Source organism: Pipra filicauda, unplaced genomic scaffold (genome assembly GCF_003945595.2).
Source record: "Pipra filicauda isolate LSUMZ 115617 unplaced genomic scaffold, ASM394559v2 scaffold93_size3172892_pilon, whole genome shotgun sequence".
NCBI lineage: Eukaryota > Metazoa > Chordata > Aves > Passeriformes > Pipridae > Pipra > Pipra filicauda.
In genome coordinates, this window is record NW_024105131.1 from 1,499,615 (window position 1) to 1,611,986 (window position 112,372).

Sequence of the window (112,372 nt, forward strand, 5' to 3'; positions counted from 1 at the left end):
GAGCTTGGCTCCTCTTAGCATGGGAAAGAGGAAGCAGTCCAAGGACTTCATGCTTTTCAAGCTTGCTTTAGTGAGAAATCCCTCAGAAGTGTTCAACATGGAGAAAGAGGACATAACATATAACCATTTCCCTTTTGCATGGAGACATTTCAGCAGGGCCGAGCAGACAGACATTTGATGGGCTTGTGACAAGTCACCCCCTAACAGCTCATGTTTAATTCCCTATTTATGGGAGAACTCCAGTCTAAACATAAATTTGACTGCCACCCCAGAAAATGGGTCTTCAAAGTAAAAAACACAGCAGCCTGCAACATACAGTAATAAACAGCTAGAAGCTTTGCACACCTTTCAACAAGACATTTGGAAGGGCTCGCTTCGATTTATTTTCCTGGGAGTTTCTTGAGGTTAGTGGCTCCCACCCCTGCTTGACACTTGGTTTCAAGTCAAGCCTTCAAAAAAATAGTGGTGTCAAAAAGAGACTCTGAGCTGGCAGACTGCGACCCCAAACCTATTAGCTGCCTGGGAGGAAGCTCAGCACTGAGTCTGCAATTTACTTTCAAGACTTTTTGAATCTTTCCCCTGCACAAGAAAGTGTGGTAAGCATACTGCATACTGCAGCCTAGCATATATTAAAGCCAAATTTGAATAAACAGCCATTTTTGTTCAAAGTACTATGGTAGGAGGCTGGGAAAAGACCAACAATATTCTTTCCCCTGCAACACACCGTTTATTAAAAATAAACTGCTCACCATGTGAAGGTGAACTGGAACTAGGTAATCCTCCCAAAAGAGAGCAGATGCGCCACAGCACGGAGCTAAGAGTGAATATCAAGGATATGGAGGAGGCAGGTGTTGAATATCAAGGATATGGAGGAGGCAGGTGTCATCATCTAGCAACAGTGCTCCAGTCAAGAAAAAACAGCAGAAAAAACAAAACACATGGTGTTTGTGAGAAAAGACAGGGTCTAAATGCCTGTCACAGACTTTAAAGAAATGCAATGCAAATTCTGCATTATCAGAATATCCTAAAGAAATTCTTAAAAATTGTTCCTTTTAATCTCTTCCCTTGTTATGTCAGACTAATTAAGAATGGGCATGAGAACCTTAAAATCAGTAAGTTTAGAGCTCTATTCATTAGTCCCCTGGATTTTGAAATACATAGTTTGCTTTTTCTAATGTACCTCCAAAATTGTGAGGGCTAAACAAACTCAGCAAAGGCTGAGCATGGTGTCATCACACAGCTGTGTGCAGAGCTCTGGATCTGAAAAAGCACCAGCATCTCTATTACCATATTTTGTTTCAAAAAATAATAGAATCTCAAAAATGCATATTGATTTCTACTTTATTGTGATTTTTTGTTCAATTATCTAGCTCTGAGTAATGTTCCCCATTTCTTCTGGACTCGGGGGTTTTACACAAGTTATCAGTGAACATCCACATTTTCTGTCCCACAGTCATCCCAACCACTGAGCTGCAGGAGCTGGATGCTGGAAATGAGACTGGTCAGCAAAGATGTGGCCATTTGTGAACTTCCAGAAAGCAAAGGCATTTCTCAAGGAGACTCCACTGCCACCTGATGCACAGCAAGCCCCGGGGTAGGGCAGTGTCACTTTGACAAGAGTAAGACAATGTCTGTGCTGAACGCCTTTATCACTTGAACTTTTCCTCAAATGCCAAAAATGCTTCTGGGAAGTCATTAATGTTCATGTTGGAGGGCATCATGATAACTTTGAAGACGTGAAGTGGCTTTCAAAACACCACCTGGGTCTACTGAGGAGACTGCCTTTGCCTTAGAGGCTCCACCGAGTCCTTGATTCTCAGAAAGAACATGATTGTTCAGTTTACTGCAAATGTAGCCCTTTATTAATCCACATATGAAGGTTATTCTTTCCCAAATTCTCTGATTTCACAGTATGTTCCAAACAGACATTCATTTAGCTAACAGAGGTACAAAATACAGCAACAGAAGGTCATCATGACTTTTTTTTGATAAGCTGGAATAATGATTAAACTACAATCCAGAGGATCCCTAAGAAACAGTTATCTGCAGCTTAAAAGTTCCATTAAGTAGAAATAATTCAAGTAGAAAAAATATATCCCCATTTCTGTCTTTAGACAGAGTACATTTCGAAGTTATTTGTCTACATATGGATTATTGAGAAAAATATACCTACACTATATTATTAATATATTCGTACCTACACTTTCATGTTGTTCTGATTAGCAGGTTATCTGAAAAGATTTGTCTAAGGGACATGTCTTCACTATGGATGTAAATACATTATTATTTATGCCAAATGCATTTGGTTTTCCACAACTGTAACCTACAGTGCCTTAGGAGGAGGGACCCTTGCCTTTAGAAGGTGCCACAGCTGCTTAGAAATGAAAACAAATACAACAACCCACTGAATGAGAACATTTTCTTAAATGTCAGATCACATTCCAGGGTAACTGCTTGGAAAAGGATGCCCTGTAAAATCCAGAAATTACACATTCCCCACAGTGGTCCTCTGACAGGGCACATGGTGTTAAAGCAGTAAAGAAGGGACTGGCTGGAGATGTTTGTTCAGTGTGAACTGGCCTGTTGCTGCTGGGATGCCATGCACAGCACGTCCTGCCTTCTGTCACCAGAGAGGGAATTTTCAGCACCTCTCTTCCACAGCACCACCACAGATGAATGTGACATTATCTTTGTTCTCCAGGCTTGATACTCTGCCCAGCTTTTCCATCCATGCCTATTTTATGGCACTCAGGTCTCAGGACTCATTGTTCTCCATCCTGCTGCAATACTGGTTCCCAGACGCCCTCCCTGTTGTTCTCCTCCCCGAGGGAAGCCCTCCATACATTTCATAGCATCACTCCTGCATGGCACAGCAACTCATCTTGCAGGGAAAAGGCTAGTAAACATCCTATAGCCTATATCCAATTGATAGCTAAGACCTGATTTACATTTGAAAACAAGTTATAGTAGAGAGCTCTCTATTAGATTTGACTAGAGATCCAGAGGCCACCTTAACTGTTTGATATTGCCTTTTTCTCAATCTTCTGTTTGCTCTGCCTTTTGTTTTTCCAAGAGTGTGTGGCTTTCAGCAGTCACAGATTTTGGTAGTGTAGCACTTATGCCCAGAAAACAACTGCAGACTGTTTGAAGAAAATTTTCTCCCATCCAAAGTTCATGGTACAGCCATAGCCAACAGACAGGTAGGACAATCATAGAATGGTTTGGGTTGGAAGGAATCTTAGAGATCATGTAGTTCCAGCCCCCCTGCTTTGGGCAGGGACACACATGAATCCCCAAGAAAACCTAAAAGAGCAGCAGCTCAAGAAATCAAACTATGCAGAGGTTCCTCCACATGGGAATGCTCCTCCTAGAAATCAGAGGTACTCCTGATGCGAATAGCAAAATGGGTCTTGATGAGAGAAGGAGGAGAACAGTTTACACTGTCATGTAACTTTTTAACATCATATTTATCTCACTCATAACAAGCGAAAATCTTGATGGAATTAAATCCATGGGAGTTTCTTGACAAGTTTAGGTACAGACATGGGAACTACAGTAGCACAGTAGAAAGGTATATGGAGAACAGCCTTGGCAGTTTGTGATAGCTCATTAAATAGGGATTGAGACAAAAAGTAAAACATAATGTAATGAAAAAGGCCAAGAGTGCCAGAGCCTATAATAAATACCATTAAATTGGGAACATAAATAGTAGAACAGCTCAAGATAGCAGTTTACCAAGTATCTGTGTTAAAGCTTTAAGATAACTACCGGGTAGCAAGTTACACTCTGGAACTATGTGGCACCTTGTAAAATACATCCCTGAAAGTGCCACTTGTCTGGAAAGTCAGTCAGATATTGACTGGTATTTTAAACAATTTGACTATATCTGACATTTCTGCTGAAAGTCTCATAAAAGTTAAACATTTGAGTTTAAAAATTTGACTTTCTGTGGAATTTACTTTACCAAGCCAACCCCCACTGCCCTTACTGGCCACACAGTGAGAGCAAGAGGTAGGAGCTGGGGCATTGGGGTGACTGTTTGGGCAAAATCAGTGTGCAAAAGGAGGCAAGAAGGAATGTTTTTGGAGGCAGTGAGTGGGAGTGTGGGTGAGAGAGGGAGACCTGTCTATAATCCCCATCACCAAACACTCATTCGGTTATCAGAAATATTTCAGAGCCCTTGAGATTAACGGCTGGTGCCCTGTAAACAAAGCCTTATATTGGGAAGACAGAGTTACTGGCAGGCTAGTGCACAGCAGGAGAAAACCAAGGTGGGCCCCTGTCCCTCACAGTCCCGGCCATCCCAAAACAAAATTCCAGGATGGGCAACAGTCTGAAAGCCATAGTTGCTTTTGTGCCCTCCAACAAGTGCCAGAAGTACCTCCTAGAAGACCTAGAAGAGATGCCAGTGGATAAAATGGTGGATCTGAGTGGCAGGCAGCTGAGGCGGCTGCCTCTGCACATTTGCTCTTTTCGGGAACTGGTTAAGCTGTACCTGAGCGACAACAACCTGAACCATCTGCCCCCCGAGCTGGAGCAGCTGCAAAACCTGCAGATATTGGCACTGGACTTCAACAACTTCAAAGCGCTGCCCCTAGTTGTGTGCACACTGAAGCAACTCTGCATTCTCTACCTGGGCAACAACAAGCTCTGCAGCCTGCCCCTTGAGCTGCGGCTCCTGCAGAACCTCAAGACCCTCTGGATCGAGTCCAACTGCCTGCAGTACCTGCCCGAGGTGGTGTGTGAGCTCAGCCTGCTGAAGACCCTGCACGCCGGCTCCAACGCACTGCGCACACTCCCTCCCCAGCTGCAGTGCCTGCAGGAGCTGCGCACCATCTGGCTGTCAGGCAACCTGCTCTCTGAGTTTCCTCCTGTGCTCCTGAACATGCCATTTCTGGAGGTCATCGACGTGGACCGCAATTCCATCCGGTTCTTCCCCAGCCTAGCTCACCTCCCTGGCCTGAAGCTGGTGATCTATGACCACAACCCCTGCAGGAACGCTCCCAAAGTGGCCAAAGGAGTGCGCAGGGTGGGGAGGTGGTCAGAGGAGACTCCTGAGCCCCGCAAGCGGTCCGGGGCAGTGATAGATATCACGCTTGACGAGAAACCCTTGCTACCTCCTGCCGCGAAGACCAAGCCAGAAGCCGAGCCCTGCTGATGCTCAACTTCCCATTCTGGCGAATGTGGCAGCGCACCCACACCACCGCCTGACCTCTACCTCTTCCTTGCGTGCTGGTGTCCAGGCGCCACCACACCGCCTGGCTTGTCGTCAGGGGTAGGTACAGCTGCTTGGAGCTGTGTGACAGCAAAACTCTTGTACAGACATGCTCTTTCGCACAGCACCCCTAGAGCAGACTTATTCCTCCCTTTCCTCCTCCTCCCATGACGGGACCACTGAGTTCACGGTAGAGGTGAAGACTTACTTTAGATGTTTTCCATGGGTGGATTGCACGGCGCATGCATGGACTTGCTGCTCTTCACCCATGGGCTCATTCTTCTCGCTTGCACCTTGCTGGTGTCTGAGCTCAGCTGGAAGCCACTGCTCAAGGTGATCACTCCTGAGAGCCACAGCTCTAAAGCAACCCACAGCATTTGTCTCAAATGACTTATCTGAAACGCAGCAACAGCTTGAAGATTCCCATGCCTGCCACATGGGAAGTGGCAGTGGAGTCCTGGCTGCACTATCAAGGAAACTGCACCGCACGTAGGTAACAGGGAGCTCTGCTCTTATCAGTGCTGCCTTCTTCCTGCAAAATTTGCAACTTTGTTACTGTCAAGCAGCATTTCAGATGATGGTGAGGAAAGTAGAGGCTTTGCTGCTAGTTTTTGTATCCAACAACACTGCTTGTAAGGGCAGCTGTACAGGACAAGTTTTCACGCAGTAGCAAAGAAGGAAATCAAAGTCTGACTAAAGCAGCAAAACCACAAGAGCAGCAAAGGTAAACTTGCATGAATAAAACCCAGGGCTAGGAGCCTGCCACTATAGGCCTGCACATAATCTGAAGCTGAGGCAAACTTTACTCAGCTGATTTCAGCCAGGTATTTCTCCAGGTTGCAACTCTGACCAGTTTAGATACCCTTCAAACTGCACTGAACTAACTTTTCTTTAAAGGAAACTTTGCTTTAATCTAGTAATACAGAAATCTGGCTCAAAATGAATTTTTAAACTTTTGATTCTATTGAATTTAGTGAAAGACAGCTTTTGTAACAAGTGGAGAGCCCTGGGTGGTGCTCTCTTCAAGTTGAACTGCCTCACCAGTGCAGCCTGTAGAAGGGGCAGTTGACTTTCAAGAAAAGGTTTGATTCCATGCCAGTTTGTAACTGTTTAATGTCATCTGCATGCCTGAAAAATTATTTGGAGATATACAGATTCTGCTAGCACTTGTTGTCTTGTTAAAGAAAGTCCAAATGTGGATTTGGCTGGCACCCATATAGTGTGCTACTAGTCAAATTAAATAAAGTATATTAGCAGCTTACCAAGTTAAACCATACCTCTTTGGAATTAACAGAATTCTCTTTCCAACAATTCCTTCCTACAAAAGGAAAGTAGAAGAGTTTGGGGCTTTTTTAACATCCAAGGTCAACGTTTTATTTCCTACAGAACTGACCCAGTACTGTGTTTATCTGAGGGGAGGGGGAGAAAGTGCCTTCACTGGCTTGTCAATGGTCTGTGTTTCACACAGCTCTCTCCAGACAGTATTGTCACTTCTGGAGAGCTGAAGAGAGTCTGTGTTGAGAGTTCAGGGGAGCATTCTGTAAGTAGATTCCCTTCACTTTAGGAAACCTAAGGGAGAAAAATGTTTGCACACATACTTCCTTATTTCAAATTAATGTTTCTGCTTTGGCAGACTTGCCCTGATGTTTGCCAGGCACTGCATTTTGTGTGCAAGGGCCAGAAGAGTCACAACGCCTGGCGACCACCTCTGGGCTTCCAGAAACAGGGCCTCCACTTGCCTGTGCCTACAGTCATCACAAATCCACGTACAGACTGCTGCAGGCATCACAGACTTCCTTATGATCATGGATAAAGAAATCAGCCCAATTAAGAAACACGCTGCCTTTGCAGTAACTACTAGAATAGGAAAAAAAATATAAAGACAGGCTACAGCAGACATGAAAGGGGCAGTGTGTGTGAAGAGAATGCGAAGCAGCCTGAAACATTTTCTGCTAACTGCCCTCTATTATACATGTTTGTAGTCGTCCAGAGCCCTTCACAGTTAAACACTCAGACTGTTCGTGCAGAATGTTGCTCTCTCCCAAACCACATCTTGCTCTCAACTCCCCTCAGCAGAACTCCTATCTACATAAAATTTGTGGTGTAAAAAGCTGTAAAATCACCCAGTTGTAGTTTTGATCATTAGCTAAGGTTCCTCTTTTTTTATATAATGAAAGGAAGAGAAAAAGCTGAAGAGTAACATTCCAGGACCACAAGAAAAAGATATCATCTAACTTCAGAGCCTGTTTCAAGGATCCCAACTCAAAACCTATGCAGCCAAAACTGGAATACACCACTTAACTAAACGCACCATGTCAACCCAAACCAGCAAGCCACAAGGGCCTAGTCTCTGCCCTGAAGCGTCTGAGGACCGAGGACGTGCATTGCAGCTGTCCTAATGGAACTGCCCTTCCTGGTTCTACACAAAGAAACACAACTTCAGTGAATCGGAATTCTTTTTATTTATTTTTTTTATTTCTGTGTATTTTAAGTGGAACCTGGAGAGGAACAGAAGGAATAGGGTTGTATAAAACCCCTGTTTTACTTGAAAGTGAATTCTTCCCACAACACATGTAAGTTCCAGTAAGTTAAAACCAACTGAAGACAGTGCCATCGAAGGAGATCTGCTTGTCTCAAGCTTCTGTTCCATAACCTCACGAAAACTACATCATTAAAAAAAAAAATTACTAGGTGAGATCTGGTCCACACATCCTCAGGTACCGAAGAAAATTTAACATGGGCGATGGTCTGGTACACGTTTTCTGGGGAGAAAAAGAAAAATCAGAAAATTCCCACCCACGCTGATGTACACCAGCCCCTCCCCACCCACTCCTATTTTTAATCTTTAGCTGGTATTTTGTGTTCAGTGCCAGCTTTATCTCACAGCACAAAAGGCAGTATCACCTCAAAGCTAACACACCACCTGCAATCATGGCGAAAAAACCTGTGATTCAATAAGCAGTGCAAACTACCTGATAGCAGGTGGACATGGGATAACCCGCCCAAGAGCAGCAACTCTTCCCAAACTTTTTAACAAATGTGTTTTTGCTTAAGCTGCAGATTCCAGCTCAGAAGCAGCTGAGCATTCCATTACAATTGTTGCCAAAAGAAAAAAAAAAGCAGCATGATACATTACATTTTGGTCAGTTGGTTTTGCAGATGTCTCAGTGCTATATATGATAGGAGTAGCTGCTGATCTAAGATTAACTAGGCATTACTCAGGCACACCAATATAAGCTCACTGATGGCTTTAAAGGTCTGGTCATACTGCTAAAGCAATAAAATTATCAAATATGAACATTAGTATGTCAGATGCCAGATTTCATTTCAAATAAAGCATTTTTAGAACAAGGTTTTTCTGCACTGCTACTCTTCCGCAGAAGGAGGTTACTCTATACCGCTGTAACTGACCATTCAGATGCTCAGATCATACCTTGGTGCTGCTTTAATGATGTCATCTACACGAAGAATCATTTCTGCTGCTTCAGCTGCACTCAGCAAAACTTGTCTCTTAACTTGGAAACTTTCTGTTACTCCCAGAACTGCCATGTCTCCAATAATACCCTCTTTCATATCTGGAAGAAACACATTAAGAGGTTGTGGGTTTTTTTCTTAACTTGGTATTTTTTTAGGGAAATTATAAGAAGGTGAGAGCATAGTAACTTACCTGCTCAAACAAACTATATTGATAGTAAGGGAAGTATTAAATAAAGTCTTTCACCTCAAGGCTCCTGATTTAAGCCTAACATTGCAATTACACACAAAAAATTAACGATGAGAACTGTATACACTACGAAGAGGAGACAAGATCCCGACAGGACTCTCAGCACTATTTCATTAGGTATATTAACTTCAGAGTTCTTCACTACAACTTTGTGGTGGTTGTTTTCTTTTTGGATTGGGGGGGGGAACAGGGAGGAAGATGTGTTTGCTTGTGCTGGGTTTTCAGTTGCATTTAAAACAATGTTTTTCTTTTTAAGCTTCATGTAACTAGACTCAATGTAAGTAAGGAAAATGTTTTTTAGAGGTAGAAACCATCCACTTCAAAAACAAAGGTTTTCACTCTACTGTCATAAGCCTGGTAAAATGATAAAGGATGCCTAAGGTCTGTGCAAAGCAAACGGAAATAAACCTACTCAGTTCTGGCTGAATATATGCGACAGACACATGTGATCAACTGTAATGAGCCTGATCAGCCTGCCAAACAGCAATTCAATCACAGAAATAACACTGAGCCCCTTACCCAGTCCATAAGTAGTCTTCCCTTCACTGTGAGCAGCTCTGAGCTGAGCAACCAAATCAGCACTGTCATAGCCAGCATTATCAGCTATTATTGTTGGGATCTAAGAGGATAAACACAGGTTGTTTTTAATTAACGCAGGGACTGATCCCTACTAAATATGAAACATACTTTGACATTACTAGTTTACAACTGAATTTCAAGAAGAGGCTTCAAAAACATGGCAGATGATCTACTGCAGTGAATAGAAGACAGGGAAAGAAAAAAAACCAAACTACCTTTCTAAGGATTTTGTATAAGACCCTGTTGTAAGGAAAGTAGCAGAGAGGACAGAAGCATGTTAGCAGATTTGTTGGTTCATTTTACATGGACAGGGAAAAAAAAAAGAATCTTGTGTTTCATCAAGTTAGATTACAACTGGAGAAATATTTTAATTTTCAGAACATAAGCCTGCTGATAAGCATTAACCACCTCATCATTCCATTCACTGTTTCAGTGACAGCAGTGCAAAGTAATGTCAAGTGTTAGCATGCTCTTGAATTTTATTTTCTTGGTAGAAATGTTTTCCTATAGTCTTTCATTTCCTAAGAAAGGTTTTCCCTAAAAATTTCCCTAAATTACAGGAAGGCAATTTGTTCTCAAATAGCACGATTCTATAAATGTTTCTTATGACACTCTTATTTCCTACTAAGATGCAATCTCTAATGCAAGCCCAGAAGCTTCTAGATAGTACTGGAGCATGAATACACCCAAATAGCAGTAGAGCACTAATGGAACAGAAGAGCTGCTCTTTTCTAAATCAGATGTCAACTAAATAAGATGAGATTTTTATGTGCTATTTCTGCAGCACTTTTAGCTTGCAGGTAAGAGGAGCAAAAACCAATTAGAGAAAGGCTAGCATATGAACATTCACAATTCTGTAACACGCAGAACTATTAAAATACCAGTACTTTTTCTCTAAGACAGAAAACAACTTTTCCTCCTTTGTTCATCCAAGATGTGTTGCTAAATTTCACTTTTTTATTCTAACAAACAAAATTTTTAAAGTGAAGCAACTATCTGATGTCATAAATTAGTATATTTTGTGAAACTTTGTCTCTTAATCCAGCAATCTGATTAAATAAACTCACCATTCGTAAAGCCTTAGCAAAGGACTCCATTGCAACAGACTCTTTGCCAGGTGTTCTGACAGCAAGTTCTGCAACAGCATTAGCCATCAGCATCTCTGAACAACCTATTTATTGAAGACACACAGATGTTACATATCTGATCACAGTAACACGAAATATGTATCATGTACCAAGTATAAAGAATGTAATATTCACCTCCACCATACACAGTTCGAGTGTCCTTCACAGTCTGGGCAAGAACACAGAGAGCATCATGCAAAGACCTCTCTGCTTCATCTAGAATCTGCTGTGTTGCTCCACGCAAAACTATGGTGCAAGCTTCACCTAGAAAGCACAAACACAAAAAAGATTTAAAAAAAGAAACCACAGACACATAAAGAGGTTATCACAAAGCATTTTTAAAGGTTTTGCTATCACTATAGTAAAGTTTTATATCACTTAATTTTGTGAGGAAAAGAAAGTATGATGACATTTCACAGATAGAATCAAATTACGTACACTATGCTATTAATAGAAAATTAATATTGCCTCAAAACAACTCGTGAAAACTTACAGTATTGGCATTTACTAGAACAAGCTCCCAAGTTCTTAGAGTACGACATGTTGCTACTTTTCTCGTAAATTTAATCTCCCAAAGCCAAAGTCTTGGTTCCCATCCTTACAAATGGTTCTGTTCACTTACATAACACTAAACATACACAATTTCAACCATGAACATATGTCTTTATGAGATTTTTACTGGAGAGCAAGGCTTTAATAAAAGTGGTTACATGAATTATTACAAAATTCCTATGCCCCACTCGTAACTGAATAGCGTTAGCAGAGGGTTAACACAAAGGTTACAACATGTCATTAGTGATTAAACACTTACCCATTGCTACTCCAGAGAAATGAATGAGTTTATCTTCTCCAATCATGACTTCTTCAATAAGCTTGCAGCTTCCTAGTTTTACTAGCTCAGGGTGATCAAAGGTTGATGCAATTTCACCACCTACAAACATAAGACCATACAGAAATCAGAGCTCACAATAAAAGCATCTGTTCAGACAAGGTCTAACCGGAGGGGAGGTGTCTGAAAAAAAAAAACCAACACCCTCATAATTGCCCCCAAATAAATTTAAATTAAAAATACCAATAAGCCAAAACTTTCTTATGTCAGCATATGGGACCAGAAACCTTCAACCAATGCTGATAAATCCTCAAAACGTCAATGTTTTGTTTCACATCACAAGGACTACAATGCTTTTGAGTTCTGTCTGGATAAGACACTAAATGTTCATCTTCGCCAAATTAAAATGTCAGTCTTTTTCAAGTTTTCATAGTATTTACTGATAAAGTACTTAGCAAATACTAAACTGAGTTTCTTATGCTTTAAAACTTGAGCTTGTGACAGTATTCATTTTGCCTGCCTGATGATGGCTGAGAACCAGTGGCCACCACTCTCCCGAATCACAAGTCTCATGCCACGCTGCAGCAGCGGTGTTGTACACAACTTGTAAACTGCCATACTGTAAGCAAAACAGGTACTACAAAGACCAAAACGTCTCTGAACAGACTACTGTTCTAATACTTTAATCTTTCTATTAAAAAACTATTTATATGTATGCATTCCCCATGCATGCTCAATTATTCCACGTTAACTTGCAGCACAGCTGTAGTTGTAGCAGTACAAGAAAAAACAAGATCTGTAGTAGAGTTTGTGCTTATTAAAAATTTGGGCTTTTAGCTATACTATTTGATCCACCATGGCCTACAAAATTTGGTTTGAATTTGTTCCAGAATATAAGCAATGTTCCTCTAATCAAGTGTTTGCCCGTGTCAATGTGCCTACAGACAGTTATACACAATTGCTACTTCAGTTTTGCAAAGCTAAACAAGTCAGTGTCTTTTCCTTTCTCCCTGCAAAGCAATTCTCCATCCTCCTCAGCACTTTCACGATCAACTGTTTATGACATTCCAGTTAGCTATCTCTAACTTCAGCAATGACAACCAACTGAAGCATTTCAGATGTTTAATTTTCATTAGTTACTAGAATCACATTTACACTGAACACCACTCAAAATATCCAGGCTGTTCCTGTCATTTGAGGTCCACCTCAAGTCATTGACTCAGGTCCACATTTTTAACAAAGGGTGACTCTTTAGTCTTCTCTATCATTATAACAAAAAAACCAGCCATTCTGGACAAGATGGCATTATCGAACAAAAACTAGTGCTAATTTGTGGAGTCATCATCTAATTCTTTCTATTGCTAAGTTTCATCTTTTCTCTAGAAAACAAACATTTCAAAAGCTTATCAAGCAGGGACTTAATATTTTTAAAATGTGAAAGAAAATTAATAACTGACATTAACTTGCTAAATTATATCTCACAGTTAGCATTATGATCCTTTATTTACAGATGCTGGGGAAAAAAAAGTATGTTTAAGTACGTTTAACCTTTACTAAAGATCAAACAAATAACATGACCCTCCAAGTTTCACACGACAAGATACTCTACACACCTGTGACAAGAGCCAGACGTTCTACACCAGCAAAGTCTGCATGTTCAATAGCCATGACACCAGCAGCTCCAAAGAGTTGCTCAGGGTAGTTGTAGATCAACTGTCTGCAATTAAAACAAGTTTCTCTGTTACACACAGAACAAATCTTCTAAAATACCAGAGTAACAAGGCCACCAGATTCTCAGAAGCATGGACATGGGGTAATTTCTGAAAGCTACAAAAGCAGTCAATGTATGAGGCGCCTGCCACACACAAAATGTTACACCACACAGAAGCAAACACGGTGACAGGAAAACATACAAAGCTAAATCCAAAAAAATTAATTCAAACTATGACACTTTTTGAAATACCCTTCCCCTGAAGAAACACTATCACACTAAGCACAAGGAGCCATGTGCTTGAAGTTCTAAGTCCTTTGATCCTAAGTGCCTGCTGGACACTTAACTGCCTATTCTAGCAGGGTGTACTAGAACAACATCTTCACTTATTAATATGTGTACTACTCTCTCTAGAATGAAGTCACCCAAAGCTGAATGGTTAATGATCATTCAGGAGTGCTATGCCAAATTATTTTCCCCTTCCAAATTAGAGATTGAGTGTTGCAGAGATTCAGCAGGAGCTGGGAGAAGCCATTTCCATCAAAAAAAAGATGTTTCTAATTTATCTTCAAAACAGACAACTGGTGCTGCTGGGTATACACAGAGAAGATTCTTCCTACTCTGGATCCACATGGCCTTGACCTTTGTCAAGCATCTCCTCAGCACAATTTACCTGGTTAACATCTACAGTAAAAGAAGTCGATCTACATGCCTATAAGCAGAAGTCAATTTTACCCAGGAATAAATCTGAAAGTTAAGCATCAATCTAACTGCAATACCCCTAGCCTGGCTACATGAGCTTCCTTAGAACAACTACCTGTGTCAATGATGGAGTTATGCATTTATATTTTTTGCATAATTCAAAGGACTCTTCCATCAATTTGACAACGGAACTCCTGACTCTTGGACTCTGTATTTGTACCATGTTCACTCGACAGAGTGCTCATTTTGCCTATACTAGAACACAATACATGTGAAGACATAGATGGAGGGACTAAAGAGATTCATCATTCTTACAGATGTTTAACACAAATTTTCAAGGTGAGTTAGATGATGCACTATGCACTCAGAGTGCAGTCTTTTGTTACTGTGGAAAACAGTGCTACTCTTACAACTCCTACCCTGTGGTGTAGTACTAGCTGCTCAGCTTCCCAGTAGACTACATGACGTGCTGAACCAGCAGGTGTCAAATTGCTTGCAACCTATGGTAGTTTCACTTAAATGAGAATTACTGAAAGGCAGAAGTGTTTTTCATCATTAAAAAAATGGGGTTTTGCACTGTGACAGTTCAAGAGAGCAGCACAATGCTAACAAAGAAAAGTAACCTAGATATGAAAATGGCTATCTTTCACACTTCCAAAGATGTGTATAAAAGAAAAGGTTCACAACAGGGTCACAGACACGTCCCAAACCCTCCTGAACTTGGAGCAGTACTCCAGCACCTGCATTTTAATGCAGGAAAAAGCATAGCAGGTTTAATCTGAACTAAATGCATTGAGCAGCACAAACTCTTTTAGCAGCAATTTCCCCCCAGAAGGGGGCACATGGGTTACCAACAATGCTGCTGGCATTCATAACTAAACAAATCTGTTAGTATAAAGCAAAGTGACTTTGCTTCAACTGGATGTAAACATGGCTCCTGGAATACATATTATCAGTTCTTCCTCTTTAAAACAAAACAAAACTAAAACAAACAAAAAGAGGGGAACCATGGTGCAGAAGGGGAAGCACAGAAAATAGCACTGGTGTCAGCCAGGTGACTCAATTAAACACTAGGTAAGAGCACATAATACTACACACAGGAATAAATAATGTTCTTCACACTAGTACAATATTAAAATATTGCTACTTTGTAACTCTCTCCTTTTCCCAAGAAATACATACCTGTTAATAAAGCAGTTAATCCCGTGTTTAAGAATACGCTCTACCTTCTCCTTCATTTTCTCTTTTTCTGCCTGTTCTATTTCTGCCACTTTCGCTGTAGAGTCCACTCTAACACGAGAGCCAAAAATCTATATCAAGGAAAACAGAGTTCAGTCTCAAAATTTCATTTACAAGAACATAGTTATACAACAGTAGTTCTGGCACATACCTTAATCTTGTCTGTATCCATACCAGTATTTGCAATAAGAATCTTTGCATTTTCAATTCTTTTTGGCTGATTTACACCAATCTTCTTGTCAAGCAAAAAGCCTGTAGTAACAGAAAGGTCTTGTAAGACTTCAAATTAAAAAAGGAGAACAATTCATTTAAATTACTACAAAATCCCCTCATATTTAGCATTTGTCTTAATAGTAACGTAACAATGTTTCCTAGGACAAACTTGCAGAGAGATGTGCAACTTTTAACAGCTTTATTTCTTGAATGCACATACAGTCAACATACAAAGACTTACCTTCATCTAAGTAGGAATCAGCCAAACTTCCACCAAGTTTCTTAATGACATGGATAGCCTCCAAATTACCAGAACCTTTCAACCTAAGAACAGCTTCTACAGCTAGCTTGACAAAGTGGTCCTTATGGTGAGTAAGTAATTTTGATGAAAGAGTTGTTCCCGCAATGTTCATCAAGTCTTCACGGAACTTCACTTCATCATTACTAAAATAAAGACAGTTCAGTTAAACTGGGAAGTCTGAAAGCCTTACTATCATTAGCTACCCCTGAGAGCCTCTGCCCACTTCTTCTAGCCTGTATCTGCGTGCACCATGCTCTGTTTTGAGGAATGCTGCAGAGAAACCCTCCACTGTCCCACAATCTAACCTATTTGAAATACGAGTTCCATTAGGGGAACTTTTGCATTCAGTTTTAGAAAGTCTGTGCTCTCAAAGTGTAAGGCAAGGAAAACAGTCACATTTAAAAATCCAACTATGAAGTCTGAAATAACAGCTCAGATTTTTGTTCCAGGGAGCAAATTATTGCTCGTATTTTGTTCCTGCACATCATAAGTATTTTAAATAATATCATAAAGCTTCTATAATTCACCTGAAAAAAAGGTAGTATTTTTTTCTTAACCGTTAAAATTCATTAACTCAACCTTTATACTACTTTAAAGAGAGGATAGAATTTACCAGTAGTCTATAATCTTCATTGGTGTTTTGATCTTGAGTAGTTTTTTATAAAGAGTTACAGCAAATGGACATTACTAACCCATGATCCACAGCTGCTTTCAAAAGTGCCTCTCTTGAAGCCTTTGTGGCTGCTCTCCAGCCTGCAATGATGGTCTGAGGATGAATCTTCCTTGCAATCAGTAATTCTGCCTCCTATTTAAATGAAATTAATAATTATTCCCCCCCCCAAGATACAGTTACACTAACTAGGAAAGACACTACTAAGTACTCAGAAAATTCTAAATAGCAGTAAAAGCCAGAGAGCTATAAAAACAAAATTAAGGTCACCTTACTGGCAGGTATTTACCATCCTAGTCAAATATGATCTGCCCATGGAATATCACCAAGAAATTCTAATTAAAAAAATAATTAACTCCAATATGAAGAGCAACCAGACTTATATTTCAAAACAGCAATCTTTCATTTCATGTTTGAGATCAGCTTCCTGTTCACGTATAAATGCAATTTAAAGTGTAGTTGCAAAAAGCTATCTTCTTTTTTTTTAGGAATTTGGCAAGCTGATGGATCATTTCTAAGACGTTCTTGATCCCAGCTCCTGGATTTGAGATGATCAGCTTTTCTGGCACAGCTCTGCTAACAAGAATTACTCACTTCTCAAGTCTTTTTCATAGTAATTTCAGGTTTAAAGTTTGCAGTGTAAACTTTTACATACACACAAAACCCATGCAGAGTTTAAAGGAACAGTATGAATTCAAGTTTTGTGCAAAGAACAGAATTTAACAGGGTTTTTTTTCCTCATTAATGTTATAGAAAAGGATTTTGGAGGACTGACCATCACAACTAAGCAGTGCTGCATGCTGCCCAGTGCAATATCCAGGAACTGACCTACAAGAGTAATGCTTCTCTGTTTCACTTACATAATGACATAACAGAAGACAATTTTCTAAGATGTACCAACTTAAAATACTTGAGAGTTTATAAATAATCAACAATAGTCTAAAACAATAAGAGAAATTGCTAATACAATAGCTAAGGATTGTTTTCTTCCCCTATCAATTTCAACAGCAACAGAGCAAGCTATTCCTTCCATACCTTGGGAGCCCTCTTCACAAACATAGGATAACACACCTCCTACTGGTGGTATCACAGGAGTACACTGTCAAACAGAAACACATTTGAAAAACTGTAATACATCACCCTCAGTAGTTCAGCTGCCAACACTGTGACAGATGTAGTTCCATCGCCAACTTCATCATCTTGAACCTTTGACATATCTGAAGAAGGAAGACACGGTATTAATGTTCTGACTCAAAATACCATGGTCACCAGTATCAGATACAATTATTTTTCTCTCGCACCAGTTTGGAAAAGAAAAACAAATCTTACTATTTGTTTAAAGAGGGAAATCTAAAAAAGCCACAGAAGAACATAAGATGCAAATCAAAGTCAGCATCCTTTAAATCCATTCTCCAGTTCCAGCCTGGTGATGGTCAAGAGCTACTCCCCCCTGTCCCCAGTCCTAAAGATGGTCACCAAAAGGAAGTCTGGCCAGACAGAAGCTCTAAGTTATACATACAGCATCAAAGACTATAATAACCAAGTATGCTACACGAACTGCTGATAAACTGGGACCCAGTAAACATGAAATCATTAAGAAATTTAACACCCAATCATTCAGGCCCCTGCTTGTCACCAAAACTGGACCACTGGCACAGAAAAACAGTAAAAGGTAAACTCTGTCCAGACTACAATGTTCATTGAGTTATAAAGAGAGATTTAAATTAGGGAGAACCAGAGAAAACCTCTGTTCCCCTGTAGATTTCTGTTCCAAATTTTCCCAGTGAAAAAAGAAGGGTACACAGCTGTCTTGTTCCTTCTGACTCCTGGGACGAACCAGGGTTGAGGGAAAACAATATCCCAGAACAGTTTTGAAGAGCAGCATATACCTTAATCTTACTTTTGCAGAGTTCCGCAACTCTTGCAGTACCTTGCACTCCTTGCTTCAGGATTTCTGCTCCCCCTCCCTTCCATTTTTCACAGTATTTCAAGAATAATTTTCTAAGAACAAATAAAAACTATATAATAAAGTTACAAATGAAGCAATATCATGCCTTTAAGAACTCACCAACCAAGACCTTGGCAGCTGGGTTGTCAACTCCAATAGCTTTCAGGATGGTTGCACCATCATTAGTAACTGTCACAGAGCTATCTCTCCCAGTACTTAAAAGAATCTTGTCCTACGAGATGCAAGATTTAGAATACTGGTTGAAAACGTACTGTAACCATTAAACCTAAATTAACAGGTATGACTACTGAGAGCTTGCAGCTGCCTTACCATGCCTTTAGGCCCCAGGGTGCTCTTGACTAGGTCACCGATGGCAATGGCACCAACAAAGGATGACTGAAATGAAAATAAATATACCCTAAGGAACAATTTATTTCTACTCTCACACGAGAGTTATACACTGTCCCATAGCTTTCAAGAAGACATTTTAACGCAACCTTTCCACAGCCACACTTCTCTCAATGGAGGCCGGGTCCAAGTTTCTTAGCTGCTACATTTTGACAGACAGATCAAATATACTTAATTCTCACAGAAACCAAAAAAGCCTGCCTCAAAGCCAGAAGAAATGCCTTCCAATAAAACACCAATCTTCTGAGCTACAGTACCGAATTATTTAAATTTCTGAACAATGAAGTTTATCTAATTGTCAGTATAAACAACACTCCTCCTCCCTTCTGTTCACAAACATAACAAGGAAAGACAGACAAGAAGCTCCACATCATCATACACAGAAAGTATTTTTAGCAATAGAAAAGACAAAGTTTAATTATCTCAAGTACTACCAGTTTCTTAAAAGAATTAAACTTACCAACCGAGCTGTTTCTGCCTTCTCTTCATCTGCACCTGCCTTGAAAATGTTCACTGGAGCAAGAGAAATGGATGCCTAAAACACAGTTAACACAAGAATATTCCTCTAGCTTTAACAAAACTACACATTTTAAAAACAAATCCTTTACACTAACAACTTAAGCAATGGTTTTAATATTAAAATTACTTCTATACCCTATTTGGTTTTGATGAAAAGTATATTTAAGATAAATTCACCTTGACTCTTTCTTAAAAAAAGTCTGTCTTGCAATCTTGTAGTCGTATGAAAGGATTACAAGACCGAGCGCAACCTGCTCCCAGAGGCTGCAGTGCACATTCGCTGATGGGACCCCCGAGACCGAGAGACTCATCACCAGCACCTCACTCCAACATCCGACATCCGCCCGACCAACCATCAGACCCCACCAGCCCAAAGACTGGCACAACCAGCCGAACCGAAAAAACACATTAGCTGAGCACAGTAAGACTTTAGTATTTTGATATCTGGGCGGAACTCTTATCTTCCTTTTTTTTTTTTTGTTTTGCATTTCAACGAAAATTAATTATAGCAGTGACGAACACGTGCCTTTAAGGACTAAAAAGCTCCCAAGGCCTTAAATGCAAAAGGATCAAACACCAAATGAACAATAGTATCCACGCTCCTAGGCGAGTCGGGAAGGATGGGAGCGGGGGTGCTCCCGGTGGGGCCCGGTCCCGCCCCGGCTCCAGAACCTTCCGCGCCCCCCGCGGGCACCGCGTGGGAAGGGAAGGGAAGGGCGCGGCCTCCAGGCCCCACACGCGCGCCCGCAGGGAGCGCGGCCGCCGGCGCCGCGCCGCGCCCCGCCCCGCCCTGCCTTCCCCCCCTTCCCCCGGCCAAGGCGCCGCCGCCCCGCTCACCATGGTGCCGGTGCCGCCGGGACCCGCCGCCCCCTCCACAGAAGCAGCGCCGCCGCCACACGAGCCCAGCGGAACTTCGTCACAGGCACCGCCGCTTCCGGCCGCGCGCGGCGCTCTGGGAGCGCAGTCCGGCCCCGCCCCCGCGCCCTCCGCGGCAGCGCCGGCCCGGCCCCGGGAGTCCTGCGGCGGGGACGGAGCTGTGGCTCAGAGGCCGTGAGGAGGAGATTCTGCACTGTGAGGGTGGAGAGGCGCTGCAACAGGTTGCCCAGAGAAGTTGAGGATGGCCCATTCCTGGAAGTGTCCGAGGCCAGGCTGGATACGGCTTTGAGCAACCTGGTCTAGTTCAGGGTGTCCCTGGCCGTGGCAAGGGGGTTGGAATCTTTAATCCGTTCTGTGATTCTACGATTCAGTTATATTCTTGGAGGTCAGTTCTTAAACAGGTCAAAAACATTTTTAATCACTGCTCCTGGCCTCCAGTGCGCTTGCCAGACCATCCCATATAGCTGCTATGAGATCATGAGATTCATGTCACCAGTTAAAAGCAGTGCACAGGAGACACCCCAGGACAATCCAACTCAATATCCTCTTCATTTCCATATTGAAATATTGGCAGCTTTGCCAGTGTGAGACAACATCAGAGCCTTGCTTTGTCACTCCATACAGAAAGCCCCCTACTTACCTGGCCATATTAAAAAAAAAAAAACAGAATTCTTTTGTATGATTAATTCCACGAGAATTAATTCCAGCTGGTTTTCCTCTTCTTGCTGTCAGACAGAAAACTTCAGATATATGCAAAGTTGCTGTAGATTCAAAGTGGCCTAAATCCATCCCAATGGAGACAGCAAAAAAGAACATGACTAAAACTCCGCGAACTTTCACCTGTATTACTGGTTTTAAGTATGACAATACCTAATTATGACATACCTAAGTATGACAATTAGTTCTTCAGTATTTTGAGCTTTTTGCTCCGTTTTCCTGACAGAGTTAGATATGTTTTCCCTGCCCCCCAGCCCCCAAACCTTATTCTGAAAACTGGAGTACTAATTGAATTTTAGCATCTTTAGTTTTCCTGATAGGTATGCAGAAAAGTATTTAGGTTTTGGCTAGCAAATAACCCAACTAAAACGTTAACAGCTTCTGTCTCAGAATCAGAGCATTCATAAAGATTTGCACTACAGCAATGATTCAATTTAATTCACATTTGCTGCTACAGTGGTGTGAGTTGGGGGAAAAATGATTTCAAAGTGCCTTAAACCATAAACCATGAGTTATAGCCTTTGGAAGATCAAATGTGCATAGAAAAACTTGCTACAGCAAATTAGTAAGTTTGATTTAAGGAGGTTTTGACTATTGCTAAGCTATGATTTATAATGTGTAAAAGTAGCGACATCAGAATAGGAAGAGCACAACAGCAGGACTGATTCTGGGTTTCTGCCTCTTGCAGCTGCACAAAGCCCTCATCTCTGTTGTGCCAAGGGCAATTTTTAAAGTCACTGTAAGTGAAGGAAAAAAGTGCATCATTTTAATATTTTCATAAATGCCAGCAGGTCAAGGGAGGTGATCCTGCCCCTCTACTCAGCCCTAGTGAGTGCTGTGTCCGGCTCTGTGCTCCTCAGTACAAGAGACATGGAGCTGCTGGGGTGGGTCCAGCAGAGGGCTGCAAAGATGATCAGGGGACTGGAGTATCTCTTACAAGGAGAGACTGAGAGACCTGGACCTGTTCAGCTGTGAACAGATGACTGAGACCTCATCAATGCATCTGAAGGGCAGGAGCCAAGAGGACCCAGGCTCTTCTTGGAGGTGCCAAACAATGGGACAAGAGGCAACCGGCAGAAAGTGATGCACAGGAAGTTCCACCTGAATACAAGGAAGAACTTTACTGTGCGGGTGACTGTGCACTGGCACAGATCGCCCAGAGAGGTTGTAGAGTCTCCCTCCCTGGAGATATTCCAGAACCATCTGGATGCAATCTTGTGCCATGTGCTCTGGGATGACCCTGCTTGAGCAGGCCCACCCACTGTGGGCCCTTCCAGCCTTACCCATTCTGTGATTCTATAAATCACCTCACCTCTTTCAAGGTTCAGAAACAGAGCATGTTTCAGTCTCAAAGACCATTTGACACCCCAGACAGCTCAGCAAAGCACAGGCTTCATTGCTCAGGGATGAATTCTCAATCAGACTTCCACCTATCTCAGTATCCGATAGTGATTCAATTCAGATCAAGACCTTCTACTTGCAGACAAGCTTAGTGATGTAGGAATAATACAGTAGCAAGAGTCCTCAAGGACCAGTAATTCAGACATCAGTCACAATCTAGTTTAAGGCTTAACTTCAGTCAGACCAGTCACCTAAGTTTCTGAGCAGGTACAAATTTGATTGAGGAAGGAAAACAGAGACTCTTCACAAAATCTAACGCTTCAGGTGCTCACAACTGAAAATTTACATTTTGTTGTGATTTATATATAGCGATTTTAGCAAGGCCAGTTATATCATTATTACGGCACATATGGCTGAAAGGGGAACTCTTTAATGCTTTGACATGAAGATACAAAGTTTCTACTGAAGCCTGCATCACGCTAGTAGGGAAATATTACATGTAATGGATGTTACAAAAGCTCCAGAACTGTTGGCCAGGGATATGAAAACCTTCTTGAGAACCGAGTTTCCAAATGTCTAAGTTATCTAACCAACACTATGCATGGACCACGTAATGTTGTTTCTTAAGGAGTTATGAAAACAAAACATCTCCTGATGTTTTTAGGGTTTTGTTTATTTGTTGGCTACATACACCTTTATTGAAATTATGCCTTAAAACACTGACTTGGGAAGGATTAAAGAGAAAATAGGGAATTTTGAAAAATCACCACCATACTTTATAGTCCCCAGAAGAAATCCAAAAGGCAACCTGGACTTCAACCTTTTTATTTTCTTAGTTCTTTCTTTCAGAATTTATCAGTACTATGCTAAGAAATTCCTTTTGGGTTTTCTGAAACATAGCACATTGAACAGCAGGCATGTGATTCACTAGCCCATAGTTGACAGCAACAGTACTACCACAACAAAAAAATCTAAATCTACGTGCATGACAAAGATGTGACAGAAAACTAGCAAAACATGAAACAGAAGTTTGGAGATAAATTTAAAGACTTCAGGTCATCATGATCAGTTTGGGTTGTTTTTTTTTTACTACTGAGTAATGAGTGCAATACGGAGGCAAGATGAAGGCAGAGACAGGTACCTGAAACAATGATTTAAAGAAAAGCAAAAAAGGTTATTAAAAAAAAAAAAGACAATACATTGACACTAACCCTGCGAACTACTGAAGTAATCCACAGACAATTTTTAATGTAAAATCAATAGTTTATTGCCATGCTACAATTTATTTTTTTTTTTCAAATGAAGTTGGCACTGGTAAAGAGGGGAAAATGTTTCATAATACATAACACATTTTTTAAAAATGCACATTTGGTAAGCTTTCTCAATAATGGCAGCTTAAAACAAGTGAAATTAATTTTTTAAGATTAATGTGGAATGACATAAAAATACACTCTTTCTGCATAGTATAAGAAATACGGAATGTTTGTAAAAACAAATTCATTTAACAGGGAAAATTACTTGAAATTTTATAAACAATTTGGCAATGGTACTCCCACTGTTTAGACTTTTTCATATAAAAGAAATAAAAATCTAGAAAGCTACCTTTATACAAAGTTGCTATATTTATGTCTTTAAGTAGGAAAAAACATTTTATAATGCAAATTAGGACATACAATAATCTTACAATATGATACAATGTAATGACAAGAAAGGAACATACAATATAAGATTTTGGCCTTTGTAGAAATGTCTATTTCTGCATTTAATAAATGCATTTGTGGCACACTGGTGACTACTGTATTCTTACTACCTACCAGTCAGCTTTCATGCTAGGGCAGTATTCAGCTGTCTGCAGTTGGGCTGAGACACAGAACTGCTTTTGAGGAGACCAAAAGTGATGCTGCAATGAAGCGAGATGTGAAAAAGGCAACATGCCTGCTGGTTGAGTCCCCATACTGTGGGACACCATAGAACACTCTTTCCTTTCATACCAGAGCATTTCTTATACATTCAGTTAAGTACCAAAGTCTTGCAAGTGAGAACATCTGTGTTTGCGATTTGGCAAAATTCCAGGGAAAATACAAAGTTAGTACCAAATATATATTATATATAAAATGTGGGTGTATGATATACACACAAGTTCTAATGCAAAAAACTGCATTATTATGGACTTAAATTCGCTGACATCCATTCCTAAATAACATGGCCATTAAAAAAAAGGTGTAATCCCAATCTTTCTCTCAATTTAGAATCACTTCCTCTTTCATACAGAATAGTCAAAGCAACATACGTGCAAGTATGACTAAGAAATCAAAATTCCTGTAATTATCTGAACTCTGACCACAACAAATAGGATTTGTTTTTCAGTACATGTAATTAAATATATTTATATTTTTACAGTATTTTTAGACCATTCCTGAAGAACCTGACACCAGGTCTTCAGGTGTAACAGAGCTGTCAGCAGAACTTGATCTTGTAGAACATATCCAGTGGCCCTTGAAGTCAACAGGAATCATCTGTTCAGCTTCAAAGGACACTGCATGCAGACCCAACGAGCTCTGGAAGCCCTGCTAACAAGGAAGATTCCCTGATGACACCAAGCCTTCTTCCAAGACTTCCTTTCCTATTGTCAAAGGGAAGGACCAGAGCAAAGGATACGTGGACTCTGGGCTCTCTGGGTTGCTTGGCAGGTGGTGTTGGGAATGACCATGAACAGCACAGCCCCAGCACCAGGGATTGGCAAGGTAAGCTTCATGGCACCTTTTGCACTACAGCTTCTCATGGGAAGCAGAGGAGCTGCTTCCCCCCCACTCATCGCTTGGCAATTCAGTCACCACGGGTCTCAGACACGAGCTCTGGCTGGGACCCCAAGGCATTTAGTACTTTGCAGACACAGAGGAAGACGGTCCTTATTCTGAAGGGCTTCAGCCTATTTTTTAATCATAATTTTTACATAATCTCCTTTGTATATACACATATTTGCTACATAAAACAGAATTACACCAAAGTAATGGATATAGCAGAAAACGTTGTCACAATATATGTATATTACCACGCTAAATAATTACTAAAACTGCAAGAAAAATTTCAAAAATGCCCTTCATAATATATAAAAATATAGAAATGTCCAACACTTGTTTCATCAACTTTATCTCTCATATTCTATCTGTACACCTACATATTTCCAAACAAAATACTGCGTTAATCCGGAGTAAACACTGTGTTAGGGCAATATCCTCCTAAGACATCTGACAGACTTAGTAACATATCTTATAGCACAGTACCACAAGAAATAATGGATACATGGTCGGAATTGTAGATGCTAGGTTGCTCTTTTTAGGTTTTTTTTTTTTCTTCTGATGCACTTATCTTTTCCAAAAGAGGAAGTAATTCCTAAAGATTGTGAAAAACCTCAATTCATGACTTCCTGTCTTTTTTGTATATGCTCTGTAAGAAGGACATCAACAAACTTGACTCCATCTTAACGCAGTTTTTTGTGGTGGAATTTCTTCTGGACTTGTTTTTTTCTTGGAGTGTATATGAATTTAAAATAAACATATAATAAATGAACTTAGGTTTATATTAAGTAAATACTGTCAATATAAATGCCTGAATTGCTACCTCAAGGAAGAGATGGGAAAGATGGTATCATTAAATTCCAAAACCACCTAATTCTGTCTATCACACTGAAGGACCAAACTCCTTTAGGGGAAATAGAAGAATTTCAGATTTAAGTCCACTACTAGTTCCTACTCTATCAGTTTCATCTTATTTGCAGCCATTAAATAAATTAGTACAGTGCAGAAATGGAACTTCACCATTGATCCCACCTTACATGAAGAGAATACTGCTTAGAAATAGAGGTCCAAATCAGATACATCATTACATGCTCAAAGCAGTAACTGACATTAATCAGAACTTCCATTTTTACTTCACCGACAGTGAATAAAAACAATCTGCTCTCTCCTAACTCTGTCTCATTGAGAAGTCATTAAATATAAAACAAAAACAAGGACAGCCAGATTTTGAGCCAATACACACTGTTAAAAAACAAGCAAAATCAACTGCTGGTCTGTCACATACCAAAGCAGCTCTGTTTTGACACTGTTTTGGACTTTGTACAGCTTACACATTTCTGTGACATTTTTTACACCCAAGCTCCAGTCAGAGGTGTAAACACACACACAAATATCCAAACATCCGGGGGCAGGACACACACACACTCCAGGGGGTTTAAGCAATTTGTTATATGAAATGTCTCCTCGAATAGTTAAGTTTCCTATAAAAGCTCTGCAGACTTTAATAGGAACAGGAATAGTGCTTCAATGCACACCATCACATTCAACCCCTGTCATATGCAAAATGTATTTATTGAGGGAAACAGAAGATTATTTTCCTGATATAACAATAGATTAAATTCTCACTTCCTGTATTTCTACTACAATCTTTATTATGTACTTTTGGTCACCGTTTCATCTTTTTTACCAACTCAGTTTCCTTGTTTAAAAGATACACAATGGATATCTTTCCCAAATCATTGCATTAAAGGAATACCTACAGTTAAAGACTTTCCCTTGTCAAATATGCTTGAAGGGCAGCAGCCAACCACATGTCATGGATGAAAAATAGAACTGATGGAGATGTTACCATTTTTACAGGACCTTGTTTATGTAAACTTAATATGTCTCATTTACTAAAGAAAATAGTTACATATTTGTAGTTTCTTGGTCTATACATCCGTGGGCCCAAAAAAAATATGATCTAAATACCGTGGAGAGATTTCAGCTGAAAACTGAATCCTAGATTACAGAAACTAAATCTAACATCACAGCCTTTAAAAGAAAAATTGAAAAAATATTTACCAAGTCTAAAAGAGTAAAGTGCATTGCAACTGCATCTACTTCAAGGGGCAGAAAATAAGGAATGCTAAAGATGAGTAGTGTGGGTAACGGAATACTCAATATGTTTGCAGCATGCACAAAATGAGAAAGCATTATCCCACCTGTAAAAGGTAAGATGTTAAAAAAGTAGTCCTGGAAAATATGTCATCAGACTCATTAATATAATTAAGGCTACAAAAAGTTGAAATTTCAGTATGTTCTCAATTCTGGGGACCAGAGCTAGGAAAACATTGCAAAACTTGCAACAAGATAAAAAAATTCTCAGACCATTCCTTTTATATGAAACTATTCAGACTAAATGCATAGGACAGCGCAGCGGAACTAAGGAGAGATATGTCTGGTTGTTGAAATTTCAGCAGGTTACTTATGATCTACCTGAAACCTGTTTCCATATTTGGCACTTAAGAATATTACTTTCCTGCCTCACAGGTGTGTTTTTAGGGTCCAATTAATTTGTCCAAACTATACAGATGAGGACCAAATATTTCTAAGCAGCTAGTCAGATCAAACACGTTTGTCTCGAAACACAAGCTGAAGCATTAGTTCAGCTCACAAACTTAAGTGAGCTATACACTAAGAACAAGAATCACACCAGTATTATTAATCCAGTAAGTATTTTGCAATGCATGGTAATTTCTCTTCAGTACAGACCAAGACTGGTCCATAGCATAAGGTGAGGCAATGGCAAAGATGTGTGGGAACACTTACAGAATCACAGAATCAATTAAGTTGGAAAAGACCTCTGAGATCATCGAGTCCAACCTGTGACTGAACACTACCTCGTCAACTAGACCATGGCACTCAGTGCCACATTCAGTCTTTCCTTAAACACCTCCAGGGACGGTAACTCCACCACCTCTCTGGGCAGCCCGTTCCAATGTCTAATCATACGTTCTGTGATGAATTTCTTGCTAATGTCCAACGTAAACCTCCTCTGGTGCAGCTCAAGACTATGTCCTCCTGTCTCATCACTAGTTGCCTCAGAGAAGAGGCTGACCCCCACCTGGCTCCTTTCAAGAGACTGCAGACCTGTAAAAAGCCTAGCTTTAGGTAGTCATTACCTTTTTGAGTACCAAGGTCTCACCACAAGTCAACAAGCCTATCACAAGAATATGCAAAGGCTGATCATGAAATCATTAATGAGGATTGTTTTGTTTTGTTTTTTTAAATTTCGTTTATGGTCCTCATAATGGTCTCAGTGACTCCCATCTTTTACTTCTGCAAATTATAGTCTTTATGCATCTGGTATTTCAGTACCATACAGTCTGTAAAAAATAATTAAAGTGAAAAAGTTGCCTGATACCAGCTAATGGTGTGGCAAGACACATGTATTTCAGGTGCTACTACTGATGCCACTACTAAATGAGAGAAGACCAAAGAAAAAAGAGGAACAGAAATACACACCAATTTAAAAGACTGAAAATAACTGTAGTTTTTTTTTTTATAAAACTTCAACTCAAATATTGCATGAAGACCCTTAATGCTTTTCCAGATCTCCAAATGGCTTTTCGTGCATGTTTTTCCTCACAGTTCAGGGGTTATTTTACATCATACCAGTTCACACAAGTGTCAGTTCCTTTGCAATCACAGGCTCAAGAGCAATCTCTTCTACTGCTAGTACCAAGGTGCGCCTGCAATACTGCCAGAATTCTAAGATTATTCAGAGTATTAATAAACAAAACAAAATAAAAACTTCTAAGGGTGCATCTGGAGTATTCAACAAAGAACATTCTACCTGGATGTACCTGTAACACTGAGCAGCCATCATTGTGACCAAATTCACCAACTGCAAAAGGAAAAGAATTACGCTTGTAGATAATACTACCTTCAGATAATTTACTACATATCTTTCTAAATTAAAGTATACTATCACCTATGGATGCACACTGCTAGAATGTACAACTTTCTATAAAGAACTATCAAGTCCAGTACCCTGCCTCCCGTGTAACCTGTGTTTGATGCTTTAGAGGAAGACAATAACTGCATAATAAACCTTTCCAGTTGTGCAATAATGCATGCTGCTGGAGAGCTGGGATATTTCTGTCAGGCATAAAAAAGTAGAACACTGGACAAAGACAACTATTTGACCTTCACGAGTCTTTCTTTGTCAAATGCAGAGAATAAGACAAACACATATATGACCCTGAACAATAATTAAAGATATGTACAAAATTTTTACTTTTAAAACAAGACATTATGGAACAAATAAAAAAGAAACATACAAATGCAAAGAAAGAAAAGGACAGTGAACTAAGAAATGACAAGAGAGCCTTAATTCATACAGCCCACCTGTGAATTCCTTCACAAAAAACCCCAAAACTCTAATGGGATTAAAATTTTGCCAGATTTCACAGGGAATTTGATATGCAACTTGGAATTCTATTCTAGCGGAAGGAGCTTAAGGCTGGATTTAGATGTGTTTATAGCTCTGATCAACGAACATCAATGTGACCTCTCAAAAATCACACAAGTTGAGAAAACTGTCAGGAATTAGAGGCCTTCTTGCCCACAGGCAAAAAAGGTGTGGTGTTTGTATTCCTTGAGATGAACCAATGTATCTTGTGTGTGTCAAACTGAGTGAATTAGTGTATTACATACATTTCATTCTGGAGGAACCACTTCAATGAGAAATGAATGTAAGATATGTATATTGAAAGATTAGGTTTACCTGCTAATAATGCACATATCAAGAGGCTTTAAAAAGTGTTATAAATGCCATTAATGAGTATAGGCACCAGACCAGAATATTTATAAATTCAAAACCAGCATGTCACTCAGACTCTAATCAATTAAAGAGGCACTGTGAAAGGTGGTGATGCTGCTATGCAGTAATTACTTCTACTGTAGAATGAAATAGTGTTACCTAGATGAATACTTGCTCTACATTAATTCCCTTTAGTTAGACAAGTACATGAAGTATGCAGAAAAAGTTCTATTAGTCTATAAAAGGCATTAGTGTTAAGAAATGCAAAGTACTCGCATCTTCAATGTTATAAACTTCACAAAAGGTGCAAATGATTCAATGCTTCCCAGGCTCACATAGGCAGGTCAGTACTGTTATGTCTAGTTTTCCTAGAAGTACCATCATCTCGGGGCAGTGCTTTTTGCAAGCTTGACATAGCAGCAGTTCTTTCAATGTCTATCACAGCATACAGGTCTGTGCGCCTGGTTGGAGTTTGCGGAAGTGGAGTGGTGGGGGTTTTTGGAGTCTGAGGGTTGTCAGAGTCACTACCACCTTCCAAGTCAACCTGTATATAGTTGAGCTGCCTGTGTTCTAAACTTGGACGCCTAATGTCAAAGTTAAAGACTGTTGGGGTACAGTCCCGACGTCGTGCAAATTCTATTTTATGAGCACTTGCTGGTACTGTTACATTCTCTGTATTGACATAATTATGCATTAGATCTAGGTTATTGTGGTAGCCATTCAGAGATGGGGTCTTTGGTCCTAAACTGTCATCTTCATCTCTACTCAGCTTGCGAGCTTCCCAAACAGGAGGCAAGGATGGCAAGTTCTCATAGTTCAACAGCGCAGTTCTCCTCTGAGCAGAGTTGTTAATGTTCTGGGTGTCTGAGGTACTGGTTGATGTCAAGCGACCTCTCCTGACCCCTGAGGCACTAGGGATTGATAACCTATTTATATTTTCATACACCAGTTTATTACCAGATGGTGTTTCTCTACGTTCATCGCTGTCGTACCCAGTGTCCCATTCAGTGTTGTTTGTGCTGCTGCCGCTAACTTGATCTCTCCCAAGTTGCTCCAGTTTCTCTCTTTCCATTAACTGCCTTTGAACAGGTGTTGGTCCTAAAACAAATTTGACTCCTTCAGGCTCCAGGAGAACCTGAGCATCTCTGTCATCAGTACACATCTGATCTTCTTTCACTTTAGTTATTTCAGTGTTTGAAAGCTTTGATTCCAGTGGCACATGCACACTCAATCGATTTTTTCTTTCTTCTTGTACTCCAGTAGTGTTGACGTAAGTGTGCACCTAAGAGGAAGAAAAAATGAGGAAATTCAAATGCTCTTTGTGCCTCTTTTTCCCTCTCCAAATTTCTTTCCTTCTTAGCTCCCCACTTTTCTAATAAAAATACCAGAAAATAAAATCTTGTTATGCCAGGTGTTTAAGAGTAAAGGTCACCTCTCACATTTTGTTGAACTGTGGTCAGTTTGGGGTTTTTTCCCTGAAATTTTGTTGTTGGTTTTGTTAATGCTACTATAACAAAAGAACCAAATTTATATTTTAGATTAATAATTAGTTTTATTTGATGTTTTATCTCAGTTGTGCTCTAATTCTCACTTTTCAGGTTCTATTACAGCTCTGCTCTGATCAGGGCAAACTTGGGCTGCTCCTTACTCCATTACATCCATTAGCTCATTACTTCACATGGACAGATTAGTGAGAGCTTTACTTTTTTGTCCCTTACCATGACAGCGACCACCAGTTATTTTCCTAAATTTGTCTTTGTAATTTCCACATTGCAAAGGAAACTTGCAAATCAAAACAAAACAAAACCATAGAGAGACCTAAAAAAACCCTCAGGCTCTTGCCTTGTGTACTACTGCAGGAACAAAAAGAGAGGTTGGGTCTACTGAAAGAACAGACAATTCTTTCTTCAAGAGCCAACAGCTTCATAATAACAGAAACTGAAATAGAAAAATATATAATTCCATATGAAGAGTGGAACTCAGAATTAAATAGAAGCAGGAGTTGTCACCATATGCTGCTAGGAAAGGCAAAAATACACTACTAGGTTATCCCTCCAATTTCCCGAAGTGGATCAACACAAGGCTGAATGGGAAACACTGCATTCTTTCTCTAAATTTGAATTCTATGTCTGGATACCCAAACGGCAAAAGTAGTATTTTACAGCAGCAGTTGTGTAGCCTTCCAAACCTCTCTGTCAAGCTCTACAGGCTGAAGTGTTATTTACAGCTCACTTGACTCTTACACTGATACTTTAACTCATTTACTCTTCAATAACTCCAACAATAACACCTGAACTATTCTGTGGTGGCTCCTAACAAATCCTTTCCCACAAGACAGTTCTCTGCACTCTGCTCTGGTTACCCTTTCTGGTTTCCAACACTGCTTCTTGTCACACACAGAAATCTTCCTAAACCACATGACATTATTAAACTTAACTAACATCTAACATTTTCATCAGCAACCTGAATGATAAGAGAGAACACACCCTCTGAGAGTCTTCAGTCTTTCCCAGACTGGTAGGCTTTCCATTGAGAGGGATCTCAGCAGCCTGGAAAACTGACCTCATGGAAACCTCAGCAACAGCAAATGCAAAGTCCGGTGCCTGGTACAGAACACCACCAACAGGCTAGACACCAACTGACTTGAAAAGGAGCCTTGCAGCAAAGCTGGGGGTCCGGGTAGATGGTAAATCAAATGTGAGTCAGCAGCATGCTCTGGCAGCAATGAAAAACCAAACCTGCACTGGTTTGTGTCAGCAGTAGCACAGCCAGTAGGTTAAGGAACATGATTATTACCATCAGCTCAGTTCTTGTGAGACTGAATCTGAGCTCCTCAGTACAAGACAGACATCACCATACTGGAGAAAGTCTAGTGGAGGGCTGGAGCGTGTGACATACAAGGAGAAGCTGAGAGCACCATCTTTGTTCGGTCTTAATGAAAAGGCCAGGGAACCAATTAACAGCTGTTTTCAACTACCTAACATATAAAGAAGACAGAGCCAGACCCTTTTTGGAGATATTCAGCAAAAGGCTAAGGGGCAGTGGACAACAGCTGTAACAAGAAAAAATCTGATTACATATTAGGGAGAAATGTTTTCACAACAAAGGTGGTGAAACACTGGAACACATGGCTCAGGTTCTGTGGAATCCCCTTGTTTGCAGTATTAAAAACATGACCAGGACAAGGCTCTGTGCAGCTGTCTCTAACTTAAAAATTTGATCTGGAGGACTAGAGGTCCCTTATAACCTAAAATATTCCATGATTTCTATTTGCCAAAGAGAAGACTTACACATAAAGAAGCTTTTTGACCAGGATCTCTCATTATAATGTACAATATGTACATTATAATGTACAATTACTTGTGTTAAAAATAATTACTGACATTTTTGAAAATAGTATAATGCAAATACATGCATTATACTATACATGTTTCTATATTTTATTTGTATATAAATACGAAGCTATCCTACAAAGTATCATTTTGAGGAGGCAAAATATAATAAAAATTATATAATAGACACTTTTCTGAGGTAGTTAAAATACGGTAGAAATACATTACACCTGATACTGAAAAACACAAGTGAAAGCCTACAGAAAAATCATGATAAAAATCTGAAGTAATGTGGAACCTAAGTTGTATGAGGGGAAAAAACCCACTCACTTGCTCTTCTGCTACAAGTAAAGGATGTGTTGATTCTTCACCGACAGAGGGGAGGCGTGCACTTCCCACAGAAGGATGTCTGCTGGAAGGATGTGATGAAGCATCTCCAAAAGATGGGTATCTGGGATAGCCATTAGGTAAACTTTGTGCATTGAACCCAGGAGCTGATTCAATTAGAAAACAAGCAAAACCATATTAAAATAGAACATTTTACTGTATATTAGTAAGATGCTTTATATATTCATTTTCAATTTTCAAAAGGGTAAGATGCTTTATATATTCATTTTCAATTTTCAAAAGGGAAATTAAAATATGTAAAACAGTATTAAATATTCACAAGGCTCAATTTTGCTTGGAGGAAGGAAACAGACAGCAGAGAATAGCATCCCAGTATTTACTGGGAAACATGTCTGAAGCAACTATGAAACCTGGGTGTATTACACACTGCAGTCCTCCCACTAAGCTCCCTATCCAGCTTTCTATCATTAACGTGTCTCCCTGACAAATAGAGACTTATTTACCTAAGCTTCCATTCCTCTAAAATCATCAACAACTTAGAATTCCTAGTTTCAAATATCAAGCCATCTGGGTGAGATTACCTAAAATCTTCTGGTATTTCTGAAAGCACTCCAGTCTGCCCGTCCTCCCACTTCGAGCAAAAGAAAAAGATTCCAAAGCCACTGTACACGTGGTTTTACCAGTACTTTTTTTCCCCTAATAAAAAGGTTGGAACACTGCCCAACATTAACATTTCTCAGAAATGCTACAGGTAAAACATGTTGATATATTATAAAGCAATTCAATAGGTGTATTTGTAAGCATTCTCATGCAACAACTAAGTTCCCAAAACTTATTTCATAGAGGTGAAGAATTTTACTATAGCAGTTCTGCTTCCAAGACTTAGGGTTCTCAAAAGAGAATCCTCAGCAAGTACCTCCATAGACTACATTACTGGTAGTTAGTCTCAGCTTTAAATTAGCTTTCTTTTTAATTATTTAAAGATTAAATGCAAATCAAATGCTATTTTCAGCTAAGTACCACATTACATTCAGGTATGTCATCTGACAGTAGAACCATACTTACTGGTAGGTGTTCGAGGGGTTCTTGGAACTTCCAATTCAGTTTGATGATTATTCCTTTCTACTACTGGTTCCTCTACCACATTTATGCTATTATTCTGCATTATCTCTTGTAACATGTTAAATAGCTCTTCTGCCCGGGCACATTTAAAGGCAAAGATTCCTACAAGTACACACACACAAAAAAATTAAAAATCCTTTAACTAAGAAACATGCCTCGCAATATATATAACTTTCAAGAAATAGAACTGGAATCCACATAAAGAATACCTGTTAAAGAAGCAAAAATGTTATGAAATTTTTATTGTACCAAAACACACAAAGTTACTGTGAGAACCTTTAAAGTGGTTATCTCATAGAAGAATAAGGTTCCCATGCACCAAGAGTGCATGGGAACAGAAAACTGATTCAGTTAAGAGCAAAATTAAGTTTTGAGTGGTAAATGGGGAGGGGAAAACACCACAAGGTTCTTTCTTTTAAGCTCATAAAAAGGATACCTACTAAATAAATACAATTTTTAAAAATCTTCAAATGAAACTACAGTGGTGCTACAAGGTCATATTTCCTAAATTGGATTTCTATTAAATTACCATAAAAAGAAGATACCTGCATAACAAAAAAGGATTTAAACACTGAGTAAAAGCTTAGTTTCTTTAAGAGGATTAAAATTAAAAGCTAGTAAGACAAACTGTGTGAAACAGACAGTAACAAACTAATTGCTTTAGGCTAATAGACACAGAACACAAAGTTAGCAGCAATACCGACTATGTTGTGTGTGTATTGTGCCACTTTGCCTTTGAACAGCAGGGAGCGTCCCAACTTACCCTCACCAGCAAAGTCGCAGCTTTGGATTATTCTTCCATTGAAAGCATGAAGTTAAAGTTGACATGCTTGTTAAACGTGGGTGCAGGTGCTCATTTTTCAAAGTGAGTATTACAATCTTAAAACACTCTTTACTAAAAACTACCTATCTATATAGCTACTCCGACGGGAAATGCAGTTATGTGAATATGCTGGCAATTACTATCATCATGTATTTATTTAGGGACGCAGAACTGTGACGGATCAGAACTACAAGAAATGCTCCACATGGCAGAGGTTCACAAAAACCCAGCTGGGAATACACCAAGCGGGCTAGGAGGAATGACACTCAATGATTAATTTGAGCTGGTGCACTGAATAAGCTTCATGCTTGTAACATTGCAGCTACAGAGCTTCTACTACTATATTTCCCTGACCCATGATCCAGCTAAAGTACAATAGTCCATGTTTAATATTTTGTGTGTTTCTGAAAATTCACACTTGATACTTAAATCTTAACAGATAAAAAATAGAATTTAAAAAAATCTAGGTTCACAAGCTTGTAAAGCTCCCAGTATGTTTCCAAGAAATTCAGCTGCCTTTAAATACATTCACATTAAATACAATGTGATCTGTCACACAACATGGTGACACACACCAGGTTCTCCAAGTTTTCTATCCTGAATTATCTATTAGCTGTGCTCCTAAAACATGTCTTCAAGTTTTTTAACACCTAGCACAAACTCAGTGTTTCACCATCAATGCACTCTGACAACTAATCAATAGATATAATTTGAGATTAAAGGGAAAACACAAACAAGAATACTGACTAATGCAAGAAGTTGCTCAGCAGTATCCAGTGAATTCTCAAATGAAAAACTCAGTTAACACACAAAGCAAAGATGAGGTTTTGCAACTGTGCCCACAAAACACAGTGTAGGTCTCAGGAACAATGCTCCATTGCAAAAGGACAGCAAAGACCATTTTCTGCCAGATTTCTTTTTTCTCAATATTCACAGTATTTTAATATCACATAAGGAAGTCAAGAAACAAAAGAGGGAGGAAAGGGTTGCTGCTTACACAACCTGCTTAATCTTCTCTGTTAAAAAAAAAAAAGAATAAAGCAATTGGGAGGAAAGCAGAGAAGTCAATTAGACTCGGTGGAAAATTTTGCACACTTGCTAATAGACTGTAGAAAAGAACCTTCAAATTAGTATTTTCAATTAAATATTATTAGTATCTCTTTTCAATGTTTAAAAGAAGCAATAAATTAAGCCTGCAAAATCAATTACAGTGATTATCTTCAAAACAAAGTTTATTACTTTCTGTTTAGAATTCTGAAAATTTATTTTAGTAGTGTGACATTTGAAAACATCTCCATTTCTTATTAGGAGACAAACTGAGAATGTCTTCTAAAACACTTATAAAAAAGAATTTGTCTGCTTGGACAATGAAGATTTACCAGGTTTACTTATGACCAAGTTCTTTGATCTTCCTGATTTTTTTTACAGTGAAATTAAAAACCAAAAATTGCAGTTTCTAAATATTGTTATTGATAATTTCACAACATATGAATACATAAGAATTCCAACTACGCACAGCTACTTCACAGTAGAAAGATACAAAATGAGGCCAAGACCTCAACCAAAACCTCCTCCCCAGGGACTGCTGCAGTGAAGAGAGAAAAGCCTGAATCTTCTCAGAGGCAGCCAACCTTGGCCAAGGCAGGCACGGTCTGGGAACTGGAAAGGTAACTATCTTCCAGTGAAAGCCACACAGAAAATAACTGAGCATAGCTGAAGTATACACACTTCATACCAAAACATGTAAAAATTTGAGAATTATGTAATTGATATAATTGAAAGTGGTAATTTGCTTTAGGAAGAGGATGAAACACAAGTATGTTACTGAAGATAATAATAAGGTGGGGACATCCAGTTCACATCAGAGCTCTAGTCTTTTAAAATCTAAAAATAGATAATTCTTCGAATTCTGAAGAAATTCCTCCCCAGTTCCAGATTCCACTGCCTCCCCCTGAAAGTCAAGGCAACCTCTGAGGCAGGAGAATTTCCCTGTCAATACCACCTCTTAAGCTGACCAAAAGTATTCACACATAGAAACTTCAAGTCCTCCAGACCTACAATGCCAAAAACTATGTGCAGCTCAAATCCTCATTCCTCATGAGGTAATTTTTTCCCAGAAACCACACTCACATATAAAACTATAGCCTTTATAACCCTTGCCAAAAGAACCAGTAAATATCTTCCAACATCAAATAAATTTCCAACATCTTTATATACAAAATTTCCACGTACCTTGTCCAGTTTGACACCTTCGACCACTTTCAAAAGAAAAAAGATTTGAGTCATAGCCATAGCGACGGAGACAGAGGTAGTGCCATTTTACAGAGTCCCTTTTACGGGTGTACAAAATCAATTCTGTATCTGTAAGTTCCATTATGCCAGAACCCAGTTCATTACCATCATCATCCACATTAATAACCTATAAAAAAGAAGTTAAAAAGTATTAGGTAAGTACTCTTTTGAGAAACAATACCACTTCTAATAATCTAGTTACGATCCTTGAAGTAAAAGTTTTTAAAAAAACCCAAACAAACAAAAAAAAAGAACAACTCACCAAACTAGTTCCTTTGCTTCCCCAACCCAGAATTAAAAAAATTAAAATAATACTTATTTAAAAGCAATACGAATGAAACTGCCTAACATTACTGTAAAATCTGGTGAGAAATTTAAAGTAGAAGAGATTCATAAGTCAAATACTTTTTTATAAACTGGCTTTATGTACATATTCAAGTATTTCTACATGCATAAGGCATTCCTCAGATAATGGAATCTCTCAGAGCCCCATTTCTAAAAAAAAAGTATTTGCTTTGTCATATAATCCCACTTACAGTTGGGAAAAAGAATAAAAAAGGGTAAGCGGCTCCAGGGTAAAGCTTCCTTCACATGCATTATAGCCTTACACTGTGCTGAAGCACCCAACAATTTTAGATATTTTGCTGCCTTTTTAAAGTCAACAAATAACTCAAATACCCTATAGTTACCTTGTGTGAAAACATGTGCGTAAAGCTTCAACTCTTATTCTGTTCTGCGTTTAAACTATTTTGAGGTCATCTGCATCCTTTATGGAATTTGGACAATATATGTATTTTCCTCTGCATGTATTTTATCTCACAATGCTGCTTTTAGTGCGATTCTTTGTTATTCATTAAAAAGCTACCAAAAATTTTCCCTATGGAATTAATGTTACTCCTTAGAGAGACATTTTCAACTTGAAATCTAGTCAATTGAAAAGAATTAGGAATAGTTTCATCTGCCACTGAGGCTTATGCCAATTTTCCTCATTTTGCAAATTACATTCTTTCATCTTCTCCCTCCTGCTGCTATAAATCAGCGATCCAAACAACAGAGAAATTCTACAAGGAGAAAATTAGGAACTAGTTACACAAAGTGATGTCAAATGCATAAAGAGCAAGAAAACAGATAAATATTTTATCCTTCAGCTTTCTTTACTGACAATACTAAACATTTCCCTAAGGCAACACATGAATCATTTTTCACTATGGAAGCATTACATTCCTTTGTCAACTCAGAGTTTGGAGCACAGAAGCAAATCTGACTTGTGTGACTATGCAAAGGTATGTTTACTTAAAGTCACTGACTTCAGCAGCTTCATGTTTAGCATGTTAAGCACATGAACAAGTGTTCACAAGCTTATAAATTCCAGAGATATATGGGACAAAAGCACATTTAGAAATAAATTTCTTCCAAGTAAAGGGCAAAAGTTCTCAAAATGCTACAATCAGTAGTGACCTTCAAGTAAAATCAGCCATCCTAAAATTTTCTATTGCTGACCCCGCATTCAGGTTCACAATCACACTTCTCTAATAGCTCTTCCCTTATGCTTACGGATACTTTCCTAACTTCTGTAAGTTCCCAGAGACAACACCACTTACTTGGCCCCTACCAACTGAAATGGAGATGGATCAAAGTACAGCGTTTCTTCTCCTCCCTAAAGATCAAAACTGTCCTAAAAAGCCTACCCTATCTGGGCAATTCCTGTCACTACTCATAAAAGAGGATCCCTCAAAGGGGCAGGAGAAACCTGTAGCCACAGACACCTGCAACTCTGCAATGTTTCAACTATTCAGAAATCTGCACTCTGTTTTCATTTAATGTTTTTCAATCCCAGACCTACCCTGCAAGAAAGCAACAAAATAATTCACAGCATACCATGTAAGTCGCATACCTTAAACTTGTTTCGGTGGTTATCTGGGACAGTTTCTTTATCTGGACAGCTACAACAGCTACCCATGACTTCTTTAGAAGACCATCTGATCTCTAAAGGGAAAAAAAAACCCCAACCAACAAAGTCATTTAGGATAAGTAAAAATAGAGTAACATCAACAAAAACAACCAAATGCAAATTACTCTCTGAAATTACAATTTTTCATGATGAATTTTGCAATCATAAGATACAAAAAGTCAACATAGATACTACAAGTATAGTAGTTAAGTTAGATTTGGCATTAAGGAGTGGCAACACTGAGCTGTTAAAGTCCTACCAATAATTCAACCTGAGGTTACTACCAAACAGATGCATCTAATCTGTCACCTTAATTCCCATGGTAGCAGCTTAGGGGAAAACAAAAACCAACAACTCACCGAGTGTGATTTTCATCTCCTAAACTGGGGCCTAAATGATGACTCCCTGGCTCAGGCTGCTGAGCACAGCCCTAGTGCCGCCCCTAGAAGCCCTGGGCTGTAGGAGGTTACCAGGCACAGGCAACACAAAGAGCACACATGACAATCCTGAAAGGCTGCCTTGGCTTTGGCAGCTCCAGGGCTGCTTTGCAAGAGAGGGTGGAGGCATTCCAGGCCTGGAGGCAGCTGTGTGCTAGCAGCCATGCCGTGAAGTTCTGTGCTTCCACTTTTGAATACTTCTCATATAGCAATGTGCATCAAATTATGTAATCAAAGTCAAGGGAAGGAAAAAACTCACATTCCACGCAAATATTTTAAAATTTGGGGGTGGGGGGGAATCTATTGAGTACCATTTGAATTGTTATATATTTGCTATAAAATAGTAAAATACGCAACTAACACAGAACTGCATGTCTAAATTAATGAAACCAAAAATAAATACTTGATTTTTTTGATATTTTCATTTAAAGGTTTTTCTATATATAGCAAAACTTTCATAAAACAGTACGATAAAATGTTCACACAACCAAATCTCACAACTTGCTGCTTCTCCCTATCACCACGCAGAGGGGGGTAAGCCTTGTATTTCTTAAATACAAGGAAGTCAACAGAAGAAAACCCATTTACATCATCTTTATATTGCATAAGAACTAAAATTTTCACTACACAAATGAAAAATGGGACAGAATCCTGGAAGAAAGCTATTAAGTCAACAAGAGATATGACATTAGGAATCAAGAAGAAAGAAGACAGAATGGGTTGATAATTTTTCCTGACTAAAGAGGGAAAAAAATCCGATGTCACCTTAAGAAAACTGACTTATTTTCTAGATGGGCATTTGTATTAGCATGCAGCAGTAGTATCCACAAAGCGTTTTAGTCTGCTGAGATATAAGGTGCAAGGAATACAGTGAAGAGCATCTAACTCTTCCCCTCTTCTTGATCAGAAAAGCCACTCACAAGAGATACTTCTACCTTAGAGACTGTATAAACCTTTATAAATCTACCACCAACCCCTTGCAGAGGTGAAGCAAGAACTTAACAGAAAGTGTAACAACATGGCTTGGATTAATCTAGTCAGAAAGAGGCAGAACGTCAGACACATAATCAAAATCATGGATTCTTTAATGTCATTTCTCATCATAACACAAAAATATGCGTTTATTTGACAGAACTTTTTTTCCAAATCAAGATGAAATTGGAGGGTTGCTTGGTTACTTCTGCTGTAGAGAGATGCTATGTCACATATAACAATTTATTTTTATTTGCACAGAGTCGTTTAGGTTGGAAAAGACCTCTGAGATCAATCATCGAGTCCAACCTATGACCTAACATCACCTTGTCAACTAGACCATGGCATCAAGTGCCACATCCAGTCTTTTCTTAAACACCTCCAGGGATGGTGACTCCACCACCTCCCTGGGCAGCCCATTCCAATGCCCAATCACCCTTTCTGTGAAGAACTTCTTCCTAATGTCCAACGTAAAGCTCCCCTGGCGCAGCTTAAGGCCGTGCCCTCTTGTCCTGCTGCTGGTTGCCTGGGAGAAGAGATTGACCCTCACCTGGCTACAACCTCCTTTCAGGTAGTTGTAGAGAGTGATGAGGTCTCCCCTGAGCCTCCTCTTCTCCCAACTAAACAACCCCAGCTCCCTCAACTGCTCCTCATATAGGACTTGTGCTCAAGACCCTTCATCAGCCTTGTTGCCATTCTTTGTACTCACTCCAGCACACCAACATCATTTCATGTAGTGAGGGGCCCCGAACTGGACACAGTACTCAAGGTGCAGCCTCACCAGTGCCGAATACAGGGGGACAATCACTGCTCTGGTCCTGCTGGACACACTGTTCCCGATACAGGCCAGGATGCCATTCACCTTCTTGGCCACCTGGGCACACTGCTGGCTCGTGTTCAGACAGCTGTCAATCAGAACCCCCAGGTCCCTTTCTGCCTGGCCACTGTCCAGCCACTCTGTCCCCAGCCTGTAGTGCTCCATGGGGTTATTGTGGCCAAAGTGTAGGATGCAGCACTTGGCCTCGTTGAACCTTATACGGTTGGATTTGATCCATCTATCCAGCCTGTCCAGGTCCCTCTGCAGAGCCCTCCCACCCTCCAGCAGATCAACACTCCCCCCTAGCTTGGTGTCATCTGCAAATTTGCTAATGGTGGACTCAATCCCCCCATCCAAATCATCAGTAAAGATAATAGAAAGGACTGGGCCCAGTGAGGAGAAGCTCTGAATGTTATTAATCAGTCTAATCACTCAGTTACAGACCACTTTTAATAATCTTCACACACACATCCCATTGTTATTTTAACTACTCATATTTTTATTATTTCTTTCCTGTTTTATTTAGAAAGGGAGATACAGGTAGTGATAGCTAATAACCAGTAATAGCTAATTACTGGTTTCCTGCCCTGGCACCCCACAATGCCTCACTACAGTAATGGTCAGACGTTGTTCTTGTTAGCCCACTGCCACTGCCGTATTTACTGCTATGAGGAGCAACAGGTCACAATAGCTGCAGTGCAGATTAACAGTGAATATATAAATCTGCAGCAAAGCTTTTCAAACTCTGTTCCATACAACAGGTTGCAGCCTTCAGGCACAGATGCATGCACTTAGACCTCCTCAAATGTTTTGACAAAGTGTAAACAAAACTAGATAGTTGCATGATGTTTGTATCATAACTTTCTATGCATTCAGCATGAAATAACTGATCAAATCTGCTAAAGGCAGGTGTCCAAAAACTTTAAAAAAAAACTTCAAAACTTAACTGCAAAACGGTTTTGGGGAAAAAAAATCACTGGAGTTGCAAGAAGAAAGCTGTAGAATATGAAAATGGATGAAGTACAGCCTCAGTATCTCAAGAATGACAAAGAAAGGCTATGTAATCAATAATCATACAAGTTCGTTATTTTGTCTTAAATATATTCTAATATTAATATTTCAGAAAACCAAGAACTGCAATGCTGCTTCAAAGGAGAGATATGAACCAAGGCTATAAGGAAGAAATTAAACAGGTAGGGAACTGGCAGAATTAAAAATCACTCACCTAGATTTGGCCATTAATATTCCCAGCCTCTGCTGCAGCATCAGGGCTTCTGTCATACTCAAAGTGTCATGCTGTCTTGCCACAGAACTAATCATTTGACCTAGAACTAGAAGAGTAAATCAATGTCATATTTTCTTGTTTTTAAGATGCTGGTTAGTAAACTAAGAAAAATACAGACTTTTGTTTATTATCATTTTGTCAGTGTTATGTCAAGTGAGGTCCTCATGAGTAGGAGGCATCTGAAGTGATGTTTTAGACAAGACCAATCTCTTGGAGCTTTTGTGCCTTGGAAGAAAATAATTTGGCATTCCTTTCTGCAGCACAGCCTGTCACGCTGCAGACTCCATTCATTCCCCACTCACTGCTTACCCAATTTAGTGTGTGGAAAGGATGGATGCGAAGCTCCCGTTATCCTCAGTACATACTGAACCAAACCACAGCCGACAAACAGAACACACACAACTTACTCTGTGTAACTTCCCCTTGCTTATTCTAGCGAACCTACACAAATGCTGACTTGTATGACTAACACATCACCCTTTCTCTGCTTCCCTTATGATTCTTGCTCCATGGCATTAACCATAAATTGCTTGCTTTTACTTCCCCTCACTCCCTGGATTATTCTCACACCAGCTATACACTCACATTTAACACCAAAAACACAACTGCTGCTTCCATCATGCTAACAGTTGGCAGCCTCTGTTCTCTGTTTGTAAAACTGCCAAACAAGCACTTAATATTTCCTTTGATGCTGCTTATTAAACTCAATAGAAGGGCTAATTTCTCAGAAAAATGCTTTATTATTAGTCTTTCTTATCAGTCTTTCAGGATGTCTACACAAACTTCTTTGAAACCACTGCAGCTTTGCTTATAATTTTTTTGCTGCAATTCTTTATATTCATCTGCTGTCCTCTGCCTTGCACCTGGATTAAAATCATCTTGGGAAACCAAAGTACTCTTCTTTTTTGCATGATATCAAGAGTAAGGTAGTTCCAAATTCATTCCAGGTCCTAGGCATCATTACAACAGTTGCAAAACACTTTTACTGTGAAGGGATTGTGCAAGAGATCAGCAGAAATTCAATACTGGCAAATGCAAAATAACACACCTAGCAAAGGAACTCTGTCTGTTAGGAAAGATCAGTCACATAGTCATGGAGTTCAATGAAAATGCTAGCTCCATAGCTATCATAAAGAAAATGAAACATAACTGTTTGGAAAGAACTAAAAGAGCCAAACCAAACCCACAGTTGAATCCACAGTGCACCCCCAGACATAGTAATGTATGCAGTCAAGCCTCCCCTGTCAAAAAAGACAGAGTAAAACTAGAAATATGCTACTTATATGGCTCAGCCTAAAAAAACGGAGCACAGAGGTCAGAAAAAATGAGTACGGAATTATAGGTGACACAGAGAAGATAAATAAAGCACACCTATTTTCCAAATGCAAGCACTAGGGAACATCAGTTGACATTAAGGAGCGGGTTCAAAGAACTACATAGAAATACTCTACATGGTACGTAGTTAAACTTCGTGATCCACAACGTCTTGTGGGAATGAGTTCCAAAAATTTACAGGCTCAAAAAGCAATTGGACAAAAGCAAACTCCATGAACAGCTTTTAAAGTCAAGGATGTCACATCTGGCTCAAAAAATCTCTAAGCTGCAGATACTTCCAAGTGTCTTAAAGACTGATCATAAAATGTTTCTTTTTATTATTCCCTTCCCTATATATTTACTATTTGCTGTCAGAATTTACTATTTACTGCCAGAAACAGAATGCTGGACAAGCTGATACTTCAAGTGTGACCCAATAAAGCCATTCTAGTTAATGTAAATGGATGACATCAATTCAGCATAAATTTTTGAGTGTACTGCCATAAGACACCAAAAAAGAAATAACTAACAACTTAACTTGAAACTAAACCCTAGATTTCACAAAGGTACACAAAAAAACCTTATTGAACTGCTTGATATGTACTTTTGCATATAGTTGTATTTAGGACCTACCCCTCTGCAACATGCACAGGCTCTGGTTCTATGTTTGCCCTGCCCAATCTAGCTGGTATTATTTAACTATGATTTTTATCAGGTTAGATTTTTGCTTGCTACTGTACCAAGCCAGCTCAGCAGAGAGTCTAGCCAGTGCCAGAGCAGCTGGGGACAGAACCACAACCCTAGTCACCTCAGCCCAGCTTTCAGAAAAAGGAGCCCCTTCACTATGACTGAGATTTAAGGTTTACCAAATTCCCTGCTAAAATCTTCAGGACTCAAGAGCAGAAGAGGGAACAGAAAGCCTGACCCACCTACTCTGGTGGAATCTTACAGGTAGTCACTAGAAAAATAATAAAATTAAAAATTTTCACAGGCAACATACCCTATTGCAGATATGTTTGCATTAGTCTTTACCTAGCAAAGTTTTAAAGCTTTCACATGGTTTGGTTACCTAAAGCAGACTAGCCTGTTTCAGTTCCCTAAGAATGACTTTTAAACAATCTAAGCAGAGTTCTTGATGATAAAAAAAAGTGCACAATTTTTATTTTTTCTTTCAAAATTTTACAGCAGTTAACTTTTTTTAAATGTAAAGCAGTAACAAAATTCTCCAATCAGCTGCTTCCAATTACAAGTTGGCTATTTACTTTGTTTGGGATTTTCTTAAATCTTCCCAGATTGCAAAATATTTACCAAAAATTAAACATACAAGGAGAAGTAGACATTTTCACAATTATAACTCTAAAACTTAATCTCTTCAGTTATGTCTACACTGTCAAATTTAGGAGCTGTGATTTGCCATTCAAGAAGCATCAGTGGTGGTTGGGTGCAGTCATACAAGGAGGGAGAAGAGGATGGAGTGCAGTTTCTGCTTCTCCCTAACACATTTATTACTGCACTGCAAAGTAAAAATCCCAGGCAAGGCAAACCTGCATAAATTGGGAATTATATCCTCTATTCAAAAATTCACCCCAACCAATGCCAAAATTTGCATTACCTTTACCAACCCAAAATCTTATAACAGCATTTGAAGCTTGCATACTCAATTGCTTTGAACACTTGCAACTCCATTCAGCTTGTTTTGTTTTTCTGATTTCCCTATGATCAGCCACACAGCATAGAACCTGTCCCTCCCTGAAGCTCATTCCAGTATATCTTTCTGCTCTTTTAAAGTCCCACCATTGGAAATACTTGAAGAAAACACAGTCATATCCCTGCAGATACATTATAACTAAATTTCTCAAGAGTTTTTGAGCACTTGTTGATGTCAATGATTCTTCTACAGGGAATAATTTCACCTGGAGACTGTTACCTCAGAGATAAAATAGAAAGAGAGTATAAATCTGAACATTTCAGGTTATACATAGACAATTTCTAACTAACTCGTTACACTCTGCTCATTAACTGGAGTTGTCACTGCAGCAAAGCAGCTTTAATCTTTCTGCACAAAAAGTTTGGATGAAAGTGGAAGACAGCAAACAGACAAATAAGAGAAACCAACCCACCGGGTAAGAAAAATGTTACTGAGTAAAATAATGACTGTTTTATTGGCATGTTATTCCTTCCAGAGGATAGGTGAAGGAGGCAGAAATGGTACTGTAACCGGTCCTTTGACTTTTGCTGGTAGCCAAATACTGCCCATTTCATAACTAGCTAATACAACGGATTAAACGGATAACCTATTTATCTGATGTGGCATATCCTGCATCTTCAGAGTCATGATGTAATCCACAGTGGCAAATTCTATAGGATTTAAGAATCCTGGTATCCTACTTAGGACTTAAAATAACCCATACTTTGACCTTCTGTTTATTTTGGCTAGCATTTCTGCACTGCCACGAAGCCAAGTTCTTTCAATTGGAAAACAAAACTTAGGTTTCTGGAACACGGGACTCCCACGTACCAGACCTCACACGCACAGAAGAGATGCAGCATCAAAATAAAGCATTTGTCCTGAACTAGTAATTATTAAGTCTGGTCAGATCCAAGAGCCTTATTTCCCCAACAGTCACAAAAAGGACTCCCTTGCTTTATAATTTCTCAAGGGGGAAAAAAAATCTGTAAATCAGCAAAGACTTTAATGTTCGGAGACGGAACAGACGTAAGAGGTGCCAAAGCCAGAATGTCCTCCTGTGGAAACACAGGGGTTTAAAGGGATATCAGCATTGAGCAGAAAAGGAAGAAATCCATGAGAGAGACAGCAAAAGGGGCACGAAATGGTCTCCTTGCCTGCCCATGCCTGCCACTGTCACCCAAATCAACTCATTTTCTTTCAGGTGTCCTGGAAGGCTCTTGCCTTGCACAAACAATGACGTAACAACAATTCACCCCCAAAAAGCGAATGTGTTTTGGGAAGAAGGCATTTTAATAATAAAGCAAACTGAACTAAGGTCAGACATAGTCCTTGCCCTTCATTCGCTTCACAACGATTACTAAGAGAATTAATATTGAAGGTCCAAAGTACTAGAAGGACAAAAAAGCAGCAGTACTAGCAGACCATAACAGAGTTAAAAGCTACAACGAAGGAGATCCAAGAAGAAACTAAACATGCTGAGAAAGAGTTTGGTGCCGCTGGCTGCAATTATGGAAAACAAACTATGAATGGTAGAGGTGAAGTTGCAGAACCTAGTTTATAACTTCGCTCATGCTAACAGGTGGAGTTTTACCTCAAGATTTTTAGTAAATGAGCATGTTGTCAGACTTATGATTAAAATACAGTAATAAATGTACATTCCTTTTGTCTCTTTAGCCCTCTCTAAAGTAAAAAAAAAAACCAAACCCAAAAAAACAAAACTGGCAAAGCCAAAGTTAAACTGTAAAGCCTTCTCGCTCCAATGAAAACAAAATTATTGCAACCACACACAAGCTTCAGCACACAAGCTTGCCGTTTCGGCACATTGCCCTCAGAACCCTCTTTGAACACGCAGTGAGAGGCTGATGCAGGATTATACCAAGAACTCGCACTCTCAGCAGCATTCCTTTGCTAGCACCTTCTGCTGCTGCCAACTGCCTGCTCCTCAAACTCACAAGAGGCTTTCTTTTTTTTTTCTTACTCCTGCTTTTTAACACTCAGATCACCTCACAACTCAATCTGGTTTGCTGGATATGTTTCTGTATATTTGGAATTGAAATTAACAGCAACTTCTTATTTCTTCCCCTCACCCCACCTAAAAATATCCAATACATTAAATAAAAATAAAATAAAATAAAACATAAAAAAAAACAAATTAGGAGCCTTGCTGTTTAAATTCAGGACTACCAACTGATCTTGAAGAGTCATTATGCAAAACTTTGAAATTATATGCTACTATTAAATTAATTCTCTACAGTTCTCCTTAGAAGTGATCATTTTAGGAAAATGCTCAAACTTAGGTGAGTTAGGAAGGAAGTTGTAGGAACACTCTTCATCAGTAATTCCTCCAAAAACCATGCTCGTTCTGACAGAAAAGCTCTTATATTCACCACAATTACAGTAGAGCTTAAAGTCCAGCTCAAACAGCTAAGACAGAGAGAACCGCAGCAATGCTCTGCCAATGCTAAATTTGTGATCTTTAAAACCAATTTCTGTAACGCTGATCCTACACCTCTCCACTTTGCTCTAGCATGACATTCTAAGAACTGCGTTCCCTTATCCTGAGGTGTCGTACCCCATATTTTGGCCTATCCTAACGTGATATAAAGGGTAATCACACATTTCATTCAGGTACTAGATTGGCACAACTGTTCTATTCAACAGGTGCACACACACACATATACCTATGCAGCACTAAATGGAGTTTCAAATTTTCACCTCAGTGCATTTCAAAGACTCCAGGTCTTTAATAAACATGCATCTTGAACAGGAGTGCAAAAGCTGTTTGCTCCACCATCCCCATTAATCCTTCTGAGGATGTGGGACATCGTTCCTTGCTCTACTCTTTAATCGCTCTCCAAAAGACGATCCTCTTACTCTGAACTTCCAGAGAAACAAGACTTACGTTTTACTTGGAATCATTTTTAAAACAACTTACACACATGCAAATATTTTTCAATTTCTTAGTAAAACAATTTCTCCAGATCCACACAACCATATTGTTTTCTGTGAATGTCTGCCAGATTAACTACATCCTTTTAAAAGAAACAGCCGGAACATCAAACTCCAAACCACAACATTAGGTTCAACAAGCAAGGGCTACTAAATTATTTTATTCTTGGAAATTCTGAATCTCTTTTAAAATGTCCTCTAAGGAATAGCATACACAGAAAACATCACTTTTACACAACAACAGACCAGAAGAAATGGGACTGAAGTTTTAAGTGCAGTGCTATGGAAAAGCTTTTTGGATACAGGATCAAGGAGAAAGGAAAGAAGATGGGAAAATAAAGTGGAAGGCTACAATAATTAAGTCAAGTAAAGGGGTCAAAGAAGAAGAGAGAATCTAGCTTTATTCTTGAAAAGGAAGCCTGGCTTGAAATTGTTTAAATAGTGAGTCAGCTCTCCAATATTTAACCACAAATGCCTCCTAAAACTTGAGGCCCACAGGTCTTGCCAAGTTTTCAAAGCCAGCAAAGTGCCAAATTTTGTAATTAAGTAAATGGCATTGAGTTTATATTTTGTAATATTTTAATCTCTGAAACATCGCTCACTCAAACATTTTATATTTTTGACATGTTTAGCACACAGTCTTCTAATACACTAATAGAAACAATGCTGGAAAGCCTACAGGGTCTTTCTTACTGAAATGCTAAGCAGATTCAGTAAGATGTTATCCAAACTAAGACCATGACACTGTGTTTTATAAAAATAAATAAATACAGTATGTATTCTCAATATGTGCCCTTCTTCATCCATCCATTGGTTCCTCTTTCACTATCAGCAAGTTCTTAGCACTTGGATACAAGGAACCTGGCCTTACCTGAACATCAAGCTTTTATATATGGCTTTTGTTTCTCGGAAAACTGATATTCACATCCTCCCAATATCTCATTAAATCTGCGTTCTTTAAAAAATAATTTGCCTTCTGTATTTACCATTTTTCGATTTTCTGCACAGAACTCTTTCCACGACTTTTGAAACTCGTGATTTTCTTAGTTCTGTTTACATGCCTCCTCATGTGTTCCTTGTACATTTTTTTCTTCCCACTTTAAGCAGAAACTCGAATAATCATTTAACCTTATCTACCCTGTAGCCCCAACTTGTTGTATAAAAGGGAAAGATTAACAACAGCTAGTTACACCTCTAAATCAAAACTATGTAGATCATTCAGTAAAGTAAAATCCACAATCTTAGGGTATCTTTTGTCACCACTGAACTGCATCTGCCAAAAAGCAGGTTTAGGTTAATTTTTTTTTCTTTGTATTTGCAAGGAAGAAGAGCATTAGAACATTTACTTAATGCAGCTGATTTGCTAAATCATGGTAACTTGACTGCATAGATGTCTGTCTGTGCTTTGGGCTACACCAACTCATAAAAATTCTGACTATTAGGATCTGTGTATTTCTACTGGAGATGGAATTTACCAAAAACTAGTTTGATCTATCTGTACAATGGAGAGCAAAGTTTCATTTAACAAAAAAGTCTTTATTCATAGTCCTTTACAATTAACACAGCTAAAAGGTCTGCTTCCTCGTATTATATTTCCATTTTTTTAGAAAAGCTCCTTTTAGAGTCTTATAAAATGTGTCCTTCTTGATCACTTCTGAAACACTACAGAAATTTCTGTAATAGCCTAGATCTCTTAATATAGAGCCCTACAAAGCTTTATTTTATTAAATGACTTACACCACATTAGACAACTGCTGTTCAATGTTAACATTGCTAAAAGCATTTTCTTTTAGCAAAGAATAAACACACCTTTCTATAGAATCCATAACAAATTGTCCACTTTGTATAACTCTCTTCCTAGTATTTTAAAGAGCTGTAAAAGTAGTATTAGAAGAATATATATAAATGGAAACATGGGTGTTAGTGTGTGCATGTGTATATCAGTGTCTACACAGCAAAACAAGGAGCAGAACAAAGATTAAAGCTTAGTTTGTCCTGATAAGGAAGAGCACCATTCCCACAACACCTATTCCAGCAGTAAGGCCTGTTCTCTGATCAGAACACACGCCACTGGAAGAGCTTGCAGCCTAACATAAGGACAGCACTGAGGTTGCATCATACTGTACATATTGCTCCTTTTCCTGTTGGTGGATATTCAAAACAGAGTATTGACACATATTTAAAACATATTAAATAAATGAGTGCAACAGACAATTAACAGCTGCCCCTCCTAAGATTGAAATGGTGGGGGTGAGGGAGGGGAATCTGATTTTAAGTTTTCTTTTTGTAAGACTTAACTCTTTGCAAGACATTACTGAAGCTTATTCTTCAAGCATTTTACTATTCCAAATTTTTAGTTTGAAAGACTGTTTGTACAGTGAAGATGTCCTTTGGAAAATAATTTCTGCGCGAGGTTCTCAGGATTAAACTGTCCACTTTGTGTGTCACATGACATTTAAAAGCACTGGTACCCTTCAACTACACAGAAAAATCATATTCACCTTATTGAACTGAAATTATCCCCTATTATCTTTCTGGATTCTCATTTTCATAACACATGCATGTTTTCTAATCAACAACTATGACGTCTGAATACGTGCAGCACATGCTCTCACACAGCAATCATTTCCGAGATCTGAGTTCATAAGTACATATGAAGACTCTGAATGAGCAAGAGTGACACAACTCAGCTTAAAAAAAAAATCCTAAATGAAAGGCCTAAGAAGTGGACTTTCCTGGTGCAGGGACAGTAGCCTTAAGTTTCAGCTCCAGACAAACTTCACGCACCTCCTCTTCTCCTTGATTATGAATTATTCCCAGCACTGCACACTGAAACACTGTACCCCTCAAAACCTCCATATAGATGTTTTGTTACTCTACAAACTGCACTCAGTGGTAATTTCTAAATATGAGTTCACAATGGCCATATGTTTCTGTATTATTTTGTGAGTGAATGTGCTGCAAACTTCTGAAACCTCAAGATACTAAGAATGAGGTTGATGCAGCTTAAAATACCATACTAAAACTCCAAACATTTTTGCATATGGAAGACAAGCTGATTTGTTTTATAGCAAGCACGAACAAGCTTGTCTTTGCCCATCCATTTTGTTAGCACCTGATGGCAATATTGAATGCCCACTTTCTCTCATAAAGTATTAATTCTAAAGACTGCTGAAGATGTCAAAACTTTCCTACCATTACAAGCCATGACTATGTCAAAGCAGCACCCATTCGAAATGAAGCATGAAAACAGGTTTGGTAACTGTCAACTGCTATTATAAAGTGTGAGACACTTTACAGCCATACTAAAACTCCATATTTGCTACAAATATTAAAAACTCTAAGGCATCCTTAGTCTTTGAAAATGGTATCAATTCCAAAGCAGGGTCTTGTCTTTACTTGGGACTAAAGCCTCCAAAATTTACCCTCCACGGCTACACCATTTGCTTTTTTTTTTCTGATGAACTTCCACCGTGGAAAACATATACATTGAGGCCAGGGGAGACACCAGCCAGCATGTGTATTCCTATAGTATACTACATTAATTCTTCATATTTATTTCATACTCTCTTTCATCAATAACACTACCAAAGCAGATTGCACTCTCAATACTCTGTGTCAGCTGTGCTATATAATGGATATTGAAGTAGTACCACTTGGTAGAGTACATTAGCTTAAAAGGTACAAACAGAAGCTCTTCTGTTATATTTTTTATTATTAAACTTCAAAAAGGCCTTGGAAACAAGAAACCAAAACAAATGCACTAATGATGCTCTGAAAGCCCTGCAGACCTCCATGTGAGTTCCCAACTGAAGTATTCTTGACATTAACTGTTTCATTGGCTAAAGCAGACAAGTTGTCTCATTTATGAAGAGTCCCTATTCATAAGTCAGCCACTGCAACTCCTAAAATAGCTTTCCCTGAACTGTAGTCCATAAGCTCAAGGCTCGTTGTCTGGGGTTATACAAAAACTCTGGTATCCAGCCTTTCTTTTTTCTTTTCCCCAAATATGCCTACTAATTTGGACTGCGAGGGGAACTTGAGATAAGGGTGGTATTATTATCCTAGGACAAGAATGTATCCACAAGTGTGAAAGATTGGAATGTTGAGGACTCAGACAATCAAGGTGCAAGCTGACCACGTGCAAAGTAACCACCCAGGTGCTAAAGGCATTCACACCTGCCACCTCAGGCTACAAGCTGGGTGTTGAACAAGAAAGGAGAGAGGCAAATTCCTGCTAGTCTGGATAGTGTTTCTTTGTCTTCACACAAATGACTCAGCTGTGGTAACTGCCCTCCGGGGAAGCATCAGGACAATTTGCACACAGTCTGAAGTCATTAATCTCTGATGCTGGCCATAATGGATCCACCTGTGCTGACATAACTGGCAGCTGTAACATCTTAGAAGATGTCAAAGACTCCCAAAATATCCTGTGATCCAGTATTACATCATCCAGTGCAGAACCTCCCACCCCAGAGAAGGTACTGCAGGCATTCCCACATAGCCTAAGCCCAATAAAAGACCACACTTGGACTTCACTCACCACGAGGTTTCTTCCCTCGCCACACAGGACCTTCCTCACCACCCAGGGCTTCCACCACCACCTCGATGGGTGCAGACTGCGACCACCACTTCGACCAAGGAACATCAAAATTGCAACAACCAAGTCTCGTTGTCAGATCCAGTGGGTGTCTTACGGGTCCTTCCAGTTGCCTGGGGGGTCCGCAGCCCTGCTCCAGCTGCCTGTACCATTATCACAGCCTCACTCCAGCATCTGCTGGTATCAAATCCCAGCTTTCCACCGTTTCCTGCCAGCACTGACTCTCCAATCATTCCTGCCAGGTTTCCCAGGTGTGGGGGAGGCGAACCACATGGAAGGGTGGCCACCTTGTCTCTGTCCTATGGCCACATGTGTTTTTTCCAGGTGGGGCAGGCCAGCCACCATCTCTTATTTGGTCCTTGGGAAGTTTCTCCTCATCACTTAGTTTAACCCAGTTTTATCAGTATTGTTATTAGCATTTCTTCTTGGTAAAGAGTTATTTTTCCATTTACATCCAGGTGTACTTGGTTTCTCTCTCTTAGAGAAACCAAGGGTATTGAATCTGAGGGAGAAAACTTCTGCCCGAGGTCACCACCCCTGCAAATTGTCTCAATCTGAGACACCTTCCCATCTCTCCTACTCTCCCCTGCAGTTCAAGCAGCACTTTGCAGGAGGCAATGGAGAATTGCAAGGGTGCCAGGAGAGCAGAGGGGAGAGGTGATTGAGTAAACCAGGCAGGGGTAATGCACCAGCAGTGTGGAGGGACAGGCGGGCAGTGCATACAACAGGAGCAGCAGGGCTGATTAGAAATATATGCAGCTACCTTTCAGGAGGTCACACTCCTGGTGTTTGGAGGCTACACAATAACAAAAGTCAGACCCACAGTGATGGGCTTTCGGCTGCTCCGGCCACAGGTGAGCTCTGGCTTCCATCAGTCTCCACAGTGAGCTGCCTCAAGGAGCAAGGCCAGTAGAAAATATATATTTGGAAGGTTACAATTCAACCAGTTTAGCTTCCTGAGCTGCCTTTCTGCTGCCCTAATTGACAGAGATGGCAGAATCAGGAGAAGGCAGGGATGTGCAGGAGGGAGCAGGACTGCTGGCTGCATGCTTGGCTCAGATGGGAGTTCAAGCCATACCCAGATCACAGCTTCCTTAGGTCAACCTGACCAGAGATAAACTGACTTATGTTCCTCCTCCATCTGTCTCTATCTAAATGTATGTAAAATACAATTTGTTGCAACTGAGAAATAAAATACAAACAAAAACTAATAAGAAAATTCCATACCCACCTGAATTTTGGCTATCTCAGGTTTCACTTTCTAAAAATGTTTCTTCAGTTACCCATTATTTCCAAATATCAGTATGCCACTCCTAATAGATCTGGGCTAAAAATAATCATTCTTTTCTTTGCTCAGCTATTTTTTAATCTGGACCAGCTTCCTGATCAGGTTCACCACATGAACACCTGAACCAAGTAAGAGGGTGGCACTGTTTTTATACCAACAGCACCAAAAAGAGAAATGTTCTTTGTAACTATGCCCACAGTAGTTACTCTTTTTAGTAGTTACTCTGCAACTTAACTGTTGCAGTGAAATAATCAGTCACACCTTACTATCAAAGAAAAATCACTGAAAACCTCAAAAAAAAGGACAGATTTGGGCAGGTTCTTTTTAACAAAATCATTTTGAAAGTTATGATTCTGACCCATCCATGGGCCTTGCAGCTTAATTTTAAAGCAGTTACAACCACCAAAATGCATACCACCCCAATTCAACAACAATTTCCAAGGAGGGAACAGATAATTTATTACATAGTTCAATCAGCCAATTTGCTGCTTCAGAGTATTAGAAATCTACCCCAAAAAAGATACAAACCCCAATCATTCGCAAATGATTGGGGGTGTCAAAACTTCGCCATCCCTAGCAAACCAGTGCCATTTAAACTTTAGAAACATGACACGTAATATGATTTGGCACAAAACCCATTTAAATAACAAGCCCATAAAGCTTGCTGGCACTTACTTAGACAAGAATGGAAAGAAAACAAAAATCTGTTCTAATTCGCTTAATTCCAAGAACTAAATTTGTATTTTAAATTTAGTATTCATACATGATTCAAGATCTTAAACTAGACTTCAAGTACAGATGACTGCAAGTTAAAAAAACCAATTCCAACAGATAACTGACTTACTTAGCCCTTTTATTCTCTAGGAGAAAACACAAAGCAGTAAAATATCTAATATACTGATTTCCTTTGTCAGCTTTTCATTATTTCTGCTGTGAACTACACATTTTAACAGGTTTTTTTGAAGTAAGGGAAATTGCTTGTTACCACTGTTAATATTCAAACTCCTATAAAGTAGTTACAAGATCTTCTCACTCCCTATAACACAATTCAATGGCTCAGGAAAACCCAGAGAATGATATATAAAAATTCTAAATCACCTAACCGGAACCGGCATTGTCCACAGAGAGGATTGTTTTTCACTAGTTATCATAAAAAAATATAGCCATTTAAAAGTAATTTCTTCTGAACACCATGCCATCCAAGTCCCCTGTGTTTTATTCTGTGAAGAAATGCAGTAATGGTATTTGAGGTGCTCTCTTCTATATGAGAGATGTGGAATATTGCCAAATACCAGAGTTGTTTTATCCTAAGCAAGTAAATTCTAGGTTTAGAAGTTAAAGTAGTAAATATTTACACTGAAAAAGTCATTGGTCAAATGGAAAAAAAAAATTACACTTCAAGATGAGATAACTTGATAGAACCTTTGAGAATTAAAAAAAAAAGCTTTTAAAAACCATTAAGTACAAAAACCACCAAATAATTAAGCATAGAATAAACACATGGCAATTAATGTCTGTAATAAGCTGACAAGAATACTGGTGGAGCTTTGATGTCTTGAAGAGTTTCAAAATCAAGGTCAGAAAACTTTCTGGTAGAAAGTTAACTGCTTGCAATAAATGGGTGAGACGCAGTATCTTATCAGAACACAAAGGAGTCAGGCTAGGTTCATCCATGCTAGCCTTAAGCAACTTATGACTAAGAATAAACAACACCCTTCTACAATATTTGAAGATTCTCAAAAGCAGTTTTAGAATAAAAACTCCCTTTGAACTTGGTGTTAAAATATATTGCTGACAAGGACTACATTTTAGTATATCACCACATAACATACAAGAATGACATAAATTACAGAAGTGATTACTGAGTATCTTAAAAAACGAAACCATGGAAATAACACCAATGAACACAAATGGTTTGAAAGTATGTGGATCTTTGGATGGAAAAATCAAAATGTTTGCTATGTAATGAAGCTACAAAGTCTGAAGTGTAAACTTTAAGGTTTCATTAATGTAACTGGTACTTTCGATCCAGAACCTTTGGTAATGACTTTCACCTATTCAACAAAGGAGAAAAACCTCACTGTACCGTATAATAGGAGGTTTTCCAGAAGCACACAGTTCAGGAACAATTTTATATGACAATTGATTTGTAAAGCATGATTACCAAACACAGTGTTCCTTCCTTTTCTGTCTACCTTAATTACTTTTTCCCGTCTTTCTTATAGTGTTCCATCTCCCATCACAGAGACCTCTGCTGAGAGATACCCTGAAAATATCAACTGACCCTTTTGTACCAATTTTGGGTTAAGTTAATCAGTAGAGTGATCAGTAGCAATCACCTCACTGCCAATTATTCTGTCCAGTGGAGACAACTAGTCAGATAAAGCCAGACAAGTACCCCTGGGGTCAGGACCAGAGGCAGGTAAGGCCATGACCTTTGGTTTCCAGGACACTGGGAAGAATCTCTGTACAGCTCACTGACTGTGTTTCCTACGTTGGCAACGTTTTCTTTGTTACAGCCACCACCTCACTTCCTTGCATTACACCTCATCTCAGTTATCTGCCTCTTATTCCGTTTTCTTTGTTCAGCTCATTCCTAGCTCGTATCCAGGAATGTGCTACTACCATTGCTGTCAACCTACAGTCACTTACGTAGTACCCCTTTTCTTTTTTTTTTGCATGCCCATCTTATCCATTTAAACTATAATCTATAAAGAACAGTTGATAATACCTGCCCTAATATTTATACTGCAGGTACTACAAGAAATGTAATTTCAGCTGACCATTACACACACTGTAACAGACATGAAAACTCTAAAGTCCAGCCACAATTCCTTGGCAGGAATACCTCTACCAGTCTAAACTAGTATCACCATTTTTGGGCACAGCTATCTTGCTGCTTTTGTCTGTTCCTGTGCAATGAAAATATTCTCTGTCCAAGAACTGGCAATTAGCAGACTTATTTCAGCAATGTCAAAACACTGTTATGCTTATCATACCATTGAAGTGCCTTGCACCTCACCCTTAATTCAAGTACAAGTTATGAGGGTTTTTTATGTGCAATTTTACACTTACAAAGGTATTACTTGGTATTGTACTGCTTATAACCTTTCAAACCTTCAACTCTAAAGGCACCAAGTATACATCTGATGGGTACAGGCTTGGAAAGGGGAACAGGTACAGTGTGTCAGTAAACATGACTTAGACAAAGCTTCCTAAGAAAGTCTAGCTATACTTTACTTACAATCAGCACAGTGCTGACAAATCCACTTTTCTATTTTTACATTTAAAACTTTTCTCTGCAATAGTTCAAGAGACAAGGAAAGAAAAAATAACGGTGGAAGACCTCAAAATAAAGACATCCTCAAGACATGCTGTACCAGAAGCAGTTTACTTTTTCTACTGAAACTGTATTCCTAAGAGTTAACACAACTAGCAAGTCCAAAGGTCCATATATAGGACACTTAATCATGTGAGATTAAAATATCTTCTGTAACTGTTTTTAGAGCTTTGCTCATACAAAGGCAAATGAAGTACCTGGTCGAAAAGTCTCTCACCATTCCCTTACAGTCTGAAGACTATGCAAGGGAAAGTTTGTGTGGCAAAGAAAGAAGATGGGTCAAGAGAACATGTACCTATCAAGCATTTCAAAAAACTTACTCCATGGCAAATGAAGTTGAACACTAATCACTGTGGATTACACTGTAAATAACCACTGAGACCTTTAATGAATAAACAGTCATTAGGATGATAAGACTTATTTCTACCAAATGCACAAAAATTATCTCATCAATCTGCCCAAGTGGCCCAACAAACTTGTAATTTTGGATACTGGCATGTATACACATTGACAAGTATGCTTGACTGGTTCAAAGAACTTTGCTCATTTGTATTCCCAAAAAAAACAGAATTATCCAAGTTAACTGTCTCTGCTGCAAAAAGTTCAATCTTTACCAAAGCTACACAATAAACTGGCAGAAGGCCATGATCATTTGTACCCATTGGCATGATAATACAGACACAGAGAGTTCCTGAGCATGTAGTTTCTCTTTTCCAAAGCTTTACTACATACCAGAACCTGCAGTTTCCCAGCGTGACTGGTTTTAAGCAGGACAGATTTGACATGTGGTCTCACCACATACAAATTCAGCATTTGCTCCATTAACTCTGAAATAGGTTGTTGGTCTTCACTTTGTAAAAAGGAATAGCCTCTCTCTTTGAACTTTCCAGAAACTCCAAGGCACCAAGTGCCTGCCTGTGTCTCCGTCTCACCACTGCTATTGCTGGCTGTGCTAGTCAGATAAATCCTCCTACCTGCAAAAATAAACAGAGATTCTCAAAAAGTTGTACCAGATCTGTGAGAACTAACACAAAGATTATCATTTCACAACAACTTAACAAACAGCCCTTTCAAACCACCACTAAAACCAGCCAAACAAATTAACAATAGCACAGGCATGTGTATCATACTCTGTGCACATTTTCCCATAGAAATTTACATATGTACCCAATAAAAACCATTAAAGGATGCCATTAAAATTTAAATGTATTTTCCAAGTCATTCCCTACAAGCCACATCTTCTATTATCAGAAACTAATGCTTTCAAGTTCAAAATACTGAAGTGTTCTTGCTTAGTCTATCCAGAAAAAGACACTAGTATGAAATGGCAAATAGATGCTGTTAATAATATCTAATTAACATCACAAGCTTCCTACTGACTCAGTGCAACTCCAGAAACCTGGGATTTCTGTTTTCTTCATGCAATGGGGATAGATAATAATGTTTCTTTGGAGAACAGAGAAAAGAAGTCCTGTGAACAGCTGTCTAAGAACACCCCTCACAATCAGTAAAGTTAGAAGTTAATATTAAGAATCTCAGTTTCATGTTGTAATCTTCCCATCATTCTGAATTTAACAGTGAGGAGAAATCCCAAATAATTTTGCATTTTAATTTATTCTGCACGTCAAAGGAACACTACCAATCTAGACAGAATGTAACCAAAAGCTCAGTTACTTTGTAGGTAGCAAAAAGTATTTATAGTGAAAAGGAAATACTAAGATTAAAAGAAAATGGCACTTTTTCTACTCTTATAAGCAGATGCTCATGTTAATAAGGGCCATGTTTTATGTCAAAGATTTATGTTACTACAGGCAGACAGCCTTCAAAATAGCTGGAATTGTGAAAGCTCTTTTAACCTTAGACTCAAGATTAAAGCTAAACTTTCAAAAGTTGTGAGTTTCTTTTAAATATTCTCTTTCACGTTTTTTTTAAAAAACACATGACATTAATTGCGTCCAAGTAGCCATATTTAGGTACATGTGATCCAGGAATGAATGGGGAGAAGAATGTGAAAAAAGTCCCATATACAGAAGAAATTCAGTTTTATTTTATTCATATATAATTTTCATTATGAGAAGTATCTGTGTACTTCAACCAGAGCATTTGATATTAGCTACATAAAGGGAGTAACTAAGATGACTGTACATTTTTAAAAAAAAAAAAAAGCCAAAACACTGAATATTGGTAAGCAAAATAGTTGTGTAACTCACTAAGGATTAAATATTGGGCTACTCCATAAACTTTTAAACTGCCACCCCCTGCTTGCTTCCCCCCAAAAAAACCCAAACTAAAATAATTTCTTACTACTGTTGTGAAATCACAGAGAAGTGTAAATGACTCACTACTAATATTTACATACCTATTCCCACTCAACTTGTTCTTCTTTATAGCTCAAAAATGTAAAAAAATAAATAATTCTTTAAAATTTTTAAATTTTCTCTACTAGAATTGTGTCTATTAGAATTGACATAATAGGAGTTAAAAGATAACAAACCCCCCACCTTTTTCAAAACCAAGCCTGTGTTTCCGAGATAATACAAATTCAACTTATAAAAAGGACATATTGTTTCCTCCCATGTATAGAAAATCGGTGCATGGTTATAGAGCAGTGTGAAGTTTTCCTTTTGTAAATTAAAGAGTCACTGTGAGGTGGGACATTTTAAATTAACTGCTTTTCTTCCTCAAAATCCTACTTTGTGTTATCTTCAGCTGATCTAAAGGTGACTGCAGGTGAAAGACATGGTCTTTCCTGCCCTGCCTATGTTCTAATTAGCCAGACAAGCTTCAATCCAAACTACTGCACTGATCTTGCAGATCCGACGACCACACTATGACTAGTGCCAACAAAAGGAAGGCTGGATCATGATGCCCATGGAGAAATCTTACTCTTCTTTTTTTGCAATAGGTCATACTTCAACCATTTTAAAGTGGTCATAAATACAGCTTCATTATAATATAAGATACTACAAAAATCTGCTAAAATAAATCACCTGTGTGTCACTTCTACAGAACCCTACAGAATACCTAAGGGAAAAGAAACCACTCTGTAGCTTCTGAAAACTTTCTTTCAACATACTTCATGCAAAGCTAAGTTCATCTAAAGCTATAGTTATGTGTGAAAAGTGTAATTTCAAGAAAATACTGAAATCTGTTTAAAAGCTGGGAAAAGAATTACATACATACAAAGCACAGTATTTCAATTGCAACATCAAGAATAATATTGATAAGGCTTATTAAATCTACACTTATTCAAGCAGCTTGTTGGCACTCTACACCTTCTAACAGCGTTATTTCTAACTTCCATTTACCCTGCAGTGTAAGTGTCAAAAATTCTGCACAAATACAGCTTCGAAAGTTTCTAAATGTTTAGGAACAAAATTAGCGACCATTTAGCCAGTAGAGATTTTGTTTTTTAAAGAAGTCCACTTAATTTTGAATTTTCTTTAAAATAAGAACACAGAACTTCACTTCGGTGTGCAAATTAAAATTAAGCTCCTGACAGTTAAGCTATTACCGCTGACTGGTGGAAGTAATTTGTATCATTTTTCAAAAAATCAATTACAGGTATCAAAACCCTTACATAGTCCACCTCAAGCATTATCCAACTCAGTATTAAATTACATAAACACACAGTATGAAAGCTTTAGAAGTTTGTGATTTGCTCAACACGACCACTAAAGTGTTCAGCAACAACAGCTACAAATGGTAAGATTTTTGTCCTTCCCTCTGCAAAAGATCAATAGCATAAAATTAATTGAGAGCAAGAACATAAACTTTAAGCCTTCACATTAAGTAGCACATTTCAGACCTGATTCCTGATGGCAGTGCAAGATAAGTGACTTGCTTTAACTTTAAACTTACTCCTGTCCCAGTTTACTGAATATTATGTTTTAAAAACTTACTACACTACTTAGTATTTCAAGTTAAAAGCATATCTTTGAAATGATAACTACATATTGTCTGAAAATATTTTGGCGCTGGCACAGAATCTGCAAAGAATAGCCCAAGCTTTAACATAATTATCCTTTTACAAGAATTGTGGTTTGAGAAAACACAACAACTTCATAAATATAATAATCACTAAGCATAATCGCCTTTGGCAATAATGTTCCAAAGCAAGTTTGGATATCCAAGATAAACCATGACTCCTATTCTTTCTCTCTGTACTTCTGCAGCTAAAATAAAACTCAAAAGCAATGTGTCTCACACAGTACAAGTAAACAAAACACAAGTTTCTGTCAAAGCAACACATTACATCTAGCAAGAATTGAATTAGTCAAAAAGAGTATGTTACAGAAATTGCAATCCAGCAACAAAATCTGCAAAAGTTTCATTATTTTCTAGAACAGAAACAGAAAGAAACTAAAGACAGTTTAGATGCAGTTACGGAAGCAGTGTGAAATAATCATTATGCTACTTACAGTGCACTTTATCCCAGATAGGCTACCCACTTATTGCAACCCCTTCGTATACACTTTTGGGAAGACACCCAAAAGCACAGAAACACTTATCCATGCCTCACAATACTGCAGGTATTTTGAAAGTAATTTAGAACTAAGAAACATGATAATTAGCTAATGTTAATACAGTAAAACAACGTAATTCAAATTCTATATGTAATAGGCAATATTAGGATAAAGTAAGTCAAAATTCAAAATATTCCCAAAAATCAATCTTCTTCCTCTTTCTTTATCAGTTCCCGCTCAATTCCCTATGTTCATCCACTGCCTTATCTTATGTTGCCCAGCTCCTAAACTTCTGTTTAACTCCACCACCCTCTAGGCTGCTCACCTATGTGAAACACTACATTTCCACAGGTCCAGTTCTACATCAGAATTGGATGTATTCTCTCTTATAGCTGATCATTAAAATAAGCAACTTATTAGTGTGTTTCTAAACATACGTGCTTTGATACTGCTGTACAACTCCAAGTACATTATTTAACTCCAAACATTCCAAATATTATTAACCCAACATCCCTATGCTCCTTCATAAATTCCAACCCATTTATATAGACTATCTGAATACACAGATCAATTTCTGTACATTACTCCCTAAATTACAGCAGAAGAAAATTGTTGGGTTTAGTTAAGAGGTCAATACTGCTTAACAAGTATTCTGGAAAATAATTAGAGAAGCAAGAAAATTATGGGAAGTGCATCAACTGATGTTACTTTCCTTGGGAAGAAGAAAGGACTTTTAACTGACCTATATTTAGTCAACCTATATATATCTATAACATCACAAGTGAGAGGGAAGCGAACTGTAGTGCAGAAGGGAAAACAAGCAGTTAGAAAACTTAAATAATACATGATAGAACCACAGCAACATTATCTTCATCCCTTGCTTCTGCTGTGCCAGCAACTAAAAGCCTGTGGTATGCTGCAACAAGGGCTGCTGTCAAATTCTGAAACCTGCCTAGTGCTGCAGCCTAAAACTAATTCTATTGCAGAAGAGACAGCAACTTCTGCAGGCAGCCCTATCACACCAGCCTACTTCAAACAGGATCATGAGCATGTTAACTTTGCCCATTCTAACAGCCCCACACAGCAGCAACGTGAATCACTTATCCCCAGTGGTATAATTTTTACATTTTTCAATCTAAATTGCATTAATTCTTGGCTGCCAAGGCAATACATTTTTGTCTATTATATTCACTGAGCTATGGCCAAACCGGATAAAACAAATTTGTATAGGTACATTAATTTTAGCCATTTTTGTAGCTTACTATGTACTGAAGCAGGAGTTCAGTTCTTTAATCTCTAGCACATCTAGGCTTCCTTGATGGCCATCAGATAGCCTAGGAAATCACAGGATTAACTCAGTCTGCTACTTATGTGGTACTGTACTCTCATTTGAGAGTTTCCCTAAAGAACCTTCTACAGTGGACACTTTTCAGAAGTTTAATTACATTTGCAAAGTGTTTAAAATCTCTGCCAAGTCACTACGATAGACTTATGCCATCACTACCGAAATATAACCCTAGCTGAAGCACATCTAGTAGCTTCATTGGTTAAAAAGAAAAAAGTATTAAAACAGAGGTATAAATCATGCTTAAAATGTATGAAAAATGTAGGGCACAATAAAACCCACTGATACAATCCATTACATTAGGAACAGGTCTAATGTCTGCCTATGAATGCACACGCTTCATAGGGAAGCATTTACAGTTTTCGTGGAAATAAAATGAAGTTCTGGGAAGTAGCAACCAAGAAGTCAGCCGATAAATTCACTGTCCTCACTAAGTGCCAGCCTCCCAACAAAATCCCGACCTTATTCAGGAGATAAACACTGAACTACTTAAGAATCAGCTGCTAAATCGCTGCAGTTCACATCATGGCCTCTTAAAGCAAACAAACAAAAAATATCATAAGGCATACTCTAAACTCATTTACAAATAGTTTAATCACGCGTGAGCACAATTGTGCAAAATGAACTGCAGAAAAAAGTGCCCCAATCACTATTTTTGACTTAAAAAAACCCCAAACCTACTGACATCCAGTTTAACTGTTAACAATTCACCCAAATGTACAGCAGCTGGGCAGAACTATGTCGTTCAAACAAATTAAAAATATATTTAGAGGAGGTAGGAATGATCTACTCACTGTTCATCTGCACCAGCACAAAAATTCAAATCCTGGTAATAATGTGTTTCTATAATTTTTTTTTTTTTAAGCAAAAATCCCTAGTCCTAAATTACACATTATGTAACAGGGGGGGGAAAAAAAAGGCATTTTCTTCTTCTCCATATCTTGGTTTGGAAAGAAAGTGTGATGGGTACAGCACAAAGAAAACTCAGTTTCTAGATTTCTGAGATTTTTACCGAATTTCCATTTAACAATGGTTTTACTTTCACCAGTAGCATAAAAGCAATATATTCACAAATACAGATTTGAAGCCCAAAGAAAGTTTAAATAAAGTTTGTTAATAGGATTAGCCTATCAGTAACTCAGCAAATAGCGTTTAACATAAAAATTTAACATCAAACATTTTGGTTACAATTCTTAGTAACAATTTAAGTTGCATTTTATTCGCAACCCTGGACTTGTATTTCGAAGACAACACTCCCTTATTCTTTCTAGTTTTACATGCTATGTAGTAACAAAATTTCCTACAACTCCCCACCTCAAAACAGTCCATTCATACCGAAAGGTAACCAGTGATGTGACTTAAATGAAATTGTGTTTGGTATTGGAATTAATTCATAGAAAGTCTTCACAATGAATGCAAACCAAGATCTCTCACAAATCACAGTCAGCCCACAATATTTACTATTCAAACTACTACGTAAAACACTTCAGTGTTCACCACTGCTAGACTTAATTATTCCATCACACAGGCATTCTTCTTTCATACTTCCTTGTTTGGTTTGAAGTCAAGAACATAGACAGTTTTCTGAAGCTACATTTCCCTGGTATAACACAGTTGAGAAATAATATTTGACGCAGAACAAATTTAAAGTCTAAGTCCTTTAAAGCCTCAGTAATACATGTATGATAGGACACTTGATAAGCACCCTCCTTAATGCACTGCTCACTTCAGAAGTCAGCACTAGCGTCAATCAAATAGTACAACAGCAACCAGTCATTTTATAACCAAAGCAGTTTGATAAATCACACAACAATGATTAATATCACTCTACTTATTAGCATAAAGTATCCCGCAGTAGTCATCAGAGTACACTACTTATCATTAGGTACTTCAGTCTGTCCTCAACGCCTCAGCTGAACCAGTTTCCTTCTCTTCAAGTATCTTCCTACTCCAAACTACAAAGAAATCATCCTTCCTAAGGAGAGTTTCTAACCAGTAAATTCCAAACTGACCAGCATATGCTTAAGTTGAACCTTATTCTTCCCACGTGTCACTAAATTTGGTCACCTCTAGTTCAATGAGAAGCCAAAACACTAAGCAGTATCTTACATGAATCAGGATCTAAATAAATAAAGAGCTGCTCAAAACTGTGCTGCAATTTAATTACCAATAGATAAAAGTATAGGAAGCTACCAGAGGTGAGATGTGAACATAAAACTCCTTGCCAAATGATTTTTTACACGCTTGTACCTGTGAACCATAACACTTAAATATTTCAGCCTTGACACAAACACAGCTTGCCTTAGGCTGAGCCCCAGTATAAATCAGAGGTGCTTATGTCCTTGGGAAGGGCGAAACAGGTTAGGGGACAGGTTTAAGTATAAATAAGCATTATTGATTTATTTTACATGAAGAATTTTAAAATGAAGAATTCATAGAAAAATGCTAAACTGATATAGTACTGGCATAATCAAACATTCAGAAAGGTAGTTTTAATTTCAGACTACTGACAATGTTCTGTCTCGTATCGGCTTCATAAGCCACCAGCGTGCCTGTAACAAATGTGGATAGAGCCTTCCCAAATCTTCGTTTGCGAAGCCCAGCCATGATGATGATAATGACTGACAATGTTAAACAAGTTTTTACTTTGATAGGAAACTGTTTTAAAACCATACCATTTACAATTATTTACATCCATTTAACAAATAAAATTCTATATTACAGCTGACATAAGAAATACAAACTCTTCAAGAAAAGTAAATTTAAATTTAGCAGACATACATGAAGTTGTGCTCTATGGGACTAGTTCAGAATAAAGAACTCTGAGGCAGAAAGAAAGATTTATTAAACAAATGTATTTGCACCTATGGACTGAAGTCACAGTAAAAGAAAACACATTTGTGAAGGTCAGATGATCCGCATAACACTGTAGGCAGAGAAAATCCAAGACAAATAACTTGAACTTTAGAATTTGAAGGGAACTTTGTTGCCCTTTACCGGTAGAAATATTTCAAGACCCTAAGTGGTCAGAAGTATCTTAAAATAACAGTCATAATGTACACTTAAACCCAAAGAGTCCTACAGAAACTAGAAGCTTATCTAAGTTTCTGGTATATGTTGTACCTCTGAGACAAAACACACATTCCTCTAGAACTAAAGAGCCACAGGACAACGTGGAAATGCTCTGCCCACCTCTGTTATCAGAAGCAGTTCTGGAACTTAGAGAGCGGGGATGTAAGCACTGTATAAGAAAGGTTTACCCACCTACCCCTCTACCAAAAAAAAGGAGGAGGGAAGAAAATACAAAAAAATAAAATAGTTTGTCTGAGGCCTGTGTAGCACCTTCCCTTTTTCCGTTCCTGTACACATTCTTTTCTAGTCCAGCAATTTTTAGGAATGGAGCACTCTCTGGAGTTGCAGGACTGATCAACTGGCATGAATCACTCAGGATTTCTCTAAATATAGGCACAACACTGTTGTTATAATAATACTAAACAAATACCACAAAGTTCAAGTTTAGAAAACAATTTATTGGATCATACTGTATTTAATATTAGCTCGTTCATTACTGTTTCAGATCTAAAAAGTCTGAACTAAATGCCTTTTAATAAAAAAGATTACCATAATGGTATCCTTCCTAGCAAAACTGCAAATGCAGAGGAAGCTCTCTCAGGAACTGAATACCATCACCTAAAACTTGTACAGCAAATGAAGAAAGAGGCAGCTATCAGAAAAACAAGAAAGCAGGCATTCACATTCACACAGAGCATCCAAACATTTGCCAAGTAAATGCTTTTAGGAACCTTAAAGTAGAGGGCAATTATTTAAGATTTTAAGACTATCTCCAGTCTAGCTGCACAGATACTGTATAGGCAGGCAGACAGATACTACATAGACATTCAGCTTCCTTTAGCATTAATATGGGTACATTTGAGAGAACTAACACTACCTACCACTGCCCTACTCCTTTTACATTTATGGCAATACAGACTGATGAGTAACACATACAGTGCATTCTCAACTTCAAGGCATGAAAGTCTATTCAGTAGATTTTAAGAGAAGGAAGCACAAGGCAGCTGCCATGATGCAGGAGATTCACAGTGACTTAACTATACCATCCTAAAACATTTCTAAAGACAGGTACAGCAAGCTATATGTTAAAACTTCTTATTTTAGCAATTATTTCTGGTTTACTTCTTCATTGTATTACCAGCCAAAAACATTCAAATAATAAGGAGCCGCAAAAGTTTAACATTCTCCAAAATAACCCCCTCCCAAAAATCACAAACAAAATCCAAAACACAAGCCACAAAAGTAGCAAGGAAAAAGAAGACTGATGCAGAAATATGCAATGTGGGTCTTTGAATTCAAAGACAATATGCTAGCTTTAGCTTGATGAGGAAACTAGCACTCAGAGTAGTGAAATGTTGTACCAGCTCTATTTTGAACAGATTGCAGAGATAAGAATATAAGGAGAAGAGGGAGAAGGTACTTGTAGTACTCCAGGTGACAGATACAGAAGCTTCATTTGCAAAGACAGAAGAAGAAAATGTGGTCTTGAAAATGTTCTTTGGACAAGGAAGAAGGAGCACATGAATAAAACATGACCATGGACTCAAGGAGAAGAGGAAAAAGAGAGGGCTACTCCCAAAAACAACTGCTCTTCCTGGGTGAGATTATACCACTATCGGCAGTATCCCAAATGGCAAGTAAATGAGTTAAGTTTGAGAAGGAAGATAATGAGCTCTGAAACATTCAAAATTATTATATTAATAAGAAACACTGCAAGGAAATGGAGGGCTAAATGAAGGCACATAAAGAGCCATAAAACTGTAGAAAGAAATGCAGTAACATAAATAAAGGAGATAGCATGCAAGATTCCTATGAATGCTACACCCCTTGGGATTAGTGGGAAGAGGGTACAAAAGAGGGAAGAGGCTTGCAGCAAGCAGTACCATAAAGGCAAAAGAGGTCAAGTTTGTGACAGCCAGGCAAGTTTCCCTACATCATATGTCTTCTTATTCCCACAAAACTAAAGCAGCTTAGCTATATGTTTTACAAAAAGCCCAACTACACTTTGAAAACCTAAATAATTTTTAATTGTATTATTGTACCACCTGAACAGATGCACAGTAACAGCTACTTTAAATTACAGTTATTGTTGTGATTTAAAAGCAAGAGCTTATTTTATTTAAACTAAAATTTGTGTTCTAACTACATGCTTCAATCAGTGTTTGAGTTACCAAAAAATATAGACAGCTAGAAAGAAAGTAGCATTACATCCCTCTACTTGTAATGGTTGCCTGAAAAGGCTAAACCTGTTAAGTGACATCAAGGGTGGAAAAAAAGTCCCCCTGTGTTACAGTAAGATTTTCTTAAAAGAAAAACAACAACTGTGCTTTAAAGGAGTAATTAAAAGAGATTAAAAGAGAAAAACAAACAAAAAACCCAAACTACAACACATGCTTATACGTCAGAAGAATCTTAACATACTTCCATGAAGAAGTAGCCCTCCCTGTGTTTGCTTGGTATCTTAATTTGCCTTTGGTTTCAAAACCCTAGGCTTGCCAAGAGCTATTCCTCTCAAAACCTCAGGAATTCCATTACTAGTTTTAAGCTAAATTAAAGGAAAATAGAAGCATTCAATGCATGGCAAAAGTATGCACAAAGTGTTTGTTGATACTCATAAATAGACTGAAAAATTTAGCCATGTCTGAAGGATAACTGCTGCACAGTCAACTTTGTTTTGCTCTGCTGTGCTGCTAAGCAAAAAGCTACTGCTGTCAGTTAGTTCAGAGAAGCGCAACATAAGATACGCTGCTACCAAGATCAAACACCAGCACTAGATCATTCATTTTTCACTTCAAGTTCATATATGAACTGAAGTTTGCATTTCTGCAAAAAAAATAGTGGGAGTTTCCCCTTTAAAGCAACTGCTTCAACATCTCCATTTGGGAAAAGATGTCACAGCGTCCTAAGACATGGCAAAACCAGTCAACTCTGTACCCTGTCAAACATCTTGCAAGTAATGAAACAAAGACGTTAAATCTCAGAAGTACATCTAGAATTGTGCTGATGAGTATTCTTCCAATGTTCACAGAATGGGCTCCTTCCAACTCATGATATTTTATGATTCTAAACAACCACTACAATCACATTTACCAACTAAATTATGGTAAGAATGGAATGCCCCCACCTGCATATCGTGCCAAGTGTCATAATAGGGCACAAGAAGACAATAACCCTGTGCAAAGTGTTTAAGAAATCTTCTTGAAAGATAGATGTTTCATTTGTGTCAAGGTGAGCAACTGGCACAGATAAGGACTATTATGCAGTTTAACTTCTTTGGCAGCAGCGATAGGAAAACAGTGAAAATATCACCACATTAGTTTTAACTGCAGCTCCCGCGAGAGATCCAAGACCTGTATCTTACACTAGAAACACAGGAATTCAGGTACTGGCATATAGGATAGAGAGCTTATTTTACCCTTGAAAAGGCAGTACATTAAAGCAACTTTTCACCTTTGAGTCAGGAGCACACAGTAACAGAGCAGGGGGTTACAGTAACTGTCACCACTGTGGGAATGACAGCAGTAGCATCTCAACCCTGCCAGGACCAAAATCACTATGAAGGAAAAGAAGTCAGTTCTTCAGACTAAAAACAGAGGTGCCTGAATCTCTCCTGAGCTGGGCATACAGTACAGGAAAACTATCACTATCTCAGATACACCAACTGCCCTGTAGTTCATAGCTTTTGCTACAAGCATAGATACTTCATACACGTTTTCCTCAACAGCAAAGTAACAGACAGTACAAGAAAAAGCTGAATAGCAAGATATACTTGAGTGCCTTTGCTATAAGATACACGTTTATCATAAATAAAGGAAAAGAAAAAGGATAATTCTAAAACCTACATTTGGGTTTATTTTTTTAAATCCTAGTTCAAAAACGTACCAACACAGAGGTGTTTCTACCATCCAAAACTGAACCTGAATTTTTATATAAAACCAAAACAAAATAAAAATAAATAAATAAAAAAAACCCAACAAAAACAACAACAACAACAACAAAAACACCACAGTTCAGTGAGAAGAAGTGGCAGGTCTAGTAACTGTGGCTGACTCTGGAAGCTGAAGTAAATAAAGGTGGCCATCCAGCACAGGCAGGTATTATAGCAATGACAGGCAACAAAACAATCTTACACTTGCAATAATTCAGAGGAACATACTGCCTAACACAGATACTAGTATTATTTCGTTGACTGAGATTCAGGCAAAAAATTTAGGGATTACCCTGGAGAATCTGAGAAGTCAGTGACAGATTATATGTCACTCATGTGACAAGGAGCTTCTCATCTCACTACCCCACAAATCGATGTGGAAGCATTTTAGAGAAAGACCAAATAGGACATGAAATCTAAGTACTCTAAAACATGAGAAGGAAACAGTAGTCACAATGCCATTTCCACTAATTAGAAAAGAATGTATATAGTCAGTCCCAAACATGCAATAATCATGATTTTTTATTGTATAAACATCAGAAATAAGTTATTAGCTCTTTTTTTTAAAGACAAGGGATAATAATTCCTGTTGTCATTTGAAGCTTGAGGGGAAAACTGAAATTCTGGAGAATCACATTGCTGCAGGAAGATGGATCTCAATAAAGAGTGAACTAAATTGGCTGTCATGATTGTTGCCACCCTGCCAGATGCAGTGAAGAGGAAGCTTTGAAAAATACACCATACGTGGAGAATACATGATACAGACACACAAATTTATACGCAAACATATTTATAAGAGAAAGCACCACACACCTGTTTATTACCAGTTCAAGTTCAAAAAGAATCTTCACATCTAACACTGATTACACAGAAGGACCAACAAGGAAAGATGATGCTTAAGAGCGTAAAACTGAAAGTCTATTAGGACTGCTGTTCTACAGCTTATATACAATCAAGATATTATCTGCATGCATTGTGTTAAATTACACATCTCTGGGCAGCAGTTTTCAGCCAACAGCTCCTCAAACACCTTTGTTAAAAAACTATCTTATTCAGCAGCAGACAAAAATAAAACCCAATACACTTGTTACAGAAAACGTCACTTAAAGGCTGCAGATAGGTCATGGCTTCCAGCAGTAGCTACTGCCCAGAGTTACTCACCACCATCCAGCAAAGAGAGACTACCACCCATTCAGACTTGAAACAGAGTGAATCACCTAAGAGCACACTAACTGCCTTTGGGAAAAATTAATCAAAGTAACTGACCACTGAAGGCAGGTTGAGCTAATACTGTCCATTTAACTGCTGATTATGCCTAAAGCACATAACACCGCATACAGCTTCTCTTGAAAGGGTCATTTAGCATGGTAATCTACGGCAGAGAAGCACAGACAAATGGCTGAGGGACACAGTATCTACAGTTTTCACAGATATTTGGGGGGGGAAGATAAAAATCAGTGCCTATCCATATCTTGAAACACTAAGTACAACTTCAGTGATAGGCTGAAAGCCTTAAGACAGATTTTGAAAACCACTAACCATTACAGTTACTTAAGAATTCACAGACTGCCTCCCCAGAAACTGCCTGAAGTTATAATGTATATCTTAGGGAAGCCTCACAATTTTTGTAGATTTGTTCAGTTTGTTTATCTACTCACTGCTGCAAAATATCTTGCAGTTTTCTTAGTGGACACTCTGATCACTATCTTTTCTTACTTAAGTCTTTAAAATTTAAGAACTCAATACACATGCTGAACAAATTTGTTGCAGTAATTTGATGGATGAACAGCAGTTATAAACAGGAGCATATTTTCCCATTAAATACCTCTAAATGAAACAATAGGTACCAAATTGAAATATTTTTAAAAATTAGTTACTATACAAAAGGCCAGACTCTTCCCTCAAAATCCCTTCAAAGTACATACTGAAATTAGACTGTGGTTTAAGGGGTCTTAGATGTAAAATATGCCCATGAACCATAACCAAACAATGTCTTCAAACTCTCAGTGCAGTACCAGCTTAACCTTACAGAATTAGGCCAGTATCAAATATACTTTAAACTGGCATAATGTGTCACTGTCACCAAAAGAAACAGACACACCCTGCTCCCCTTACTGCTTGCTTCCACCCCCATCTTTGAGCCAGCACAAATGTTTGTGCAGCAAACTGATCCAGCTCAAACCAAACCCTCCCCTCCCTGCCCCTGCCCCTCCCCCAGGTTAGTTCAATCCTCAGCCCAGCTCACCACATAACCATACAAGTATTTGCCTGCACAAAGGAGGAAGCAGCAGAGTGGGGTGGAAGCAAACAGGACCATGTTTTTCAATGGTGGAGCTGATCTACACCACCTGTACACTGATGCAAAGCAAGAGCAGGTCGCAGGCTGGAGTCCTGCACCATCGTCCTGACAGATGCAGGCCTGTGAAGTGCCACTGTTCCCTTCCTCTCTGGGATCCCACCTCTTCACTCACATAGCCACCGACAGGTATGCAACTGCAGGTTGAGTCGGTTCAGGGTGCTGAGTCAACTAAAAACTAATTCTACCATAAAAAAAAAAAACTTGCTCATTTTCCGGCAGTTCAGCTTCCTGAACCAGCTCCCAGTGCAATCCTTACTGGCACAAGGAAGGAAAAGAAGGAAAGAGGCTGGGAATGCAGGAGGTACAATTTTGATCAGTTTGCGATGCTGTGGAAACGCACTCATACACCGCCACATTTTAAATCTAAACTTGCCTGCACATCTGAACGTGATTATTTTAATCAATTCGTTCCTAAGATTATTCCAATTTTTTCAGAAACCTAGGTGGCCACAGTCCACTTGGACACAAGCTGCAGGAAGAGAGGCCAGTTCACTACACTAACTAATTTCACCCTTCATGTTTAATAAAACAAAGACAGAACATTACTTATTCTAACTTAATGATAGTTTGACCAGATATTCTTTTAAACATCACTGATTAAATCACCTCAGATATTTGCACAGGAACAACACATACGAAATAAAACCACTGCAGCCATGCTAAATATAAACAATATTTTAGTATTTACAAGGAATTTAAACAATACTTCTGGTGACTGAAGTGATCTTACAAACTGCTCTACTCAGGAGTGAATTCCATCCATTATTCAAGAAATTGTTTTGCTTAAACTACAAGTCCCAGTGGTCACAGAAGTGAACAAAATTAATTTCAATGCATTCAGAATCAGACACCTAACAAATACAGATGTAGCTACTTTCAAGCTAACTTTTTAACAGTGAATTATCATAAGTAGGAGTACAGACTGTTAGCAATAGTCTTGCTAACTTCCTAATAATAGAATTTATTACTGGATCATTAGATTTAGCAGAGAACTGCTTCCATAGGAAGTAAATGCATCTGTTTATGTTCATCCAGTTGACAAAGAAAAGAAACAATTACATCAATTCAAAAGATAAGGCACATCAACATTACAGTTCAAGAACTGAAGTGCAGAATCAGATGCATGTATCTGCAAACCAGTCTTCCCAAGTACCATGTCTTATATTTTTCCAGTTTATGAAACGGGTTTTTTTTCTCACAAAGCTAGATTCTTCCACAAACTACCACTTGCCCATTGCAGCAATTTAAGACAATTGGTCTTCTCTTCAACAGAAATTTCTTGTAGGATGAAAAAGTGTTCCAAAGCACTCTGCCTGTAAAAATTACACAGAAGTGAGAACAATTTATCTTGACTACAATTCACCACCAACATTTGAGACTGAACTGAACTGGAAAATGAGTAGAACCCTGGAAACCCCTTTAACCAGATATTCATACAACTCCTGGTGTATTGTTTCAACACACATTTCCAAAGCATTCTTGACACAGAAGTAAGTAGGGAATCTCAGTCAAGGAATAAAATTCTTAATTTCTTTCCCTTTGGAATGGAGTTAGCAGTTTTTGGGCCTGACCTGGTGATTTATACTGCTACAAGTTTCTTTTCAAGCAGGCATAGATGGGTGTGCTGTTCAAATGCACTTGCTAACCAAGGAAAACAGACAATGAATTTCCCTGGCAGTTCTGCTGACTTTAACAAGATAACAGAATGCTTATTGGATCTGAACCCGCATATCTTAACACCAAGCCATTTTTAACAGAGCAATAAATGTTAAAAAAGTAGTTTTTCATTACCTAAATATAAATATATTGCAGAACTAGCAGAACAGATTTAATGACAGATTCATGATACACAGTTACTGCTAATATTACCACCAATTAAAGAAAAGATAAAAAATACTTATTCAGAGAACTTTTTTTGCTCATTACACTAAATCTTGCTTTGTCACTAGGGCTTTAAGTTAAAAAAAAAATAAAGGACTATTCAAAAAAGTCACAAATTAAACACTTGTTAAAAATATTATTAATATCAAAACACAGTTGGCAAGATTTTAAAATCAACCCTGATTTCTACAGTGTTATTCATTGTAATAATAGTATTAATTTCAACTCACAGTCCAACACACTCCTAGTGATTTCTAATGATGATTATCACATCTTATGCATTAACTTTGAACAAGATGCAGTGACCAGGAAGATAAGAACACATGCTTTCGTTAAAGAAAAAATTAAGTTTAGATGGAGAATCGAGTCAAACAAGTACTGAGACACCTCTGCGACTCTTCAGATCTATCCTTGGTGCATTCACGTCTAGGGATATGTCAGGAAGGGAAGTTTAAAATGACGAGGCAGTGAGCTAAGTATAACTTTCATTCATACACACAGCACCACTTTGAAGAGCCTGGAGGATCCCCTTCCCCTGGCAGACTGTCTGCTGGTCCCAACCCACTGACCCGCCAGAGCACTCAATCAGTCTCAAGGCTTGCACCTCTAAAGCCCCTGGGCTTGCTCGCGATTTGGAACAGCAAACGCGGTTGTCTCGGGAGGCATGTGACAGACGCGGCTGACCTGGGGGAAGGTGCGAGCGCTTGACAGGTCACACGGGATGAGACACGACCGTCAGACACGCCGAGGAGGCGGCAGGTCAGGCAGCCGGGACCGCTCCCCGCGCCAGACCTGCCTCCGGCACAGCCACCGCGGGACAACTTTATCGCCTCCTCTTTTGTTTCTAAACTCACACTCCGCTCGTCCACCGCCGCTCCCGCCCCAGCACCAGCCTCGGAACAAGGCGACGATCCCCCCTCCGCCCCCCGGCCTTCCCCGCCCACAAACAACCCCCGGCGGCAGCCCCCCGTGCCCGTGGGGGCCCCGCCCCCACGCACCTCCCGCACCCGGACCCACGGGGCAGGAAGAGCAGGTCCTACCGCCGGGCACATCCCAGCCCTGGCTCCCACGGGAGGAGGCGAGGCAAGGGGCTGCTCCTGGGCCCGGGAGGCTCCGCTGCCGCCCCCTCCCAGCGGAGCCGGCCGGGCACCCCGCGGGAAGGAGCCGGGAGAGGGGGCAAGGACCAGCACCCACCTTGGCCATGAGCCCCGCGCTGGCCGCCGGGCCGGGCCGCCTGTGACGGGCGAGACGGCGGCCCCGCGTCGGGCTGGGGCACGGCTGCGCCTCCGAGCGCGGCAGCGACAGGGCCGCGCTCTGGGCCGGACCCTGCCCGGCTCCGCTTCCGGAGCGCGGCGCGATCGCCTTCCGGGGCAGCGCCCGCGGAGCCGCGGGGCGGGCGGGGCGGCGGCACGGGCGTCGGGGCCGCGCCGGGAGCGGCGCCGGGGCCGCGGGGAGGGAAGCGGCCACAGAGCGAGTCTTGCTGCTTCCTCAGGTTAAAAGAAAATAAAGAATTAAAGCTGCAATTCCGCGCACACAGCTCTGGGAAGCGTTGGCTCGGATTGGCTTGGTTCCATGTAAGTTTTGTTGTGCTCGGTGTCACCTCTGTTATTGCACTGCCACGGTAGCTCCTCACCTACAGCCGTCGGAGCTGCGCTGTGTTCGTGAGGTTGCACTACGTGCGACGGAAAGCAGAGGTGGGCACGGTGCACATTAGAAACAAAGATACAGCAGAATTACTGTGGGAAACAAGAAGAACGGGAGGAGGTGCCACACCTGCGTGTTGTGCAGGTTTGTGGAAATGCTTAACACTGCCGTTAGCCAGTGCAAAATCCTCCGCACACGTTTGTTCACTTACCTGCACATCACCGTGTCTGTTCCCTGTTTACAGCCCAAAACGTTGTGATCTACAGTTAATCTTGAATATGTAGTTTTTGTCTCGACACACAAACACATTGCTCACAGTCAGAGCAGCCGGCAGCCTGCACAAAACTCTCAGCTTCGTCTCGTATTATGTTACGTATGTTCTCCTCTTATTATTCAGCTTCTCTGGCCTTGATCTAACTTCTGACCTTTTTGTCAAACAATGCCTTGCACTGAATTGCTTCACAGAATAGGTCTATCTGTGTATCTGACTTTCTCAGGGGTTGTGCAACTCCTGTTTTGACTGTGTTTCAGTTATCTCATGACAGGGAGAATGGAGAATCTTACCCTCAGAGTTGCTCACTTTCTTCCCTTCCCTGTACAGTTACTGCTTTGTAGCTGAAGTGTCAGAAGCAAACAGATAACAGTACTCCACTACCTCATCATACATTTAATCTATAGATTTTGTGAGAGCTGGAAAAGCTGAAGTCCGTGCGGAGATTTTCTTCAGATGTACATGCTAGAAAGGTGATAATATCTAGAAGGAAGAGGGGGCTGAGGTCACTTGTTCTCTTCAGCCTGGAGATTGGGAGACTGAGGGGAGACCTCATTGCAGTCTACAACTTCCTCCTGAGGGGAAGAGGAGGGACAGACACTGATCTCTCCTCTGTGGTGACCAGTGACAGGACCCGAGGGAATGGCCTGAAGTCATGTCAGGGAGATTTAGGTTGGATATTAGAAAAAGGTTCTTCACCCAGAGGGTGGTTGAGCACTGGAACAGGCTCCCCAGTGAAGTGGTCACAGCACCAAGCCTGACAGAGTTCAAGAACCATTTGGACAATGCTCTCAGGCACATGGCGTGATTCTTGGAGATGGTCCTGTGCAGGGCCAGGAGTTGGACGTGATGATTCTTTTGGATCCCTTCCAACTCGGCATATTCTGTGATGCTGTGAGAGAGCGCACAACTGTGGTTTGGCATTTGTACCATTGCAGCTGTTGGCTTCTGTGCATGTGAGTCAGCACTCAGAGAGCTGGATGGATAAAGCAGAGCAAATGGGATTTTCCTGCAGCTGAGTCATGTAATAGGTGAAGTTGTGTAGCAAACTCTGTCATCTAACATACCATATGTGCTCATATGCCATAAACGTAATACACTGATGGGCTACAAAACATTAAGCTGCTCTTAAGACAAACATCTGCAGGATTCCTTTTGACCTTCAGGTCACAGGGCTGGCCTTAAAGTGTGTTCAGATTCAGTTGTTGATCCCAGTCTGCGAGTCCACATTCAACTAAGTACGGTACCTTGCAATTTTTCTATAGTCGTTTCAGCAGTGTCTGGATGAGCAAGGAACAAAGTTTTGACATGTCTCTTCTTCTGGGTCATTTATTTTTCTCCCCCTTGAGCTTTCACCATGCCTTCACCAGTTCACGTGAATGGCTGCACTTAAATTCTGTGTTAAATTTGGACAGCAGAACATCTCTGACAGTCAAGTTCAATGTCTTCATCAAAGGTGAGGTGCTGGTTTTGTTCATGTGTGAAATTAATCATCCTTACTGTTTACCTGAGTGTTACCTTATCCACCTTACCCAGATTTACTGACAGACAATTCAGTATTTAGATACTGGAACTCTGCTGCGTTTTGTGGCTGTTATGTATCTTTCTCCAGGTGATTTTCTGGCTTCTTAAGACCTTGCTGTGTTGCATTCCTGCTGAGAATTTCTAACTGTCATATTGTTGTTCCTTCTCTTTCTCACTTCGTAGATGTTTTGGATCTGTGACATACCCATTGCTGCTCGTAACTACAATCATTTTTGTCATCCCAAACTGAGACTATCACAGCTGTCTTCAGATCCCACATAAATTACTAGTCTTTCAAAGATTACATGGCTGCTTACAGACTTCTGCAAATTATGAACTTATATCTCTTGAAGTCCTTTGGTGGCATCTTTTAGATCTTGCTAAATTTTCTTTACATCAACTTTGAAGTCAAAGGCTTCCTCTGTTGTTTCACTACGGCTCACATTCTCTCTTTTTAGAAATTAGATGCTGCTGCTGCTTTTATAGCTTTTCCATAAGTGGTTAGCCCATAGCTAAAATTTGTAAAATTATTATTTTAGTAACTAAACCTTTCACTTTGTTTGCTTGAGCATTTTTTATATGGTCTTTTACAGTGGCTACTAGGTGTGCTAAATGCATGGCTTTTTGAGGCAACAGAAGTAATCATGCATTTCATCGTTCTCTTGATTCATAACTGATTTACCAAGTTGAATGGTCATTTTAAAGGTCTTAAATTTTACTACTCTTTAGAATTTTCTCCTTTATTAATAATTAAACTTTCACCCCAATGAAAATTTTCAGGGTTTAACACCTCCTTTTTATTTAAAAATTAGGTCATATAAATATTTTGGAAAGATTCTTAGTCTTTGAAGATGAAGTAAAATTCAACTGCATTAGATATATTGTAGCTTCTGTTTCCAGAAATGCTCATTGCACTGTCATAATGTATTTCCATGTTGGTTCATTGACCCCTATTGTTCCAGTTTCTGGATTCTTACAAGATGATACCGACATGTTGTGGTGGGTTCTGTCATGAAATTTGAAGTCTGCAGGTGAAGTGCTTTTGCCTATGACCTATGTTGATTTAGGCAGTATTCAGTTGTGTAAGCAAGAGTGCAATCCGGTCACATACAACATTTTAACAGCAGATTTTTCCCCTGTACTCAGCACTGGTGAGGCCACACCTCGAGTCCTGTGTCCAGTTTTGGGCCCCTCACTACAAGAAAGACATTGAGGTGCTGAAACGTGTCCAGAGAAGGGCAATGAAGGGTCTGGAGCACAAGCCTTACAAGGAACAGCTGAGAGAGATGGGGTTGTTTAAACTGGAGAAAAGGAGGCTCAGGGGTGACCTTATCACTCTTTGCAACTACCTGAGAGAAGGTTGTAGCCAGGTGGCGGTTGGCTCTTCTCCCAGGCAACCAGCAACAGGACAAGAGGAAATGGTCTCAAGGTGCACCAGGAAAGGTTCGAATTGGACATCAGGAGGAAGTTCTTCATGGAAGGGAGTGTCAATCCAGTCATGTTATATTCTGTGTCCCCTCGTGTGGCATAAGTAGAATAACACTTTGTATATCAGATCAAGAAATTTTTGTTTTCACAACCAAACCAACCTCTTGCATACAGTAAGGGCCATACAGCAGCTACTTATAGCCTGATCCTGCACTTAAGAAAGCACACCTCCCCAGCACAGTTAGTAGTATTTTTTTCAGAAGAAGTGCAAGACTAAGCTAATCATTATAACCAGTTCACTGCTTCATTGAGTATTGTCATTGTTAGTTGTGATTTCAGTTAAAAGTGGAAAAAAAGTTCAATAGTAAATAAATGTGTTTTGCAGCTGGACATTTTAATTCACATAGTGATTTTTTTCCTGAAATGATTGCTGGAATATGACAGACTTTCTGCTCTTATTCCTGTGGTAGCCAGAAAAAAGTCAAGCAGACCTGGTCATTCAGGAATTCTTCAGATGGCCATTTGTATTGTAATCTGTTTTTCTTCAGTTGTATAAATTGTCTTCCTTATACAAATGCACCACTGATATTGTTAAAGCATCTGCGAGCTTCAAGTAATATTCTGTGGAAGACAGGGTACTTCTTGTGACAGTCAGTTGGTAGACTTTTAAAGATAATACAATGATTTTAAACTTAGGTATTTTTTCTGACCTCATTTTAGACTGAGCTTGCTATCTGAGATACTATGTAATTTACTCTTTGAGATGTTAGATATTTGGTGCTTTACCATTTGAATATTCAAAGCCTGAAAAACATCATTGCAAGTGAAGCTGCTTTTTGGGCCTCACAAATATATATACTCATTCAGTTCTTCTCACAAATGAATGTTCTACGTAACCAAATTGAGCTGGTTTCATTTTCCTAACAAAGGCTGTTGCATGCAATTCCTGTAAGTTCTCAATGATTGTTTCCCTGGAGGAGCATCTATGTGTTGACTGTAGAATGTACACACGTCTGTTTCCAACTAGCCTGTAATAACTAAGTGGGTCGTAAATCTAATTAAATGCAAAAAAAATCCAGTGTGTTGCAGTAACATTCAAGATCTGACTTCAGCTGACAGCATTTCTTTTCCAAGTGAAGACTGCTGCTATGACCTTACTTCACCCCTTCGTGTTTCAGAGTTTCAGGGCTTCGGAACTGTGCACACTTGACTGTGTACTATGTACAAAACAGTGTTCAAAGAGCATTGTCACAATAGCAAACTTAAATATTGGGCAGCTTGTGCAGCTGTTAGTTTTGACTCCCTTGTGGGCACCAAGTGTGATAGAATTAAGTAGCCTATCATAACCTACCGTTTTTCTATTTTTGCATTCAGGACACAGAACAGATACCTCTCACAGAAGAAAACAGCTGGTTATTTTAAATCTCTGCATGCAGCAAGTGCCCTTTGCTTTATTCATTTAGTGAATAACTACTTAGGTATTCTTAAGTCATTTGTCATTGGGTTAGTTGATACTTCATTAGCATTAGTGGAATTTTTTCTGTGCTTCTTTTTCAAGACAAGAAATTTAGTTTCATTTTACTTCCAAGGAAGTGTGGAGGTATATACGAGCAATACTGCACTGCTTGTACTTGTGGCAGTTAATATTGGAGAACCTTGGTGGGGGGTGAAGTCAATCACAAGTAGTTCTCTGTCCAGGTTTCCTATACAGTGCATGGCAGAAGGAAGTGGAGGAACGGGATCATTTGGGATCCACTCTGAAAAAGAAGCTGGCTAAACTTCTCACTGTGAAATGACATTTATATGACTGAAGTCACAGGGACTAGGGGTTAGTGCTAAATAATCTTGTTGGATGCTGGCCTTGTGTCAGTTGTGTCCTATGAGTCGGTATTATGACTGCTATTGGAAAACTTGCAGGTGGACTATGCACCTTTACCTCAGCCACAACAGTGCTAATTTGGGAATGTTCAGTTAAGTCCACACTGTGAGTTCATAACCAGGACGCTGACAAATAGTCCATTTTGCCAACACAGCTACACGAGAGGTGTTTCAGTGCAGAGGCAGAACAGGCAGGCAAGTACAGCTGCAAAACTTTAAAGTGTGTCTCTCAACATCCTCAGAACTAACAGAGTTGGAAGGAGCTGCCTCCTCTACCTGGAATGCATGCCAGTGAACTCTTTTTTGTTAGATGCCTAAGAGGGCCCCCTTTATACAGGAGATGAATATTTAAGACTAGGAGAAACCAGCCTGTCCTTTTCTTATAATTCAGTGATTAAAAAACCCAAAATTCAGCATGTGGGGGACCTGGGTTTCGTTTCATCCTCAGTGTGTGAACTTATAAATTAATATTTTCCCCACACACTTGGGGTGTGCTATAACCATCATACAGTTATTACAACTTCGTTAATCCTATCCACTGAAATTGTTTTATTGACTGTGTGGGATGGACTTTTAGGAGTAGAATTTACTTGCTGGGAGGTACATGTGAAAGCGGTCAGAGCTGTTTCAGGAACCTTACTGAAATAAGAATTTATGGAATGTAGGCAGCTCCATAACTGGAAAGCAACTGTATGAGAATTTTTAAGACAGTAATTTTGGATTGAAGGCTCAGAAGTGTTCATTTTCAGCATCTGAGTCCTCTTTTTGGTGAGAGACTTGTTTCAGGTTACACAAGCAAATCAGTGACAGAGCTGGGGTGAGGCTTCAGCATACAGACAAATACGTCAGACTGCAGAAAAATCAACATGGGTTTTTGTAGATAAAGAAACTTTGTTGATTTCAGCAAAGAACTTCATAATTATGACAAACTGATAAACCAGGGTGATACATTCATTGTAGTGATTTCAAAAGAGCCTTTGGCACAGTCCCTTGACAGTGCTGCTAAATAACATTAACTGTCATAGGTTGGGGAGGAAGCGTGTCTCATGAATTAGTAACTAGCTGAAAGAGAAGGGTTAAGTGGATAGCAATAAATACTCATTTTTTACACTGTGGGAGAGTCAGATTGGACTCCCGCAGGGATTCATGCCGGGACCTGCACTAGTTAGCATACTCAGAAACGGTCTTGGAAAGAGACTGAGTAAAGGAAGCAGCACAGTTTGCTGCTGATGCAAAATTCTGTGCAGTAGTGCCCTATGAAGCTGACAGCAAAGAGTTTCAAAAGGATCTCATTGTGCTGAACAGCATGAGTGTTAAACTAGAAGTGGAAATTCGGTCTCAATAACCGTAAAGTAATGGATACAGGCGAGATCAGTCTTAATTATATGTGCCTAGTTGTAAGTTCTATGTATGCTGTTATTGCTAAGGAATGAATTCTTCTTGTTATTGCTAAGGAATGAGTCTCTATAGGTAATTCAGTTCCAACTCAAAAACACCAGGAATTATTAAAAAAGAAAGACAGAATGGAGCAGAAAATGTTGAGACAACTTTGTGTATACTGGTGGTATGGCCACATCTAGAGAATAATGTTAAGCTCTGGTTTTCCAGGTCAGAAAGAAGGCAAAGGTAGAAAAGAATAAAAAACATAGAGAATTGCTTCTGTTTAAAACATGACTACCAAGACTTGGACTTTTTGGTTTGAAAAAGAAAAAAGTGACAATGCTTGGGCAACTGAGGGAAGATGATTGAATTGTATAAAATGGTGCCTTGTGGAGGGAGGGTAAGGAGCTCTCATTCACTTTTTCCTGTTAAGTGGGCATACAGGAGAAATAACGGAGAATAGGTTTAAAACAACCAAAAGGTAGTCCTTTTTTTCAGATGCTGCAAAACTGAAGTATGAAGCTCACTGCTTCCAGAATTGTGGAAGCTAAAACTGTCAATTACTTTCAAAAAAGGAAATAAACTCAAAAGGGAAGCAGTAAGTTGAATGGAATACAGTGGCCTTTGGTTCTACTTTTCCCTAGTCAATGATTTACTGAAAAGTGAATATATATCGAGAAGGATTGCTCTATACCCAACCTATTCTTTATACTCTCTTCCTGACTCTTTAGTCCTGGTCATTACATTCAGAAGTGAGTTAGTGATACTCGTGTAGTCTGATACAGTATGGCCATTTTGCAGCTAGTATAGGAGAGAGACACCAAGATGGTCAGAGTTCTGGAAAAATGGTGTATCGGAGAAGACTGAGAGAACTGATATTATTCAGCCTCAGGGAGGTGGATAAGGGAAGATCTTACTGCTGTTGTTTGCATGGAAAACCGAGCCAGATTCTTCTCAGAGGTGCACAGTGACAGGCTGAGAGGGAATGGACAAATGTTAAAACATGGTAAATTCTGCTTAGGTACAGTCTCTCTCTCTCTCTTTTTCTGTCTTTCTTTCTATCGTGAAGGTAGTCAAATATTGTAAGAAGGTTCCCAAAGAGGTGCTCCCTCCTTTCAGGGAGATACTTTAAGTTTGACTAGACATGGTCCTGAGCAATCTGCACTGACTGGCCCCAGTTTGAGCCGTAGGCTGTCCTAGGTGGCTTCCTGAGGCCCATTGCAACCTACATGTTTCTGGCTTCTTAAGGTGGGTTCTTACCACATGCTTGTGCCCCAACTGTACATTATTTCATATGGCATACTGATGACAGAAGTGGAATATATTTGGTCTGGGTTAACTATTACATATTGAAACTCAATGCAAGAACATAGTGGGGATAAAGACACTTTGGATTTGGCATAAAGCAAGCAAGAGTCAGCTATGGTATTTTCTGTCCAGTGGTTTGACAGTAGTCATTAACATACTTTGTTAAAATATGTCAAGGAGTTGATTGTCAGAGTGCAGCTATAGCAGGAAATAGTAAATGGTACTGTCATCTATGCTTACAGTTTTTGAGTTTATTACTTCCAATGTCTTCTTTAAACAAATTACATATAATTCATTTGTCAGATGCTGAATGATGGGTAAGAGTATACCTAGTATAGCATGTGCTGCCATGTCACATGATGTGATTGTGCAGGTACGTACTCTCTGCATCTGTATCAAACCTGTCTGCAACAAGAAAGTCAGTGATAAGATATTCTTCACCCTGATGTCTTTAACTAGGATCGGTGCTTCTCAGTACTTGGGTTAAGATTTTTGAAAGATAAGATAGTGTTGTTTGTGGCTGACTGCTTCTGTTCAACATCTGGCACGCATGGCATGAACAAACAATTCAGACTACGGAAACACCCACAACTGCCCATCAGTGTTTTCTCCTGTAATAAGAACTTTTATTTGTAAGCTGAAGACCCTGCTATAGCCCAGCAACTTAACAAAAGTGTATTCACCAGCAATACTTATGGAATAAGCTGAGTCCTATAGTTTTAAAGAACAAATGCACTTCAACTTAATTACAGTCAGGCCTGAATAAAAATTAAAGGGTTTGCATGTCTGTTAGTCTGTATGTGGGTAGAAAGGCAGTGAGGTTAAGATAATAGGTTCAAAATGTATTCTCAGAAAACATTTAAAACCACAGCAGGGTGTGATTGTATGCAAATAAGTATTTTTGCAATAGCAGATTAAACACCTTATGGAATTTGTATGGAAAACTGCATGCTTGTACATGATGCGAAGTATGATTAAGCACCAGTGTGTGAAGTTTTTGCCTTTAGTCAAAAATTAAGGCAGATTTAAATCAATCAATGGTTTTCTCAGTCTTTTCACAGTATATGTTGTAAGTTATGAATGGTGACTACTAGAGAGAAAACGTTAAAAATAACACTACTTTTTCCTTGGGGCTGCATTCTTGCAAGAATATGTCCTGCTATGGTTTCCAGTCAGGAAAAGCATGGCAGTAGCAGAAAGTCTGGTGACAGCATGGCAACATATAAGATCTGAGACAGTGAGGGAAGAAAAATAGCAAATTGATGTAAACTTTTACTAGAATGGCTGTTCCTGTATGTATTTTGCCATCAGCTTACAGAATGCTTTTCATGAAAGGATGAATTAATCATTCCAGGTTCCAGGACTACATTTAAATAAACTTCTTTTTCATGCACAAAGATTATTAAAATGACTCTGAGGAGACCTGGTGCCTACAGGCGCAGCAGGTACCTTCTCAAGAATGTAAGTTAGCAGTGGTGGAAAAACTTGCATCCATCACAGGCAGATAATTGCTGCTCTGCTTGGTCATTTGCATAACTAAGGGACACTGTAGTTGGCAGAATAAATGAATTGTCTTTGGGAAATGGTTTTCAATGTCAAATTCTAATCTACATTACATACCAGTGTTACCTCTGCCTTTCTGAAACTCCTTTCTCTTACACAGGGTTACTGTGTCCTGTGCAATGAGAGTGATACCCTGTCTTTTTCCAGAAAATTGCCTTTGGGTATGATCAGGAAGAATGTTTAAAGGAACATTTAAAATTGCAACCTGGATTCTTCCCCTACCAGTGATAGACCTGACTTAGCAAAATCAGATATAATGGTGTTTGTTTTAATCCAGTGGTTTTCCTATCTAGAGTAGAAAAGATAAAATACATTACTTCAAATTAACTTCGGTGTAAATAGTGAAATACATTGGACTCAGGTGATGTTGTGCAGTTTCTGTGGGGTCATGCAAGAAATGAAAGCTTCTCTGAAGAAGTCAAATTGTCATGTTGAAAAACAGTAAAACACACTTTCTGTCTTCCAAAACAACTCTGCCTACTCATCAGTAAATCTGCAGAGGGAATCCAAGCTCACACTGGCAGGATTACTCTTCTGCCTCTTAATCATAATTTGTTAGTGAAAGCAGTGGTCAAAGAAAGTGCAAGATCAGCTGTTTGAACACTGGTAGAGCAGGCTTTGCTCTCCTTCGTTCATATGCCTTTGTCCCACGTACTCCAAAATCACATCTGGCCATGAGCGGATAGCTGAGCATTGTGATTTATACAGACAGATGAAAACTGAAGGAAGGACTGTGAAAGATACCATCTGCCCTCTTCTGAAGGGTCTCACTGTTGCTTGGGGGAAGGCTCAGTTTATGAAGCTGCTGCTGAAGTACTGATCATAACCTGACGTTTTAAGGGAAGAAAAGCATAAATGCCAGGGTTTTTTTTTATTTTTTCCCCAGTATATAAGGAATGGACTTCTTCAGGAAAGCAAGAACTTTATTACCATGTGGGCAGAAACCACCAAGTGAGGGTAACCGGCCATCCAAAATGAGCAACCACTCCAACCCTTGAAAAAATAACTTTTGAAGTTAGAGCTGAGACAGCCAACACAAATCTGTGAAATAACTTTGGGCATGTTCTCTCAGAAGAGGCATAGAAGAAGAAAAGATGAAATGTGGCAAAGCAGAATTATTGGTAATAGAATGTAAAGCTGCTTTTACACTGCCTCATTTTGCATCCAGTGTATTATTTCTCACTTTCAGGACTGTCTGAATTCACACATAAAGCCAGTAGAAGCAAACTACATAATTGTTTGAAACAAGGGAAATAAAAGCAGACTTTCTGATGTAATGGTGTTTTAAGCAACAATTATTTTAAGCAGAAATAATTAGATTTCCCTTCAGTAGCATATAATAGCATATATTTTAAGCCAATTTAGGGACAAAATCAAAATATATATCAACATTATTCCCTCACACAGAAACAAGTATGGGGAAGAATCTGAAGGATGGAGACCAAGGAAGTGCTGCTCATATAATTTTTCCCAAAGCAGTTTGATTCAGGTAGGACTAGCTAACTCTATTATAGAGAGAGATTTGTCTCAAATGCATTTGTTATTCCATATTGCTTCTTAGCAGGATGAGGGAGAGATGAAAGAACAGTTTTTGCTTTAATGAAGCATTTTTAAAAAATGGCTTGTGTTTACACTAAAGAAACCCAACGAAACAGACCTTCAAGGTGAAGTGAGAAACGCTGAAGTTTATGAGTCTGACTTGCGGAAGTTCATTCTACTGCTAAGAAAGCTTCAGTCCCCTCATGGCAGAGAGCTTCATTATGGCAGAAGAACCAAACTGGTAACTGTGGACCATAGATGATCTTTGATGGTTTTTTTCCTTCTCTCTGTCATACTCTTGGCCTTTCCTGAGATGTTCAAATAGTTGTTGTTTGTGTCAGAGCTCAGGGCAGGCTGGGTATCCTGGTCTTAAATAAGACCCACTTGTCAGTGCAAACTTCTGTGAAGCAGCCTGAAGTATTTGGGGTTTTTGTTCTGCATTCAAAAATAGCAGCTACAGGCCTATTTTGTCAAAGTAATGAAGCAAGATGCTTAGAGATTTTATTCTTAAGCTTTCTTCCTAAGGCTACTTAGTTCTGTACCAAACAACTGCATACCCACTCCATACCTCAGATCAAAGCCTTTTTGCTGCTAATGGGAGAGTTTCAGAAAAATTATGCTCGTCTTATTTCCAGCTCTCCTTTTTCAAAATCATAAGAACCATTGCAAGTACTTCCTGGAATACTAATTTTTTTTAATTAGTCTAGTTTGTTAAAGATGGTGAAACTCATAGACAGCAGTTGCTTCACTTATCTGCTATAGTCTGAATGAGTTGTGTTGCGACAGGATGAGAACTGTTCTGAGTACTTCTTCAAATCAAAGTGGATGAAGGGTATAATTTTGGAGCTGAAAGACATTGCTTACAGTGCAGGTAAAGAACTGCAATTTATTATACCACCCATCCTATATTGCCTGTTCAGATTGCAGGCCTTCAGGCCTGGAACTCTGCCTGTGCATTTTACATGTGCAGTATTCTCAGGATACAATATAAATAATAATATATCATCAGGGAAGGGAATAGCCCAGTGGAGCAATCCACAACTGAGTGAACCTCTCAGATATTATGGAACAAAGCCAGCATTACTTCAAAAACTTTTTTTTTTACAAAGTCAGTCAAATGCCTAAATTAAAATCCCACTCAATTGCTTTGGTCTTATCAGATTAAGTATCTGTGTGTTCATTTAATATGCCTCTCATGCATTTTATCTTTATGCTTCATTTAAATATGAGAAGCAAACACATTTTATATAGTTGTTATTCTCCAATTACTACAAAAGCTTCTTGGAATCTTTGATCATGAGAACGTTATTTCAAATCCAGTTCTGCTTCGCAATTACAAAGTGTCTTTACTGAAGTTACTTTGGATGCAATTCTAATCCAAGTAGAGTAAACTAGTCAGTCCTCAAACAAGTATGACTATGGAGCAGTAAAGAGATCAGAATGAACCCAAGTACCTGAGTTGATTTATGTGGTGGTAGAGTTTTTAAGACAGAAATTCCAACCAAAGCTGTAATGATAACAAGCATCTGATGCAAAACATCAATGATTTAGCATTAGATGGCGTTTACAAAATGTTATTATTATTAAAATACAGTAGATTGGCAAATTTTTTTTTTTATATAAGGGACACTATGACAGAGGTTCAGCCATGGGGTTTTGGTTTTTTGGGTTATTTTTACACAAGACCACAGAGAAGTGACATGGGTATATATTGGCCACTAACCAAGTTCATCATGCTTGAATGTGGACAGCTGTTAGATTATCACAAAGTATATTCAGAGTCGTCACACAAACTGTCTCTAGATTTAGGTAAGACTGAAGCTTGCACTCTACAGCATCAGTGTCAAATAAAGCTCAGGAAGTAACAGCAGCAGAAAAAACAAGTTATAAGTTGCTTTACGTCTTACAGATCATTTCTCTCTAGTCTTTTTTGAGTGCTGAAGGAGCTGTAGCATAGAACTGAGGAAAGTGATGGAACTTATGAAGGGGAAATCTTTGGGCAAATGTACAAAATGTGCAACAAGGAAATAATTTTACTGCAAAGTCAACAAGAGGGCATGCAGTAGCAAATTGAAAAAGGGGTTTGTTTAAATTTATACGTACGATATTTTCAGATGTCCAAAAGCCTTAGCTTAATACCTGTAAAGAAATGCTGTAAAGTCCTAACTGTCAAGAAATATAAAACATTACTAAGTGACCCTTCAACTATTAAAATGTGGTTTCTTCATTCGCTGATTTTTTACCATCATTCGCCAGAGGTCTGATGGAAACCCACTCACTTCACAAGGATTGAAGGTAAGGTCTATTTAGTGAAGTACTGAGCATTTCCAGCTCCAAATGCAGAGGCAGGGCACTTGCAAGCATTTAGTACTACATGAGATCAGATTAAAATATGAGGAAGCTCTTTTCAAACAATGAATCCATGAAAAGTTTTACTGCATATCCATTTTAAAATACTCATAGTGTGCCAGCCTGTTCCAAAAAAGTAATTACTTTGTTTCTGCCTTTTATTCTTGAGGGGGAAAAGGATACTAGAAAGAAATCACAGTCTTAGAAATATATCTTCTCTATTCTCAGCAAATGCACAAGGACTAGGACTCATTTCTTGTTTATTGATAAAAAAATATGCAAGACTCAAAACACAGTTTATTTTAAATTCATCTAGGCTGTGTTTTCTATTTGAAATTGTAGACTCCTGACTGTTAAATAAATGAATCTATCAGGACACGGGACTAGCAGACTGATCAATGATGAGATGCTCCAAGAGTAAAACTACTACCTGAGAGGAGCATGGTGACCTGCAGGCCTGGCAGTTGAGTGCATATCAAATCAGTTTTGCCCTCTGATATTGCCCACAATGTTTAGTCATAAGCCAGGGCAATGCCCATGCTCATCTAACACTGCAACTCCTGGCTGTTGCTGCTAAGGACTATAAAAGGAAGATTCAGAGCAACTACAAAGCTTTGCAAAGCAGTGGATGCTTTGATCACTTTAAACACTATGTAGTAGGGTGCTGGAATTCAGTCTGTCTGGTTTAATCCTGCTTAACTTGTAGCAAGAAGGAAAAAAATCAGTTCTAATTTGTCCAATATATACATTTATTCTACAATCACTAAAAAGTTGTGTAACTTCTGAAGATAATGGGAAAACAATTTCATCTAATTTAGACATTTTATTTACTAAGGATATAACCCTTTTCTGAGATGGTGGCTTTACTCAGCTTGAAAAAAAGCACTCCATTTGTTTTTTCCAATGCCCTAATTGCTAACTGAGGTTATAGTTTTCCTTCACCTGTTCCCTGTCCGGTCCTAGAGAAGTTGCAGAGCTGACTGTCACAGCTCACTGTGGGCAGCAGCGCTGGAATACTCTCATGATCTCATGGTTAAGAACTTCTAAAACTCTGTGATGCAGGTTCAGTTTTCCTTGGGAATATTTAGCTTACCAAGAAAATGCTTCAACTACTGCATAAACTTCCATACAGAAACCAGGAAATAACACCAAAAGTTAAATGCAGGCTCCTCAAACCTAACTTCTCAGCATTCTCCTTATCACCTACTCAGAGTTCAGGTGGCTTAGGACCTGAATGGAGCTTTTAACACAGTTATCACTTAAATCAGGACAGTGATTAAAACAAAAATTACCTGGATTAATTCTTGCCACATGCGGGTCCTGCTACATTCAACAGACTTAGTGCATGGAACAATACAGTGGTGCAGCACTATTCATTCTCCAAATTTTGAGTCCAAAAGTAGTCACCCTTGTTACATGCAGAAAGACATAAACCTTGTTGGTTTTACCCACTTTAAATACTTATATTTACCCAGCATGGTAGTGCTTAAAGATGCAAGCTTAGAAACTATGATTTAAATGTGAAATGATTCTATGATCTATTGTTTGGAGTAATTTAAACTGAGGTGCAATTCTGTCTGCTTAATTCAGCGGGTGAGGAAGACCTTTCTTAGTCATATGTCCTGTTTCTTGATCCTAAGATTAAAGATAACAGAATGTTTCACTGAGAAACTTAAAAGCCTGTTAAAATAAAACCCATGCATTTTATTAACATTCTAGATCAGAGGCTAAATAAAATGTGCTATTTGAAATAAAGCTGATTTGTAGACTGAAAAAACCATGAAATCTGCCAGACGTTGCAGAAGTAAGACATCGAAGAAAAAAGATGTTGAACACTTGAGGTGAAAGTATTAGAAAAGCAGCAGCCAGTAGATCAGGTGAAATTTGTTTCTGTCCTAAAGTACAAAATTCCCAACAACTGTGGGAATACTGTGGGAAAACTGTGGGAAGGGCCAGCCTCTCATTTAACAAATGAACACCTTACAAAGTATAGTAATTATTAGGGGGCTAGTAGGACAAATACCGCATATTGCAATGCTAATTACTTCTTTTTATGGCCTAATCACCTGGCATTCTTGAGGGTTTTCCTACAAAAATCTAAATGTAAATTTTAATTTTGGATGTTTACTGGCTATTGCATAGGCAAGATTGTTTCACTAGAAACTTACATGATTTCATGTTCTAGTTTAAAATATTTTAAAATGGAAATAGTATAACTATATCATAAATGAATGTTAAATAAATCCCAGCCAAAAACATAATATATAACAGGAATCTTTCATTGTTGCTATTCTTTTCTACCATCCTAATTCTCTTTTCTTTCCCTTACTTAAGCTGTTCTTCCCTGCTATATTCAGGAAAATTAGAAGTTTCAACACACTTGGAAGCCAAAGGTTCATTCATAGTATTCATTAAGCATTAATTAGTCAAAGAAGCTTACTGCCTTTATTAACATTAAGTTTAAAAGATTAATTACTTTTACTTGTGGAAAATCTTGCCATTTTGGACCTACAATTGAAGTACAAGCAATTGAGTGCAAGCAAAGCATGCAGTCCAGTAGAATGCCTAAGTTACGTTATTGTCACACAATCTTGGCCTGAAAAAGAAAAAAACAAAAAACCAAACACAACAAACAAATCTAAAAACAACCCCTAAGATTTGCATTTTGAAAGCTGCTTTCCTTGACAAATGAACAAAATTTGTAAACAAACACTTTTTTTTTGCTTCCTGGCACATCATACTTGATTTGTTGACAAGGCTGCCAAACAGTTTCATAACATGCAAGAGATAATTTGGTCATCTCTACAGAAACAAATACAAGTTGTCTAATCAGATGATCAAATCTCAAAGAAAATGAGATCAACCAAAGATATCACAGATGTTCCAAAATCCTAATAATTAAACTGCTGTTGGGACTGGAGAATATTTTGGACATACCTGCCACCTGGTGTTTGGAAAACAACCTTATGTGTGAAAACAACCTGAAATTCTCTTAAATCTGTATCCCCATTAAGAAGTAAACAAACACTGGTATATTTATTATTAATTAAATGCATAAACAGCAAAGAGCACCTCTCTAGAAAGAAAATGAAGAGGGTGACTTAATATTCCTTCTAGTCTTACTAGTCCTTCTAGTCCCATCTCTACTAACTACAAAAATTCTCAAGTAAATCTTTGACTTAACTGTATCTACACATCTCCTGTCAGATAATGGCACTCTTCATGGGAAACCTCCCAGGCAGCAGCCTTACTCTAAGACTTCACAGTCTTAGAGTAAATTACAGTGTGCCAAACCCAAAGGAAAGGACTAAATTATATGAGATGGAGCTGGGTAAGAAAAGGACTAGTGATACATAACACTGGGTAGTGAGTAACCAGTCAGTGTCTGAAATTATTGTGATGAGCATTAATTTGTCTTAGCTGAAACACTTAAACCCCCCAAGTCTTTATAGTGGAAGAGGCAATGACACTACTAGTTTAGCATATTTGATGCCTGAAGTAAACATTCTTCATTGGTAAAATAAACCATGTTTCATCTTTACCTACCAAAGGGTTACTTCAAGTGGAGCCTAAAGCTTCAGTGTAAAAAATTGAACAAGTTACTGTGCGATTCAGCAATATCAAAGTGTACCTACAGCACAGTGAGAGTTTTTTCCCCTCCTTTACAAAGCAAGATTTAAATACATTTGTTTCACAATTTTAACTCAGGATGAAACCACAGTCTGAAGTCAGTCTCAGCAATAAAAATAGCTAGCATTTAAGTTAGGACCCTGGTAAGCACAAACCATAACTATTTGTCTGGAACTTCGTAGAATTGCCAACAATAAAGCAGAGCGGAGTGTTTGTGTTTTTCTTCAAGGCAATGGAGGTCAAATGCAACTGTGTCCTTAGGTGCCCCACTCTATTTCAGTTCTAGTAACTTTGAAAATGATGTGCACTAGAAGGTCAGCACTTACTGTAGTTCTACGGCGTACACACGCGCTCTCAGGTGTGTGCATCAACAACTCTTATAGGCAGAGCACAGCATCTAAAGAAAGTATTTTCTAATGAAAGCACAGAACATAAGAGGGAACTTTAGAAAGCACAAGGTAGTCTTCCTGTTGTCTATCAACAGTAACTGATCAGCACAGACACGTGTTAGGACTGTTTTCTTGCCTTACTGTTGACAGAGGAGCCTAACGATTCTTCTCTGATCTTTGCAGAGAGCACAAAGGAGAAAAAATACAAAAAGTTGAAAGAAAAATGGAGGAAAAGAAGACCACTAACCACAAACAAAAACTACATCACTGGTCAAGCATGCTGATGGCTACTAACAGTGGAGCCAGGATCATTGCTTCTGTAAAGTTGGATAGGAGGCTCTTTATTGGATGTTATTAAAGATGTAAACAAATAGAATACTTTAGGCTCCTACAAAGATGTTGGATTCAAAAGGTTCTATTCTTTTTCGGTCTGTTCAAGTCTGTTTCAGCAGACCTGTTCATGTTAGTCACAGCTCTTGCAGAACTTGTTTAATATTCCATCTGAGTTAGTCCTCATTAGTAGTAATTTAACTGACAAATCTAATGTCACATACAACCTAGTATCACCAAAACTGTGCTTTCCATTACCATTTTTGTTTCAGCATGCACAATATACTGTGACCCATGCCAGTCTTATTTTCAATGCACAGCTCTGGAAATGGCATTCTGCTGAAGTGAAATTCTCACATTCTTCTTCAACTGCTGCTTAAAAGGAAACTGGCTACTGAATCAATAAACCAAAGCACTTAGCTAGCCAGAAAAACGTGGATAGTGTGCAGTGCTAGGAAGGATCTGTGTGGACACTGCTGGTACAAGCTGTTCCTCATCAATGTCTATACATACCATAAACCAAATATGCCAAGTTTGTTACTATTCTTAATGAAAAACTGAAGACTACATAGTGAGTGATGAAACTTAAATTCAGTTTTAAATCTTTATCAAGCCACAGTAAAAGCCAATCGTCATTTTTTTCAAATAGGAAGAAATGATTGCTTTGTTCTCAAAGCATTGCTAAGATCATGTACTGATTTTTCAGGGGGAAAACACGTTAGTGACTTAAGAATACGTACTGGGTTTGCATGGCAAGGTTTTGGTAGTGAGGGCACTACAGAGGTGGCTTCTGTGAGAAACTGCCAGAAACTTCCCTCACGTCCGACAGAGCCAACACCAGATGGCTCCAGGACAGATCTGCAGCTGGCCAAGGCCAAGGCCATCAGCCACGGTGGTAGGGCTTCTGAGGTAACAGATTTAAGAAGAGGGGAAAAAAAAAACCTGCTGTGGGGGAAATAGGAGTGGAGAGAGGAGTGAGAATATTTGAGAGGAACACCTGTTCAGACACTGAGGTCAGTGGAGAAGGAGGGGGAGGAGATGCAGAGATTCCCGTACAGCCCATGGTGCAGATCATGGTGAGACAGGCTGCCCCCTGCAGCCCATGAAGGTCCACGGTGGAGCAGAGATTCACCTGCAGCCCATGGAGGACCCCACACCAAAGCAGGTGGATGCCTGAAGGAGGCTGTGACCCCGTGAGAGGCCCACACTGGAACAGAGCCCTGTCAGGACCTGTAGCCTTGGGGAGAGAGGAGCCCATGCTGGACCAGGTTTGCTGGCAGGACTTGTGACCCTGCAGGGGACCCATGCTGGAGTGGTAGCCCATTGGAAGGACTGACATTGGAGAAGTTCACGGAGGACTGTCCTCTGTAGGAGGGACCCATGCTGGAACAGGGGAAGAGTGGTAGAAGGAAGGAGCAGCAGAGACAATGTTTGATGAAGTGACTGTAGTACAGTACAAGTATTAAACTCCTACAAATCAGGACTGGAATAATCTCCCGCTTCTGTGCACAGCTTGTAGAACTGATGCACTTATATATGTTGGAGCAGCTTTGAGGCTAGAAACTTTTACCTGTAGATATAGAAGTTATTTAAAATCCTGTTTTCAGAAAGTGTTTTCACTGTGCTGGTAACAGACATGCCAAAATCACTGTAACCAGACTTAAACAACTTGTGTTATGACTGTATTTCAACCTCTGCCTTAAATCAGGGTATGCTATTTACAACTGTTCCTTACAATTCTGCAGGTGGATGGAGACAAAATATATTAAAATAAAAAATTGCATATTTTATTTTTAGCTCTAAAGATGCACCTCTAAACAATCAGTAGAAAAAAAAACAAGTAAAAAAAGTAAACACCAGCATTTCGTAAAATAACATTGAACTAATACAAGACTTAATACAAAGTTTTCATATACGACTCAAACGCAGTTAAAAAAAAAAAGAAGTAAGTCTGGTCTCTGAGACCCCTTCTACTTGAAATAAGTTGTTAAGTACCCACAGATTTTAACTATAAAACAAGGATACATTCTTTCTTTTTTCTTCCATTTGTAAAGTTGATTCCCACAAACTTCAGTCACTTGCCAGTGAAATTCTCATAGTCTCGATTATAGAAGAACTGAACTCATACAGTTCCATGACTGAAGTCCTCCCATTTTCAGCATAGGTTCTTTATCAAGTCCACACTTGTCACATATCTTTAGACTGATCATCTTCTTCAAGTTTTCTGATTTCATTCTTTAAACAGTTGATAGTTTCACGACTTGCTTTTAGTCTTTCTTTAAGCTCAGCAATTTCAAAACTAGTCTTCTTTTTGGCAGCTTCCAGCTTTTCCCTGGTTTTCACTTCAAGATCTGCAACTATGGTGGTGATAAAGAAAAATAAATATTGTAAATACCACGAAAAGTTGTAATTATTTTTTTTAACTGAAACAGTAATTTTGATGGCGTATATCCTGAAAAAAAAAATCTATTGCTGGTAGCCTTAGAGATTCAATGATTGTAATCAAAATGGTATCCAAATCAAACCTGGATTTAAAAAACCTCAGAAAGTTTGTTTTGTGGCTTCATTCAGCCCTCAGCTCAGCAGTTTTGTGGATGGAGTTACACAATTCATGAAATCATTTGCTTTTTCTTTAAGATTAAATAAAACCTGACATGGTGACAGCAAATGGGAAGTTAGAGACAACTATGAGTATGTGAAGCCTAGCGACAGCACTTGAGGCCACAGGCACAAACTGAAACATCAGAGGTTCCTCTGAACATCAGGAAACTTCTACTGTGAAAGTGACCGAGTGCTGGCATAGGTTGCCCAGAGAGGTTGTGGAATCTCCATCCTTGGAGACATTTAGAAGCTGTCTAGACACAGATCAGCTGCAGGTGGCCCTGCTTGAGCAGGTGGTGGACATGATGGCACTAGAGGTCCCTTCAAGTCTCCACCATTCTGTGGTTCCTTTTCCATGTACTGTAACCACCTTCTACTCTTTGTCTCATTGGACTTTAATTCTACGTATCTAAACAATAGTGGTGCTGCCTTTGCTTCTACTAATCCCTGACATCAAGTATCTTTTCTTATTATTTTTTCATGTACAAGTTTTTGGGTAGAGATGGTAAAGCCAACAAATCTATGAAGGCCACGGAGATCCCCTCATATCCCATACATTACATAATCGTGGAGCAGTGGCAAATTTTATCTACTTTGGTGGCACATTTTAAGGAAATATATATACAAAAAACATACTAAAAGTTTCTATCTACTCTCCAGAGAAACACCCAAAAATTTGAAGTCAGAAATGTTTAAATGTGGACAAGACTTTTTTATGAATCATATTATTAAACATTTTCTAAATGAAAACCATGATGACATGCAATATAACAAAAATCCACCTCAAGACTGGCTAAACTGATGTAGAAAATACACGAGCTCACACATCCACAGCCAAGCAGACATAAGGCAAATCAGAACCTGAACTCTGAAGAGCGTCAAACTCATAATCACTCTCCACTCTTTAGCTCTAGGCATTTTCTGTCCAAAAAATACTTGACATTTGTTGTCAGGTGAACATAAGGCCAGGTGAGCTGGACTACAATGGCATTAGAGTTTGTAATTAACAAGGTAGGATTTGGGCTCAATAAATATTACATTTGTTTTCTGAGAGTAGAAGATAGGAGATGAAATCCAGAAGATCAGAACAGAAATCCTCACTAAATGCATTACGATTTATGAACCAATGGATCTTTATTTAATTTCTTTAATTCCCTTAATATTTTTGTTTATATCTGGAGACAAATTAGATAAAAAGGACACATAATGCTGTACTGAAGACGTATGTTATGAAACTACCTACAGCTCAAGAACTAGAAGGGAAAAAGACAGGAACAGCTTTCAGATACTACTCTTTATTTCCAAAGGGCTGCTGCTTTGACTTAAACACCACTAACTGTTCTTATTTCAGTGCTTCCAGTGTGACCTTTGCTTGCAGTGTTGAACAGAAGTGTACCACAGGGTGGCCTTCATTTATTTGGTTTTGACTCATTTCAAAGATGTTAAACTAGGTGTAGATCACACCATCATCACTCTTCATACTGAGTAATTCCTTATTTTTTTTCAGCAGGCATACAGATCAGAAAATCTTAAAAGTTTTCAAGTAAGTATTAATTTCTTTGCAAAAACTGAAGTTAAATTTAATGTAAAAATACCACTTTTTATCAGCATCCAAATCCATTGTACTGTTACAGCCCACGAAAAGAAAAGCAATAAAATCAAAACCAACTACTGTTTATTTCTAAAATTAAAATATTTTAATTTTCAACTTACACTCTGTTTCATGCTTATAAGCACCTAGTGTTAGTTGACGAGATGTTGTTAACAGCTGCTGCATCATTGCAGTAGGATCTTGAAATATCTAATAAAGGAGAAAAATACATAGTATCACTAATAGTCTTCAAAATAAAGTGAGGATTACATTAAAAACATTCATACCATTTCATCATAGAATTCAGAAACTACAGTTTTCTTCCCCAGGATGGCATTTGTATCCGACTGAAAAAGCTTCAGCAAGTGATATAAGGTTACCTATGCAAAGACAGAATTTTGTTAGCTTAACAATTGTAGGGAAATAGAAATCTTGTTCTAGATATCAACAAGTAGCATTCGTTCCTACAAAACAATTGTATAGGATTTAAAAATCTTTTAGGAATGCAAAAATAAATGTCATATAGCTTCAGTGGAATTACTTATATTCAGTATTAATTGTTAAAACATGCCAATTAGCCAAAGGTTTCTTGATACTTCAGAAGTGTCTGGGCAAGTGGCTTAGGACTGTTGTATAAAAGCTACTACTACTACCACCTTCTCTCAAACATTTCCAAATTGGTCATTTAATTCAAGCCAACTTTCCCAATTCATCAGTTAGAAAGTGCTTTCTGTGACCTTATCATCCCTTCTCGTGAAAGAGAAAACACTGGTGGGGCTGTGAATAGCTTTTTCTTGAAATCTCTCTTTACATAGTTACTCTTCCATTACTGCACTGCACATGGCAGGGTGGGGAGAGGAATGGAAGCCCTCTCTCCAGCCCTGAGGAACCACTAACCACTTGGATCATGGCCTGGGTAAAGGACACACAGCCCACAGTTCACTCCTTCCACAAACAGGCCCCATGAGTGGTCTTGGAACCTTACTCCACTTGGTACTTCCTGGAAAGGAAGAACACGACAGGCTCTGAAACAGCCTTCCAAGAACAGCAGCAAAGAAAAAAACACCCAACCAACTTTAGGACAGCTTGGTCAAGCTGTGAACAGAATTAGGATAAGTCACGATGCTACTGAGTACAACAGCACAAGAAGCCCTTTCTATCAATCGTCACATATTCAAGAAAAACATAAAATTCAGTTTCCCTCCCATTTAGCAAAAAGTGGATATAGAAAAGGATTGCTGCAGTTCATGCAACAGAAGTAACTCAGTCCTTCAGAAATAAACATCCTCTTCCCCTAAAACAGGGTAATGGAGTTTCCTACCTAAACCTGTATAAACAAACCTACAAGATACGTCTAAAGCGCAGGAAGGAAAGAAAATTAATTCCAGTGCTTTATGCAACTACAGGAATGTTTTAACCTGATTTCCTTAGGGCAGAAACTAACACTAGCATAGTACCTTTACTGCTTTTTGACTGATTTTGATCTGACAAAAAAAAAAAAGTTAAAATATTCATATATCCTAGAACTAGGAAGCTACATGGAAGAGAAAGCCTCAGCGTGTGCTCAAACCAAGTAAGGTGCAACATGCAGTCACATATTAGTACATGTGAGAGAAGCCAAGTGCAGGAAAAGCAGTCATGAATGCCTGTAGCAAAGCACAGAAACAGAAAAATGTGGCCAGTCATTAAATTCACTTTCCCCAAGAACAGGCTTTATTACTTCCATGGCTTATGTGACTTATTTTGACCAGCAATATCCTATAGCACAGCTTCAGGTCACCATAATTAATTATTTAAGTGTTGTTAAAAGTTCAATGTACTTACAGGTCTTTCGTTTGGATCAATGAAAAATATCTTAATGATTATTTCGAATTCACCCCAGCCTGTTTCGGTGATTTCATATGGTGGTTTGGTAACAACTACAGTAGGAAACACAGAAGTGTTAACCCAATGACAGAGCCCTAGTGGAATAATAAAAGGAATAAAAAACTGGAACAAAAGCCCAGTTCTAGGAACAAATGCTCAAATGCAAAACCTACCTCTTAAAGGATTACCATAGCTTTCATGCAACTTGAACTGAATTTTTTTCACATAGGCAGACATGTCCTAAAACAGAAACATTGGTATTTCTGATTATTCATACAGCACACCAACCTACTCTTTAGTCATCTATCCTACATGCCTACCATTCCTTCTGACACAAGCACAGTATTTCTTCTGAGTTTAAACACAGACAGAAAGCAAAATGGTGAATCCAAAAATTAGTACCAGCACACAGGTCTGTCAGTACTGTCTCCCTAAATGCTCTCCACTCTTTCCCCTAACCTGGAAAGATTACTCCAAAAACGTAAAAAGAAATATGTTTTCCTCATCTTTTTCCCTTTGGGAAACCCACCAGCCTATTAGTTTCCTCTGCTTATGCCACAAGGCCTTTCCGCCCTTTTCTCAAAGCCCAGCTTTTCAGACCCCGGCCCGTTCCAGTGCTGCTCGCCTGGCATTACCCTGCCCGCGCTCCCCATGGCACAGGGCATGGCTTGGGCTGGAAAACACCTCTAACACCTTAACCCAGCGCTGCCAGGACCACCACTAAACCACGTCCCTAGGTGCCACATCCACACGCGTTTTGAACGCTCCCAGGGATGGCGATTCCCGAACTTCGCCGGGCAGCTGTTCCAACGCCTGACCCCCTTCCCTGAGCAGCCCGGCTATACCTCGTTCCGGTACGGCTTCACATACACCGTCCACTGGTGAGTGTGGCCATCCTCCTCCCTCTTCTTCCCAAAATACCGCGCGACGTTCCCGTACACGATCGGCTTCACAATGGTAACGCCCTTAAACACAAGGAAGACAACCAGGCAGGCACAGTTAGAAAGGCGCTGCCCCTCGCGGCCCGATTCCCGCCGACGCTGCCGAGGCCCCGCCGGCCGCACCTTCACCCTGCCGCCGGAGTCAGGCCCGAACTCTGCCATTCTCTTGAACATATTGCCGGGGGGCGCCGCCCGCCGCCGCCGCCCGCCCGCGCCGCGCCCGCCCCGCCCGGCCCCGCCGCCGCTCCCGCCGCCGCCACCGCCCCGCGACCGCCATCCCCCGCGGCTTCCGGGGCGGGGCGGCGGGACCCTGCGCCGAGCGGCCCGGCGGCGAAGCGGGGCGGGACGAGCAGGGCCGGGAGCGCGATGGCAGGGACTGTAAAGGCCATCCTTTTCCTACCCCCCCCCGCCGTGGGCAGGGACACTCACCAGACCAGGAGGCTCAAAGCCCCAGCCAACCTGGCCTTGAACACTTCCAGTGATGAGGCATCCAAGGCTTCTCTGGGCAACCTGTTCCAGTGCCTCTCTACCCCTATAGAGAAGAATTTCTTTGTTATATCTAATTTAAATCTACTTTCAGTTTAAAGCCATTACCCCTTGTCCTGTCACTACATGCCCTTGCAAAAATGTCCCTCTCCAGCTCTCTTGAAGGCCCTTTTAGGTACTGGACACCTGCTCTAAGGTCTCCCTGGAGCCTTCTCCAGGCTGAACAACCCCAACCCTCAGCCTGTCTTTATAGGCGAGGTGCTCCATCCCTCTGACTTTCATGGCCTTCCTTGCACCAACAGGTTCATGTCCTTCTTACACTGGGGACCCCAGAGATGGATGCAGCACTCCTGGGGGAATCTCATGGTAGCAGAGTAGAGGGGCAGAATCACGTCCCCGGACCTGCCGGCCACGCTGCTTTTGATGCAGCCCAGGACACGGCTTTCTGGGCTGCAAGTGCACACTGTTGTGCCGTGCCAAAGTTCTCATCCACCAACACCCCCAAGCGTTGCCTCTCTTGGCTACTCATGTCCTACAAATGCAGGCAATACCACACACTTGTGCCACTTCCATCACTCACAGTCCTCTGCACACAGGTCACATGCTGTTCTGTCTGAGCTCAGTAGAACTTAAAGAATGAAGAAGGGAATTAGATAAACTTCTTTTCTTCTTTTTCTATTTTTACTTTAACTGTCTTCAGACATAACCCTTTGCTGCTATTTGTTGGTGTTCACTATTTTATTGCATGTCATTCCCAGGGGCCCACACACTGCCTGGTTAAATGAGACATCCTGAAAAAAGGAAGTCCCAGTGAGGGTATAGTATGTGCTGGCAAGACAGGTACAGTGGGAGGGAAATGCCTATAAAAGTCACTAAAAAAATGAAAAAAAGACAGTGACAAGTATGCTCATAGTTGGGCAGCTGCTCTGAACTTCAAAATATTTCATCTGTGGGATCTCTGATCCAGAAACCTTTGTACATCTCTGGAGTGTATAGGATATCACCTTCTTTGGTAGGACATTATCCAATTGATTACAAGAACTGAGAGCTGGAGATATGTGGCAATTTCTCTGGGGTTCTTTTTAGTTTCTGAGGAAAACTGAAGAACTTTCCTCTGGTAACTTTCAGTTACAGAGTGAGCAGAATAAGTCCAGTGAAGCAAGCCCACAAATGATAAAAATCAACTAAGCTGCAAGAGGATGCTATATTTCAGATATTTGCTGGTATATATTCAGCAAATATATATCAGGGGAGGCCATGTTACTGAGAACACAGCTGCGCTGGGCACGGCACGTCTCCAGGATGAAGGACCACCGCCTCCCTAAGATCTTGCTTTATGATGAACTTGCCACTGGCTGCCACAACAGAGGAGCCCCGAAGAAAAGATACAAGGACTCCCTGAAACAACACCTCAGCCTTGGCCATATTGATCAACATAACTGGTCTACTCTGGCCTCCAATCGGGAGGCCTGGAGACACACCATCTATAACGCAGCTGTCTCCTTTGAGAACGCACGCAGGATCACCCTCGAGGAGAAAAGGCAACGCAGAAAGAACCGTGTCTTGCAGAATATACCACCTAAGGAGTCTTTCTGCTGTGCCTTTTGCAATCGGGTATGTCTGTCACGTATTGGCCTCATAAGCCACCAGCGTGCCTGCAACAAATGTGGATAGAGCCTTCCCAAATCTTCGTTCGCAAAGCCTAGCCATGATGATGATATCAGGGGCCAGTCTTCTTCAAGTGGTCAAGCTCTTGCTGTCTTCAAAGAAAAATCTTCTGAGGTTAATCTAACTTCTAATTAAAAATTGCTTCTGTGGAAAACTCTTCATTCCAGTAACAAGATGAACAAGAAGGGGAGATGATGCAGTTCTGGCTCTAAAGAAACCTTTTCCTCTTGTGTGTGCATGACTGCCCTACAGATTTTCATTTGGAAAGGGTGGGCTTGAATGTTGTTCTGCTTTGATTTTTAAAGATAGAGATGTAACCAACCTTTGTTAATCTACTTGCAACTGGAATATGAGAGAGCAGCCCATCACAGCACCACCAGTAGAAACTGAGCTCACCTGAGCAGGGGGTATTGCACATGTGCTTGGCCCTCAGGGTCCTGCCACCATTGTGCCACCAGCAGCTGTTGGTCTGTAAGAGCCATGATTCTGATTCAGAAAATAAGATGATTGTATAGAGAATGCACATGATAGGGAGTGGTCCTTTTATTCTTTAATTGAACCAAATATGAAAAACACATGCAGTATGTCTTAACTTTAAAAAGTCTGACACAGTATTTCTACTGTTAGAAATAAATTCTGGTATGCTTCTGTGCACTGTTCTCTATATATAGAAGCACAAATCAAGGCCAACATATATTTCCACAAAAATGACAGAGGAAAATACTACATGGCCCAATATGTGCCATGGTTCTAACCATATTTAATCAATGGTGACCTTCTCCTGAACAGAAATGAAGTGCAAGTGAGCTTTCATAAAGAAAACTTGGGAAACGAGCACAGTGTTAGGGCCCTCTCACCACTGTTACTGCCCTAAGGGTGAAAATGCAGACGCTGGGAATGGCCAAAAAAAAATACTCTGCTAAATATGACCTTGACTCTTTTCTGGCTTATACCCATATGAGTGCAGGTGACACAGCTGCACACGCGTCTCTTGGGACGGGGACCAGCAGGTGGGCAGTGGCAGGCAGGGTGTGCTCTGCAGCAGCAGCTCCTGTCCTGTTTTGATGCTGTCAATAGCTGTAGCGGGCAGAACTGCTCTCACAGGTGGCCTGAGGGGGCTTCTGGCCACTGCAGATACAGCCGAACAGTCCTGCCCACCTTACCTCTGCTGGCAGGCATGCTCACGTGGAGCTTTTCACTGCTCACTGAGGCAGGAGCAGAGGTTTTGGCATGTGGCCATATTCATCCTAACCTCTAAACTCTGGCATTCACGTGGACCTGCTCACTTTAACAAAGCTTGTTAAATGGAAATGCCCACCCCATGTCCCCTCTGGACTCACAGAGCCCCAGGCTGTGTTCCCAAAAGGTATTTGGTCCAGAATGCTTCTTTCTGTTAAAAGAATATGTAATAAAATGGTTTGGGTTGGGAGGAACCTTAAGGACCATCTAGTTCCAACCCTCTGGCGATGGACAGGGACACACACTTTCCACTAGACCAGGTTGCTCAGAGCTCCATCCAATCTGATTCCAAGCATTTCCAGGGATGAGACATCCAGAAATTCTCAGTGCAACCTGTTCCAGTGTCTCACCACCCTCACAGTGTAAAATTTCTTCTTAATATCTAGTGTATTATCTCCTTTTATAGGAAAAATTAACGGAAAAGCAAATATGCAAGAACAGGGCGAGTGGGTGTAAACACCATGTGTCCTAAAGAAGGCCAGAGACTCCTTAAACAAATTTGCCTAAATAGAGGCAGAAGAATTATTAACTAGCTGTTGTGAATGCCTTAAGGGGTTAAGTACAATGGGAAGGGAAATAACTAGATAGAGAGCAATATCAGCACAAAAATCAAATTAATATAATTTAGCCAAGAAGAAATTCAGGCAGTGGCTTTGATTTGTAACCCCTTAACCCCTGGAGCATGGGAGGAGTGGGACAGACTTCCTGTAGGAAGTGTGGGAGCAAACAGTCCAGACAAACCTTAGGAGGTTGTAAGATAAATCATGAAAGAGGTTAAAAGATGCAGTTGGCTGCCCCACGACAGGACAGAGCTTCATATCCCAGGCAGCATTTTCCATTCTTTCTTGCTACTTTGCTTTCTTGTGGGGCCTTGCAATGAAGCATGGAAGGCTAAAAGACACCCACACCATTCCCAACCTGTTTTACCTACAAGCATGGCTAATCACAGAGAAGACAGATATAGGTGAATGAAAAAGAATCAGATTCCATTTTTTTAAACCTCATACAAAGATTTGTTCATCAAAAGAACACTTAATGGATTTATTATTCGAATGTTCACAGGCCTGAATGTTGTTACCAGAATGGAAGCACATTTCAGAAAAGAAGTGGAGGAAGTGGCACTGGACACATGCTCTAAGCCTACTGAAATAAAAGAAATAATCTCAAATGAAGCAATCTTCAAAGCAGTCACTGAATTTCAGAATCACAAGCAGGTTGTGGCTATGGTGGGAAAACCTTTGTAGGAATATGTTCAATGAAAAAAATCTGCATAACAAGATGACACGGGACAGACTGGAAACTGATGGGATTGTTTGAACTGGACCATGTTAACCAGGTTCCTGCCTATAGCAAAGGGCTGGGAGGGCCCTGGAGAACCTAGGTTTTGAACCTGCTTCTACCAACCTGTTTTTGGAAACTGCTGCATGTGATCTGTCACTGTAACTGTTGAGCCCAGCCTCTGTCCAAGTGTGCAGTTTAGGCAAAGTTTTATCATAAGCCACTGTTGTGAAAGAAATGAGCCACGTAAAGGGAGGTGGCTGCTTCTCAGAGAGCTGAGCCCTTCACATGTCAGCTGCCCTCAGACAGCACATGGATACTGGCATATTTGACAAATGAAGAACAACTTCCAACTCCACACTCTCAGCAAAATTACCAGGTTCCTCAGTATCCTTACCCAGGTTAGGTCACTCCAAAGTTTAATTCTAAAATTGTGGGTTTAAGCTTTCCTCTCCCTCCGCCCTCCCCCAAGCTAAAAAGAGATGGGAACATTTTTATTCTTTGTAAGGGGATTACACACAATCTCACAGGAGGTGACCTTGCAGAAATGTCATGTAAGACTTTTCTCAAACTTCTTCCAGTCCTGGAAAGGACAAACTGCACGGGGGAAGAGGCCACCTGCTCTGAGGATCAGGTGCAGCTGGAGGTAGCACAAACCTGGCTCCAGCAATGAATGGTATACTGCCATCTCTCTCACTAGCCCTAATTGTTTTAACTGACTACCAATTTAATTTGGTGATAACATTGTTTTGGCAACTTGATACTTGAATTTTTAGAAACCTTCCCTGCTTCAGTAATGCACCCAAGCCTCTCACAGTTAAAAATCTGAGCTAGCTATTGCTGTAATTATAACTAAAAAAAAAAAAAAAAGGAGATGATAATGTAGAGGTTAAGTTATATTTCTAAATTAATTCTGAAAAAAGGCATAAATTAATTTTAAAATATGATAAACTACTTAACTAAATGGAACAGGCAGGGGATAACTTGAAATTAGGAGGGCGCAGTAGGGATTCCACTTAAAAAACCCAAAAGTTCTTTTTCTGAAGTATCATACAGTTAGCACTGTGAAGGAAACACCAAGAAAATTTTCTCCTGCTTAGATGGAAGCCAGCCAGTAGATAGCTTTAATCATTATGGAGAACTTATACTTACACGGATAAGCTCAAAATACAGCTTTTTATAGCTGCTAATAAAACATTGGCCTTCTCTGACCCTTATGATTCAAGGACTTCACGTATTAAAAAAAGAACCCACCACACAATTTAGACATTATTTTCAACAGTTTCTTTTGCAGGGTTCTGTTGGCCATTCTACACCATTCACTATTTTCATTACCCTTACACTACAGGTCTTTGAGAAAGTGAGGGCTGTGAACCTACATCTTGCAAAGATTCCAGGCTAAATGACTTTCAGAAAAGTGAGAACTGCAGTTTTAATTATGTATAGGCTCCAATTAACTTTTTGAGATGGGAGCCCAAGTCCCTTACAACTTGACCCATGAATAAGGATCCTGTTTGGTATGAATGGTCTCTGTTTTCATTCCCTCCCACCAGTGTGGAGCTGCAACACATCAGGCAGAGCTATTTATTTTTTAAGTGAAGCACAGTCTGCAGACTGTAAAAGGTGGCATGGCTAGCTGTCAAAAAGAAGTAGACAGTTAACAGGGAAAGTGGATACCAGCAAGCCTCAGAAATCGGTTTTAAGCATCAATTAAACCATTCTGAAATGCAGTAACTCTGTAGAGCCCTCTGCTCCTTCAGAGGTGAATGCTGCCTATTCTACATGGGAACCCACCCTTCTGATGGGTTTTAGAGATGCATTCCACTACAAGCAACATTTTACCTGCCTGTGTGGACAGCATTTTTTTCCAGCGTTTTTAGTGTCAAATAAAGGTTTCTGAGCATTGAAGTATTTCTTTCACTCCAAGTGTATTATACAGGAAAACACACAAGATTTTTAGAGCAGTACACTCAAAAGGCATTCAAAATAATATGCAGAAATAAGGCAATAAACAAGAGCTTTTTCACGAGGTGTCAAGGCAAGGAAAAGAAAATACAGCTTGTTTATTTTGTGGAAAAGTGGGGGGAAAAAGTGACTGCTATCTTTTTAAAATTAGGACAGTTGAGGATTATCACAGTTCTGCTGACAGTGCAGACACAATAATTCATGGGATTATAAATTAAGCAAAGGAGTGGTTTTTTCATGCCTCTAGATGGCAGAAAGAGCCCCTTTATGCTCCATTTGCACATCTATCCCATTTTGAACATATCCTTCCTTGTGTGACAGGACACCTTTACCATTAATATACAGGATAAAAAGAAAAAAAATCTACTCAATGGGTGCCAGTGCTAAGTAGATTCAAATTGTTTTGAAAATTGTTCAGCAATATATAATTTTTAAAACCATCTGTTTACCCTGAATCCTTTCTGTAAAACTGGGAAGCCCTGTATGAAAAGAAATTAATTTTACTTCCCATTTATACAAAGAGCACAAGGTTTACAAGACTTCCAGCAGTCTGATGGGAAGCAAAGTGCTAATCATCATCGTCATCATGATGCTAATAATTTTCTGCAAATTGTTCAGAAGAGATGCATTAGCAGATTCAGATAATTAAAAGGAATAGCAATCCTCTATCTGCAGCAAAGAGAACTCTATTTCTACTGGGCTGCAACTGTTTTTCACAGTCTCTCCAGGAGCAGAAAAAGAGCAGAGTAAAAAAGGTAGAGAATTTGATTAGTTCCTTAAACACCATATAATTTGTGTCTCACCATTTAAGTCTGAGCTGACCAGCATCTCATTGTTTTCTATATTACATGTTATGTAATATAGACATTATGTTACTTCTCTGACTCGCTTCCAGCTCAAACTCATCATCAAAAATATAGTAAGCAAAAAATCTTAACAGCACTGCTCTTCTCCTTCCCTCAGGCCAAGGGCAGCACAGCACCTCTCAGCTTGCAGCATCCTTGAAACTAAACATGCTGCACTCTGCAGCTACCACTCCATCACACTGCTTCTGCATCTTTCACCTCCTTTCTTCAGGCAAAGAAAGAAAATATATTCCCACCTCACTCTCACTTTGGTCTCTTTCCGTTGCCTCTCTAAGGCTCTCCCAACAAGTTACTTTTCCTGGACACAAAGCAGGCTTATTGTCTTCCCATTTCCTGCCATTTCCTTGCATTTTTCAGAAGCAATCACTTGCTTTTGTATCTTCCAAGAGGTAAAACAGATAAAAATCCAATGTGATGGATACATTTTCTTCCTCTTGCAGTTCCAGTTAATCTGTCCATCTATTACACAAGTCTCCTGAGCAGCATTGGTCTTACCTGTACTTATAGAACATGAATGAACATAAACTCATAACTACTCCAGACATAGTGAAGAATTTAATCTCTGTTGTTAGTCAAGATCCCTTCAGAAAATCAAGTAGTGTTATGCTTTAAGTACTTTAGGATACGCCAAACCCACTGTCAGAGGTGTTGACTATGCAGACTACATTCCTGCAACAAATATGCTATGCTAACCAGGTGGTTGTCTTTGGAAAAATGCAGAGATTAACTTGGAAAAACTCCTTTCTCAGTTGATTATTTCTGAGAGTGTAATGTCACAGACCTCTAAGGGGACTCAGCCAATTCCCAATGCAAAACAGACATCCTGGCCCCAAAATAATTAAACCAGCATTTCCTTACCTGGTGTGTCATGATTTGTTATAGTCTAACATTTCAGGGTATAGACACTCAGGTGCATGCACCTGAATTTCATATAATAATGCCTGTAAGAAAGGTATCTTTGTGATCATAAGCTACACACATACCTCTGTCTTCCTTTAGTCAACCTGCACTGGACAAACTTGCCTTTCACAGCTTCATACAGACTTTGCTCTGCTGATTTTGGCATTTGATTTGCTTTCTGCTGCTCCTCTGTTTTGCAGCTTACCATCTCCCCTGGACAAGCTGCAGTATTATGAAACTGTTTGAAGGATGAACCAGGGGAAAATTACAAGACAGAGAACAGCACTAATACTTTGAGCCTGAGCATTTCTTCCCATTCCAAACTAACAAAGGTCAAAGAAGGACACTTCCAACTCCTTACTCAATGCCTGCTTCCCAGCAAGTGCTTAAGACGTATCTCACTTCCATAGAGACAAATTTCCAAAATTAAAGCCTCTCCTTGATCAGTAATTCCTATATTGACAGAAAATGAAGCAAAATGCCAGCTTTGCAAGAGGAGAAACTTCAGTAGTGCCTTCAGTGATGTTGGCTCAGAAAAGGTGCAGCAGCAGAAGGGAAGACTTCCTCTTCCCTTAACAACATCCTGGGGACTCAGCTGTGCTGCTGCCTGGGCTGCAAAATCCACAGCAGATGTGCACAAGATCTCCAGAGCTACCCTCACAGAAACAGTTCCTACAGCCCAGTAATCTCCCTTCAACTGCAGCTGGCACAAGAACACAAGGTTCACAGAAGTGACTATTTTAGGCTCTCCTGCTAAACCTCACAAATGCCTTCTACCGCCCTTTCCTCCCAAAAAACTGACAGTCAACTGTAAGGGCCAAACAGTGATATTAGTCAGTCAAGTACAGGAACAGATTTATCCTGGAGTGGGTAATTTTGGGTTTTGGCATTTTTCATCGTTTGCAGCCCTCAGAGGATAGGGTAGATGGGAAGAATTAGCTCTCTTTGCTGAGGCCAGTCAGCCTGCAGCTGAGGCAGCAGAGAGCAAACTTCTGTACCAGCTTCCACATTGCTAAGCACTGGAGAGAGGAACAAGCAAGGACAATAATCTTCTGCTGAAGCCTGGATTCCAGCATGCTCTCTCCCTCCAGCTCACCAACAGCTATGAAGAACACACTGAAAAAGGTTGGAGGTAAGGTTCTTGCAAGCAGAATTGAGCAAGAAAGCTTTCCTAATAGGCATTATCGAATTATTTCCTTGCATCAAACTCAAGGGATATTATTTTCCCCAGGAAACCTATTGGAAAGAAAACAAAACCCATACTCACAGTGCTTACCTTCCTCATTCTCCGATACCATTTCAAATCATACCTTAATGGTCTTGCATCCTGGTTAGCTGACCCATGCTTGAACACCTCCATAATGAATTCATCCATGTACTGAATCGCCACTGTGTTTATCTTAGAGTATACATCCCATGTTTTTGGGGACAGGATGCTTTACACTTCTCTCCCATTCAGCAATTGGAACTGCTGAACACCCTAACCAGGAGGAAAATTGCAATAAGATACTTTCAAAATCAAGAGTTTGCAATGATTTTCCCATGTGTCCTTAACCCAGGAGGAAGCCTGCAGTCCCCTAAGCCCACGAGCCACAGCACAACACTGTTTCCATCTCGGTCTGAATCTTCACTTGGTCATTGAAGCCAGGCCACAACACACACTCGTGTTGCTAAAAATTCAGGTCATAATGGTGAAATTCAGACAGAGCAGCAAACTCAGTGGTCAAGCTGACTTTCCTGTCCTCTTGCTTGCTATTTTAAATAATTAATGTCTGAGTCCTTTACAGTTACTGAATGTTATTTCCATTATTGCAGGTTTGGAGCACTACCCAAAGAAATTCAGGTTCTTTTTCTAATGAGCATTGGGTCTTCTCAACGAAGACCTGCACAATTGCTCATCAGGGTTAAACACAAGCACGAATATAATGTTCTTCCATGGCAATCAGATTACATTTCAGACTTCTTTTTGTAGTTATAAAGATAAAAATGATTTTTTTTTTCCCCAAATGAAAACCAGTGCTCTCACATAATCTTACCACTGTTAAATGCTAAAGGCTCATCACAGACCAAAGCTGGAGTTGACAGCACTGCAAAATGGTACCATTAATCTAAGATGGTATAATGGATATAGCTCATTTTATGCCACAGTAAATGAACTTTGACAAGTATTATGAATTATGAAAAGCTCGCCACTAGGATGGCACAGTATGGCAGTGCTAGTGGCTTTTTGTCTATAACATACAGATGTGTGTTTTATATAACACAAAGCTCTGCTTTAGCAGCAAAAACATTTGCCCGTGAAACCCCAGTACCAAAAGTAGTTTTAAATCATCAGAGGATGGATATTATTGTCATTGGTACCAAACCAACTGTTTGCATGAGATGAGCTGACAAGTTCAACCT

At 39.5% G+C, this 112,372-nt stretch overlaps 4 protein-coding genes across 5 annotated transcripts; 1 reads left to right on the top strand and 3 right to left on the bottom strand.

Annotated features, from left to right (window-relative positions):
- Window positions 1-4,321: 4,321 nt before the first annotated feature.
- LRRC10 (leucine rich repeat containing 10) lies at window positions 4,322-5,158 on the top strand. Its single transcript, XM_027721919.2, has one exon. The coding sequence runs from the start codon at window positions 4,322-4,324 to the stop codon at window positions 5,156-5,158; it is 837 nt and encodes a 278-aa protein (XP_027577720.2).
- Window positions 5,159-7,658: 2,500 nt separating this feature from the next.
- On the bottom strand, window positions 7,659-20,099 carry CCT2 (chaperonin containing TCP1 subunit 2). The gene is made up of 16 exons (XM_027721917.2): window positions 20,023-20,099; window positions 19,127-19,201; window positions 18,589-18,654; window positions 18,379-18,490; window positions 17,451-17,527; window positions 16,333-16,445; window positions 15,581-15,783; window positions 15,278-15,378; window positions 15,070-15,197; window positions 13,088-13,191; window positions 11,457-11,576; window positions 10,781-10,909; window positions 10,586-10,689; window positions 9,459-9,558; window positions 8,649-8,790; window positions 7,659-7,977 (listed from the first exon to the last, which is right to left on the bottom strand). The coding sequence occupies exons 1-16, from the start codon at window positions 20,023-20,025 to the stop codon at window positions 7,947-7,949; spliced, it is 1,608 nt and encodes a 535-aa protein (XP_027577718.1). The 5' UTR covers window positions 20,026-20,099; the 3' UTR covers window positions 7,659-7,946.
- A 7,733-nt stretch (window positions 20,100-27,832) lies between these two features.
- On the bottom strand, window positions 27,833-76,649 carry FRS2 (fibroblast growth factor receptor substrate 2). 2 transcript variants are annotated; one of them, XM_039391335.1, is made up of 8 exons: window positions 76,530-76,637; window positions 59,017-59,258; window positions 43,044-43,149; window positions 39,536-39,627; window positions 37,582-37,768; window positions 34,470-34,628; window positions 33,387-33,550; window positions 27,833-31,006 (listed from the first exon to the last, which is right to left on the bottom strand). In XM_039391335.1, the coding sequence occupies exons 4-8, from the start codon at window positions 39,599-39,601 to the stop codon at window positions 30,056-30,058; spliced, it is 1,527 nt and encodes a 508-aa protein (XP_039247269.1). In that variant the 5' UTR covers window positions 39,602-39,627; window positions 43,044-43,149; window positions 59,017-59,258; window positions 76,530-76,637; the 3' UTR covers window positions 27,833-30,055. The 2 variants fall into 2 exon arrangements, with proteins under 2 accessions (XP_039247269.1, XP_027577721.1); XM_027721920.2 differs by lacking the exon at window positions 59,017-59,258 and having other exon boundaries at window positions 76,530-76,649.
- A 19,579-nt stretch (window positions 76,650-96,228) lies between these two features.
- On the bottom strand, window positions 96,229-101,782 carry YEATS4 (YEATS domain containing 4). The gene is made up of 7 exons (XM_027721923.2): window positions 101,691-101,782; window positions 101,472-101,591; window positions 100,800-100,866; window positions 100,585-100,679; window positions 99,048-99,140; window positions 98,883-98,970; window positions 96,229-96,925 (listed from the first exon to the last, which is right to left on the bottom strand). The coding sequence occupies exons 1-7, from the start codon at window positions 101,739-101,741 to the stop codon at window positions 96,756-96,758; spliced, it is 684 nt and encodes a 227-aa protein (XP_027577724.1). The 5' UTR covers window positions 101,742-101,782; the 3' UTR covers window positions 96,229-96,755.
- Between the last annotated feature and the right edge of the window lie 10,590 nt (window positions 101,783-112,372).

Coding starts and splice junctions, on each gene's coding strand:
- LRRC10 (XM_027721919.2), top strand. CDS start 4,322: ATGGGCAACAGTCTGAAAGCCATAGTTGCTTTTGTGCCCTCCAACAAG.
- CCT2 (XM_027721917.2), bottom strand. Junction 13,192..15,069: donor ATTAACTGCTTTATTAACAG/GTATGTATTTCT, acceptor TTTTAATTGCAG/ACAGTTGATCTACAACTACC. Junction 10,910..11,456: donor TTTCTCTGGAGTAGCAATGG/GTAAGTGTTTAA, acceptor TGTGCTTTCTAG/GTGAAGCTTGCACCATAGTT.
- FRS2 (XM_027721920.2), bottom strand. CDS start 39,601: ATGGGTAGCTGTTGTAGCTGTCCAGATAAAGAAACTGTCCCAGATAAC. Junction 37,769..39,535: donor ACCACCGAAACAAGTTTAAG/GTATGCGACTTA, acceptor TCTTTTTTATAG/GTTATTAATGTGGATGATGA. Junction 31,007..33,386: donor TACTTGTAGCAGAAGAGCAA/GTGAGTGGGTTT, acceptor TCTTCCTCTTAG/GTGCACACTTACGTCAACAC.
- YEATS4 (XM_027721923.2), bottom strand. CDS start 101,741: ATGTTCAAGAGAATGGCAGAGTTCGGGCCTGACTCCGGCGGCAGGGTG. Junction 101,592..101,690: donor ACTCCGGCGGCAGGGTGAAG/GTGCGGCCGGCG, acceptor CTTGTGTTTAAG/GGCGTTACCATTGTGAAGCC. Junction 100,867..101,471: donor TGAAGCCGTACCGGAACGAG/GTATAGCCGGGC, acceptor TTTCTGTTTTAG/GACATGTCTGCCTATGTGAA.